General features: G+C 41.4%; 3 protein-coding genes across 7 annotated transcripts in view; 2 read left to right on the plus strand and 1 right to left on the minus strand.

Moving 5' to 3' along the window:
- LOC135236701 (germ cell nuclear acidic protein-like) overlaps positions 1–1986 on the plus strand; it is a 3624-nt gene extending 1638 nt beyond the window's left edge. Inside the window, exons 3-6 of the mRNA XM_064303193.1 lie at positions 229–464; positions 505–536; positions 578–1112; positions 1842–1986. Coding sequence (XP_064159263.1) covers positions 229–464; positions 505–536; positions 578–1112; positions 1842–1986 — 948 coding nt within the window. The remainder of the gene's footprint in view (positions 1–228; positions 465–504; positions 537–577; positions 1113–1841) is intronic.
- A 6488-nt stretch (positions 1987–8474) lies between these two features.
- Positions 8475–11903, plus strand: LOC135236702 (uncharacterized). Its single transcript, XM_064303194.1, has one exon. The coding sequence runs from the start codon at positions 8475–8477 to the stop codon at positions 11901–11903; it is 3429 nt and encodes a 1142-aa protein (XP_064159264.1).
- A 16825-nt stretch (positions 11904–28728) lies between these two features.
- fnta (farnesyltransferase, CAAX box, subunit alpha) lies at positions 28729–102666 on the minus strand. 5 transcript variants are annotated; one of them, XM_064302810.1, is made up of 11 exons: positions 102452–102666; positions 98901–99010; positions 95106–95220; positions 83684–83788; positions 72836–72962; positions 69554–69702; positions 50036–50098; positions 42634–42805; positions 35668–35725; positions 34446–34620; positions 29018–29152 (listed from the first exon to the last, which is right to left on the minus strand). In XM_064302810.1, the coding sequence occupies exons 1-10, from the start codon at positions 102583–102585 to the stop codon at positions 34469–34471; spliced, it is 1185 nt and encodes a 394-aa protein (XP_064158880.1). In that variant the 5' UTR covers positions 102586–102666; the 3' UTR covers positions 29018–29152; positions 34446–34468. The 5 variants fall into 5 exon arrangements, with proteins under 5 accessions (XP_064158883.1, XP_064158884.1, XP_064158880.1 ...); XM_064302811.1 differs by having other exon boundaries at positions 98901–98986; positions 102452–102662; XM_064302813.1 differs by lacking the exons at positions 34446–34620; positions 35668–35725 and having other exon boundaries at positions 28729–29152; positions 102452–102660.
- Positions 102667–144179: the final 41513 nt, after the last annotated feature.

The following is a 144179-nucleotide window of genomic DNA, read 5'->3' on the forward strand; positions in this document are numbered from 1 at the left end:
GAGCTAGAGCCGGAGCTGGAGCCGGAACAGGAGTCTGAGCCAGAGCTGGAGCTGGAGCAGGAGTCTGAGCCAGAGCTGGAGCTGGAGCAGGAGTCTGAGCCAGAGCTGGAGCCGGAGCAGGAGTCTGAGCTAGAGCTGGAGCTGGAGCTGGAGCCGGAGCAGGAGTCTGAGCCAGAGCTGGAGCCGGAGCAGGAGTCTGAGCTAGAGCTGGAGCTGGAGCCGGAGCAGGAGTCTGAGCTAGAGCCAGAGCTGGAGCCGGAGCAGGAGTCTGAGCCAGAGCTGGAGCTGGAGCAGGAGTCAGAGCTAGAGCTGGAGCTGGAGCCGGAGCAGGAGTCTGAGCTAGAGCTGGAGCTGGAGCAGGAGTCTGAGCCAGAGCTGGAGCCGGAGCAGGAGCAGGAGTCTGAGCTAGAGCCGGAGCTGGAGCCGGAGCAGGAGTCTGAGCCAGAGCTGGAGCCGGAGCAGAAGTCTGAGCTAGAGCCAGAGCTGGAGCTGGAGCCGGAGCAGGAGTCTGAGCCAGAGCTGGAGCCGGAGCAGGAGTCTGAGCCAGAGCTGGAGCCGGAGCAGGAGTCTGAGCCAGAGCTGGAGCTGGAGCAGGAGTCTGAGCTAGAGCCAGAGCTGGAGCTGGAGCCGGAGCAGAAGTCTGAGCAAGAGCCAGAGCTGGAGCTGGAGCCGGAGCAGGAGTCTGAGCCAGAGCTGGAGCCGGAGCAGGAGTCTGAGCCAGAGCTGGAGCCGGAGCAGGAGTCTGAGCTAGAGCCAGAGCTGGAGCTGGAGCCGGAGCAGGAGTCTGAGCTAGAGCCGGAGCTGGAGCAGGAGCTGAAGCAGGAGTCTGAGCCAGAGCTGGAGCTGGAGCCGGAGCAGGAGTCTGAGATAGAGCTGGAGCTGGAGCAGGAGCTAGAGCCAGAGCTGGAGCTGGAGCCGGAGCAGGAGTCTGAGCAAGAGCCAGAGCTGGAGCCGGAGCAGGAGCAGGAGTCTGAGCCAGAGCTGGAGCTGGAGCAGGAGTCTGAGCTAGAGCCAGAGCTGGAGCTGGAGTCTGAGCTAGAGCCAGAGCTGGAGCTGGAGCCGGAGCAGGAGTCTGAGCTAGAGCCAGAGCTGGAGCTGGAGCCGGAGCAGGAGTCTGAGCCAGAGCTGGAGCCGGAGCAGGAGTCTGAGCCAGAGCTGGAGCCGGAGCAGGAGTCTGAGCTAGAGCCAGAGCTGGAGCTGGAGCCGGAGCAGGAGTCTGAGCTAGAGCCAGAGCTGGAGCTGGAGCTGGAGCAGGAGTCTGAGCCGGGGCTGGAGCAGGAGCTGAAGCAGGGGTCTGAGCTAGAGCCAGAGCTGGAACAGGAGTCTGAGCCAGAGCTGGAGCTGGAGCTGGAGCAGGAGTCTGAGCCAGAGCTGGAGCAGGAGAAACTTTAAATATCCTCCTCTCTCACAAATGGATTGTAGAGGTGGATTGTGAGAGGCCTCCAGTGTTGGAGTAAAGCAGCTCCAACCAAACTCCTTGCAGCTGCTTCACATTCTTACAATTAGCTGATTGATTATAGAAATTAAAAGAAGCTGCTTCAGAATAAAACATTAAATCAAAAAAGCCACTGCTAGAAAAATCTTGTAAACAAAAAACAGTACTTGCCTCAACCTTCAGCAGCTCGTTCAGAATGTCACGAACAAAGAAATCCACCCAAAACCTTTCTTCTTTCAGATCCTTCCTCAGCAACAAAACAAATGGTATTCTTTAGCCGCACCGGGTGGGCCGGCACTCCTCCCTCATTGGCCGTCATCACCTTCTCTTCTCTTGTCTTGATCTTAGCCAAAAGGTTGAGAAGCTATGGCCTGAAAATTGACCACAGCTGGTTGCTGCCGCCCAGGGCGGTGGGAATCCGCTTGTGTGGTCCGACTGGACCCAGTCCCCGCTCGCCATTGGTCCAGGCCCCCCTAACGCTTCCCCCGGGACCTTTGACCATCACCTCAGCTCCACCCACAAAGCCTCCTGTCCCCTGCCACAGTAGCTAACTACATCTTAAAGACTCTATTGCTCGTTAATTACAGAAATACTCACAGAATAGCTATGTAATTACCTAGCTAAGTAAGCTAGTAAGCAGTCTATAAAACATGTACGTGGCAATAAGTCATTAATAAGCCATAACATTTTAAAAGTGCCCCCCACTTTGAAATCAATTATTCGGCCATTTTACTATATTACTATATGCACAATTATTTTTCCTGTGGTGGGAAACATGTTAGAGATGACCTGTGTACCATATTTTTTCCACTGGCTTTTGTAGATGTTGAGAAATAAACAGTAGAGGAAGTAAATTACAAGGTGCTTTATGTTTTTTTTTATTTATTTTTAAAAAAATATTTGTACTCACATATTTCATTTTTTGGTACTTTAGTCTTGATGGTACACTTGTGCATTTCAAATACTGACATCATCCATCCATCTCTGGTGTGTTATAAGGCTTTATTTAAAAGCAGCGCAAACTAGACAAAATTGCCTTTTTATAAAAATTATAGGTGGAAAGGGTTACAAACATACTGTTTAGGAAAACCCACAAAGGGGGAGCCACATGGATTTTATAACGGCTGATTTATTGATTTTCTTAAAGTGACAATGATCAAATTGATCGCTGTAGCACTTCTATGGAGTGATATGAAAATAGTTTAAGCGGTCTGTTAACTGTAACAGTGGTCATTCTTCAGAAATATTTGACCATAGATTGCCTGAATTGACCAATCAGAATCCGGAATTCAACAAAGACTTGTAATAATTAGTCATAAACATCAGGCTATTTTTATTCAAATAACTTCAGGACTGTATGTGAGAATCCTTTATATTGTTATAAAACAGCATCATTCACAGATTTCCTGTAAATTGTTCCCATATTTTTTTAACAGCATCCGATTGGACATATTTTGTTCTAAAAGCACATTTTTTTCTGCAGGGGAACTCAAACAACGTTGCAACAGTGGACATCTCAGCAGGCTTTGTTGGGCTTGAGAGTTATCTGGCAATTCCTGTTATTTTCCTCACAGCCTTCAACACCTATTCTGGGCCTCGGCTCTGGGCATGTCAGCTGGTCTGCTACCTCAGCATTGCACAGGACAGGTTAGTCTCTGTTCCTACTTGAATGTTACCTCTGCTCTGAGTTGTACAGTTTACTCTCCACAGAAGTGCTGTGATATATTTTATGTGTTCATGGTAAATAATGTAGCAGTTTGCAATTCTGTCATTTTAGGATTTGGATTATCCTGTTTCTAGTTTATCCCATTTCAAGGCATAGAATTTCAATATAATATAATACTATATTTGATACAATATATATATATATATATATATATATACACTCACTGGCCACTTCATTAGGTAACAGGAGTGACACCCGGTGTGGTCTTTTGCTGCTGTAGAAAATCTGCTTCAAGGTTTGATGTGGTGTGCGTTCAGAGATGCTCTTCTGCATACCTCGGTTGTAACGAGTGGTTATTTGAGTTACTGTTGCCTTTCTATCAGCTCGAACCAGTCTGGCCATTCTCTTCTGACCTCTGCCATCAACAGGGCATTTTTGCCCAGAGAACTGCCGCTCACTGGATATTTTCTATTTTTCGGACCATTCTCTGTAAACCCTAGAGATGTTTGTGCATGAAAATCCCAGTAGATCAGCAGTTTCTGAAATACTCAAACCAGCCCATCTAGCACCAACAACCATGCCACGTTCACAGTCACTTAAATCACCTTTCTTCCCCATTCTGATGCTTGATTTGAACAGCAGATTATCTTGACCATGTCTACATGCCTAAATGCATTGAGTTGCTGCCACGTGATTGGCCGATTAGATATTTGCATTAACGGGTGCAGTTTGCAGTTGAACAGGTGTACCTAATGAAGTGGCCGGTGAGTATATAATACTGTCAAATGTAAGTCATCAGTCTGGTACAATTTCTAGCGGTCTGTGTTAGGTCATGATTAGGCCTAATATGTAAGCTCAAAAAACAGAAGCATTTCATGCTTTTTATCATCTTTAATACTACGGAAGTATTGGATAGAAGAACTGATAAAATTTATTTAAGTTGGTGGGTGGGTGAGTAGTGGGCAGTCTTCCCTCTGAACCAAGCATAACCTTCAATGAACTCCATGAAAAAAATTGTGACCTGTGTGCTGTAGAGGAGAGAGTCTTTCAGACGAGCCATTAAATTGAGGTCCTGACTCACTGTGGTTATTAAAGATCTCACTACACTTAAAACAGAAAGTAGGAGGCCTCTTGGTGTCCTGGCAACATTTCCAAATTGGCTGCCTAATCATTCCCCAATTTAACTGTACTAATGTAGCAATCAGACATTTCCTCTCTCACCTAAGTGGGCGCTACATACTGGTGGTGGTAGAGGTGCATTTCCCCATTCACTGTGACTCACTTTGAGATCTAGGAAGGCAATATATGAATCCATTATTTTTATTAAGTTGTCAATATGTTTATGAAAAAAGAAGAAAAAATGTGTTAATCAAAGGTAGGGAATGTCACTCTCTGGCCATTTGAGGGCCCTTATTTAATAAAAATATGTTTTTGTTATAAAAAAAGTTTGGAAATTTGTGTTTGGCCAATCATATCTCTGTTATTACTGTATTATTAGCATTGTATCTTATATCATTGGAAAGCCTGTTCATTGTAAGTACACTCATTGTAAGGATCATGCATTTGTGGGATGAGCAGCACAGCTGATTATATGGGTGGGGTCCCAAGTGAAATGTAGAAAATTTCCCTGCCAATGTCAAACAGTGTATTCTCCTATTGGTATTGACTCTATTGTTTCGAGTTGTTTGGGGGATTGGATGATTGAACTCTCTTTCAGTAACAAGGAACAAACAAGACATATTGGTAATTTCCCTGAAGGCTGATGCTTGATATGAAATACTGTCATTAGATGTGCAAAAGTAAAAATTCCACACACACTGACAGGTGTGAGATTTATGTGTGTAAATCTCTCTCTCTCTCTCAATTCAATTCAATTCAATTCAATTCAACTCAATTCAATAAGCTTTATTGACATGGTAAGGGTACACTTATATTTCCAAAGCATACACTCACGTGACAAACATAACAGACAGGCAATAACAATTTCACTACAATAAACATAAAAAATATAAAATCCAGACCACAGAAATAAAATTCTACATCTAGAACATACGCATACAAAATGTCAATGAACTATAATAATTTTACCTTTTTTGGTGTTAATGTTATTCCCTGTCCCTCAGTTTGTGACAAGTGGCAATGTATTGTGCTGCCAAATCTACACATTCCCTTCTTTCTTCCAAAAGGAATGGCAGCTTCTCTGTCTCTGAGTGCATTTCAAATTGTGGGCAGATTTTTTAAATTTTGAGGAAGAACAGTCTCTCTATTTCTCACATTTTGTGAGGAAATTAAGCTGTCTCCACCTCTTCAATGTCACAAAGTGAGCGCAACCTGTCGTCTCTGGGCAGCAGGTCTGCCGGTGTCTACCTCTCTCGATAGCCAGGTTGTGTTCACTGAGTCTATATCTTGTCAATATTTTCTTTGTTTTAAAATCTTTCATTGTGGTCAGGTAATCTGCCACAGTGTACTCTTTTTAGGGCCCGATAGCATGCTAATTTGCTTTGTGTTTTTGTTTGTGTGTCCCAATAGGTGATGTAATTTTCTTTATGTTTTGCTATAATTTGGTTGACTCTAATTGTTTGTATGTTGCTGTTTTGAGGCTGCTTTGTGTTAGTAGGGGTTAATGAATTAAGCTTCAAGACTAGCTGGCTGAGGGCACTCTTCTTTGGGCTCATCTCTTGACATTTCAGGGCCTTGTAATGATAAGAGTGGGGGTCGCTGTTTTTTAGATGAATCCAAAATTTAACTGCCCTTTTTTGGATGTTAATTAATAATGGGTATTGGCCTAATTCTGCCCAGCATGCATTGTTTGGTGCTTTCCTCTGAACGTGGAGGAAGTTTTTATGAAGTTCTGCATGCAGGGTTTCTATGGGGTGTTTGTCCCATTTTGTAAAATCTTGCTCTGTGAGCTGACCCCACACTTCGCTGCCATATAATGCAATTGGTTGAATCACCGATTGGAATATTTTAAGCCAAATTTTGACAGGCAGTATAATTTGAGTATTTTTGGCATAGAATGCCCTGCGTGCTTTCTCCTTCAGTTCATTTACCGCCAAGTTAAAGCTTCCTGTTGAGCTTATTTTTAAACCTAAATAACTATAACTGTTACTGTGTTCAATTGTTTTATTTCCTAATTTGAATCTGTATTTGTTTCCCTGAAATCTGGATCTTCTTTGAAAAAATCATACATTTTTGTTTTTGTCATATTCACTCTCAGGGCCCAGGCTTGATAGTGTTTCTCTACTAGAGCCAGGCTCTGCTGCAGTCCATGTTCTGTGGGTGATAGCAGAACCAAGTCATCTGCATAGAGAAGGAATTTTATTTCTTTGTCGTCGAGGGTGAGTCCAGGTGCTGCAGATTGTTCCAACGCTTTGGCCAGTTCATTGATATAAATGTTGAACAGAGTTGGACTCAAGCTGCAGCCCTGCCTCACTCCCCGCCCCTGGGAGAATTCTGATCTTTTGTTTCCAATTTTGACTCCGCATTTGTTTTTGGTGTACATTGATTTGATTTATTTAAATCATATACTTTACCCCCTACACCACTTTGAATAAGTGTTGTGGTGCCCCGAGGCCCTATTGGGGCTCCACAAGAGAGCACGAGAAGCACCAGGGCGGCCGGGCCTCCCGCCACCGGCGACTGCTGGGACAAGTGGTGAGTGGGCATTACCTCCCGTCTGAAATATTAGAAGGTTTCAGGACCAGAGACAGCAAGCTGCAGACCAGGTGAACTTCCAAGGATCAGCACCATGGACAGGGCTGCAGCAGAGTGCAGGTATGTGGAATTTTCCACTCTGCTGCAGCACACCTGAGACTGCTTCAGTGATTGCCTCACAGAGTATATAAGGAGCAGCACAAAGGACTGAGAGGCTGGCTGGGGCTAGGGAGAGAAATTACGCCTGGCTTCTCTCCTCACCTGTTCCTAGGGCGGTAAGCGGCTAGGAGCCAACGCACGCGTAGAACTTGTATGATTGAAACTTTCCACCTTTTTTTTATGACTGGGGGAGTGGTCTCCCCACGCTGAAAAGGACAGAGGGCTGGAGGAAAAGTCCTACAAGGCCGAACGGAGCAAGGAGAGGAGACGGACCTGGAGTGGGCTGACCAGGGCCCCATCACACGCTCCTAACCATTGTGCACTTTGTCTCTCCAGGAGGATCGTACTTACCCTGGAGAGGAAGACTGATACCCCGACCGGGAAGAAGTTTCTGTTATTTTTGCTTCCCCTTCCCTTTCCCCCTACAATTAATACAATTAAATGCGTTTTTTGTTAACTGATCCTGAGACTCACTGCACTGGTTCTTATACTGCTGTGGCAACTGCCACCTGGGGTGGTGAGGAAGGCCACATATGGTGGAGAATGCGGGCATTCCAAATCCACGCTACGGGTTGACCGGACAAGAAGGAAACCAGCAGTGAAAAAAAAAAAAAAAAAAAAAAAATGGAGGAGGCTATTAAAGCACTCCTGCAGACGCAGGAAACACTGCAGGTGGCACTGACTGAATTGTGTTCCAGGACAACGGAACGGGAGAGGAACCAGAAGCTGTGCTGACGAAGTTGACCCCCGAGGATGACGTGGAGGCCTACCTCGAGCTGTTTGAGCGGACGGCCCACAGAGCAGGTTGGGCCCGAGGAGACTGGGGTGGTATCCTGACACCGTTTCTGACCGGGGAGGCCCAGAAAGCCTGCCGGGACCTCTCGGCTGTGGAGGCGGAGAGTTACGGCAATCTCAAAGTGGCCATTTTGGCTCAATATGGCTACAGCCTGCCGGCAAAAGCCCAACGATTCCATCAATGGACATATAACCCCAACCAACCCGCGAGAGCACAAATCGCTGCCCTGAGTCGTGTAACCCGGAGCTGGCTGGTGGAAGGAAACGGGCCCCCCCTCCTGGACCGAGTAGTGCTGGACCGATGCACCCGGGCCCTACCCCCAGATGCCAAGAGGTACGTTGGCCAACAGGGGCCGCAAAGTATTGACCTTTTAATTGCGTTGTTGGAAAACCACCAGGTCACACAAGAGATGCTGCGGACCAGCCGACCCGAACCCCTAAGAGGCACCGCCGAGCCATCCAGGACAGAAGGGTTATGGCAGGAGAGCAACCGGAACCCCGGAGCCGCGACGACCCGAACCCACCCCGCCCCCACCCCGGGAGAACCGGGACCGACGACGGTGCTATACCTGTGGAAGGGAAGGCCACTTCGCACGAGACTGCCCCGACAGAGACGAACCCATGCCAACAGCGGAGACATCGGGACCCCCGGCGTTCCCCTGCAGGTACATCACCACATGCTGGGCACATGAGGGAGCAAGAGCACCAACCTTTCCTGTGAAAATTGCAGGCCGAGATACTGAGGCCCTACTCGATTCCGGAAGTATGGTGACGCTCGTCCGACCAGAGTTCGCTGGAGTCGCCCGAGGTGAGGAAATTTCAGTATCCTGCATCCACGGTGACACCAAGCGATATCTCACTGCCACCATTGACATGTCCACCCCAAGGGGGACGGTGGCCGTACGGGCAGGGGTGGTAGAGAACCTGCCCGTCCCGGTCTTGGTGGGCCGGGATTGTGTCATATTTGATCGGTACTGGAAGGAAGCTCCGGCGAACCGCAACGCAGAGACCGGCCGCAGGATCCAGAAGCGACGCACCCACCGAAGAACAGAAGGGGGCGCTCAACCAGCCTGGGCGGGCCTATCTGGGGGAGACCCAGCCGAGACGGTGGACCCGGACGTAGAGGTGAGAGGGCCCACTCCCGGCCCTGAGGACTGCACCGCCACCGCTTCAGAAGCAGGAGCCGAGAATCCAACAGCCCTGGAAGAGGTGGGTCCGAGTGAGACCTTCTCCGAGTTCTCCCACCGACAGGGGGACCCAACCAGAGACCACAGCCGATTTGGGACGGCACAGCTTCAGGACCCCAACCTGGCTCAGGCATGGAGGGATGTCCAGGAGATCGAGGGGCAGCTACAACCAGGGGTGAGTGAAACGACAAACCCACATTTCACGGTTGATCAGGGGCTGTTATATTGGGTACATGAGGCCAAGGGAGAGTGTCACAAACAGCTGTTAGTTCCCAAGACTTATGTCTCAAAGGTCCTGTATCTTGCACACACCCACCTCCTGGGGGCGCACCTGGGAGTCGAGAAAACCTATGAGCGTATCCTTTCGCGGTTCTACTGGCCGGGCGTAAAGAGAGCCGTCGAAGAGTACTGTCGCCACTGCGCGGAATGTCAGCTCCACAGCCCCAAGGTGAAGTATAAGAACCCACTAATACCTCTGCCTATCATCGATATCCCTTTCAGCCGCATCGCAATGGACATTGTGGGCCCGCTCCCACGGTCCAGCCGGGGACACAAATATATACTGGTCATCATGGATTATGCTACCCGGTTTCCCGAAGCTATTCCATTGAGGACAGCCACCGGGAAGACGGTAGCCAGAGAACCGTTCCTGTTGTTCAGCCGGGTGGGTATAGCATCAGAAATACTCACTGACCAGGGATCATGTTTTATGTCCACAGTACTGAAGGCGATGTCGCACCTGTTGAAGGTGAAACAGCTGAGGACCTCAGTCTACCACCCGCAGACGGACGGGTTGGTAGAGAGATTTAACCGCACCTTAAAACAGATGTTGAGAAAAATGATAGAGACGGATGGTAAGGATTGGGACCAATTGCTTCCCTATCTAATGTTCTCCATCCGCGAAGTACCGCAGGGGTCCACAGGATTCTCCCCCTTCGAACTGCTGTATGGGCGGCGACCCCGAGGAATGCTGGACCTGGCCAAAGAGACCTGGGAGCAGCAACCCTCGCGCCATCGCACGGTCATTGAACACGTGGAGCAGATGCACCAACGGATGGCCTGCATATGGCCTATGGTCCGGGAGCACATGCAGCAGGCCCAGCTGGCCCAAGCCCGAGTATACAACCGCGGAGCCCAGGTGAGAGAGTTTAAGCCGGGGGATAAGGTGATGGTTTTGGTTCCGACACACGAGTGTAAATTTCTGGCTAAATGGCACGGACCGTATGAAGTGACCGAGAAAACTGGACCGGTCAATTACAAGGTCAGACAGCCGGGACGGCGGCGTACCACTCAAATATACCACGTTAACTTGCTCAAACGGTGGTATGAAGCTGAACAACCGCCGGCCCAGGCGCTTGCTGCTCATCTCTCTCCCCAGGTCACACCCGAGGTAACCATGGGGCAGCAGCTGACGACTCACCAGGTCCAGGACCTCCGAGAACTCCTGGATCGGAATCGAGATGTGTTCTCTGACCTACCCGGGCGGACCTCGATAACGGAGCACGACATCGTCACCGAACCGGGGAAGAAGGTTAGACTGAGACCGTACCGAATCCCCGAGGCCCAGCGTGAGGCCATCAGGGAAGAGGTCAGAAAGATGCTACAGATGGGGGTCATTGAAGAGTCCCGCAGTTCCTGGAGCAGTCCAATAGTTATTGTACCCAAACCAGACGGTAGCCGTAGGTTTTGCAATGACTTCAGGAAACTAAATGAAATTTCACGATTTGATGCGTACCCCATGCCCAGGGTAGATGAGCTGATAGAACGGCTGGGACCGGCCAGATTCCTCAGCACCTTGGATCTCACTCGCGGGTATTGGCAGGTTCCACTTTCCCCACAGGCTAAAGAGAAGACCGCCTTTGTGACACCGGATGGCCTTTTCCAGTATCGAGTCCTACCCTTTGGGGTCCATGGGGCACCGGCAACATTTCAACGCCTGATGGATCAAGTTCTCCGACCCCATCAGGAATATGCGGCCGCATACCTCGATGACATTGTGGTCCATAGTGCCAACTGGAAGGTCCATCTGGCCAGGCTGGAGGCCGTACTGGGGGCCCTCCGGGAGGCTGGACTGACGGCCAACGCAACCAAATGTCGCTTGGGGTTAGAGGAGGCGGACTACCTCGGGTACACGGTCGGACGGGGGTGTGTGAAACCCCAACCCACGAAGGTGGAGTCAATCGCAACATGGCCCAAGCCCCTGACCAAGAAGCAGGTGAGAACCTTTCTAGGCCTAGTTGGCTATTACCGGCAATTCATCCCCAATTTTGCATCCATAGCCACGCCCCTGCATGACCTGACTTCAAAGAATCGTCCCAACCGAGTCAGCTGGACAGCAGAAACCGAGGCCGCCTTTGGCACCCTGAGACAGACCCTCTGCAGCGAGCCAGTTCTGGTAACCCCGGCCTTCGACCAGACATTTGTACTACAGACGGATGCTTCCATGGGGGGGATCGGAGCCGTGCTCTCCCAGATACGTGAAGGGGCCGAACACCCGGTCACGTACATCAGCCGTAAGCTAATGAAGCATGAACGGAATTACGCTACGGTAGAGAAAGAATGTTTGGCAGTCAAATGGGCTATGGACAAGCTGCGGTATTATCTACTGGGTAGAGAGTTCGTACTGGTCACCGACCATGCCCCGCTAAAATGGATGGCTGTGAATAAGGATAACAATTCCCGTGTCACTAGGTGGTTTCTAAGCCTACAGAACTTCCGCTTCAAGGTCGAACATCGGTCCGGGAAGCTCCATGGGAATGCTGACGCCCTCTCCAGACGGGGGGAATGCCTATGGTCCGGCGCTCCAGGTGACAGCTTGGAGCTGAGGGGATGGGTATGTGGTGCCCCGAGGCCCTATTGGGGCTCCACAAGAGAGCACGAGAAGCACCAGGGCGGCCGGGCCTCCCGCCACCGGCGACTGCTGGGACAAGTGGTGAGTGGGCATTACCTCCCGTCTGAAATATTAGAAGGTTTCAGGACCAGGGACAGCAAGCTGCAGACCAGGTGAACTTCCAAGGATCAGCACCATGGACAGGGCTGCAGCAGAGTGCAGGTATGTGGAATTTTCCACTCTGCTGCAGCACACCTGAGACTGCTTCAGTGATTGCCTCACAGAGTATATAAGGAGCAGCACAAAGGACTGAGAGGCTGGCTGGGGCTAGGGAGAGAAATTACGCCTGGCTTCTCTCCTCACCTGTTCCTAGGGCGGTAAGCGGCTAGGAGCCAACGCACGCGTAGAACTTGTATGATTGCAACTTTCCACCTTTTTTTATGACTGGGGGAGTGGTCTCCCCACGCTGAAAAGGACAGAGGGCTGGAGGAAAAGTCCTACAAGGCCGAACGGAGCAAGGAGAGGAGACGGACCTGGAGTGGGCTGACCAGGGCCCCATCACACGCTCCTAACCATTGTGCACTTTGTCTCTCCAGGAGGATCGTACTTACCCTGGAGAGGAAGACTGATACCCCGACCGGGAAGAAGTTTCTGTTATTTTTGCTTCCCCTTCCCTTTCCCCCTACAATTAATACAATTAAATGCGTTTTTTGTTAACTGATCCTGAGACTCACTGCACTGGTTCTTATACTGCTGTGGCAACTGCCACCTGGGGTGGTGAGGAAGGCCACAGTGTGTAGACCAATCCATTGTGCCAAATTGAATCAAATGCAAAAAATCAAACAGGCAAAAATTTTGTTTTTATTTTGGTTTTGGTTTTGGTTTTTATACTAATGGACTGCATTACTAATGTGTGTAGGGTGTAAATGTGATCAGTTGTACGGTGTTTAGGAAGAAATCCAATTTGACTTTTACTCAATACATTGTGCTCAGTAAGGAAGTCTATAAGCCTTGTGTTTATTATACTACACAGAACCTTCCCCAGATTACTGTTCACACAAATGCCTCAGTAATTGTTGGGGTCCAATTTGTCTCCACTTTTAAATATAGGGGTAATTAATCCTTGATTCTAGACTTCAGGGAAATAACCCACACTCAGAACCAAATTAAATAGCTTTAAAATTGCATTTTGTAATTTTTGGTTGCTGTATTTTAGCATTTCATTTAAAATGCCACCTGGCCTGCTGGCTTTTACAGATTGGAGCACATGAAGTTTGTAAATCAATTCCTGCACAGTGATTGGGGTGTCTAATGGATTCTGATGATCTTTTATGCTTAACTCAAGTTTATTTACAGATCTTTTTCTGTTCCAGGTGATTTTGATGTGGTATGTTTATATAGGGGTTTTCATCTTTCCATATTTTACCATTTTGGATGGCCAATTCCTCTTGTTTTGTTTGATTTAGTTTTTTTTCAGTTTTCCCAAAATTTGTTGGAATTGATTGACTCCTCAATTATTGTAAGTTGTGCCTGTTTGTGCTGTTCTTTTTTGGTTCTGAGGGTGTTTATAGTGTTTTAATGTCTCAAAGTAAGCAAGGCGTAAATCTGGGTTTTGTTGATCTCTGTGTTTCTGATTAGATAATTAGAACATTTTTTCCTTATTTCTTTGCAGCTGTTGTCAAACCATGTTTCTGCTTTGATCTTTTTAGGGGCATTATACTTTTTCTTTACATTTTATATTAAAGCTGCCTTTTTAAATATGTTGTTTACATTTTTGACTGCCATTTTTAATCCTTCTTTACTTTGAGGGTATGTAGTGACCAGAAAGGTATCTAATGGTGTCTGGATTTCTTGATTGCTTTCTGGTATTCTCTCTCTCTCTCTCTCTCTCTCTCTCTCTCTCTCTCTCTCTCTCTCTCTCTCTCTCTTCTCTCTCTCTCTCTCTCTCTCTCTCTCTCTCTCTCTCTCTCTCTCTCTCTCTCTCTCTCTCTCTCTTCTCTCCTCTCTCTCTCTCTCTCTCTCTCTCTCTCTCTCTCGAACGTATTTGTATTATGTCTGAATTTGTTTTTTGTATTTGTTGTTTTTAATGTACCTGCCCAGGGACTACAGTTGAAAATTAGCTATGCTGGCTAAACTGGCACATTTACAGAAATGTTTATTAATGTGCACTGTCCCTGTAAAAATAAACGGAATAAAGTAAAAAAGAATCATATTAAATAAAGTTAACAGAGACCCCACATACCTGTGTTTATATCTTGGATCCAGTAGCGTTGCAACCCAGTATAATGGCTCAGATTCCACGTCGCTGAAAAGTCTGTTCACAGCCTCAAGGAGGGTGCCTTTCATGGTCGTAATTCCCTTGTCGGCCTCGTTTTCTCAAGTGAGAACGCGTTTAAGGACACTGACAATGGGGATGACATCAGATGCAGATGTAGATGAAGAGCTTACCTCTCTTGTCAACTCCTCAAAAGGGGCTAGAGCTGCAACGGTCTTTTCCAGTACCCCACACTGGTTTGCAGTCAATGTGGCTGGCAGGTCGTACTCCGATGTATATGCACACAGGGCCCGTTTCTGTGCAATGAGGCTCTAGATCATGTAATAAGTACTGTTCCACCTCATTCGTACATCTTGTTGCAGATGCTTGGGCAGCATATTCAGCTCCACTTGAATGTCCTGAATACGCAACAAGATGTGTGAATACGCAAGTGGCGAGTGCTTGAAGTGACCCACAATTTTTCTGCCGATAGGCAGTGCATCACTTACACTACGCTGTGATAGCAGTCCCACGTTCACAATAAGTAGCAGGGTATGCGCGAAGCATCCCAAACTGGCAACCCCAAGGCGATCTATTGCTTTTATTACGTTACTGCCATTGCCCTTTAAAATGACATGGACTTTCCTCTTCTCAATTTTCGATGCATTTAACATCTCCTACGTTGCTGTAGCGATGGACTGTCCTGTGTGTGAGGCACGAAGCTGCTTAGCCTGCAGCACTGCTTTTTGCAAAGTAAAGCTTGAGTCTACCCACTGTGCTGTCAGACTTAGTAATGACATTGGACACGTCTGAGCTCCAGATGTCAGTTGTGAAACTAACCATGGCAACATTTTCCAAGCATTTCGAAATGAATTGGCACACTAACTTGTACTTATTTGGGATAGCCGTTTCGGAGAAGAAATGCTGGGTTGGCAACTTGTAGCGAGGCTCCAAATGTTCGCTTAAGTGTCGAAAACCCACATGTTCAACAACAGAAAGGTTCTGGTCATCCAGCACAATGAATTCAGCGATTCTCCATTATCAGCTTTGCTTTATTGTGTCTGGAGGGAGTTTCTTACGCTTCTGAATTGTTTCCAGCAATGTTTGTTGTTGCGGCACACTTTTCTTCTTGGCACTCGTTGCCTGTATAAATTTGGCATACTCCATGATGCTTCTGCAAGTGTTTAATCAAGTTCATGGTGCTGAAGTTTCCAGCGCTACTGCCACCCCTCAAAACACTTACATTGTATAAATTGCACTTGGCGGTTTAACTTTTTTCTTCCTTGGGCTTAAACTAACTCCACACAGCTGACATGATAACAGCGCTGCTGACAAGCCTCACCATGGACTGTATAAAAATACTCACTCATGTTCTAGCCACTGTTCACGTGACACATGCTGCTCATCTGTGTGACTCGTGACACATCTCTCTTTATGGCATGTCGCTCAAAGTTTAGTTAAGCATTTACGTGATAGTTCAGGCTAATGGATCTTATCGGGTTATACTTTTCTTCCCCCCGATATCCGATCCAGTGATTTTGGCCAGTATCGGACCAATACCTATACTGAGCATCCCTAAACACGGGGACATTTTCAGCTTGGAGGAATTGTGTACAGATCCTTGCAACATGGGGCCGTGCATTGTCATGCTGAAACATGAGGTTATGGCGGTGGATGAATGGCACCGCAATGGGCCTCAGGATCTCATCACGATATCTCTGTGCATTCAAATTGCCATGGATAAAATGCACTTGAGTTCTCTGCCCATAGGATATTCCTGCCCATACCAACACCCCACCACCACCATGGGCCACTCTGTTCACAATGTTGACATCAGCAAACCGCTCACCCACCCAACGCCATACACGCCTGCCATCTGCTCTATACAGCTGAAACCATGATTCATCAGTGAAGAGGACCGTTCTCCAGCATGCCACTGGCTATCAAAGGTGAGCTCTTGCCCACTCATGTTGATTGTGACACCAAACTGCAGACAAAGCAAGACCCCGGTGAGGACGTCAAGCACGCAGATGAGCTTTCCTGAGGCGATTTCTGACAATTTGTGCAGAAATTCTATGGTTGTGTAAACAAACTGTTTCATCAGCTGTCTGTGTGGCTGGCCTCAGATGATCCCACAGGTGAAGAAGTTGGATGTGGTGGTCCTGGGCTGTTGTGGTTACACGTGGTCTGTGGTTGTGAGGCCTGTTGGACGAACTTCCAAAATCTCTGAAATGACCTCTGGAGGCGGCTTATGGTGAAGAAATGAACACCCATTACTCTGGCAACAGTTTGACAGGACATTCCTGCAGTCAGCATGCCAATTGGATGATCTTTTAACTCTTGAGGCATCTGCGACATAGTGTTAAATTTTAGGGTGGCCTTTTATTGACCCCATCATAAGGAACACCTGTGCAGTGACCATGGCTTTCAATCAGCATCTTGATATGCCACACCTGTCATTCATTCATATTTTATTGCGCCAAACCAATATCCAGTGTGATGCAATGTAATTTGCTTCATCACAGGTGGACTTAAGGGACAGTTATTTAGGATGTGGTCCATATCCTGGGTTTCTGCACCACATAAGCATCTCCCATGTTCATTCCATCCCCATCTAATGCTGGAGATGGATTATCTTGACAAAGGAGAAATGCTAGCTAACAGTGATATAAACAAAATTGTGGGCATAATTTGAGAGAATTAAGATCTTTGTGTGCATAGAACAAATCTTTGAGATGTTATTTAAACGCATTAAAAATGGATGTTCGTTTATATTTTTGTTCAGTATAATTTAGGCGTATGTGTTATAGTTTCCTAAAACTAGACCCAACCAACCCTCAACTGATCTTTCCATCCCTTGAGGGTAAGAGAATTTATTTATTTTTATATATAGGTCACGAATCAACTAGAAAACACCTCACAAATTTTTATCCAGGGTGAACGGTTAAACACATGTAGAATGTTTAACTAAACCAGCTGTTGCAGTCTGGACAAAGCACAACCCAATAAATATAAGTCAGAATCACACCAGTAATGTGCTTATCATTAATATTATTTCAGGGGATCCTACCTGTCATGGTTCTGTGTTTCTGTCTCTGTCTTTCCTTGTTGGGCCGCCAGATGGCGGAACTTCACTTTTGTGTTTCAGTTCGATCTCCCTCCCTGTGTTAATTGTATTATTGGTTTTAATTATTCTATCATTGTTCTCACCTGTCTCGTTATTTAATCATCGTCCCCACCTGCCTCTCGTTATCCCTTCTCTCTTGTTTGATTATGTATTGAGTTCACCTGTGTCTTGTTACCCCTGTCTATTTAAGTTCTTTGTCCCCTTGACTCGAGTACTGGTTCCTTGTGTTTGTTGCTGACATATGTATCTGCCCGCTTTTTGTCCTGCTTGCATTTCGTTTGTCTGTGTTCTGCCTGCTTGAGTTCCGTCTGTCTGTGTTCCGCCTGCTTGTGTTCCGTCTGCTTGCGTGCCCTCGTTATGTGTTCCCAGTGTTTTGACTTTTTGAGTTTCTGTGCTTGTGTTTTTGTTAAGTATTTTTGAGTTTTCATTTGTTATTGCCCCTCGTGGCCTTTTGTTTGTTCCTGTTTGTTTTTGTAATAGTAAAGCCTTTGTTTCATTTACCTTTGAGTCTCCTTAAACTCTGCGCTTGGGTCCAACCAGTCAAAACCCTGACACTACCTCTTCTTACAAGTTCCTTGGCGACTGACCAATGTATACATGATACAATGTTGTTTCCCAGTTTGGGTTTGCCTGGCATCTGAATAAGCTAAAGATGACCCAGAGAGACAACTATCAAACAGTTGTGCAAAGAAATTAAATATCTGTCCTACAAAGAGGTGGAATAGGTAGGTAGTTGTAAGGGAAAAATGAGAAATTACTTTTTACATATATTTACTTGCTTTTATATAACCTTAATAAATTATTTAAATTGCTTTTCTTTCTAACCGAGAATTACTGGGAGTGCATAGTCCCTCCCGTGCTTGTTCCTATTTTCCCCAGAAAACTGTCTCTGTATTCCTCCATTGTTTTTAGTCACTGTGACATGATAGCCTTGAAGAAGTCAGAACGTCTAAACAAGTCCATTTCTCAGAAATCCAATGTTTTTAACCAATCAGAGACAAGCTGCAAAACTGCACTACGTGCAGTTTGGGAGACAGGTTTTGGGAAACCTGCTTTCACCTACTTTTAACTGTATAAAATGAATGACTTTTCACATGTTCTGAGAGCTTTCACACAGACATGATGTGGCGCTGTGTAGATTCTCCTAATCGGCCAGATAAAGGTATCTGAACTGAATATTGTGTGTAAGTCGGTTGGACTCTTCTCACCAACCGGGGGAAATTAAGATAATTTCCACCACAGTAATTTGGCATAGTCAGCAGGATCGCTAACTTGATTTCCTTTTTCAGACGCTTGGAACAGGAAAACACTGTGCACAGCCAGAATGTTTGAAATCTTGGAAGTTCAACTCTCCGCAGCCTGTAAGTAAAAGCACCGGAGCAGAAACGAACACCCGAGTCTGGTGGAGGTGATCAATACGCGATCCGAACAAAAAGAAAAGGTGAGAACATAATATTTGTTCTTAGGTTGTGGACCTTGGGGTTGGTGAGCCCTAAACTTAGGTTGTGGACCTTGGGGTTGGTGACCCCTAAACTTAGGTTGTGGACCTTGGGGTTGGTGAGCCTTAAACTTAGGTTGTGGACCTTGGGGTTGGTGACCCCTAAACTTAGGTTGTGGACCTTGGGATTGGTGACCCCTAAACTTCGGTTGTGGACCTTGGGGTTGGTGTCCCTTAAACTTAGGTTGTGGACATTGGGGTTGGTGACCGCTAATCTTAGGTTGTGGACCTTGGGGTTGGTGACCCCTAAACTTAGGTCGTGGACCTTGGGGTTTGTGTCCCCTAAACTTAGGTTGCGGACCTAAGAGTTGGAGTCCCCTAAGCTTTAAGGTTTTAGGTAACTGACGAGTTTTGCTACATACTTTCGAAGAGAAACTATTAGTAGGATTAACCACCAGCTGGGGAATTCAAGGAATTCCAGAAACTAGTTACAGTCACGGACTTTGAAAAAGTACTTTAGAAAAATAAAAATAAAAGAAAAGTCAATTATTCAGTTTCAATTATTTTATAATTATTGTATGCTATAAAATGCAAAGAAGACACGCTTGCAAATAACACATGCTTTTGCTGCTTTCCTTTCTCGCTGAGTAGGGCTACAGTATTGCTGAAGCTGGTTATTGTATGAGTTTGCTTAGTGTATAAAATAATTGAAACCTGTGATAAAACAAAAAAAAAGATTAAAAGAGTATCCTGAAAAAGTTTGAGTAAACATGGGTTCGCACACATCTAAGCATGAGTCGGGTGCAAATCCGGTTGTGGAAGGTCCAGGAAAAATAACGAATGATAAATTTGGACCAGGGGTGTTGTTTCAAATGCCGGAATGGGTTTCGCTGGGATTCCCTGAGAAAGGGAGTTTTTCGGGTACGCAATAGGAAAGGCTGAAAACAGAATTAGAGAAACAGGAAAATAAAACTGAAAAGAGACGTGGTCATAACAGTGGAAGCCAGATTGGAAAGCCTATGGAGAATGGGCATTGGAGACACAGAGGTTGCAGAAGGCTGAGAAAAGGTTCACGCACACATGGACGCACACACACATCCCACACATCCCACAGCTTACCCCCCATGACAGCTAATCCCCCCCCCTTTCAAAACCCTTCCTTTCCAAACCCTTTTCCTTATCCCACAGATAATCCCCCTTAACCAAACTCAGATTGTATTCACAGCACAGCTCCTCCACCCCCATCCCTTTACCCACAACAAGCAATGCACAAAGTTGTCCTTGATTTAGATTGTCCTGAGTGCCTCTGATCCCAAGTTCTATTGCCTGCCTACGACGGACCTGATGCCGGTGCAGAAGCTGCCCCAGGTGCTGTCCAGGCCGAAGTGCCACCAGCCCCAGCACCATCTGATTTATTTCTCTCGTTTACGCCACCGTGCATATCCCCCATGATTACGTTAGAAATCATAGGTGTCCCATATGATTTTTAGTAGACTCAGGGACTGTTTGCTAGGGTTGGGTTGGTTTCCGGTTTTGCCAGTCCGGTCCGGTCCACGAGCTTAAACAGGTTTGATTTTCTGCGAGCCGACTGAACCGGCATTTGTCATTATGAGACGTTCTGGCAAATTAAAAAGTAGCCTACATCAGAAACCTGTGCCGTTGTCATATAGCTTTATTCATTAGTAATAAGCAATATGACAACGTGATTAACATAATATTATGTCTGTTTATAAATGGAGCCACTAGTGTCTGAGTGCAAAAAAAAAGAAGATTGACAGGCCGTGCAAGGCCGAGGCCGGCAACAAGGAGATAAAATTTCAGTTGACCAATCAAATGTGGGTGGGGGGAAGACGATGTGCACAGTGTGTTGTTAACTAGAAAGTTCATGTGTTTTTTGGGGTGACAAAGTTTTTTTTTTGTGTCAAAAAAAACGAAAACTGCGCCAATATGGCAACATTTTGGATTCGAAGCCGACGAAAGAGGTGCCGCTACACTCTCATTCTTGGGCTCTCATTATGTTCTGTCACGCCAATTTTGATCCGGGCTGCTAAAATAATCCGGGTGACGCAATGACATTCTAAAACAGTTGTTATACCCATTGTGCCGTACTTAAAGTTTTGTTGTAGCGTCCATTGCTATGCCGAAGCCTTGCTGCATTCTTTGGCGACATAGATTCTCAGCAATTTCTATGGTTTAATGGGTTATTTTCCAGCCTGAAATGCGATTGTATTAGTAAATGGCTACACATGTCATCTGACTTGCAAATAGTTAGCTATCTCCCTGCATATGAATTAAATGTTTTAACAGAAAATAATAATAAATGCTATTTTATCCACGGAAATGGCTACACAAAAAGGCAAAATAAATGTCATGGTCGCAATCACCGTCATAGACGGAAAGGAAGGAAAGGAAATTTCAGAAGGAAATGTCACTGACAAAAATTTTGAAGTTTCGCTCTCTTTGTAGTGGTTTGGGCTGGAAACGAGCTGTAAGAGCGGAATAAGCCCCCGAAGTGAAGCACAACACTGCCTACAGATCGTAGATGAGATCGCTGTGAGGTTGATTTCCGGCATAGAGGATTTCAGCTGCATGCTCCCATATTCCTGAAAATGCTGCAGCGGTACCTAGCTGCTAGCTAGCTATACGTGCATACTGCGTATGAGTGCTGTGTGCGATGACGATGGCGACCACAACTTTTATTTTGCCTTTTTGTATAGTCATTTCCGTGGATAAAATCACATTTATTATTATTATTTTCTGTTAAAACATTTAATTCATATCCAGGGATATGAATTAAGCCAACTACTTACAAGTTAGATGACATATGTGGCCATTTACTAATATGATCACATTTCAGGCTGGAAAATAACCCACAGAAAGTTGTCTTAGAATCTTTATCGCCAAAGAATGTAGCAAGGCTGGCAGCATCGGCATAGCAACGGACCCTACAACGAAACTTTATGTACTACACAATGGTTTTACAATGTCATTACCTCACCCAAATCATTTTTGCAGCCGACAGTTCCACTCAGGAGCGGCTGAGTCACCTAGTGGTAGAATTCGGTATTACTGGTCCGGTCCGGTATTTGGCTTCATATCAAACCGGTTTGAAAATTTTTACATTGGCCCAACCCTACTGTTTGCTCAGTGATTGCTGTAGAAAAATGGAGGGACCCTCCCCCTAAACTTAGTGGTAGAAGCATAACTACACAATGCGGGTGGTGGACAAACAAAAGAAAAATTTACTGTTCCATTAGCAGTTAGGATTAATGACGATATGGGAGAAATGAATCTCAAACATTTGTTCCTGTTATCTGAGTGCTGTCCTGTAAATCTGTTGGGGAGAGATTTAATGTGTAGATTGGGGATTCAAATCGATTGTATTAATGAGGGATTATCTGTTTCGCATGCTGAACGTTTTACTGATTCATTCACTGATCAAGGAAAAACAATTTATACATGTATTTTTAACAATGAAAAATACAACAAAGAGTTGGTTGATTTTGCAGAAGACAAATGTGGGGATTCAGATGGGGATATAATACATGAGGGAGATCTGCATGTCACAGCCAGAGTTAGCACAGAAAGAGATAAGGATTGGGAGAGGTGTTGGTTTTTTTCGGGAACAGAAAGGGATGAGATGAAAGGTTGCACTTTTTATGTGGGAAAAGAATTTGCTGCAATGTCGGTTGAGAATAATCCAACGCTTCGAGAATTCTATTGTGTGACTGGTTGTGCGCCTCATGTTTCGCTATGCAAAGCCTTCTATAAAAAATGGAACGACATAGGGCCATGGGTTCAGGTGTGCAACCAAGTTCCTGATTGGGTTCAAACTTCAGAAGGGAATTATTATTCCCCCTCCATGTCCGTCACTGCATACGCCTTCTCGTTTTGGCAGCCTTGCAAGAGGGGGATGTACTTCAAACCCCACAGGGCTCCTAAGCCCTCCCTCCTGCTAGTGCAGAGCTCAGACCCACGCCTCGCTCCCGTTCCACCTACTTTGGACCACTTCCAAATATGATGTTGGATTAATGAAGGGCGCCACCCCATTGGTGGTTACCCCGAAATCCTCATAACGGCCTTGCAAGCAGCAATATACTCTGCGCCCTGAGGCAGTACAAGGCATAGCCCCTGCATTCCAATCATTGTTAGATAAGGGCATTATTGTACCCCGTCCTGATTCATCTTGTAATACTCCAATCTTACCAGTCAAGAAACCGGACGGAACTTGGCGTTTTGTCCAAGATTTGCTTGCTGTTAATGACGCTGTGCATCACCGTTCACCTGTTGTGCCGAACCCTGTTACTATTCTATCGCAGGTCCCGGGCAACTACTCATTTTGCTGTGATTGACTTAGCGGATGCATTCTTTAGTATACCTGTCGACACATTCACAGAGCTGGTTTGCTTTTACTTATGAAAGGAAATGTTACACATGGTCTCGCATGCCACAGGGCTATACTGAGTCACCTGCTGTATTTGCTGCTGCATTGAAAGAAAATTTATACGGATTTGTTTTTCCAGGGCCCAGCACTCTCATTCAATATGTTGATGATCTGCTTGTATGCTCACCGGATGCAGATTCCTGCTTAAATGATTCAGTTGCGCTACTTCAGTATTAAGCCGCCCAAGGTTATAAATGCAGTTTAAAGAAGCTGCAGCTGGTACAGTATTTAGCCACACTATTTCTCCTGAAGGCCGCTCATTGGGTGCAGACCGAGTGGCAGCTATTTTAACAATTCCTAAGCCAATCACTAAGAAACAAGTTACAAGTCTTTCCTAGGAATGACGGGCTACTGCAGACAGTGGATACCTGATTATGCGCATAGTTCAACCCCTGCAAGACATAGCTCATGGCCATGTTTTAACATCACGACAAAGTGCAATGGACAGAGGAAGCCCTTAAAAGTTTTGAACAACTTAAAATGCAGCTGTCTTCTGTTCCCTCTTTAGGCCTACCTGACATGTCCAAGCCTTTCTCTCTCGCAGTCGATGAGAAGAACAACTATATGACTGTGGTCCTTCTACAAGAACATGGAGGGAAACAAAGGCCTGTAGAATACTACTCACAGCAGTTGAGATGCTGTTACCAGGGGACTTCCCCCTTGCCTTAGAGCTGTAGCAGCTGATTCCACTGCAGTTCTGGCAAGCTCTGCCTTGGTGGCCTACCGCCAACTCACTGTTTGGGTTACTCATGCGGTGGCTGAAATTTTGCTGAAACAAAAGACAACGCATTTGTCTCCTGCGCGCATGCTTCACTACCAACATGTGTTGCTGTCCTTACCTAATGTGACCATTAAACGGTGTTCTGGTCTTAACCCCACTACTCTTTTCCCTAAACAGGATGACGGGGATCCTCATGATTGTGTGGCTGCTGTAGATCACGTTTATGCCACGCCCAGACTTGCAGGCCCAGCCGCTGGTAAACTCTGACCTCATTTTTTTTTTGTAGATGGCTCGGCTAAACGAAACCCGAGCACAGTCGAACCACAGGTTGGTTACGCTATCGTCACACCTCACGAGTGCGCAGAATCAGCACGTCTGCCTTCACACCTCTCTGCCCAGGCTGCAGAGCTGTTTGCCCTGACACGAGCCTGTATCCTGGCCGAAGGTAAAACTGTCACCATTTACACTGACAGCCGCTATGCATTCAGCATAGTGGATGACTTTGGAGCTCTCTGGAAACACAGGGGTTGCCTCACCTCCACAGGTAAAGCTATTCGACATGCCACATTGGTCAGTAATTTGTTATCCTGCTCCTGAAACAGATAGCAGCTTGCAAATATGCGGCCCACACAGTTGGCGATGACCCCATCATCCAAGGAAACAACTATGCAGATGCGGCTGCTAAATCTGTTGCAGGCAGTTCTACTGCCCTCATCATGCAAATGCTCGCGCAACCTCCCAATTCAGCGCCATTGAATGCCAGGCGCAAGCGACTCCAGCTGAAAAATGATCCTGGTCGAGCTCAGGTAACAAGTCAGACGGCATTTGGCTAAGGCCATCTGGTAAACCATGTTTACCTAAACTTTTCTTCCCCTATTTTGCTAAGTTAACCCATGGTAAAGACCATGTCAAAAACGGGGATGATATCGCAAATGAACTAACACTGGGACACACAAGGGTTTTCAAATTATGCCTCAAACTTTTGTAAGAAATGTGTTACATGTGCACAGTACAACGGGCCAAGCGATATTGAAATCCAACCACCCTACACGACTGAACCATTCAAACATTTAATGATGGATTTCATTGAACTAACACCTAACGAAGGGAAAAAGTACTGTCTGGTGATAATTGACATGTTTTCAAAGTGGACTGAAGTTTTTCCCACAGGCAAAGCAGATGTGTCGGCAGTGGCTAAAGCACTAATCACTGAGATTATTCCTAGGTGGGGAATACCAAAGAAGATATCCTCAGACAATGGATCACATTTCATGAACAATGCAAACCACGCTTTCTGTTTATCTAGGATTTGACCTGAGAAACCACTGCGCCTATCACCCCCAGAGAGGTGGGGCAGTGGAAAGAGCAAACAGCACATTGAAAAACAAATTGTCTAAGATTATGTCCGAAACAGGTCTAGGATGGGTAAAAGCCTTACCCCTGGCACTATTGGCCTGTGACGACCTGGCCTTAGCTGCCCCAGCGCCGCACTTACTCACGCCCATTTAGACTGATTACCTCCCTGGTTTCCGCTGTTACATGGTCTAGCCCATAAAAATATGGTGACAAAGTCAAAAATGGTGTAGGACTGTAAGTTGGAAAAATGGTTGGTCCGCAGCTGTAGCTCCGAATCCCTGTGTTAAGCAACGCAAAGTTTGAGGTAGTAATCATCCCTCATCTAATGCGGTTTGAACTGCGGGATCTCCTGGCGCAATGTGATTTCAACTCGCCGTGATCTTGAGGTGGTTTTTTTCATGCAAAAACAAGGAAGTAGGTTGCTGACGCGTGACCGGCGAAATCCAAATCCCAGAGTGGATTATGATTTGCCGACTGGCAAACTGTGACTCACTGAACGTGATTAGAAAGAGTGGAATCGACGGTGCTGTAAGTAACAAAAGTATTAATTTGTTGTTGTTTTTCGGAACTCTGTTCGGGATTATTCAAGGTTGAACTGAATGGATCTGGACTGAATTGGATGGTGTGTGCATTGCGTGTTTGTCGCTTTGGATAACCCAGAACGGATTATTTTTGTTTGGATGTATTTATATTTTTTTCAATGTATTTCTTCTTTGCGTTTAAAGTTTATGGTGTTGTGTGTGGTTTTTTTCTGTGGATGTGGGTTTTTGCATTGTGGATGTGGGTTTTTGCACTGTTACTAATATTGAAAATCAATGCAATGTTATAGGGTGTATGGCATTAATATAACATTTTCCATGCATCCTTTGTGGGTTTCACTTGACTGAAGCTGATCTGATATGTCAGGAGAGAGACCTGACTGGCACCCCAATTTTTTAATTCAAACTGTCACAGCCTGCACGGTTCAACTAATCTTTCACCATTTGAAATTCTTACAGGGAGACCCATGGAGATCGAGATCAACACTTTTGATGAGTTGAGCCAGCAAATGTTAAGCCGCATTTCCACCGCAGGAACTTTACCCCGGAACTAGGAACCTTTTGAGGAACTCCGTGCATTTCCACCGCAGGAACTAGGGTCTAAATTTAGTTCCGGGGGCTTTATTTTACCCCCAAAAAAGTTCCTGCTTGGGGGGTAGTACTTTCCAAAAGTACCGGAACCTTTGGGGTGGGGCGCAAGCGCTGAAAATTTCTGATTGGTCGACTACTTGCATTGTTATTTGCTTTATTTCACCGCCATGTTTAAAAATCATGTTGAAAATAAATCGCAAACCGATTTATTTTCATAATAACTTCAAATCAAACTTGTATGTTATGCAGTGCAGTAGCCTAGTTTTGGTTATAGCCTGCCAACGTCTTGGAATTATAACGTGTGCTCTTCTGTTCTTTTCTTGCTTTAGTATTCGTTTTATAAAATGCTAAGCATTCGTGCTGGGACAGCATATTACGTACCAAAACATTCAAACGGATTAATTCGGTTGCTGAATATTTTCTTCCGGATTTTCTTTGTTAGCCCGTTGTAATTGACTCAAAACATTTGATACAGTTATGTGAGGTATGCGGTAGTTCTGCGTAATTCACATTGGTGATACAGTAAAAGCAAATTGGAAATCACCTTCCGCACTTTTTCGTCTAAACAAGTCCGTTTCTCAGAAATCCAATGTTTTTAACCAATCAGAGTCGAGCTGCAAAACTGCACTACGTGCAGTTTGAGACAGACAGGTTTTGGGAAAATTCTAAAACCCGCCTTTCACCTGCTTTTACTGTATAAAATTAATGACTTTTCACCTGTTCTGAGAGCTTTCATACAGACGTGTTGTGGCGCTGTGCAGAGTCTCCTATTTGGCCGAAGAAAGGTATCTGAACTGAATATTGTGTGTAAGTCTGTTGGACTCTGCTCACCGACTGGATGAAATTAAGGTAATTTCCACCACAATAGTCTTTTTGCTAAAATAATGTGAGCACTCAAAACCATATCTGACAGTTAACATTTCAAACACAGGAATTGCCAGCAAACTAGAACAGTGACTTGCGATAAATTACCATTGCTCTTATTTTAACGGGAAAGGAGAGGAAAATACATTTTAGAGACAAGCTGTAAATTGGGACATTTGTGTGTACTTGAGTGAAATATGAGAAACATGTATAAATGTAATTCAACAAATTTTGTGGTTATTCCATGAAACTTCACAATGGTCAGAAAGTTTAAAGCAGTCTGGCATTATCCATGTTAGTTTCACTTGGGGAACAGAAGTTTGCTTGTAATGTTTCTTGTCAATGTTTGCATATTTTTTTACTCATTTGTCTGTGCTTATGTGTTATGCACGTTCTTTTATGTTCCTTAAACCATCAACCTGCCCAGAAACTACAGATGAAAATTAGCCTGTATGGCTAAATCTGGCACATTTACATGGTAAAAGTTTTCATGTTTATTAATGTGCACTGTCCCTTTTTAAAATAAAATAAATCTTAAACCTTAAATGTAATGCACCATAAATGTAACACGGTCACTAACATCTTGTATGCTGCTGCTGCAATCGCTATTTGAAGGTCCTATACCACATGATTAATGGAAAATACACAGCCACCTGGTCACATGCATTCAATTATATGCACACATCAGATGGGACTGTATAGTAGGCCATTGCTTTTGCTATTTGGTTTTGTGTTTGTTTTTAATGCATAAATAGACTGTAAAGATAAATACAGAAATACTTCCATTATTGTTGTAAACAATGTACTTACCCGTGAATGAAGTTATGTTCATTGTTTTACAGCACTGCAAAGTCATGCATTTATCTCATTGACAACAGCTCATTTCATTTTGACCAAGGTAGGTATAACCTAATCGTGGTCAAAATTGAATGGGCTGTTGCCAATGAGATAAATGCATGTCTTTGCAATGCTGTAAAACAATGAACATAACTTCAGAATTTTAATAGAGATAAATTGTCGGAATTATTGAACTTTTTTTGAGGCATCTTTGAGAGTGTCCTGAGCAAAAGAGAGACGTTAGCAATAATAAAGCAAGGGGTACATAAAATCTGACACAAATGAACCTAGTTTGTCTTGTCTTCAGTTTTGTATTCTGTATATTTGTATTGTGTTCAACTGGCATTTAAATTAGCGGAGGAAGGCACCCGAGGGTCCAGTAAGGGGGCCTTTAAATACAGAGCTTGTAGTGCCACATAGCTTTTGCAGTATCACAGATTAACAAAAGCCGAATTGATGTAGATTAATTGACCACAGTATTGTAAATGGTAGGCTACTACACATGAATTAACCTTACCTTTGGAATTAATTGCGACAAGAATAACCTTTAAAATGTGTTTTACTATCTTATCTCCCTGCCCCCCCAAGCCCTTAGATGAATAATCCTGTGGTACCTGTGCATACATATAGGCCCAATGCAGCAGTGTCCCTCCGGTTCAGGTGCAGCCCATCACGCTTTTTCAAGAATTGACTGTGAAATAGGGCACAAAATCTACCAAATCACAAACAAATTTTACGGAATATGCATGTAATGTAATAAGGAATAGGCAGATAGACCTTTCAACACCAAAAATTTCAGGGGGGCCATGGTCGGTAAAATAAAATCCAGGCTAATGATTTATACCATTTTATTATTATGAGTGCTAGAGTAAAAAATACATTACAGTCTAAGCAATGCAGAGCTTTGCTGTACAGTATATTGGCAACATTTCAATCTTCAAGCATCTTCAACAGCCACAGACATAATTTACCATAGAAAATATGACAGAAAATGCTTGGACTAAAATACATTATTTAGTCTTGCATAAGGGATAACAAAACTCAGTACTGCTGAGAAGAAATGTGCCAGCAGGTGCAGGGAGGGGCAAAGCACGGTTCCTTTCTGTCAGTCATTGGCAGTCTTCTGCGATTCCTTGGATGAGGGAGGGTTGCCAGCACTGTAGTTAGTGCCATACTTGTGTTGCAGGGACTGGGCCACGTATTTCCAGTACTCGCTGCGTATGGGGTCCATCTCTCCAGCCAGGACATCACAAAGCTGAGCAAAACATAACAGCCTATTACGCCACTCATTTGTATTCATCATTACATTACATTACATTACATTACAGGCATTTAGCAGACGCTCTTATCCAGAGCAACGTACAACAAGTGCATTAGTTCAAGGTGCAGAAGTGCAAAAGAAACACACTAGAGTGAAGTAAAGATTGTAGTGCCAGAAGTGACCACATAGAGCACTCTGCACTCTGCTCCTGCCAAATGGCTGAAGCTAAGCAGGTGTGGGCTTGGTTAGTACTTGGATGGGAGACCACCAGGGAATACGGAGTTGCTGCTGGAAGTGGTGTTGGTGGGCCAGCAGGGGGAAATCTTCCCTCTGGTACAAATAAACCCCAATGCCCCAGTGCAGTGACGGGAACACTGTGCTGTAGGAGATGCCGTCTTTCGGATGAGACGTTAAAGCGAGGTCCTGACTCAATGTGGTCATTAAAGATCCCATGACACTTATCGCTAAGAGTAGGGGGTTCCCCGGTGTCCTAGTCAAATCCCAGATCTGGCTTTCGCAAACTTGCCACTAAAATCATCCCCAGATTTAATTGGCTAAATAAATGTCTCTCTCCCTCTCCACCTTCGCTAATGTGTGGTGAGCGTTCTGGCGCAAAATGGCTGCCGTGCATCACCCGGGTGGGTGCTACACATTGGTGGTGGGTGAGGTGAGTTCCCCTTCACTGTAAAGCACTTTCAGCATCTGGAAAAGTGCTATATAAATGTAATTATTATTATTATTATTATTATTAATAATAATAATAATAATAATAATAATAATGATAATAGATCAGGACTCCAACCCTGTAGGGTAACCTGTTCAGCAAACAAACAAACAATCCTGCCAAGTACAAACTAGCACTGAAATCACATTTGCCTAATCAGAATCAGACAAAAACAATCCTGCCAAATAAAAACTAACGTGATCGCATTAGCCTAACTAGGTACATTGAGCTAAACTATAGGCTAGGGAGGGGTGGGGAGAGGTGCCGCCTGAAGAGGACTGTGTGTAAAATGGAAAATAACTGTAATTGATGAAAGAGTGGCATGATCAAATATACCCACAGAAACGAGATCTGAAATTAATGTTAACATGTTTTTTTCAATTAAACCAGATACTTAAAAAATCTGTCACATATGAGGAACAGGTTACAACAAATATTTTTGTGCCCAAGTACTTGCAAGAGGGAGACTGTGGAGATTATTTAAAGAGAATTTGAGAATATCCTGTTAAATGTAGCAGAAATAGTTTGGGTGTTGAACCGAGAAGCAGTTCAAACAGCGAGTTGCCAGCCCACAGCAGAACATAAGCAGCCAAACAGACTGTTGTGTGGAACTCACTGCATTATGAGGATGGAATCAGGGAGGACGACTGCACCAGTATAACAAATTTTAGCATTAAGTGGCATAACCAGCCTATCGTCATAAGCAGACTTCCAACACTTGAGACTTTCTCCTTCCCTCAAAGCATACAAACTCTGGTAAAGAATTCACGGAATGCAACTATGCCGAATACGGAGTTTGTGTCACTATTGTCGCGTCTGCCATCCATTTAACAAGCACCCCGTCACTGCAGTTTCATTTGCAAATATAGCCCCCATGCATGACACATTGAACAACAGCATCCATCTCAGAGTTCATAAAAATATTCTTTCACCACTAAACATTTCTATTCCCAACAATATACCTAAGATATGCAAATACAGCAATGAAAACACTGCTCACTGAATAATGAAATAAACAAAGACCCTAACAAAGACTATTTTTTCTAAAATTATACCATGTCATTCTGCTGTCAATATCTGGGACTGAATATGAAATAAATATGCAACCTTACCATTGGTTTTAAGTGTAGAGATATCCCTTTCGAGACTGAGTGGTCATATATTTTCCTGGACAATCTATTTGTGACAAAACATGTTTACGGTGTTGTCGCCCTTTTTAGTACAATCTGGCTTAATTGACAATTAATTTATCAAGTATAATAGTATAAGCTTTCTAACGATATCAAATTTTACTTTTGGAATAGCGTATTATAGCCCAACGTAACAGATGAGACAAAAATTGTCTACTTAAATAAAGAAACATACCAGGAGAGACAGCAAGCAACCAAACGAACTAAGTTAAAATAGGAGTTAAATAGGGCACAACACTCAGCACAGTTGTGCCGCAAATGAAGACCGCTCTTCCCAGCTCTGCCCGAGGATCCTGTTCAGGAACCCAAAAGCACCCTACAAAACCAGGAAAGGTAGGCACCAGGGCCTGACAAATCTCTGCCACAAGATAGTAGGATCAGAATTTGGCATAAAAAGCATGAATCCATGCGAAGAATGTTTTCTTTGCACACATATTAGGCCCCTTAATACAAAATGAGCATCATATGAATGCCACATCGTACCTATGCATTGCTGTTGACCATGTACATTCCTTTATGGCCATACTACCCTTTTCAAATGGATACTTCCAACAGGATAATGTCCCATGTGACAATGCCCACATCACCTCAAGCTGGTTCCATGACTATATCGGTGACTTCAGTTTATTCCAATGGCCAGCACAGTCCCAGGATCTCAATCCAATAGAGCAACTTTCCGAATGAGGAGGAACAGAAGGTTCATACCATGAATGTGTGGCTATATCATGCAATTGAATCAGCATGGACCAAAATCCGTAGCAAATATTTCTATCACTTTGTTAAACGCATGACAAAGAATTCAGGCTGTTCTGGAGTCCCAATACCAGATACGTATACTAATAAAGAGGTGGGTGAGCGAGTATGTGGCATGCTGGGTTATGATTAAAAAGTTGACTTATAGAAAGTGTTACATTATAGCAATTGTATGAAAAATATTGATCTTAAGGTAACTTGATGAATATATTTCTGAAAATTTACTTTTAATAGCCTATATGCTGTTTCACCCCATACCACGTCTCTGTTGTAATGTAAGCTAGAGGAGGTAGACAGCGGTGGTATAAATCAAGTGCTTTAGTGGACTAAAGGACCTCTAGGCCCACATGGTCAGTCTAGGTATGGATTCCCTGACCCTAACTTATGATTGACTAGTAGAATCTTTACATATTGTGATTAAATGAATCTCATTGGCTGAAACAACAGTTCTTTGTCTCTGAAAACTAAACTTGGACTTTATATTTTTGAACTGTACTTGTACAAAACTGTCATTTGTTATCTGTATCTTCAACACTATCATCTTTGTTAAGAAATGCCTACAAGCAGCAGAAATGATGTCACTTGTAAGAGTAATTTTCTGATTAACAGTATGTGTGTTAACAGATAGAGTCACGTGATTAAATATATCCTTTATTATTCTCTTAATTATTGTTATACCATATATCCAAATGTAAGTGATTCGAAATATACTCTTTATAGCAAATAGTTTCAAATCAAGTGTTTAGACCTTTGCATAGTCTGTTCTGAGTTCTGGAAAGTGAGAAGACACTGTCTGAGAACTGGTCAGTAAACAAAAAGATAAACGATCAAGGCCTAAGTGTGAAAAACAGACTGTCCCATTCTCCACATATTCGGAGGACTGGCGGATGACACCGCATCCTGGAGGATTTTATTGTACGGTCAATCTTATCGGGAGAGAAAATAAAGCTGGGAAGACCAAGGTTGTCAGACCGGGTGTCCACTGCTAAGGAGGGTAAGGATTAATTAGGGCAGGGGGCAGCTGTTTATGTGAAAAGGAGAAACACGCCTCCTGTGCCTAGTGAAAAGTTACTGAGATTGTGGATATAAGGAATGGCCTATTCATCTGAAACTTCAGAGAGTTTTGTGAGTGCTCTCTCATTCTTTCTTCTCCTTGCAAGTGGAATAAAAGTCCTATTGATCTTTGAAAGTGCTGTGATTCTGTGTTATTGGGGAAGGATCTCACCTCTGGTGATGTGGGGATGGGAAACGGTAATTTCCCTGACATTTCTTGGCGTAGTCGGCAGGATCGCTAACTTGGTTTTTCCCTACAGAGTAACCCTAAAGGCTGTGACGCGGAAAAGACAGTGTACACTGCCTAGGGTTATAATCCCTTGAACCGAAAACCCGCCAAGTGAAGGGACTGTAAGCAGTTGCCTGCAGGGAAGGACGATGGTATCCGGTCCGGGTCGGGGAAGCTCATGTGGGGGGTGACCAATACGCGATCCTAAGAACATACCGAGGTGAGACCACAGCACTTCTGTTCAACGGGTAATTCAAGAGGGCGGTATCCCTTGGGAGGACGGTATTCCTCTTTTATGGTTTAACCCTGTATTCAGGACGTTTCAGGACGACCCAGATGGGAAGACCCAGTCTGGGACCAGTTATAGCTTGTCTGACAGAAGGGGCCAACGGGTCCATTAAGTCAGAGACAAAGTCTCAAAGAAACGGGTAATTTAAACCATTGAATATTTCGAACTGAATGCAGCGGTAAGTGCATGAAATAAATATAAGAATTAGTAATAGTGTGGATAAATAATTCTAACGTGCACGAATATATACATTAAGATAAAAATAGGGTACAGACTAATGGTTAAAGGATAAACTTACAGCCATGGGTTAGAATAATTCAAAGGGTTCAAAGGTCCAGGACTTAGAATTTACGGGTCCAATAAAGATCATGCATGACAAATATGGGTCGGCAGCCACGCACCAGTGTGATAGCTGGGAAAAATTAGGATTCCCTAAAAAGGGCAGGTTTACCCCAAATCAGATTGAACTCTTAAAGATTAGATTGCAGGAGCATGAGACTAAATATAAGAGAAATAAACATAAAACATAACATAAACATAAACCCGGCTGGGATGGAGTAGTTTTATGGACAAAAGAAACAACTTTAAGGCAGGAGAAACCGACTAAGGGGGGAGACGGAGATAAGACAGCTGAGAAAAAACCGTCACTTTTAGATTCAGTGTTACCTCCTGCTTCGCATTCCTGCGGCCTTTTGTATCCAAATTCAGCACAACTCGCCAGCATACACCAAACTAACTTGGACCTGGACTGCCCTGCGTGTCCACCGCCCTATCACCCGCCAGCTCCACGGCAACCCTCTGCACCCGGCAGAGGGGTCAGGCAGAAGCAAGTTCCAGCTCCGACCCACGCCGAACCCAACCCCCCACCAGTGGGACAACAACCGGCACAGGTCAAGCACCAGCCCTGGTAAGCTTTATGCGTACTCCTGCCTCCTCCCCAGATTCCAGCGTCGCAGACCCGGTCAGGGGGGGCCCCAGCAGCCATGAGCCCCCGTCCATTCCGCCCAGCAGCCCGTTGCGCACCAGAAGCACCACCCAGTACAGCATACCTGGAGGGAAGGCTGAGCCACAGCTACCTATGCTGGAGTGCCCGAACCCCCAAGCAGGACAGCAGGGACAGCAACAACAGCAGCAGAGGGGTCGCGGTCGAGGACGTAAACTCGGCCGAGGTCAAGGGACTGGACAAAGGCCCCAGCCTATGGTGGGTCCCGACGTCTGCTACAACTGTGGACAACAAGGGCATTGGATTCGTAATTGCCCACATCCCAAGACCAACCAAGCTACCGGGGGCTGGGACACGGCCCCACCAGGGAATGTGACTTTCCAAAACCCTGGAGGCCAGGGACAATGAAGGTGGGCGCGGGAGGAGGACATGCATGCTGAAGGTGGTGAGTCCGCGGTTTTTCTATATCGAACGGCCTCTAATTCTGTAATAATCTGGCCATTACAAGTCAATGGGCGAGCATTAGACTTTATTGTAGATACGGGGGCTGGTCATTCTGTAATAACAACAAAATCTTGGGGATCACAGCCCCCACCTATTAGCGGAAAAACCATGGTCAGCCAGGATGCGGGAGGAGATACTGCTAGAGAAATGTTTACAGTCCCTTTAGTGGTGCAGGACATGCAAGCAAACTCCGCTATCCTTTTTAAACATGCATTTTTATTCTCCCCTGTGTGTCCGGTGAATCTGCTTGGTAGAGATTTAATGTGCAAATTAGGAATGGTTGTAGAATGTACATATGAAGGTCTAAAAGTTGAAATTGGGAATGCAGCAAAACTTGATACGTACTGCTATGCCTGGTATCTAGACAGATGCCCAGTTGCAGCCAAAGCCGTGCAAATGGCCAGGGATAAGTGGGCAGGCAGAGGGGACAGGATGACAGAATTACAACTGCATGCACACCTCAGTCGGGGTAGATACTGGGGTTATGAAAAAACCCTGGTACGGTGAAACTAAACTGTATTCGTTTTTGTTAGGACATGATTTTTGCACATTGTCTGTACAATTGAGCTCATCATAACAACAATTCTACACTATTTTGGGAAGTGCACCCCATGTGTCTCTGTGCAAAGCCTCAAAAAAAAAAAAAAAAAAAAAAATGGGAGGACATAGGACCGTGGGTACAATTATGTTTGGATGCTAAGGACTGGGAAGAGAGAGAACACTCAACATATTCTCCCTCTCTGCGTGTCACTGCGCACCAGTTTCCCAACACACTGACTGGGACCCGCAGCATTCACGAAATGCCACGGGACACCCACACCTACCTACGTGTGTGACGGCTGCTGGAGAAAAGGTCCGCAAGTCGCAAATCTTGAAATCGCGCTAGGAGGCAAAAAAGGTTTTTTAATTTTTTTTTACTGTTTTCCTTTTTTTCATATTACGAAAGTTAAAGTGTTGAAGAAGTCACTCAATAGAATAAACAACATTTTTAGGGTCACTAAATAGTTATAATTTGTCAGCAAATTCGGCTTGTTTTAGTGATTCTTACACCCGGGTTTTGGAGGCGTGATGGGGGTGCAGTTTAATTAGCATGTTTGATTTCGTTGGCTATTGTCACTTTGTTTTGGTCAAGCCACCGCCCATAAATAAAGCCGTGTGGTAGTAGCCTATGTTTGTTTACTGTGTGAGGTTGCTAAAATGGCGGACGCTCAATCAGTAGGTGAGAGTATAAGCTTTCTAATGATGTATAACGTCTAATTTTGCTTTTGGAATAGCGTTTTATAGGTTAGGGTAACCGAACATTTTCTTACCATGGCATTCGCTCTATATGGTAGCATTAAAAGACGTTGCACCTAACGAAACGTTGTCAACGATATTTTGTAATTCCTTGGAAAATACCATTATTATTGAGGACTTCTGGGCATAGCTAAGCCATGTGTTTGCTGATAGACCTATCTGACATCGTTTTCTGGAGCAAAACAGAAGCAGATATAACTGCCATTGATTTACTGTCTCTGTCTCCATCTACTGAACATAAGCCGCGTTTCCACCAAAATTACCCGAAACTTTCAGTCCCAGGAACTACTTTACCAGGAACTAAAAGGTTCCTTCAGCCAATGGTTGTCTGCGTTTCCACCGGGGTCTAAAGTCCCGTGAAGATTAGGCAAATTAGCCCACTGACGTATGAAAAAGCGACGTTGTCGTCGGTTCATCTGTCATATGATTTCTTCTGTAACCCCATACTACCACCGTAGTAGCCTACATTATTTTCTAATAACCGGGACAGCCCGGAGGGGTTTATTTCACTTATATACAACGGGTTACCAACAATGACTATATATGGTTACTTTTGTATTTATTGATTTTCATATATTCTCTCAAACACATTCATTATGTTTTTATGCGAACATTCGCTTTCATGTCTTGACATCCGAAGCGACAGAATGCATTCACATTTATATGTATAACTGGCAACAACAGCAGAAAACATGCACACGTTGTAAACAATTTGCTGTTTGATTACTTTCTCGTCGTCAATTCCATATAGGCTAATGGCAAAATGACAAGAATAGAACGAAAACTCGGACTTGCGTGAAAATGTAAATTAGTAGGGGTACAGCCACCGTTTGCTTTCCTTCAAAGTTACTGCTAGCCGAGCAGCGAAGTGTGCCCTCCAGATGCGAACCATGCACCATAAATTAGTCCATAGTCTTCCTGGTCTTTTCGTGGAATTGAAAAATGGCAGTAAAATTGAGTAAAATTACGGCAGTCTGAAAAAGCTAAAGGGAAGATTACTAGAATTAACCTGTTATTTTACCCGGACAAAAAGTGCGGAAGGTGATTTCCAGTTTGCTTGTACTGTATCACCAATGTTAATTACGCAGAACTACCGCATACCTCACATAACTGTATCAAACGTTTTGAGTCAATTACAACGGGCTAACAAAGAAAATCCGGAAGAAAATATTCAGCAACCGAATTAATCCGTTTGAATGTTTTGGTAGCCTACGTAATATGCTGTCCCAGCACGAATGCTTAGCATTTTATAAAACGAATACTAAAGCAAGAAAAGAACAGAAGAGCACACGTTATAATTCCAAGACGTTGGCAGGCTATAACCAAAACTAGGCTACTGCGCCGCATAACATGAAGTTATTATGAAAATAAATTGGTTTGCCGCTGCATATTTTCAAACATGGCGGGTAATGGCGGAAAATAAATACAACACAAATGCTGCGAGTACTCGACCAATCAGAAATGTTCAGCGCTGCAAGCTCCACCCAAAAGGTTCCTGTACTTTCGGAAAGTACTACCCCCCGAGCAGGAACGTTTTGGGGGGTAAAACAAAGCCCCCAGAACTAAATTTAGACCCTAGTTCCTGCGGTGGAAACGCACTGAGTTCCTCAAAAGGTTCCTAGTTCCGGGGTATAGTTCCTGCGGTGGAAACGCGGCTATAGATAAGATTTCATCATTGCTATGTAAGTATTACTGCTCAAAATATTTCGGTTATTACGTTATTTTAGAAATTGAGTGTCTTTAAATAGGTTAGTGGTATTATGTAATGTGGATATTTCACACTGTAATGTAAGCGTTAGTTAGTAGTGTAATGGTTTTGGTGACGCATACAACAGTGATGAGGAGAGTGTTAAAAACATTGCCAAAACGTGGTGGACGGCTGAAAAATGTTTTTATATCGTCCCATTCCCATACAAGAAAACACAGGAGTGTACAGAGTATAGAAATAGGCTACATACAAGAGTTAATTATTACACATTTAGGTACTGTGGAGCATTGTGTGACTATATGTTTGCATTATGTTTAAATTATATCTATGTTTCATCTTAAACCTTCATTAGGGGCTCATATGCTTTACAATGGACAAAAAGCATTACATTCCTTTTTGGAGAGATTTTGGATTTGTTTCTGGACCCTAGCTATTTTAGACCAGTGTTAATAATTTAGACATTGTGGGTAGATTTGGAGATGCTGGGTACCCTGCTTAGTTTAAATTTCCCCTAAATGGGCAAGAATTTACAGGTACTCTAGTGGGGGAGTGGTTGGGGTGGAGTTAACTAGCTGTTGTTCCCACCCATTATCTCCCTGTGAGAAGTGTGAAAAGTTCAAGATCTTTCAAGGGGATTTTCTCTGCTACTTGATTTTAGGAGTACCAACATTCAAATAAGCATATCTTCTTCAACTATTTTCAGATTTCAATGTATGACACACCATTTGAAAGTTTATAATCTTCACTTTCGTAATGTGTAAAAACTGAAAAATGACCTTGCCCTACTTGCGGACCAAAACACCAGCACCTGTCACATGTGTCAGACTTGAAATTGAGTGAAATTCCCTCTCAATTGTGGGCTATGTCCAAACATGATGTGGTAAATGGTAATGTTAAATGGACTGCATTTATATAGTGCTTTTATCCAAAGCGCTTTACAATTGATGCCTCTCATTCGCCAGAGCAGTTAGGGGTTAGGTGTCTTGCTCAAGGACACTTCGACATGCCCAGGGCGGGGTGACCGGGGTGTGGGGCTCATGACCGGGGCAACTCCACTCCAAGTTACCCCTAAGTCAGATTACAGACCATGCAAACATCGATACCCCTCCGCCCAGAGGCCGAGGAGGGGATTGGCCCTGTGTTTGATGTATTGTTAAAAGTTGGTGTCGTGGTTCCCTGCCCTAATTCTCCATGCAATACCCCAATCCTGCCTGTGAAAAAGCCTGATGGGTCTTGGCGTTTTGTGCAAGATCTGCAAGCTGTAAATAGCACTGTGCAACAGCGTGCCCTGGTTGTACCTGATCCTGCCAAGTCCCGAGCAATGCAACTTATTTTACTGTGATCGATCTTGCAAATGCATTTTTCAGTATACCGGTTGATATCAATTTCCAGTACTGATTTGCTTTCACATTTAAATGGGGCGACATAGCTCAGGAGGTAAGACCGATTGTCTGGCAGTCGGAGGGTTGCCGGTTCAAAAACCTCGCCCTGGGCATGTCGAAGTGTCCTTGAGCAAGACACCTAACCCCTAAACTGCTCTGGTTGTCTCATCAATTGTAAAGCGCTTTGGATAAAAGCGCTATATAAATGCAGTCCATTTACCATTTACCATTTACCAAATGAAAGAGATACACCTGGTCTCGCATGCTGCAAGGCTATGCTGAATCACCAGCTGTATTCTCTGCCGCGCTGCAGGAAAACTTAGAGGGCTGTCCCGGTTATTAGAAAATAATGTAGGCTACTTCGGTGGTAGTATGAGGTTACAGAAGAAATCATAGGACAGATGGACCGACGACAACGTCGCCTTTTCATACGTCAGTGGGCTAATTTGCCTAATCTTCGAGGGACTTTAGACCGCGGTGGAAACGCAGACAACAATAGGCTGAAGGAACCTTTTACTTACTTGAAAAGTAGTTCCTGGGTACTTTTGGTGGAAACGCGGCTAGAGGGATAAGGGATAAGACCGACCTCAACTGACGCACAGAAATCGCTAGTTCTCACGGAGTTTAAAAACTCACCGAGAACCAATACATTTATTCTCACAGAGTTTAAAAACTCAATGAGAACCAACACATCAAGGGGCATGCGCTAGTAACCTCTGCTCCCAACATACCGCACGAGGGCAGGCAAACCGAGGGGTTCAATCCCTTCAGAAGATTGGGCTGCAGTATTGGGGCTGGCCCGGCCCTGCTGTGCCTCATCAGCCTCGTCATTGTCCTGCCAATCCAATTAGCCCACAAGAGATTCTGCAACAACACCCAGCCTTCGGAGCCACGAAGCTGAGGTGACAAACTGCCACAAGAAGTATGCGATTGCAGAGGACGAAGCTTGGCTGACACCAGGAGCTCTGCCACATCATTATGCTACAAACTCCTGGTGGCGTTATGCTAATAGGACAGCAAAACAACACTCTAACTGTTCTTGTTATGTTTGCTCTCACATCCCTCATTCCACAGGGGGAATCCAACATGCCTGGTACAAAATAACAACCGCAAATCCACGTTTCGGGGCCTGGATTCGAGTTGTTTCTGTGAATTGCAGCGATGCATCGCTTCTCTTTTCTTTAGCTTTCAGCAGTCTGTAAAAAGATAGCTCTGATTTCTCGTTGAATGTCCATGGACCACTGGTTCTTTGGTAAGTTGTAAGGATCACTGTCGAGTCCAACTGCCTTTAATTTAAGCAGATAATCGTTTGTTTTACTCCTGGTTTTGCAGTTTCCTATACTAAAGGCAGCCATGTCGCAGGATGTTTTGCCACTCAGTCCCGACTAAGGGGGCGTATTCTGGTGGGAAAGTGACGTCAATGCATACCCTCTATATATAAAAATGTCTTAACTTTGGGGCCATGTTGTTCAGTATACTGTCTTGGACAATCCGTTTGTGAAATATGTGGTCATTTGTTATTGTGACAGTTGAGGCCAAAAGTCTACATACACTGAGGCTAAATATATTTAAACTCCACACATTTCTTCTTATCATACATTGCTTTTGCAATTGCAAGTCAATTACATCTAAGGTAATTTTAAAACAATTGATTAGAAATAGATTTATTTAAGGTTTAATTCACTATATCAGAATTCCATTGCGTCAAAAATTCAGCAAGTTGACTGTCTCTGAACAGTTTGGAAGATTCTAGGAATTTATGCAATTACTTTTTAGAAGCTTCTGATCGGCCAATTTTCAAAATTAGGAGTTCATTGGGAGTTAATTGGCACCTGTGGCTGGGCTGTATTTAAGGTCCTACCTTTAGAGCCACTGCCTTTTAGCCCTTGATACCACAGGAAAATCCAAGCAACTCAGCCAAGACCCCAGAAAAAATTGTGGACCTCCACAAGTCCGGTTTCTCCTTAGGAGCAATTTACAAAAAACTGAAGGTAACACAAGCATCTGTACAAACAATTGTATGCAAATATAAAAATCTTGTGACCACACAGACACTGAATCGTTCAGGAAGGAGGCACAAATTACCTCCCAGGGCTGAAAAAACTCCGAAAGGTTCAACTGAACCCCAAGACAACAACAAAGGAACTGGTGAAGGAGTTGGAGGCATCCAAAGTATATAAGTATACCCAAAGTATATACAACCAAAGTATCTACATTCACCATGAAGAGGATCCTACATCGCCATGGCTTAAATGGCTTAAAGACAAATTAGTGAAAGTATTGGAGTGGCCAGCACAAAGCCCTGACCTGAATCCCATAGAAAATTTGTGAACTGAACTGAAAAAGCATGTCCAAGTAAGGAAGCCCACAAACCTGACTGAGTTACACCAGTTCTGTGAGGAGAAATGGGCAAAAATTCTGTACAGTATTGTGAGAAGCTTGTGGAAGGCTATCCCAAGCGTTTGATTTAAGTTAAGCAATTAAACGCAATTCCACCAAATACTAACAAACTGTATGTAAAAGTTTGACCCACTGAAAATCTGATAAAGTACATAAAATCTTAAATAAATCTGTCTCTTATCTATTATTTTGAAATGACATCCTAATTGACTTAACACATGAAATGTATGGTAACATGAAATGTGTGGAGTTGTGAAAAATTGAGTTTGAATGTCTTTAGCCGAGGTGTATGTAAACATTTGGCCTCAACTGTACCTTCCAAAATAGTTGTGAGTAATACCACATGTTGTTTACAGTGTTTTCGTATTTTCTAGTACAAACCGGCTTGATCAACAAGTAATTGATCCAATAGGTGACAGAATATCCTTTCTAACGATGTACAATATGTCTAATTTTACTTTTGGAATAGCGTTTTATAGCTTAGCGTAAGCAGAAGTTTTGTCTCATTATAGTTCCATTACGCGTTCAGTCTGCGCCAGCAGTTAAAGACCCTGCACCTGGCAAAATTTTATCAATGACTTTCGTAATTTCTTGGAAAATATTATTATGCTTGAGAAATTCTGAGCATGGCTAAGGCATACGTTTCCTGCTATCCCTAACTGATATATTGTTTTCTGGGCCAAGTTAGAACTGGGGAGCGACAGCATTGATTCTGTCTCTGTCTCGACCTACTGAACACAGATAAGATTTCATTGTCCAAATGTAAGTGTTACTGCTGAAAATATTTTGGTTATATACGTTATTTTTTAAATTGAATTTCTTTAAATAGGTCATTGGTATTTTATAATGAGGATATTTCACACTGTAACGTAAGCGTTTGTTTGTAGTGTTGTAGTATTTTTGTGTTTAACGCACCAGATGTGACCTGTACAGTAACATTGCCAAAACAGCTATCCAACATTATTTCAGGGATTCTGACTCTGCCCTGTATGCCTATTGCTCACCTCCAAGGCTTTGAATAGATTCTTCTCTCGGTGGTCACCAGTACACTCCAACATGTCTTCATAGATGTCCACCAGAAAGGCAGTCAGATAGGCTGAGCTATGACACTTCTGGAGCTGCAGCACCTGCTCCAACAGCCCTTGGTAGGAAGACAGCCCATGGTCCTGCAGGATACTTGTGGGGGGAGAGGCAGGGAAGAGTGAGGGTTATAGTTGAGTGTTGGGAAAGGACACAAGAGACCCAAGTGTAAGGTGAGATGAGACCAGTAAAACATTTTTCTTTGGTTATACAATTAGTGGTATTGGGTCACTATAAGAGGAATTGGTTTGATCAGGGTAGCTACAACAGATGAAGGTGATGGCAACTGTCCTTATTGACCTCTCTGCAACTCATCACTGGAATTCTGGTTATGAGGATGTTATATTCTTATTTTCAGTCTTTTGGAATTGGGAGGAGGGAGGCAATAGCATGGTAAAATGGCAAACAAAAAATGACTCCAGCTTCAAAAATGTCTATACAAACATATCAATAATATTAAATAAAAACTTAAATATCCTAAAAATCATTATTACTTTAAATTCTCGTGTACGTTACATATATATTTCATGTTGCAGTTGGAAATACTTTACTTTATTAAATGTCCCTTGCTGTATTTGTTTCAGCATATGGTACTTGAGATTAAGACCAGACACTCATATCCCCTACAGGGGACAAAATGAAATTCCAGGTCCAAGGAGGACAAATATTATTGTGTGATAACTACCATTCTGTCAGGCTAATTGCATTAGTTATTAGATTTGCTAACAATCATTGCAATGTGTAAGGAAAAGTTTAATGGCGCTTGGACCAAAACAGAGCTAGATCCAAAAAATGTTGCACAGATTGCGTACAAATGGCAAGAAAAAGAATGAAAACAGAATATTAAAAAAGCATGTTATTTTCTGCATAATGCAGCAAGAGAATTATGCATAAAGGTCCAGTGTCATATTATTTTTCATCACTTTTATAATAACCCACAAGGTCTACCAAACATGTTGACATGGTTTTTAAGAGGAAAGAATACTGCAGTACATTTGTTTAAAAAATCTAAATACAATGAGTTTCTTGACATTAAAGTTAAATAGGTTGTTTAGGGTGGGAACAGCAACTTTTTCACAAGCTCTGCATTGATTGGCTAACTGGGTATCAAACAATTGTATAAAAATATCCTTAAATAAAAGCTGAGAATGTGCACTTTAACTACATGTGAATTATTTGATTGCAGATCTAATATTGTAGAGTTCAGAGACAAACAAGAAAAACAATTGTCTTTGTCCCAAACATTATGGAGATAACTAAGTTTCATGCCACACTGCACTATCAATGGCAAAACTAGCTGCACTTCTATTTGTAAGAAGTGGGACCTTTAAGAGGACAATGTATGAAAATAAAGAGCTAGAAATCCAAAGGTGTGCAGTTGAAGCATTCCATGGGAAAAACAATTACATTTAAAGAGACATACAGTATAATATTCATGATGAGCATAATTTCCACTTCATTCAGCAGGGTATCTTCATCAAAATTCAAGCAGAATTTAGGCAGTTTACTGGCTTATGTTTCCAAATTTCCTCGTACTTCCTTCAGGCAGTCTTTGAGTATTAAAATGAATAAAACAGAATTTTAGACATGATATCATGCATAGTTTGATCACATTTGCAGACATGGGCATTCACATACTTAACATAAGTGCGAAAGTGTACTTGATGAGCACTTTATCTAGACTTGTGCTAAGGCCACTCCGGTGCACAGAACCACAATGCACCAAGTTGGTGACGTTTATTGTTGACAGCTTCTGTATTTACTGAAGGAAAATGCCACTGAAGAACTGAGGTTCTGTTCCATCCACAAAACAACCTTTGTGTTTTTTTTAGTAGTTTGCAACAGGCAGTAGTTTGCAACAGTTCTGTCAGAACACTAAACTAGAAAAGTTAAGTCTGGTAGCCAAATACTGTATTACATTCAAGCAGGCATTATAACATTATAAAACTTAATTTACCATTTTAAAACAAATAATTTATAACAAAAGGGTGATATCCATTTCCATAAATTCCATAAATAAGTACTGTGGCGTGGATCGGGGCATGCCCCCGCAGTGCCCCTCCCAGCCTTATATACATCAGCTCAAACCTGCCACCAGGCCAGCTGTTCAGGACCCGGGACAGCGCCACGCTATGAAGCCCAGCCACAGGACCCTGGAGAGTGGCAACCTTGAAATTCCCCAACTCCCTCCTTTGCACTCAAAACACCTGAAATGAATGAGGAGACACAGCTGCCGCCACTCCAGGGAACTGGGCTGGGAGCTTAAAAGGAGGCCTTTGTCTCCCTTGAAGAGAGGGTTTTGGGTTTGCAGTGGAGCTTTTAATACCTGTTTGTGATTCTGTTTGCATTTCAGAGTCCGGTGGAGAAGCAGGACCACATCCCTCTTCCAGCTTTGAAGAGGGATTTTCTCAGCTGTCTCCCGGTCATCGTTACCCCAAATATCAGTTACTTTTATTTGATTTAGGCAAGAAACATTAGTTGTTGAGAACGGTTTTGTTTTGTGTATAATTTTTGTTAAATAAAAGGCCCTGTTGGGCTGTTTTTCCCAAACCTCCGGTCTGTGTATTTCTGTGCCGCCCCACCTGCACTGTCATGCCCAGTGTGCTGCCACAGCTTTGTAGTGGCAATCCTTTCCTTACTGTCAACCTGTCAATCAGCTGTGACCCGGCTTTACATGGGCTGGCTCTTGATAGGCGGGTATGGTCGTCTACCCCTCATGACTGCATGGGCTCTCCAACCCTGTCCTAGTAGATATGCAGCCATATACTACTCCTGGCGGGGTCCCCCCCAATACATACTACTGCCACTACCCACTGTCTGCTATATTGCAAATTCCCTAATTGCCGTTTCTACCCTCTTCCCCACGCTGCCGACGGGGCTCTTGCCCCAACCCTGTCACCACCTGCTGTTTCTCATCACTGCCACCTGGCCCCACCCATCACCTGAGCCACATCATACACCTTATAAAACTGTCGGCACCCTGAGCCAACCAGAGGAGGATGGGTTTCCCCCTTGAGCCTGGTTCCTTCCAAGGTTTCTTCCCATCTGCCACAGGGAGTTTTTCCTTGCCACTGTTGCCTTAGGCTTGCTCCTGTGGGGGTTTAGGCCAGGGTTGTCTATAAAGCGTATTGTGACAACTGCTGTAAAATACGCTATACAAATAAAATTTGATTTTGATTTGAGGTGGTGTTGCGAGAGGTCAAGCGCTGGCCCGCCCAATCAGAGGCCACGCTACAGGATGCGCTGGACGACGCTGAGTGGGACAGGTTCCAGTCCACCTCTGATGACGTCAACATGTTTACGGAAGTGGTGACCGGCTTCATTACAATGGTGGTGGATGATGTCATCCCTACGGTGAAAGTTTTCCAAACCGGAAACCGTGGGCTGACAGATCCATCCGCGTTGCTCTGAACGTACGCACCACTGCCTATAATGAGGGACTGGTGTCTGGGGACATGACGGAGTACAAGGCGGTGTCCTACAGGCTGAAGTGAGCAATCAAGAATGCGAACCGTCGCTACAAGGACAGAGTGGAGTCTCAGTTCCAGCAGCGAGACACCCACGCATGTGGCAAGGACTATGAGACATTACAGACCATAAGGGCAGGCGCCCCCCTATGGGGAGTGCTGACACTACTCTGGCAGACGACTCTTTTTATGCACGGTTCGAGGCTAATGAAGAGGATTATGAAGGATTCTTTCCATCCCAACAACGGACTGTTTGAGCTGCTGCGGTCAGGCAAACGCCTATGCAGCCACAGGACCAGCACTGAGAGACTTAGGAGGAGCTTCCTCCCTCAGGCCATCAGTGCTTTTAACTGCACAGCCAGGACAACTGTCCTGGAATAGTTTGACCAACTACCCGTTTACATCTTTTCTGCACATATTTTTCATATTTTTTTGAATACCTCAAGCACATAGGGTAAACGTCCCTATTAAGCCCACCAAATCCGCTTTTCAGACATTTTTAATATATACTGCCCCAATTTAAGTGAGAACATTTTAGTTAAAATGAAAGTCTAATCTCTCATTTGAAGTGTCAATAATTAATTTATACCAATTTCTAATGTTTTTATTGTTTAATTTGTCAAAATATGTCAAATGTCTGGCATGGGCTTAATGGGTACCTAACGTACCCTTTAAGCCCATGGGTGTTCCAAATAAGCCCACTTCATGATTTGTTGATAAATAAATACATATTTAAAAAATCTTAACAATACAAACTTGTTCTAATCAAATCTGTAATCTCTTAGCTCTCAATAGCTATTTTCATTTTGTCTCCACTCCTATCCTATGGCCTGTAAATGGCATTTGAAATAGGCATGACCAGCCTTTTTGCTGTGTTGTCAACATAGAAAAAGCTAAACTTACAACATGTCTTCTTTGGAATGTAGCCAAAAAACTATTTACGAACAAAATCAAAACTACAGTAGAAATTACTCTTCAATACTTCATCTTTCAATGTGTGCTGTCATTTTGTCTGTATCTCTATCCTATGGTGTGCTTTTGGAATTTGAAACTGGCCAGAATTTCTGGTCCAGTCAGCTGGTTGAAAGTGCAGGTGTTTTTTTATGAAGATTTCTGAAGACCGACTGACTGAACAAAAACAATTTCAGGTTCAATACTAATGTTCTAAGGATAGTAAATGAGTCAATTTCAGGATTTACAATTAAACAATAACTTTTCAAATGTTAATCACATTTAGGATAGTAGTTTGAAAACATTGTAAAAACACATTTTAAAACCATTCAGTTCATTGTGGAGTAACGTTAAAACATACAGTTCATTATGAGGAGACATCAGTCATAACATATTGAAGCTCATGTATCATTAGCCTATAACTTAAACAAAATAAACAAGAAAGATGTCAACATTTCTGCAATTTCTACTTTCTCCTAGACTAAATGTAGGCCTATGCTCTTTGAGGTGATTGTATCGTTTTAGTAAGGCTATCATTTGCTCCATGCTCCATCTTAGTAGTGTAACATAACATAGGTTATAGGGTGGTCTAAGCTTTATTTTATTTGTTTGTTTCAATCTTTTGCCCACGTTGTGGTTGTCTTTGTCTTACTCTAACAAGTCGTTCATGGCTTTCATCTTTTTTTTGTAGATTTTCAATGACCTCATGATTGCGCAAATAGAATGGTCCAGGTCCCTACAGCCCTGCTTTGCAGAGGATGAACTTGCGTTTCCATCATGCGTGGGCATGAACTGTAGTTCTTTAGTCATCTTAAACTAAAACTCATCGGAAAAGTAAAGATTAAAAAATGATTGCTAATGTTAAGATAGAACATAGGCCTATCCAGAATGAACTGACCTATGCAATATCACAGATATTTAAACGTGGGTATTAATTATCTGAATTATGGAGCTGATTCAGTAGGTGAGGTCAAAATTAGGGAGGAAAATAGTTCAAAGGTCAAAAGGGAGGAAATCCCCACTAAAACACAGTAAAGTGAGCTTAATGGGAACAGGTGGGCTTAAAGGGAACATCAGTGCATTTATGGTTAAAAGACAGAATATTTTATTCTACTCACATGACATTAAAAAAAACAACTATATGAAATAAATCTATATATGGTGCACTAATATAATATGAAAAGTATAAATTGATCATGTAGAGAAGTAATTAGCGATACTCATTTATATCCACCTCAGACAGTGTGATTTTTTTGCTAGAGTCCCCTCTAAGCCCACCAGGTAAAAATGTTAATTAAAAAATAAATAAAGATAAACATACACATTTATTGTCTATTTAACAGTATAATAATATAAACTGCATACAAAAATATAAACTATACATGCTTATCATGCTTTATGTCATTACAATGAACCATACTATGTAACTACTGTACTGATGCAGCATGTGGTCTGTTTGCTAGCGTGCTAAAACTCATATTTTGATTTCAAAAGATACAATATTTCTAATTCAGGTAATATTCTAACATATGTCTCATTCAAAACACTAATCACTTAAATTTTGATAACAAGTGAGTACTTTCCAAAAACAATAGTATAAATATACAAAAAATGTTATTTTCTGAGGGTACCAAGTTTTTTTGCAACTTCTTCTGGGATCAGCAGGCACATGCCACACATGTGCTTCGATAACTCACTATCGACAAATGTGATTGACTTACAATAAAAAGTGTCATTTACGTAACAAGCAGCTTCATTTGAAAAAACAACACACAGCAAAAAATGATGATGTAGTTTTTTTTTATTTGACTCAGAAGTTGCAAGTGGGCTTATATGGTACGTGGGCTTAATAGGGACGTTTACCCTACACCTCTTTACCTCTATGTACACTGCAGCACCTTACCGTCCTAAGGTTTACTTTGTATTTTTCTTTTTTGTTTGTACTAACTGTATTATATTGTATCAGTTGCACTGCTTCCTAAGACTTATTTTAGGACTTACTTTTTTACTTATTATATTGCTCTTTTTTTACTCCTTTTTATATTCTTCTCTCTTTTTATTTTTATTCATGTTTTCTTTTTTGTATACCATTATTATTATTGAAGCGTTATGTTGCAGTCTACCAGGAGTTTGTCTCACCAGCATAAACCAGACAAATAAAGCCCTTTGAACCTTCTCTTTAAAAGTTATATAAACAAAATTTTATAAATGTATATGGCTGCAGTAAGCCAATACATATTGATGTGTGTGGGGTTTGTCACCCAAAACGTTTTAAAAAATTTGGCAGCTACATAGGCACTCTACAACTGAGTCACATGGTAGTGCCATAGAGCACACATTTGTTAAAAATCGAAATTCATGAAAATCACTGTTGTCTTTTAGTGATTAAAAATGTGCTGTACTGATCAACTTCCTCACCTGGAACCTATATCTTAACCTTATTTGTTACCACCATTTCGGACAGGCTATTTGCCATTTTCCTCTGTCCCCAGTTCAGGCTTAACCACATGACAGAGACCTATGAAACTTGGTGGTATTGGGTACCTCCATACCTCCCTTTGACCACTGCGTGATTTTGGCACTGATTGGCTACTTGCTAAGTGGCTGTGAGGGGGCTAGTAAAAAAAAAATTTAAAAATGAAAGTTAAAAAATGAATAAAAATTCACTAAAACCTTTTTTTGGTAGATATTCTAAACCTACTGCCCTGACTAATCGAAGCATGAATATATCGATGTATGATTTGGAAAATTCTTTGTGCAGGCTGTTATATTACGTTATTTGATAAAATTTTTGTTATTTCCTGCTGATGAGAAAAGATGTATTACTTCATTAAGGGCGTTTTCTCAATAAACTGTAGGTTAAAATACATTACATTATAAATTATAAGAGCTCAGCATGAACACATACCCTTTGAGATAGTTCCAGGCACTCTCATTGTGCGGAGCCTTCTTGATTTGCTCTAAACAGTACCTGTGAGAGAAAAGTGAAAAATGTTAGTGAGAGAAAAAAAAAAATTATTTTCAAAAAAAAGTACTTGGGGATAAATATTGCAAAATGTATCTGAGTCAGGGCTCCAGACTAACGTTTCACATTGGTTGCACTGGTGCACCTAACTTTTTCACCTTTTTTGTCAGTTCCCATACACATTGGTAATTTCTTAACACATGATGTAAATGATTGTAATTAGGAATAAAGGTGCAGACAAATGTTTTATCTTTATTTAAATCACAGCACAAACAAGAAATCACAATAACCTCAATTGTTTTAAAAATAAACTTAGAAAGTGCTGATGTTTAAAGTGCTTGACAAACTCAAATAAATGAATCAAACTCAAATAACTCAAACAGAAGGGTGCGCGGCTCCCGGAGGAGTACATGGCGCGGTTTCACACATACATGCCATTTTTTCCCCAACCACATTCAGCGAAGGAGAATATCAGGGTCAGAGCCAATCAGAGGCAGAGTTGGGGCGGGTCTTCGCAGAATGCGGGTGGGAAAAATAAATAACGCTACACATATACACACACTGTACTATGACGGAGTATTAGGGCCACAATGAGGGGGGAAAAAAAGAGATTTCGAGAAATGAGGTCGTAATATTACAAAAATAAAGTTGTAATATTATGAGAATAAATCGTAATATTACGAGAATAAAGTAATAATTGAGAAAAAAGTCATAATATTATGAGAACAAAGTCATAATATTTTGAGAAAAATGATAATAAAAATGATACTTATGATAATGTGGTGCTGATGTTATTTGTGAAACCTATACTAAAGTATAGCCTCACAAGATACTCCACCTTCCTCATTTTAACGCAGGCGGCAGGCTGCTCTTCTGATATTTCCCGTCTAAAATAACACGTAGCCTTATTACGACTTTTTTCTTCTTCAAATAATCTGACTTTATTCTCATAATATTATGACTTTTCTCATAAAATTACGACTTTATTCTCGTAATATTACGACCTTATTCTCAAAATCTCCAAATTTTTTCCCCTCAATGTGGCCCTAATACTCTGTCGTAACACACAGAGACAGACCTGCTGTAAATGTCAGGCGCACCGGTGCGACCAATGAAAATGTTTAGTCGCACTTGACAGATTTTTGGTCGCACTCTGGAGCCTTGATCTGAGTGACAACCCAGTTACTGACTTTCATTAGTAGGCCAGACTGAAATGCAATTGCCAAATTCCATATGCCGAATAACTATGTCATGATTCAACTTTTTAACCCCTTCACGCAAGCCCCCTATTGGCCAGGACATAGGTGTCCTCAGATTGCTGAACTCAGACATTCAGTGCTATGAGTGGAAACTATTTGTTCTAGCTTTATTAGAATACGATACACAACAGCTATGCAAAATACAAAGTTTTTAAGTGCTTCCATTGTCACTTGGTCATGCATTTAACAACATCCCTGTAGTCTCACTTGCAACTACACCCCCAAGCATGACACACTAGACAACTGTGTCTATCTGGGAGTTCATAAAAATATTCTTTCACTAACAAAATTTCATATTCCATCATAGTAACAAGATGAAGCCAACAATACCGTGAAGGGATGCCAGTACTACTATGCTACTAATTGAATAGTAAACTAAACAAGATGAATTCCTGTGGAATTGTACCAGGTCAATCTTCTATACATATCTGTGACTAAATATGGAATAAATATACAACCTTACCATTGGTTTTACGCATAGAGATGCCCCTTTCAAGATTGAGGTCATATATTGTCTTGGACAATCAGTTTGTGAAATATACACTAATTTGTGATGCCACTTTCCAATGATGTATAACATCTCTAATTTTAATTTTTGAATAGCACTTTATAGCCCAGTTCACACTGGCTGTTGACAGTTCACCTATACACCTATTCGATCCTATACGCCTGCTCGACCACTCCACTCTGCAGCAGCAGGGCGCATTGTACCCCCTCCCACCCGAACCAAAGGGATCACAGAGCTTCTCCACCCTAGCTCCCCAGTGGTGGAACAAACTCCCCGTCCCTCTTCGAACCTCTCCCTCAATACCCATCTTCCGCCGTGACCTGAAGACTCATCTCTCCAGACTATACCTGGACTAACTACTACCACTCTGTATATTTCACTCTAAATCCACCCCCCCACCTTTTTCATGACACTTGTTACATGTTCCCCCATCCCAGCACTTTTTGGTAATTTGTATTTGTCTTAATACTGTAGCTTATTCTTCTGCCTAGTTGGCTTTGCAGAGGTTAGGTCAGAATAGTGTTCACTGTGTGAACTAAACTGTGTTCTTGGCTAGAAATAGCTGTACAAAATAAGTACTCTTATCTTATTGAACCTGTGTTTTGTAGCTGACCATGAAATGTACTTTTTGTACGTCGCTTTGGATAAAAGCGTCTGCCAAATAAATGTAATGTAACGTTGAGCACCTATCCAGTCCTCTGTTATTCAGCTGGCTTGAAGCTCGTTGGGTATCTTTTTTCTTAACATTTTTATTGATTTGGCTCTCTACTCCACAACTTTAGATCTGTAATGGAGCAACTGCACATTTTCAGCTTTTATTTAAAGGCATTTTTACATTCTGGTTTCCCAGTGTAGAAACTACAGCACTTTTATAAATAATCCCCCATTTGAGGGTGTCACAATGTTTGGGACAAATGGAGTCACAGGCATTTCTGATTAGTCAGATGTGTTAAATTGCTTCCTTAATGCAGGTATAAGAGAGCTTTCAGCATGTAGTTTTGATTCTAGCCTTTTGATTGCCTTTGGAGTCTGTTATTGGCATTTGTCATGTAAAGACCAGAGTTGTACAAATGAAAGTCAGGGAAGCCATTGTGAGGTTGAGAAAAAAGAAAAAAAAAGTTAGAGACCTAGGCCAAACTTTAGGCTAACTAAAATCAACTGTTTAGGACATCATTAAGAAGAAAGAGAGGACGATGAGCTCAGAAATCACAGTTGCCAGGTAGGCAAGAGCTCTACAGTTGGAGTCCAGTATGAAGGCCAATAGGAACTACCCAAGATCCAAAGCATCTGTGAAACATGGTGGTGGGGGGTGTTATGGTTTAGGCATGTATGGCTGCCACAAATACTGCCTCATTTATTTGGACTGATGAAGTAACTGCAGATAATAGCAGCATAATTAAGGGCAATTCATTGCATTCATCACAGAGGTCTTCATTGGCTTACCAGGCTCTTTGCCCTTTCTTCTCAATGATGTTCCAATTATGTTTTGGTTAGCCTAAGGTTTGGCCTACATCTCCAACTACCTTTTTCTTATTTCTCAGCTTCATAATGGCTCCCTTGACTTTCACAGGCACAACTCGGGTTCACATGTTAACAAAAGCCAATAACAGACTCCACAGGAAATATGGAAGACAGAATCAAAACTAGATGAAAGTTCTCTTATACCTGCACTAAGGAAGCAATTTAACAAATATAGCTATGTAATTCTTACCATAGATGGCTTTCTCTGGAGGAGGCAACGCATCACAAACCAATTCGGAATGCACTTCTTTATACCTTACCACAGCACTACTAACCTTATTTTATCATCGTGCACATTTAAAAAGTTTTTTTAATGTTCCAGTTTTATTACCCAGAAAAGTGGATAAAAAAGTGGAATTATACACATAATGAACTTGTGACTCGCAGTCAAAACAGTCAATACCAAAATTAATACATAAATTAATTAAGGCCGATTCGAGCCAATATGTTCGAAAGACACCAAAGAATGAGCGTAAACTGCACACAACAGCAATATAAAAAAACGAATGCCGTAGCAATGCCATATTATGCGCTGGAAAGTTCTTGGAAATGCACTTATTGCCCCAAATCAGTCAATGAATTAAGGCTCCCAGACGACAAAAACAACACTGTTTATTATAGGCCTCAATAAAAAAAAAAAATTGGATGCAGCCAAGGGAAATCGGGCAATCCTCCAAACAAGTGACGACAGTGTCCGATTCCAAGCAATGGTTGGAATGCTTGCTTGAAGGCAATTATATAATTGTGACCGACACACCAGAATAAGCTAGTTTTTGCTCATTTAACAACAACGCAGTGACTCTTTCATCTCCGGCTTGCTGCCACTGAATTTTGAAACGGAACAACCTCTCGTTTTCTGAACGAACATCTCTTAAAGGCACAATGCGTCACATTACAGTTCAAACATAACAAAAAGGAAAACAGAAATAAATACATATGAATTAAGTTTTTTTTTGGTGCATGAAAGATGACCAGTTTACCATTATACATCTTTAGATAGGCAATACTGTAACACAGGAACACCTTATCGAACAGATGAGTGTTATATTTGTTTTTAGCATGTAATACAACAAAATAATAAAAGACAATTTATGTGACAGTGTCACAAGTAATAGCATATATTTTGATGGCTTTGTTTCCATGTTCAGCCACCTAAGTCCGTAGCTATGCTTTGTATTACTCTGATCAAGAACAAGTAAAGTTACTTGAAAGAATTTAGAGTTGCAAAAGAAAGAGTTTAAATGTTTAATTTTTAGTTACCCGGCAAGGCAATGTAATGGACAGAGTTTTTCATGAGGCCGAGGGTGACTCGACCCTGTGCTATCACACATTCAAAAGTTTTGCAGGCAGCAGCACTACCCAGGGCACTACTAGGGAAGGAAACGTAGGAAGAACAGAATTTTGTGGTTTTAAACAAGTGCAGTTCAACACTGAACAAAAATATAATGCAACACTTATCAATTTCAAAGATTCTATTGAGTTCAAAGGTAATAAACTGAAATAGATTAATTAAGCACTTATCTATTGATTTCCTGTGATTGGGGATACAGATATGCATTTGTTAGTCACAGATTCACTTTGTTGTCTTTGAGCCATTTTGTTACAACTTTGGAGGTATGCTTAGGATTATTGTCCTGCTAGAAGACCCAACTGCAACCAAGTTTTAACTTCCTAGCTGATGTCTTGAGGTGTTGCTTCAGTATTTCTAGATAATCCTTCTTCCTCATTATGCCATCTATTTTCTGAAGTGCACCAGTCTCTTTTCCAGCAAAATGCCCCCACAACATGATGCTTCATAGTTGGGATGGTGTTCTTTGGAGTAAAAGCCTCACCCTTTCCCCCCCATACATAACGCTGATAATTATGGCCAGACAGTTACATTTTTGTTCCATCTGACCAGAGAACACTCCTCCAAAAGGCTAGGTCTTCGTCGTGGTGATCACCTGCAAACTTCATTCTGGCTTTTTTATGCTTTTTGTGCTGGTCTTAGAGTAGGGACTTTTTCCTTGCACAACAACCTTTCAGGCCATGGCGATGTAGGATCCTCTCCATGGTGGATGTAGATACTTTGGTTGTATATACTTTGGGTATACTTATATACTTTGGATGCCTCCAACTCCTTCTCCAGTTCCTTTGTTGTTGTCTTGGGATTTGGTTGAACCTTTCGGACCGTAGTTCGTTCAGCCCTGGGAGTTAATTTGTGCCTCCTTCCTGAACGATGCAGTGTCTGTGTGGTCCCAATATTTTTATATTTGTATGCAGCTGTTTGTACAGATGCTCGTGGTGCCTTCATTTGTTTGGAAATTGCTCCTAAGGAGGAACTGGACTAGTGGAGGTCCACAATTTTTCTTCTGAGGTCCTGGCTGAGTTGCTTGGATTTTCCCATGGTATCAAAGGCAAAAAGGCAGTGGCTCTAAAGGTAGGCCTAAGCCATACACAAAATATTTGAATCCCTTTACACAATAAAATAGTCAAATTAGTTTTTATTTAAAACGAATTGTCATTGCATATCTTTTCTTGATCTACTTGAGAAGTGTAGGTAGCCACAAGCTAAATCTCCATATTGATCATCATTGTTACACATTGATCACATTGCCCACATGATGTGTGATGTGATGGGCAAGATTAAAATGATGTGCTTTTCCTCCCAAAATTCAGATTGGGACGGCAGGTATACCATCCAGCCAAGTTACAAAGTGCTGTACAATTCAGCAGCACAAACAAAAAACACCAACACAAGTTTAAAACCATACACATACATAAGGAGGAAGGGAGAAAATAAGAACAATGAGTGTTACTATTTATAAAATAGCATTTACAGTTTCTTTGGAAAGAAAGAGAAAACAGTGCATTAAATAATCATAAAAGATTAAAACAGACAACTGCTAGTTATAGGCTATATTGAAAAGGTACGTTTTGAGTTGTCATTTAAAACTGTCAACTGAGCCAGCAAGTCTACTATTTAAAGGCAGAGTGTTCCATATTTTTGGGGCGTAGTGGCTAAAAGTAGCATACCCAAAGGTTTTTGTGGTGACCTTGGGAACAGTTAAAAGAACAGCTGTGGAAGGATCTTAGGGTTTGTGGAGGATCATAAAACGATAGGGAGTCTGTGATATAAAAGGTGGCGAGGCCATTTAGTGCCTTAAAAACTAAGAGCAAGACTTTAAAATCAACTCGGATACAGGGAGCCAGTGTAGGTTGTGTAAAACAGGAGTTATATGATCTCTCATTTTAGTTTTTGTTAAAACCCTGGCAGTAGCGTTCTGAATGTTCTGTAGTTCTGCAATGGCTGCTTTTGGTAAGCCAGTATATAGTGCATTACAGTAGCCAAGACAATTAGAAATAAAAGCATGAACAAGCTTTTCAGCATCTTGCTGGCAGAGTAGAGTTCTCACCTTCGCTATATTGCGCAAATGATAAAAGGCAGTTTTGGTCAACAAATTAAAATGGGCTTTAAAATTGAGGTCAGAATCTAAAATGACACCGAGGTTTCTTTCTTGTGGTCGTGTCTGCAAGGTCAGATGTCCCAGTTTAGCAAGAACACGATCCCTCTTATTTTTTGGGCCAACAAGGAGGATCTCAGTCTTATCTTCATTTAGCTTTACGGAGTTGTTGCTCATCCATTCATTAATGGCTGACACACAGTCAGTTAGATTACACTGAGTATTTGGGTCATCAGGCCTCACAGATACATACAGCAGTGTGTCGTCAGCATAGCTGTGGAAGTTCACGCCATGCTGACGGATTAAGGATCCCAGTGGCAGCATGTAGATTGAGAACAGCAAAAGTCCTAGGACACTGCCTTGTGCCACACCATAGTCAATATTTGCTGTTTCCGATATGTGTTCCCCGATTTTGACATGGAATTTCCTTCCAGTAACATATGATTGAAACCAGCTTAGAACTGTACCAGAGAGACCAACCCATTTCTCAAGATAGCCAAGTAAAAAATTGTGGTCAATAGTGTCGAAGGCGGCGCTAAGGTCAAGGAAAATGAGGACAGGTATACTTCCATTATCAGCATTTAAAACTTTGACGAGAGCTGTCTCTGTACTATGGTTCGCTCTGAAGCCAGATTGAAAATTTTCAAGAATACCATTCTCAGAAAGGTGTTTGTTTAATTGTTTAAACACTTCCTTCTCTAAAACCTTGCTCAGGAAAGGTAGATTTGAAATGAGGCGGTAATTACTAAGAGAGGAGAGGTCTATGTTTTATGAGTTAAGGTTTTACAGTTGCGGTCTTAAAATGGTTTGGGAAAATGCCTGATTCTAGGGAGGAATTTATAATAAGTGTATTTAATAACAGTTTATCATAAGTGCTCTTGAAAAGGTAAGCTGGAATAGGGTCAAGCGAGCAGGTAGAGGGTTTCATACTGGAGACAAAACATTGAATACAAACACAAAATGAACATAAATAGAAGTATGCACGTTCAAAACAGAACAACTTTGCAGCAATGATGTCTACTTCCCTCGTAGCTCATTGGGTAGTGTCTTTTAGAACTTTTCACGGGACTGATAGACCTGGGTTCAAATCCCCCCTCTGACTGAAGCAAATCTCTAACTTCTTACACTGACTTGCTGGCTAACTAAAAATACAACATTTAAACTATTGCTTTTGCATCTGAAAAATCTTTCCGGGAAACTCATTTATATTTCAGAAATCCTAATAAAATACAAATTAGACAGTTCCGCTTTCGGCATTTTCACTGTGTTTAACGTTACGTACCTGGCTAACAACAGGACAGAAACAGGAATAAACTCTACAATCAGTGGTGCACATCCCGTAGGTAATGTTACTGGTCCTATAGAAGCTGGTGCAAGACAATGACTGAAATGAATAAGCACTAAAATAATATAATACACCCACACTTCAAACAGTTCCGCTTTCGCCATTTTCACCGGGTTTACCGTCAACTGCCTTGCTGCACATGCAAAATGACATATGACATATATTTCTACACAGAACAAAAATATAAATGCAACACTTACGTTTTCAGCCATTTTTAATGCATTTAAATACCTCAAAAATTTGTTCTATGTGCACAAATATCTTATTTCTCTCCAATTCTTCCCACAGATTTGTTTATATCACTGTTAGCTAGCATTTCTCCTTTGTCAAGATGTCCAGTTCTTCCGTGGCCTGTATAGGCTACTCACCAAACATGTCTCCCATTGAGCATGTTTGGGATGCTCTGGACCGGTGTATACGACAATGTGTTTTAGTTCCCACCAATATCCAACAAATTTGTACAGCTATTGAAGAGGAGTGGGACAGTATTCCACACGCTACAATCAACAATTTGATCCTGTGATTGGGGATACAGATATGCATTTGTTAGTCACAGATTCCCCAAAAAAGAAAATACCATGAAATTAACAGAATACCGATAAGTATCTTGTGTGACCACCATTTGCCTCATGCAACGCAACACATCTCCTTTGCATTGAATTGATCAAATTGTTGATTGTAGCGTGTGGAATACTGTCCCACTCCTCTTCAATAGCTGTACAAATTTGTTGGATATTGGTGGGAACTAAAACACATTGTCGTATACACCGGTCCAGAGCATCCCAAACATGCTCAATGGGAGACATGTTTGGTGAGTAGCCTATACAGGCCACGGAAGAACTGGACATCTTGACAAAGGAGAAATGCTAGCTAACAGTGATATAAACAAATCTGTGGGAAGAATTGGAGAGAAATAAGATATTTGTGCACATAGAACAAATTTTTGAGGTATTTAAATGCATTAAAAATGGCTGAAAACGTAAGTGTTGCATTTATATTTTTGTTCTGTGTAGAAATATATGTCATATGTCATTTTGCATGTGCAGCAAGGCAGTTGACGGTAAACCCGGTGAAAATGGCGAAAGCGGAACTGTTTGAAGTGTGGGTGTATTATATTATTTTAGTGCTTATTCATTTCAGTCATTGTCTTGCACCAGCTTCTATAGGACCAGTAACATTACCTACGGGATGTGCACCACTGATTGTAGAGTTTATTCCTGTTTCTGTCCTGTTGTTAGCCAGGTACGTAACGTTAAACACAGTGAAAATGCCGAAAGCGGAACTGTCTAATTTGTATTTTATTAGGATTTCTGAAATATAAATGAGTTTCCCGGAAAGATTTTTCAGATGCAAAAGCAATAGTTTAAATGTTGTATTTTTAGTTAGCCAGCAAGTCAGTGTAAGAAGTTAGAGATTTGCTTCAGTCAGAGGGGGGATTTGAACCCAGGTCTATCAGTCCCGTGAAAAGTTCTAAAAGACACTACCCAATGAGCTACGAGGGAAGTAGACATCATTGCTGCAAAGTTGTTCTGTTTTGAACGTGCATACTTCTATTTATGTTCATTTTGTGTTTGTATTCAATGTTTTGTCTCCAGTATGAAACCCTCTACCTGCTCGCTTGACCCTATTCCAGCTTACCTTTTCAAGAGCACTTATGATAAACTGTTATTAAATACACTTATTATAAATTCCTCCCTAGAATCAGGCATTTTCCCAAACCATTTTAAGACCGCAACTGTAAAACCTTAACTCATAAAACATAGACCTCTCCTCTCTTAGTAATTACCGCCTCATTTCAAATCTACCTTTCCTGAGCAAGGTTTTAGAGAAGGAAGTGTTTAAACAATTAAACAAACACCTTTCTGAGAATGGTATTCTTGAAAATTTTCAATCTGGCTTCAGAGCGAACCATAGTACAGAGACAGCTCTCGTCAAAGTTTTAAATGCTGATAATGGAAGTATACCTGTCCTCATTTTCCTTGACCTTAGCGCCGCCTTCGACACTATTGACCACAATTTTTTACTTGGCTATCTTGAGAAATGGGTTGGTCTCTCTGGTACAGTTCTAAGCTGGTTTCAATCATATGTTACTGGAAGGAAATTCCATGTCAAAATCGGGGAACACATATCGGAAACAGCAAATATTGACTATGGTGTGGCACAAGGCAGTGTCCTAGGACTTTTGCTGTTCTCAATCTACATGCTGCCACTGGGATCCTTAATCCGTCAGCATGGCGTGAACTTCCACAGCTATGCTGACGACACACTGCTGTATGTATCTGTGAGGCCTGATGACCCAAATACTCAGTGTAATCTAACTGACTGTGTGTCAGCCATTAATGAATGGATGAGCAACAACTCCGTAAAGCTAAATGAAGATAAGACTGAGATCCTCCTTGTTGGCCCAAAAAATAAGAGGGATCGTGTTCTTGCTAAACTGGGACATCTGACCTTGCAGACACGACCACAAGAAAGAAACCTCGGTGTCATTTTAGATTCTGACCTCAATTTTAAAGCCCATTTTAATTTGTTGACCAAAACTGCCTTTTATCATTTGCGCAATATAGCGAAGGTGAGAACTCTACTCTGCCAGCAAGATGCTGAAAAGCTTGTTCATGCTTTTGTTTCTAGTCGTCTTGGCTACTGTAATGCACTGGCTTACCAAAAGCAGCCATTGCAAAACTACAGACCATTCAGAACGCTGCTGTTTTTAACAAAAACTAAAATGAGAGATCATATAGCTCCTGTTTTACACAACCTATCTTTTAGAGTTGATTTTCTTTTAGTTTTTAAGGCACTAAATGACCTCGCCCCCTTTTATATCACAGACTCCCTGTCATTTTATAATCCTCCACAAACCCTGAGATCCTCCAAAGCTGCTCTTTTAACTGTTTCCAAGGTCACCATAAAAACCTTTGGGGATGCTATGTTTAGCCACTAGGCCCCTAAAATATGGAACACTCTGCCTTTAAATATTAGACTTGCTGGCTCAGTGGGCAGTTTTAAATGACAACTCAAAACATACCTTTTTAATATAGCCTATAACTAGAAGTTGTCTTTTTAGTCTTTTATGATTATTTAATGCACTGTTTTCTCTTTCTTTCCAAAGAAACTGTAAATGCTATTTTATAAATAGTAACACTCATTGTTCTTATTTTCTCCCTTCCTCCTTATGTATGTGTATGGTTTTAAACTTGTGTTGGTGTTTTTTGTTTGTGCTGCTGAATTGTACAGCACTTTGTAACTTGGCTGGATGGTATACCTGCCGTCCCAATCTGAATTTTGGGAGGAAAAGCACATCATTTTAATCTTGCCCACCACATCACACATCATGTGGGCAATGTGATCAATGTGTAACAATGATGATCAATATGGAGATTTAGCTTGTGGCTATCTACACTTCTCAAGTAGATCAAGAAAAGATATGCAATGACAATTCGTTTTAAATAAAAACTAATTTGACTATTTTATTGTGTAAAGGGATTCAAATATTTTGTGTATGGCTTAGGCCTACCTTTAGAGCCACTGCCTTTTTGCCTTTGATACCATGGGAAAATCCAAGCAACTCAGCCAGGACCTCAGAAGAAAAATTGTGGACCTCCACTAGTCCAGTTCCTCCTTAGGAGCAATTTCCAAACAAATGAAGGCACCACGAGCATCTGTACAAACAGCTGCATACAAATATAAAAATATTGGGACCACACAGACACTGCATTGTTCAGGAAGGAGGCACAAATTAACTCCCAGGGCTGAACGAACTACGGTCCGAAAGGTTCAACCGAATCCCAAGACAACAACAAAGGAACTGGAGAAGGAGTTGGAGGCATCCAAAGTATATAAGTATACACAAAGTATATACAACCAAAGTATCTACATCCACCATGGAGAGGATCCTACATCGCCATGGCCTGAAAGGTTGTTGTGCAAGAAAAAGTCCCTACTCTAAGACCAGCACAAAAAGCATAAAAAAGCCAGAATTAAGTTTGCAGGTGATCACCACGACGAAGACCAAGCCTTTTGGAGGAGTGTTCTCTGGTCAGATGGAACAAAAATGTAACTGTCTGGCCATAATTATCAGCGCTATGTATGGGGGGGAAAGGGTGAGGCTTTTACTCCAAAGAACACCATCCCAACTATGAAGCATCATGTTGTGGGGGCGTTTTGCTGGAAAAGGGACTGGTGCACTTCAGAAAATAGATGGCATAATGAGGAAGAAGGATTATCTAGAAATACTGAAGCAACACCTCAAGACATCAGCTAGGAAGTTAAAACTTGGTTGCAGTTGGGTCTTCTAGCAGGACAATAATCCTAAGCATACCTCCAAAGTTGTAACAAAATGGCTCAAAGACAACAAAGTGAAAGTATTGGAGTGGCCATTTCAAAGGCCTGACCAGAATACCATAGAAAATTTGTGGACTGAACTGAAAAAGCATGTCCCAGCAAGGAGGCCCACATACCTGACTGAGTTACACCAGTTCTGACAGGAGGAATGGGCAAAAATTCCAGCAGAGTATTGTGACAAGCTTGTGGAAGGCTACCCCAAGCATTTGATTCAAGTTAAGCAATTAAAAGGCAAAGCCACCAAATAGCCTACTAACAAAGTCTATGTAAACTTTTGACTCACTGAAAATCTGATATAGATATACATAAAAGCTGAAATAAATCTGTCTCTTAGCTATTAATTTGAAATGACCTCTCATCGAAATAATACACTAACTGACTTAACACAGGAAATGTATGGTAACATAAAATGTGTGGAGTTGTGAAAAATTGAGTTTGAATGCCTTTAGCCGATGTGTATGTAAATTTTTGGCCTCAACTGTAGCAAGTAAAACTACACATGTCCTGGATCATAAACCTCCTTGACCACAAAAGCTCATGCAAAATCTGAGGGTGATATGCAGAACTACTAAAGATATATACAGCAAAGCAGTGTAAGCAGTGTACCCCGGTGCCCCTTAGTGTCTCCAAATCTATACAAAATATCTAAATTGTGCATTGCTATATGTCATAACATAATCATGTATTTCACTACAATTCAACTGTTTTGACTCACTTTTGCATCATTTTCAAGAGGGAGAGATTTTCATTAGTACAGGTGGCCAAGAGGGGTCCAAACACCCATCCAAAAAATGAGTAAAATGTTTTTCGTCCATTATGAAGTATATCAATTTTCCCCTTTATGATGGTTTAAGATGAAACATTGTTAACATATTGAAAGATAATGCAAAAAATTGTGGTACACATACCTAAACTTATAATCATTCACACTTGTATGGCTTTCTGTACTCGGCAGTATGCTATCTTTCATTTTTACAAATGTTACTATTTATGATCAATCCAAGGGAAATTTACATTCATCCAGCACAGCATTCCTAGCTTCAAACCTGAAGCTAGCTGCTCTGCACTCTCCGGCTGAGCTGCTGACTGGCTCTCAACATCCACTGTAATGTTAGTTACATTCTCAATCTCATCATTATTCTCCTGAATCTCCTCCTCAACAACCTGCCTTGATATTTTCTGAAAAGAAAAAAAATATCTGCGGATATCCATCGTTTCAGACAGTTCATTGACACTAACATTACTGAACGAGAAATATTCAGATCAGCAAAGACACTCTGGGTAACTTCACTGAAAAGGACTTACCCAAAGAAAGGCACTGGAGCACACAGATCTTCTTTTAAATAATTATTACACAAACACGACCAACGTTTTGATGCTACTGCGTCTTCATCAGAGTTAAAACGAGAAATATTTGGACTTGTCTACAGAACTCTGCGTAGTGCGTAGTCTGCGTAAGTTTGTCAGACAAGCGGAACTGTCAGTCTGTCACTCAGAACTCTGTGACCGAACTTCACTGTACCTGTGCTAGCCATCAAAGTCTGCAACCTACTGTGCCTACTAGTCAGTTAGGTTACTTACTGCTCGATTTGAAGGGGGTGATTTGTTTACGTTAGGGCTCCATTAAATTGAATGATATTTGGTGCTGTATCTCTTTTTTTCAGGGGTCAAAAAATTTTTTTTATTTTTTTTTGTGTGTGTCAAAAGGTCAGGGGCTGGACAAAAAACATCCAGGGCCCCGGAAGCCCACCCCTAGAGACACCACTGGTATCATCTGCAAATCTGACTAATGTCCCTGTCAAGGTCATTGGTATAAATGAGGAAGAGCAGTGGTCCCAGCACCGATCCTTGTGGTACTCCACTTCTAACAGCTACCCTGCTGAGATAATATCACTCCTACTACTACTCTTTGTGTTCTACCCTGTAGCCGAATCCACTCTGAAATACGTCCTCTAATTCCTACTGTCTTCATTTTACTGACAAGTCTCTCATGTGGTACCTTCACAAATACCTTTTGGAAATCTAAGTAGATAATATCATGTGCCTTGCTATAATCAAAACACTTTGTAGCTTCTTCAAAAAATACCAGAAGGATTGTCCCTTACGAAAACCATGCTGGCTATCCCTTAGGATGTAGCAACTTTCAAGAAGACTTCCAACTAGTCTCTAATGATATATTACAGTATTTTACATATTATGCAAGTTAAACTTACAGGCCTGTAGTTTCCTGGACCAGTACGGTCCCCTTTCTTATATCAGGTATTTCTACAGTTTCTAAGGACTGTCCAAAAATACCTGCCAGTGGTTTAAAAATGACCTCAGCTCACTCTTTGAGTACTGTTGGGTATATGCCATCAGGATCTGCTGCCTTGTTTCTCTTTTGTTTAAGTAATTCATGCAGTACTTATTTATCCTCTATTTCAATATCGGATAAGACTTTCGGAGTACTGAATATGCCTTCCAGTATATTCGTAACCTCTTCTCTAGTAAAACTCTCAACAAAATAACAATTTAAGGCATCAGCAATATCTTTATTCTTAGAAAGTAATGCTCCTTCATTTCTGATGCACTTGATATCCTCTTTGACTTTCCTTTTCCTACTACAGTATTGAAAGTAAAGACTACAGTATTGAAAGAAACATATTTTCATATAGGCCACTGCGTAGAAATACAACAAGCTGCAGTTTGATTTATTTCATTATGGTGTGCAAAGATACATTTCCTTAGTTAAAATATGAAAAGTTTTTGCCAGATCCTGTATTTCTTTAATAAGCAATAAAATGTTGAAAATACAGATGTCTGAACATATACCTTTTGATATTAGTCCTCTCTTATCGACCAATTGCCCAAAAAATGTGAAAAGTTGTTAACAAACATTGCCATATACTTAAATCAGACCCTTGTTAAGAGGGGCTTTTGAAAATCCCATTAGATTTCCAACTTAAGTAGTAATTTCATGAGGTCATACATGCCAAAAAAAGCTACCTCAACATTTTTTGTCACATATTCCCAGCGGTAATTGTCCTGCCATAATTGTATCCACTCGCATGGTTTGATGAAAGACAATTTCTTTAGTCACCCAAGCACAGAGGCCGAGATAAAAGTAAAGGGTAAAATCACGTGCAATACTCAATATGTGGTTTATTTACTTAAATGTCATTGTAATTTTTTTCATCCATCTATCCCCAATATAACCATTATCTATACACTGAGCAGGGTCGGGGGGGGGGGGGGGGAACTGGAGCCTATCGCAGTGTGCATTAACGAGAGGCAGGAATACACTGTGGACATGCCGCCAATCTATCGCAGGGCACACACACATCAAACAGGCACACACTCATGCCTATGGGCAATTTAGAGTCTCCAATTGTGGGAGGAAACCAGAGTACCCGGAGGAACACGGGGAGAAGATGCAAACTCCACACAGAAAGGCCCCAAGCCCAGATTCGACCCCCACAACCTTCTTGCTGTGAGGCAACATTTATTTCATGTAGGTAAAACCAAACGGGAGCTTAACCCCTTTGTGCAAATGCCAAATCTACCCAATCTTTGCCCATTTAGGGGGTACTTTTATTTAAAGCTTCAAAGCTCCAGGTGTGAGCATCACAGAGACTTGAAAAATGGCTTAAATGAAGCAGGACATTTGTACCATTTACAATACTTAATTGGCTTATTTTATTAGAGTTTGTTTCTTGAATGTGATTGGCCCTATTATGTACTACGTCATCTAACCTGTTCGCCAGGTGAACGATGTTTGATTGATTCCCTACAATAGTCTGCTATTTTCGACACGCTGAAGAAGAGTGTGTTATCTAAAACATTTGTGCAAATAAAAGATATATAAAAATATTTTACGGAGGTGTGGTCCTTATCTAATTTTTGCATATTTAATGCAGGACCGGCACCTAAGTTCACATATTATTGAGTTGAGCACGTTTCTTTAACTTTATTTATCGATCTATTATAAACCAAAGTAAGTGTGTGCTTTAAAGCCATTCATTTCGGTGAGGTACCAAAATTAATAGTTACACAAAATACCATACTAAAGTAAGTGAAATGTCCTTTAGCCATCAAGCTGTTAGCCATCAGCTAAAAATTATGGTGTCCGATAGTAACTTGTAGTAACTTGCATTCTTAGGTAAGTTCTAGAGTTGGGACCTTTTCTGAACCAATATCGCTATCGGGTTCAGATACTGACGTAATTCACCTATCGGTATTGGCCAGACATCTCCGATCCACGTACCGATCCAGATTCCATACAATCAGTCTCTGATGTTTATTATAAATTATAAATATGTAGCCAAAACGTTTTAGCACATAATTAGTAATTAAACAGTTCTACAAAGTTATCCAGCAGCCCCATTATTTTTTTCTCCCAGAATTCTATGGGTTAAGGCTGTTTTATACTTCTGCGTAGTACACGTACAAATGGGTCTGCGTAGGGGTTGTGCGGAATGTGTGGCATGTGCGGCGGTTGCAGACCACGTACCTCCTCAAAAATGTAAAAGCGCGTAGTTAGCAACCAGTACCCGCATACACCGTAAAGAAGATGACTGGTTGACTGCTGACATGAGGTCATTGGTATACGGCTCTAGCTAACAGGTTATAGCAGTTGATTCACAAAACCGATAGGCAACGTTAAATATGCGACTAAAAGCACCTTTGTCAGGTGAATGTCATCGTTGCAACAAGTTACATCAAGCTAAGCATTTTTTTGGTCATTGGTGCAGTATTTAGTAGGTTTGGAAATATGAACAAAGGTATTTTCTTTAGAACTGTAACTGTCAGTAACAAAATCTAATCACATGGCATGCACAACCTGTGCAACATGCCACACAAGTAAGAATGATCGGCCTGTTCGCAAGTGCCGCACACAGCGCAAACTACACAAACTATGCAGACTACGCAGAAGTATAAAACTACACAAACTAAGCAGACTACGCAGAAGTATAAAACAACCTTTAAACGGAGACGCACGCGGAGCTTGCGCTGAGGTGGTGGACCGTTGTTTTTAACTTATTTGTAGGGTTTTTTTTTTTTTGATAGATATAGCATAGATATTTATTTCTCTAAACAGTTCTTGCACTTTTATTTCAAATATTAATTTTAAAAAACTTTTTAAGGAGTTGTCAATTTGCCATTATACTGATGTTTCTTTGAAAATCTCTTATTAATTTTGCTTTTGAATTCATCTATACAAATCTACTTACTAGTAGTTGATAATACATTGCCATGCACTTGATTTGTTCAAGAAGTTCAAAACGCTAAAAGTTGGATGGAATGTATGAGTTGAACAGCCCATTGATTTCAGTGCAGGCACAAATGCTCCTAAAGTCAAATTATCATAATTTATGACTTCTAAAGTAAGTAGTAATATTGCTGAACTTTCAGTGCACCTTGATACAATAGCTTTGTCTACCCTAATTTAGATAAGATAAGCTAAGATAAAAAATTTGTCTTGCATCACAAGCTCCAGCAATCTTCATAAATATAGCAATACATGAAACCATGATATACGCATAAAAACAAGAAAAACAACAGACAATGATTACATGCACATAAAAAAAGAAAAACTCATATGCACTGTCCATGTGTGTGCATGTGAATTCGCATGGGGTGTGTGGGTTGCACGTTCACAGTTCATTGTGTGTGTGAGTCCATTTGTGTGTGTGTGTTTGTGTGTGAGACTTCACAGTCTATGTCAGTGTGTACATGAGAGCACTTGCATGGGGGGGGGGGTGTATGATCACCGCCTTACGCTTCTGTTTGTTCAACAGTGTTATGGAATGACACTTAATTTTAGTTTAGTTTATTTAGTTTAATTTAGTTTATTTCCTTGTTAAATTACCTGTTAAAGAGAGCCCAGATGGCAATTTTGTTTTATGTTTTGTTTTATGTTTGTGTGTGGATCGCCCGTGATGGCAGAACATGCCACCTCCCTCTGCAACTAGAGTGATTACCCAGGAAGAGGGAAGAAGCAAATTTTTTAAATCATAGTAAAGAAAATAGTTATTTTCTGAATGTTATTTTCTGACATATGTTGTTATTTGATTAAATGGAAGAATTTTATGACAAATATAACATGATGAAATAAACTGTAAAAATGTTTTCAGAAAAATTGCCTTTGACTTCCCTGTTAGTGTCTTACACGGTTTTTACATCGCAAACTGTAATAATATGAAGAGAGTTACCAGATCCATAAATATATCTGAATAGCGGCTATGCTGATACCAGCCCAATATTAGCAAGTGCTTTATTTTTCCCAAATACGAATGTTATCTCCACATCACAGAGCTACGCATTCATCTAAAGATAGCGAATCAACCTGAAATGCAACATGGCCTGACATGGCCTGACATCAAGTACAACACAGGAGTGTAGCACAGTGGGTAAGGAACTGGGCTTGTAACTGAAAGGTCGCAGGTTCGATTCATTACATTACATTACAGGCATTTAGCAGACGCTCTTATCCAGAGCGACTTACACAACTTTTTTTTTTTTTACATAGCATTTTTACATTGTATCCATTTATACAGCTGGATATATACTGAAGCAATTACGGTTAAGTACCTTGCTCAAGGGTACAACGGCAGTGTCCTTACCCGGGAATCGAACCTGCGACCTTTCGGTTACAAGCCCAGTTCCTTACCCACTGTGCTACACTCCGTCCATTCCCGGGTAGGGCACTGCCGTTGTACCCTTGAGCAAGGTACTTAACCGGAATTGGTTCAGTATATATCCAGCTGTATAAATGGATACAATGTAAAATGCTATGTAAAAGTTGTGTAAGTCGCTCTGGATAAGAGCGTCTGCTAAATGCCTGTAATGTAATGTAATGTAATGTAATTATGGAAGCTGTCCTTATGAGGAAAAATTACACTCTGCTGCCCCCTCGTGTCAGAACCCAGAAAGCATTTCCCTCTGGCCGGCAGAACCTCTACCGCAGAGGCAAATGCATCAAATGAAACCCTAAATCACTGTAGGTGCTACTGCATGCTAGTCTAGTTGGCACCAAACCAAGACCATGAAAAGCACAATACTTACTGCACTTCTCTGTCCAGTACAACAGGGTCGGAGTACCCTGTGGTGTGGGATATGACATAATGCCTCTGATTCCATGCAGAATTATTCCGCACATCCTCCTCCAACAGCTGCTCCACATACTCCAGCTCACTATCCCATAGTTTATATTCCTGTAAAATACACAAACACACACTGTAATAAAGCCCAGCCCTCTGCACAACTGTTTATGGCAGTGTTAATCTTGACAACAAATTCAGAATTCTGTACTCCACATGTTCACAATTGTAATCAAAAAGTTCACAAGGTCACAAGTGTACATTTTCAGCGTTTATTTTTAAGGTATTTTATACACTAGGGGCGACATAGCTCGGGAGGTAAGAGCAGTTGTCTGGCAGTCGGAGGGTTGCTGGTTCGATCCCCCGCCCTGGGCGTGTTGACGTGTCCCTGAGCAAGACAGCTAACCCCTAATTGCTCCCAACGAGCTGATCGGTACCTTGCATGGCAGCCTTTCACCATTGGCGTGTGAGTGTGTGTGTGCGTGTGTGTGTGTGAATAGGTGAATGAGAGGCATCAATTGTAAAGCGCTTTGGATAAAAGCACTATATAAATGCAGTCCATTTACCATTTTACACTTCGGTTTCTCCAAGTAAACACTTACAGCACTTTTTATACAAAGCCCCACCATTATAGGGCACCATAATGTTTGGGACATATTAATGTTACTTAAATGAAATTAGTGATGTTTAGTACTTTTAGTAGTATAATACTGAGAGATTACATCATACAGATATACAGCAGGTTAAACTATACATGTGCCAAATGTGGATCAAAAACTTCTTGACCACAAGTTCATAAAATCTAAGGGTGGATATGTCGAACTACTATAGGTTTATGAAGCAAAAACTAAGCAGTGTACCCAGTGTCTCCAAATCTATCCAAAATGTCTAAATTATGCATTGCTGTAAATCACAACATATTCACGTATTTCACTGCAAATCATCATCATCATAACCTTTATTTAATTCTCAGAGGCACAACTGAGGGCCAAGCCCTCATTTTCAATGTAGCCGAGATTAAAAAAACATTTAAGACACAATAAGTATACAGACCTGCCAAACTTGGGAAAATATTTTGAGTACCACAATAGTCAGTGTAATGCTTAGTTCACATGCTTTCGCACCACTTCGCTTTGCACACGAAAGTCTGCAAGACACACACACACACACAATTCTAGTTTTGACTGTAGAAGTGATCAGGCAAAATGTATAATTTGACCTGATTCTAAAATATCACTTGCACTGCACTGGGCTATAATATGATATACTTGCAAGTCAAAAGTTTGAGTACACCTGCTTAAAACCATTTTTTCATGATTAATATTTCATTATATGATATGTGTACTTATACAAACTGATAACCATAAGTGAATTGCATTTAAGTATTAAATAAGAATACAAAAATGTATTTTGTATATTGTAACATATGTTTTCATGTTTTCAAGTATTTACAGAAACTTATGTTGTAATGTAAAACTCTGTCCTTAATGAATAAAACCAAGTTTCTGTTCATGATTTCTATTTTTATTTAAGAATTAAATAATTGAATCAGCTTATACAGGCACACATCATATAGGGCTAATGAAAAAAAATATTCAATTTAAAAATTATCTAGGAATGTAGGCCTTTGTAACTAGAGGTTTACCTAAATTATTACATGAAGCTTCTTGGTGGCTAATGTCAAAATCATAAATGCAAAATGCATGGTGCGGAAGTTGAGGGGCGGAGGTACGGCCATTGCTCCTGATATTTTGTTCCAACAGTGCGTGCGCGATTCAAAGTTTGAACAGGGAGTCTCCGTGGCGTTTGAGTTATATGCAGCTAAATAATTCCATCAGTTATTCACACCGTACCTGTCTCGTAACGAGGCTAAATCGTATGCGAGCTACTACTACGGCTAACTATATACACAAATTTATCTCGTTAGGATATACCCCTTGAAATGCATCATCACGTAAAGTTACCGAACATGTTTTAACGTTTTATATGTTAACATTACGGTCACATTTTTGTGCTTGATTATTACTCTCCCACTTCCCACTTTACCTCAGCAATGCAGCGTTACGCCTCGGTGGATAATAAAGTACCGCTGCGTATCAGTGGATGTTGAGTGGGTCGGGGAGGAGTTACAGAACCACAAGGAAAAGGTCGCATCCGGTCCAATCCGAGGGATGTAGTTTAAATATCGAATAAATGTACGGTATTGTTTACTATTGATTGATTGTTTTCCGTAATTAAATTAGAATAATATTTTTCTTTTTTGCGTAGTTTCAGTTGGCATTTCGTACATGCGTATTTTGACCAAGAATTGCGTGGTTGGTACACAAAATGCGTGCAAGTTGGCAGGTCTAAGTATAATAAAAGATCACAGTATATAGCAACAGTAAAACCAACACAGTATATTATAATAACTAGAATAAAATAAAATATAATAAAATAAAATAAATAAAATCAACTGTTTTGTTTCAAAAAATTCACTGTTGCATCATTTTCAAGTGGGAATTATAAGATTTCCGTCAGTACAGTGGTATAAAATATCTAGGGGTCCAGAAACATAGCCAAGAGTCTAAATTGCCCATATGTAGGAGTATATTAATGAATGGTGTGTACCCTGTGAACCCTCTTCTCCAGGCATTCAGTAAAAGCACAGGCACTGATAGTCTGCAGTTGGGACCCGACAGTTTAAAACTCATATGGAATGTGAGGTCATTCACCATAGTGGGATGTGTATGACCACGTTATAAGCAGCAAACTCGTTTGATTGAAATGCTTTCTTTGCTGAAATAAAAAGTAACCGAAGATAAAACTGAAGGAATATCCATCCCAAAAAATGATCTTGGTCCCAAGTTCCCATAAAACATTCCTCTGTCCTTAGTTCTGAATTTTACAGTTCTCAAACAGGGTTCCGAAAGAGAAGGGTAAACAAAAAAATAAAGTAAGGAGGACCTAAAGAACCAAAAGCAGTAACTTTGTACTAATGGCTGAGGAGCGGTTAAAAACACCACAGAATTAGTCTTTATCCCTGGTGAATAACATGGTTTAATCATACGCATGGTGTTTTCGCTACTGCAGTTATTGGAGCAGTCCATTCCGCTGCAACAGCAATGGCTCTACCTTGACCTGTACCAACAATACAACAAAAAAATATTTTATTATTGTTTTTTAACGGGTGACCCCTACCTAGATATCAGACACCTGCATTAAAAATGTGGCCCTGGAAAAATAACACTTACTGTGCTGCTCTTACCTGGATAACCCATTGTCGATGCTGCCAAGCATGGTAGTTCTTGGCGTCCTGGTTGAGGATGTCTGCGATAAACTCCAGTTCCTCGGAGGGGTCATTCAGCCACTCTACTACCATGCGTCTATGGTGCCTGGACCAGAAAAAGAGATACCACAGACCATGTCATTTCCCAGTATCTACAAAAATATGACTAGTTTGGCTCAGGAAATATTCTTGCAGATAATTCACTTTTATTATGGACATAATTATGTTGCACAGAGAGAAGAATGCAAAGCAATGGTTCTTACTATTGCAGTTATAATTTATCACTACTTTCCAGCCTGAGTACCATTTACTCTACTAATGGGGGTCCTCTGTTTGAGATAGTGCTGCATCTGTCATACATAATATCACAAACGCCACCCAATAATGTGAAATGTATCAGTACAACCACTAAGATATGAACACATTGAGAAATGGAGGTCCTTTGTAAGTATGGAAAGCTAAAAAAATAACTGAAATTGAAGAAAAACACTTTAAAATTTAAGAATTTTAATTGAGCCTAGAATAACCAATACAAGCTAGAGAGCAAGCCATTCTCAAGCTATTATCGAGGCACTTAAGTTCACTAAAAATGGCTGTTTACAGCTTGTGAAAATCTGCTGTACATTTCTTTGCTTATGCAATACACAATATAAAAGCATGAGGTAGGTTTGCCTATACACAGAGTGGCAATAGAAAGTTCAGACACCCTTCCAAAATTTTCACCCTTTATTGCATTACAACTAGGGATTTCCTAATCCAGGCGTTTTGTCTCCCAATCCGACCTGTTTTGACTGCCGATACAGACTTCTATACCGGTAATTAAGATAGCACAGCATTAGCCGTGGTAACCTATTGTGTTTCTAGGAATTCATACATTGGTAACTTTTCTAATTTGGCACACACAGGTTACCTGTAACCTGGACACAAAAAATGACAACAAATGGCCCACAGGTGGCGCAATAAGAACCACTCTTAGTTAAACCCTTATATCTCCCACCCCCTGAAACATACCCCCAGGTGCAGATAAACTGCAATTGGGACCTATCATGTCTTTTCTTCCATTTCAAATTTTTTAACAAACCTTTGATAATCTTCTTTGCATGAACCGTAAGTCTAAATGACACCAAAAAGCTAAGTGACTAGATAAAAGATGGTCAAGATATTGACCAATCAATTTATGCAATTTTGCATAAGATTTTCCTTTTAACGTAACATCAAGGCAGAGTAATGAATTCAAGAATCACTAAAACAAGCTGACTTTGCTGACAAATTATTTATTGTATTTAGTGACCCTAAAAATGTTGTTTATTCTATTGAGTGACTTCTTCAACACTTTAACTTTCGTAATATGAAAAAAAGGAAAACAGTAAAAAAAAAAATTAAAAAAACCTTTTTTGCCTCCTAGAGCGATTTCAAGATTTGCGACTTGCGGACCTTTTCTCCAGCACTCGTCACATTTTAGCTTTCTAGCTGATGTCTTGAGGTTTTGCTTCAGTATTTCTAGATAACACTCCTTCCTCGTGATGCTATCTATTTTCTGAAGTGTACCACTCGCTTTTCCAGCAAAACACCCCCACAACATGATGCTGCACCCCAATGTTTCACAGTTGGAATGGTGTTCTTCAGTTAAAATCTTCACCCTTCCTCCATACATAGTGCTGATAATTATGGCCAAACAGTTCTATTTTTGTTTCATCTGACCAGAGAACACTCCTCCAAAAGGCTAGGTCTTGGACCTGGTGATCGCCTGCAAATTTAATTCTGGCTTTTTTATGCCAGTCTTGGAGTAGGGGCTTCTTTCTTGTGCAACAGCCTTTCAGGAGATGGCAATGTAGGCTTCTCTTAATGGTGGATGTAGATACTTTTGTAACTGATGCCTCCAACTCCTTCACCAGTTCCTTTGTTGTCTTAGGTTGACTGATTGATTGACTGACTGAAATTCTTTATTGATCATTAAAATACAAGTGGCCCCTCTAGCCAGAGATGCCCCAGATACAGAAATCATCAAAAGGATAATAAGGCTGCATTCACACCAGATCAGGCAATGTGGCACCTTCCCGCAGGGTTGTGCGGAGGTGTGGGCGTGTCACTACATGGCCCATTTGTGTGATGTCATGTCGTGAACTTTAAGCCCCCCCCCCTTCCATTTCCTGTCTGCTAACTCGAACAAATGGACACAAACCGAAGGAAGTTTCTTGCTATCATTATTTTGCAGCATAGACTGCAAGCCAGATGTGGACGTCGAAGCTGGGTACACAAAATAAACCAAGCGAGGACACAACTGGGAAAGTATCATCTTTTGGTCCATGAACTCCATAGTGCTAAGTACAATAAACTAGCATGCAAGAACTGCTAAATAGCTAATCTTTTTTATACAGCTTAATTCCAACGTTCGGAATTGATATTTAGCTAGTAACTATTGTTTTGGTACTCCTCCCATTACCCGGCACTGTCAAATCACGATGACAATCATAAAATCAAATCTTCGGAAATGAATCGCGTCAGTAATTCATCTGACAGTTGCTCGGTAAACAGCAGAATGCTACATGGTAATTTAAAGAACTTACGTGATTGGTCACCACAGCATGACGTGGGGTTGCGATTATGGCAAAAGTTGATTCTGGTTCTACTTCTTCCCGCAGGCCACTGCGTTTTTTTTCTGCACCCCATGCGGTCCTCACTCCCGCAGCCTAAATGCACTACCCACATTCAAATGAATGGGAGGACTGCCGTTTTTTCCGCATTGCCTGATCTGGTGTGAATGCAGCCTAAAGCTCAAAGGCTTATTTCCATTGTGGTCCTTTGATTTTCAGTTGTACCTTTCAAAAAAAAGTTTTTCCAGCCCTGGGAGTTAATTTGTGCCTCCTTCCTGAACAATGCATAGTCTGTGTGGTCTCAAGATTTTTATATTTGCGTACAATTGTTTGTACAGATGCTCATGGTATCTTCAGTTGTTTGGAAATTGCTCCTAAGGAGGAACCGGGCTTGTGGAGGTCCACAGTTTATTTTATGAGGTCCTGGCTGAGTTGCTTGGGTTTTCCCACGGTATCAGGGGCAAAAGGCAGTAGCACTAAAGGTAGGCCCTTAAATACAGCCACAGGTACCAATTAACTCTCAATTAACTCCTAATTATGACAATTGGCAAATCAGAAGCTTCTAAAAAGTAACTGCATCAATTCCTAGAATCTTCCAAACTGTTCAGAGACAGTCAACTTGGTGAATTTTTGACACAATGAAATTCTGATATAGTGAATTAAAGCTGAAATAAATCTATTTCTAATCAATTGTTTTAAAGTTACCTTAGATGTAATTGACTTGCCAAAAGCATTAATTTCTTCCAGATTGTTCAAAGAGACAGTCAACTTGGTGTATGTAAACTTTTGACCCACTGGAATTCTGATATAGTGAATTAAAGCTGAAATATAATCTGTCTCTATTCCATTGTTTTAAAATTACCTCTGATGTGAACAAAGCAGATGCCCTAATTGACTTGCCAAAATAAATGTACGGTAACATGAAATGTGCCGAGTTGTGAAAAACTGAGTTTGAATATCTTTACCCTAGGTGTATGTGACTTTTGGCCTCAACTGTACTTTATACACTACAATACTTAGCAAGTCCCTCTGTGGCCAGTTAACTTGAACAGACACTACCACTTTTACAGAAAGCCTTTTAAATTCCCGACTTTCATTCAGCTAGTCAAAGAGTTGACATCTCCTGTTGGGTCCCAAAAAGACAGTAACTCCCTGACGGATCTGCGCCAACTTCAAAAAGAACTTTAACATCATTAGTAGCCTATTCCTTAGCAATAAACAGAGCTTTATTTTGCACTTAAGAGTGCAGTTAATAGTATACAACAGAGCTATATATGAGCAAATTACATAGCGTTTATGTCTGGGTTCAATGTGTATTGCAGAGTTTAAATATATTGCAATATAAACAAGACAAATTTTTACATGTTATACAATGTAATTCTACTGTCAATATCTGAGACTAAACATGGAATATACATACAACCTTAGCATTGGTTTTACGCGTAGAAATGTCCTCTTCGAGTCTGAGTGGTCATATATTGTCTTGTGAAATATAAGCTCATTTTTCATTTGTGACACCTGGGTACCTTCCGAAATAGCTGTGTGTAATACCACGCACCTTGTTTACGGTGTTGTCAACCTTTTAGTATAATCTGGCTTGATAGACAATTAATTTATTCAGAAGGTGACAGTATAAGCTTTCTAATGATGTATAACATGTCTAATTTTACTTTTGAAATAGTGTTTTATAGCCCAGCGTAACCGGAAGTTGTGAATCATCTTTGCAACCTTACGCATTCACTCTGCAGTAGCAGTAAAAGACACTGCACCAGGAAAAATCTACAGGTGAGTTTAGTCATTTAAAAAAATATTAGGGCTGTCAATCGATTAAAATATTTAATCGCGATCAATCGCATGATTGTCCATAGTTAAAGTTACAATCTCGAAGATCTCCGTTTCGTTCTCTTTGGCGGTACTAATGGCGAGAAGCGGTAATTGCAGGTGTGTTTTTGGACCTCACTTCCCATAGATCCAACCGGATCCAACCAATGTCGCCTGTGTGACGTCAGTCAGTTTGCACCTGGGCCATGCCAACTATAAGACTTACTATTTACTGAATAAAAAATGGTTGTTATAAAAGTAACGTTATGTACATACTCATTCATTGTCTAACATTAGGCTAACATAAGCTGTCTTTACACTGCTGAGCCGGGTTAAAATACTGTAGCAGACCTGGGGTAGAATTAGTGATCATCAATTTCCACAAACGTTCTTTATCCACCTTTTGCCTGGTATGAACATATTTACACTGCAGAGAAGAATTCGTGGGATTCGCTGTGGCTTGTGCAATTATGTGTCTCGTGCAAAATAAACAGTCTTTTTCGTGAATGATTGTTGTGTGATATTTTTGAAACAACTGCCTTGCAAAATGTTACCTCTGGTCTTTCTGGTTTTGCTAGCTAAACTGTTCACTGAGCTGGATGTTAAATTAGCAATCAGAACAAGAATAATAAAACAAAAACAAAGGAGATTTAATCAAAAAAGGGCATCAAAGCTGGAGGAACATATGAGGAAGCGTAATAAAATAATAACGCTAATCCATACTGCCATATTCTTTTATTTAGTTTTCTCCGGCTTGACATCTTTACACAGAAATCAGACTCTGCTCCACCTATACCCTGGCTTTATTCATTAATCATTAATTTAATCATTATAATATATTGATGAACTTGATGGCAATGTAAATAACTAACATTAAGGACAGTTCAGATCAATGATTCGGAACGAGACAAAACTATTTTAGAATGTTGCAGAGAAAATTGCAGCGGTGTAAATTGGTTAGTTGCAGAGCGTCTGAAGCCATCGCCTGGAGTCTCAAAAGACCCACCTTGTCAAATCGTCAAGTGCAGTTTTAGAACGTTTATAATCAGGCGTCTTGGAATTTTGCAAGTTGCATCCAGTCTCGTTGCGAATCATTGATCTGAACTGGCCTTTAGTTAGCTACATTGCAATGTTGCAACAAGGTAGCATTGCATTCGAGAGACGGTTTGCGAAGTCGGTACTGGTCGGTAGCGTTAGCTAGCATTTTTTCTAATTGTTAGCAGACATTAGATTGTGTTAATTACATTAGCTAGCTAGCTAACGCAACATTACCTGATATGAGAGATGGATACTGTGCGCAACGTTGTCTAAACTAATGTTGCCTTTCTTGACATGGTCCGGTAGCTAGCGTTAACTGTGCAAATAGCTATGTAATTTAGTAATGTTACATTGTAATCAAATGTAATACGAACTCTACATCAACAAATAATATGACCTCTCATGTTACACAAAAACTTTTTAGGGTTCCATAACCTTCCCCCCTCCCCTTCTCTGTTATTGTAATGCTAGCAGACACCGGAAAAAAATGTACGCCGCTCACACACAAGTCAGTTGAAGAGCGAGCCTGTTGCGTTAGCTCCGCCTATCCTCTCTGGCGGACCAACCACTAATGGGTGATGGAAAACGCATCACTAACTATGCGCCGCTTCCTGCTTTCCCGGGAATGTCGCCACAGACACCCAGTTCTTTAATTATAAATAATAATAATAATAATAATACAAATTAATATAACAGGCTCAATCGCCATTGTGTTACCTAATTTGGCGATAGATAGTGACTTAACAGACATTTATTTTAATGAAAATCTTTGAGATTATTACTTTAAGTTGGTTATTTTTTCAAGGTTCTTAACAATGAAATGGAGATCTCAGATAGGTCTGCACTTACCAATTACAGAAGTATCTAAGCCCCTCTTTTTAACAGGGGCCTACTAACAGCAGTTTTTAATACATTTGAAAAAATGCCATACAGGAGGGGGTTATTAACCATTTGCAGTAGCTCCAGGCAATTAAAAATGTTTTTTGTAGGCCAGGCATCAAGGCAGCAGGTAGATGGCTTGAGCTGTCGCTGTTTCTTCAAGTATTTTATGATCGATGACAGTAAAATTAGTCATTTTTGCCAAGTTCTTTTTACAAGTGCAGACATTTTTATTTGACATGGGAGTGTTGATGGCTTGAATAATGTTCTGAATGTTGTGACTAAAAAAGACAGCAAACTCATTAGACTTATCAGCAGAAAGGAACTAAGGAGCTATTGGTGCCAGTGTGTGCATTATTGGAATTTGTGTTGATTATTTCATTCAATATTGTACTTATTAAGGCTCACTTTATAAAAGCCATATTGAACCTGCAGTTCAGCTTTTTGCCATGTGCGCTTGGTTTTCTGACATTCTCTTTTCTGCCATTTCACAGCTGGAGCAGCTCAGCTGCACAGAGATATTTGTTTTCCAGATATACTTGGGACCACTGCCCTTCCTTATTTACATAAATGGCCTTGACAGGAACATTAGTACATTAGTTAAAGGGGAATTGCACTTTATAACACTTCTGGGCTAATTTTCACACCGACCCAGTGTGTGCATCCCAGACAGGATGAGCAAGCAGATATTGGCAGACTATGTCATAAAAGTTCTAGGCATCATTTCGATTGTCATTCTTGCTAACTTCATTCATGTGTTAGAGATGTAACGTTACAGTCTTGTAGTTCAGCTGATGCGCCAAGCCCTATACCTCTGTATTCAAAACAGGAACGTTACGGTAACGTTACGCTCAGCGAGACACATGCGTAGACCACCACACATGAACACCAGTCGTCAAAACTAGGATTTCAATTAGCTAACGATAACGTTATGCTATCCACTGACATTATTACGGTATATAGCCAACACACTTACATTTCTGAGAGAGTCCCATTTGGACCATCCAGTGTGGAATGTCGTTTCCAATTGATCCTTGGCATTCGGAACAAAGTCTCCAAGACTCCGAGGTTGGTGACAGCTGAGAAATCGGAGTGCCCTGTTGCTAGGGTTGCCACCTGTCCCGTATTTCAAAGTAAAATGCTACGTCCCGTATTGATTCAATATGGGATGCAGTTTGTCCCGTATTTTCGTGCATGTTGTTTCATATATAACACTAGGTCTTCAACATGCTGAGAATAACATTCAAACCAGTTTTACAAGCGGAGCTGAGAAGTGTAATTTTACTGGTGGTGACTGTAAGCTCCACACACTGTAAGCTGCTGCGTGAGAGTACACATTACGTCAGTGTCATCATCGCTGCCTCACTGATTGCCTCGGGATGAGAAGTGCCTCGCTGTCAAGTGCGTACCGGATGAAAAACAATTTTGCACCCCAAATCAGCCTGCAAATTAGCCAGCTCTTCTTCTGTGTATTCCGGCTCAAATCGATAGGGAACAACAATCCCATGATCAAAAACAAAATCTCCTTTGTCCTCAGACATTTTCAGTTTCGCTAGCTAGTAGCAATACAACACTACTTCTACGACTAACCTAGTGTTACTGTCTGCAGGTACGCCCAACATCAGAAGTCGCACAATGATATGCATCCTCGAGTTCGACACTAAACTGCCTGGATCAACTTCCTGCATTTGTGAAGGAAAGCAAAAATATAACAGCGTAAAATATTAACATAATGAAATAACTAATCGAAAAATGAAGGGCGACAAATTCATTAGAAAGACAATATCAGTCATGAGAAGCAGGGACATGTGTTTACAATGAGTCTAACGTGGAGTATGATATTGAATGGGCTTCTATTGGATGGGGGGGTTAGCTCACACGGGAATCAAAAATCTACAAATATCTAAATATTGAAGCAAGCAAGCAACCTAAAAACCGTCTGGGATGTAGGGATGAGCGGGTACACCATTATCTGTATCTGTATCTGTTCAACCAACAAAATTACCTGTATTCGTATCCGTACTCGGAATGGGCGGGGCTTAGACCGGAAGTGGGCATGACCTAACCGGAAGTTGGTATTTTAACCTCTTGGCGCAAAACCCCTAGTGGTCGGCAGGCCGGCGCACCGAGATTACTGAACTCGGACATTCAGTGCTACTGCAACCAAAGTACGAGTTAAAAACAGAAACGCTTTGTTTTAGTTTCATTAGTAGACGATACATGACAACTATGCCGAATACGGAGTTTCGCCGCGCCACCATTGTCGCTCTGGTCATTCATTTAACACGCCCCCTCCCTGCAGTCTCATCTGCAACTACACCCCCCACCCATTATATAATGGACAATATTGTCTATCTGGGCATTCATAAAAAATATTCTTTCACCACTCAAAAATCGTATTCCGTTATAGCAACAAGATATACACAATGGCCCTAAGATATGCCAGTATAGCAGTGAAAACGCTGCTCACTGAATAACAAAATAAAGGAGACATCGTTTTTTTGAATAAATACACAACCTTACCATTGGTTTTACGTGCAGAGATGTCGCTTTTGAGACTGAGTGGTCATATATTGTCTTGGACAATCCGTTTACTAAATGTTAGGAAATACAAGTACATGCTTATATCATGTAGTCGCTAGCTAACTGGCTAGTTATCCCCACTGTAGCAGCTAGTTAACTGGCTAGTTAGCCCCATAGACATATATACTTCTATGGTTAGCCCCACTGTAGCAAGCTAGAAGCTAGAAATGTCCATTTGTAATCAGTAATATGTGCTTGTGTGTGAATGTCCAGTGTGTTTAGCTATGGTGAGAATAATGTGTTGAGCGGAATCTGAGAATTGCAAACTTTATTTTATTGAGAATATATGACAATAGATAATAGATCCCTGTGGACAGAGTGGCTGTGACGATGGCAAGATTGTGTTGTGTGGCGCAGCTGCAGTGAACTTTGTATAGGCTTTGTGTAGAGGAGGAGCTCTGTGTGTGGCTGGCCTATCACAGAACGATGTGGAAACTGGACACAGCTACCCAATAAGGATTTTCCTTCATCACAAGTACGGATATTGACACATTTTACTTGGATGGTACTCGTGCTCGTAAAAAGTACATTATCCGTACCGGATACTCGTTTCATCCGAGTATTTGGTTCAACCCTACTGGGATGCACACAAAACTCCGGGTAGGTGTGAAAATGAGCCCAGAAGTGTTATAAAGTGAAATTCCCCTTTAAGTTTGCAGACGATACAATATTCGAAGAAAAACTGTGAGGAAATTAATCCAAGAAGATTTAAATAGAATCCAGAAGAGGAACCTGACAATTGAAATTCAATATAGTGGCATGTAAAGTTGTAAATGAGTGATATAACAACATAAGGCAGGAATACTTATGTTCAGCATGTGGGAAAAGAAAACATTCATCAGGATTACTTTGGAGGAACAAAATTGGAATGTGCTCAAATTAAAAAAAGACTTGGGAGTAATGGTTAATCAAAGCTTGGTTCTAGGCACTAGGCACTATGCTGTAGAGGAAAAAAGGTCAACAAGATGCTGGGATACATAGCCAAAAGTATAGAGTATAAATCCAAGAAAGTGTCAGACATCATTTCACCACTTGGCCATTCTCAGTCATAGGTATCTTCAATGCGCTCGGCCAGCATAGCATGAAGATAAGGCAGAGAAGGAACTGGGTTAGCCATCTGAGGTGTGAATTGTGCATCTGCGCGTGAATGTGTGTGTGTGTGTGTGTGTGTCCGAGGGGATGTCCATGCCCCTCTGCCCTTCTCTTTTTCACTAGATAAATTATGCGGCTTTCTTTTAGTGAAGTCAGTTTTGGGCAACCTGAGAAGTTTGCAACAGTTAGTTGCAAAGTGGGAATCTGAGTCCTGCATCTTGATCTGGCGTCCTACATTTGACCTCTGGTTCTTTTGGAATATTCTGCTGTGTTTTGGTTTTTGCATTTTGGATTACTTTGGGACAAATAAGCTCTGGTTTTGTCTCTTCTTTCATTCATTTCTTGTGTAACTGCCCATGTCTGTAACCTATATTAATTGTTTTAAGGTAGTTGAACCATATCTTTAGATTAGATGTGAATATCTGTTGTGACTGAACAAAGTTTTCTATGCCTTTCAATGAATTCAGCGATTTAATTGATAATTGATATCTTTGATTATAAAAACCTTTTCCAAATGAATAATTAAATTTATAAAATAATTTCCAAATGAATTCTAATTGATATTTTTCTATGTTGAATAAGTGAGGTGTTTTATTGTGTTTGGTATTCGGAGTGCCGGATGTCATACGAGTGTGTTAATCTGATACACCTGGGATATGCACGAAATCAAAGGGTTGCACATGTTTCACAAATCCCACATTTGTGTTTCACAGGAAGTTTTATAATGAACAAAGAACATTTCGTGAGAATTTAAGAAAACTTTTGCGAGTAAGACCCAATGTGTGCCAGCAAAATAAATAGAAAATGAGCATATGGTTACCAGACTTGGTAGTTTTTGGGTTGGTCCTCAATGATGGTGGTAATATAACGCATCTCCTCTCTCAAATCTTTTTCCAAGGCCTGTAGTAACACTCGACGGTAGTGCCTGCAGGAACAGATGTAGAGAAAGGTATAATCACTCAAAACAATCACAGGCCCCTAACTTGAACAACTATCCCAGAGTATATGGCTACAAGGTTTTTCAACTAAACACACCAGTCCCTCTTTCACATTAGAAATCTAGCATTCATAAATGTTCTCACTGAATCTGCCTGTTCTGTCTTTACAATAAACTTCTTTATCCAACATTAATACCTACCAGGGCTTGACATTAACACCCGAAGTTAAGTCAGTTTGAGGTGATACCACATGATACAACTCCCATAAGCACTAGGTGCACACTGTGTGCTCATCCCATTGGTCCATCCACTTCACCCTCTCACATAGTGCCTCCTCAGTCAAGCTGAGCGTATCTTTAATAAGAAGGTGCATCGCTACCAGATTTGTATCTGCTGCCGGATTTGCACCACACATGAGCGCATGCGTATGCTGCCGATCTGTCTCCAGCCAGATCCGTACCATGCAGACACAGTCACAATTTATGAGAGTAACCCCCGAACACACAGCAAGAAATTGATGGGTCGCTAAAGCGTAGTCAGCTGAGGGAGCGGCATGAATTTTTCAACGTGTTCTCGTTGTAGTCTCGTGCAGCTACTGAGTTTTGATGAAGAGAAATAATGTCACACAATGCAATGTATCAAATACACATTTACCATATAGCCTATCCTTTAAGTTTCTAGAGTGATACTGATAATGATAATTTTGCCATCTTGTTAGCTAGCAAGTGATACACATCTCTCTCACTAGCTATCTAGCAATCTCTATATATATTTCTCTCATTAGCTAGATATAGAGAAATTAGTCACATTGACACCAAAACATGTTGAGTTTTATACACCGCTAGAGAGCTGGCAATAGCTAGCTAACAAGCTATCAATCTCCCCAACTCTCACTAGCTAGCTAGTTAGCTTATAATCATGTTGTAAAATGTAATGTTATTTGCAGACGAGGCCAAATGTTTACATAAACCTCACAACTCTGCACATTTCATGTTATCACACATTTCTTTTGGCAAATCAATTAGGGCATCTACTTTGTTCACATCAGAGGTCATTTTAAAACAATTAAATAAATAAAAATTTATTTCAGCTTTAATTCACTATATCAGAATTCCAGTGGGTCAAAATTTTACACACACAAAGTTGACTGTCTCTTTAAACAGTCTGGATGATTCCAGAAATTGATGTAATGCATTTTCAGAAGCTTATGATCATGATCAGCGCTGTGCATGGAGGAAAAAAGGTGAAGCTTTTAATCCGAAGAACACCATCCCAACTGTGAAGCATGGGGGTGGCAGCATCATGTTATGGGGGTGTTTTGCTGGAAAAAGGACTGGTGCACTTCAGAAAATAGATGTAAGCGTTAATTAGTAGTGTAATGGTTTTTGTGAAGCATGCAACAGTGATGACGTGAGAGTTGGAACATTGCCAAAACGTGGTGGACAGTTGAAAATTGTTTTCATATCATCCCATCCCCAGACAAGAAAACATACGCGAGTACAGAGTATAGAAATACATACAATAGTTAATTATTACACATTTAGGTATTTACCGCTTTGTGTGACAACATTCTTGCATTCTTTTTTAATCTGATAGCAATGTTTCATCTTAAACCTTCATTTATATGCTTTATAATGGACAAAAAGCATTTTATTCATTTTTTGGGAGGTACAATACAAATGTCAGCTACAAAAGGCAATGAAAGTTGATGAATACCATGTCCTCTACCTATAAGATAAATCATAAATCTGTATTAAAGGCCCCCACGCATGAAATATGGACTTTTGTGTTTATGTGTTGACCAATGTGTTTATGATTAAATTGTTTACTAGAGCACAAAATTGTTTACAAGAGCACAAAGTTCTTCATAGATCTAGCCTCCTAATTTTGCTCTCAAAGTGCACCAGATTGATGCATTTAACTTTAAAACGTACTAAATTTCCTTCCGAGGGAGCATGCCCCCGGACCCCCGTAGAGTGTCCGAGGTCCACCCACCATAGTCTCACTAAATCCTGTGGGAAACACTGATGCAGGGTTTCATTGATATGAGGTGTTTGTCCCATTTTGCAAAGTCTTGTTCAGTGAGCACACCCCACACTTCACTGCCATATAATGAAATTGGTTGTATGACTGATTGGAATATTTTTTGCCAAATTTTGATTGGCAGTATAATTTGGGTATTTCTCTTTATGGCATAGAATGCCCTGCGTGCTTTCTCCTTCAGTTCATTTACTGCCAAAGTTAAAGCTTCCTGTTGAGCCTATTTTCAGGCCTAAATAAGTCTAACTGTTAGTGTTTCCTACTGTTTTATTTGCTAATGTGAATCTGTATTTGTTTCCCTGAGATCTGGATCTTCTTTGAAAAGTCATAATTGTGGTTTTAGTCATATTCACTGTCAGGGCCCAGGCTTGACAGTGTTTCTCTACCAGGTTCAGGCTCTGCTGCAGTGCATGCTGTGGGTGACAGCAGAACCAGGTCATCTGCATAGAGAAGGAATTTGATTTCTTTATCATGAAGGGTGAGTCCAGGTGCTGCAGATTGTTCCAACATAGTCACCAATTCATTGAAATAAATGTTGAACAGAGTTGGACTCAAGCTGCAGGCCTGCCTCACTACCAACCCCTGGGTGAAGAATTCTGTTCTTTTGTGTCCAATTTTAACTCCGCATTTGTTTATGGTGTACATTGATTTGATTATATCATAGATTTTACCCTCTACACCACTTTGGATAAGTGTGTAGAAGAAACCATTGCGCCAAATTGAATCAAAGGCCTTCTTGAAATCTATAAAACAGGCAAAATTTTGTTTTTATTTTTGTTGGCGTGTTTTTCTACTTGTGTGTAGGGCATAAATATAATCAGTTGTACGTGTTTAGGAAAAAACCCAATTTGACTTTTACTCAAGACATTGTGCTCAAATAAGGAAGTCTAAAAGTCATGTGTTTATTATGCTACATAGAACCTTCCCCAGATTACTGCTTACACAAATGCATCAGTAGTTATTGGGGTCTAATTTGTCTCCACTTTTAAATACAGGGGTAATTAATCCTTGATTCCAGATGTCAGGGAAATGACCTACGCTCAGAACCAAATTGAATAGCTTTAAAATTGCCTTTTGTAGTTTTTGGTTGCTGTATTTTAGCATTTCATTTAAAATGCCATCTAGCCGGCTGGCTTTTTCAGATTAGAGAACACGAAGTTTGTCAATCAATTCCTGCTCAGTGATTGGGGTGCCCAACAGATTATGATTGTTTTTAATGCTTAATTCAAGTTTGTTTATTTTTTTGCAGATCTCTTTTTTCCTAAATTATTTTGATGCGATATACTTTTATATAGGTTTTCAAAATCATCTTTCCATATGTTACCATTTTGGATGGCCAATTCCTCTTATTTTGTTTGGTTTAATTTTTTCCAGTTTCTCCAAAATCTGTTAGAATTGATGGACTCCTCAATTACTGTCAGTTGTGCCCTTTTGTGTTGTTGTTTTTGGTTCTTAGGTTTTGCTTATAGTATTTTAGTGCCTTAAAGTAACTCAGGCGTAAATCCTGGTTTTGTTGATCTCTGTGTTTCTGATTAGATAAGTTTTTTTTTCCTGATTTCTTTGCAGTCTTTGTCAAACCATGTTTCAGCTTTGATCTTTTTTGGGGAATTTGATTTTTTCTTTAAATGAGATTAAAGCTACCTTTTCATATATGTTATTTACATTGTTGACTGCCAGATTTAGTCCTTCTTTATTCTGAGGGAATGTAGTAACCAGAAAGGTATCCAATAGTGTTTGAATTTCGTGATTATTGATTGCTTTCTGGTATTCCTCTGTGCTGTTTGGCTCCCATCTGTATGATTGGTTGATGTTGTACAGCTTACTGGGATGGATGTGGGTGCTGGTGTTAGGTTCTGTCCTTTTGAGATAGACTGTGATTTAGCTGGGGTCGGACACAGGGGTTAGTGGCTTGACAGTAAATGCTCTTAGAATGGATCTAGGTCTGTGACCACATAATCTACTGTACTTCCCAAAGAGTAACCTCATATCCTAGCATTGACAATATATAGACCCATGTCATGATAGAGCTGCAGTAGATGTCTGCCGTTTTGATTCATATCGTGGTCGGAGTTATTTCTGGTAAGTTTGTTACATTATTTAGTAAATTTGGTCCAAATACGTCCTTGTTCCCATCCTTACTGATAAAGTCAGGCTGTGTGCCTGTCCGGGCATTTAGGTCCCCACAGATCAGCACATTCCCCTGGGCCTGGAAATGGCTGATTTCACTGTGGAGGTTGGGGAACGTGTCCTCCTCGTAATAAGGAGATTCCGAGGGTGGGAAATAGATTGCACATAAGTGCAGGTCATTTTTTGATGCGATTAATTTTTAATTTATTTTAAGCCAAATATGTGATTCCATTTTTTAAATTTCTGTGATGTAGTTTTTGAGCTCTGATTAAACCAAATTCCACCAGAATCTCTTCATGATTGGTTGGGGCTTTTTTAATTGAGGGGACAATTGTTTCTTTGTATCCTGGGGGACAGAGAGTATCTACATCGACTCTACACCAAGATTCCTGAATGATGATCATGCCAATATTTTTTAACATTTTCTTGGAATTCCTTTTCACACCAAAAACTGGGGAGTTCAGGCCCTGGATGTTCCACATGCTGACAGAAAATGATTTCAGCATTTTTGGCACTAAAGGATCTTATTTGTTTTAAATAAGACAAACAGTGTTGGAATATATAAAAGTATGGAGATGATAGTACAAGTTATACTAATATTACTATTTTAACATAGTACAATATGAGTATGTTACATCCCTCCGCTTCAGGTGGGGGTGCTGGCCGTTTGGAGGCCTGTGTTTTTTATTGTTTCAGGTAGTTGACAGCACCTGTGGCAGTGCCCATTTTAAGAATCTTGGAGTCAGCTTCTCAGAAAGGGGCTTTTTCTCCTCACCTTTGGACCTCGGCCGTGTCCTGATTCCACCATTATGTTTTGCAGTTATCTTGTTATTTCGTATGGTTGTGTAAAATAAAGTTATAGGTTATTTTTGGGAAACCTTGCTTGAGAACAACCGTAACTTAAATGGGGACTCGTCCGGGATATTTTGGATCCTTTTGGTTTGTGGCTTTGTGTAGTCACATTGTCCTTTGGCGTCTGCTTGGTTACTTGGTTTGACACGTGGAATGCGTGTTAGCCCACTGAGTGCGTGGCTTTATGTTAGTAAGGCTTGCATTTGTGCCCTTTCTGGATGGCACACTGTGCACAGACACTGATAGCCGCACCTTTTTTGTCAGAGGGGGACAAATAAGTAACTTGACCTTCTTCGCAAATGAGTGGGCTTTTCTCTCTCTTCCCCATGCTGGCAGCTGATGACAGTGAGTTGGCACTCAAGTCGTGTGTTTGCCATTTGGAACCCCGGGCGGGTCCAAGGGACTTGTCACTTGATTGTTTTCCCTTTTTTGTTTTTGGTGGCTAATATGAGTGGGGGTACGCTTCGGGGCACTGAGGTCGACTGGTCAATTGGTCTGCTGATAGTGCTCACGAGTTTAGTGTTCAAAGTCGCCCCGAGCGCAGAAAACCACTGAAGACTAGCTTAGTTTATTGGGTTAGATAGGATCGGGGAAGCCAAAATAGAGGTAATGGGTAGCGCTCACTGATTGGTTCTCTAATCACTGTGGATTTGTATCACCTGTTTCGTCCAGCTGGGCCGATCGAGCTGGGGAAAAGAGAGACTCTTTTGTTTGACTTGCTTATACGGTTTTTTGATAGCGCTGTTCAGTCTGATAACTGGGTCCCATGTCAGATAATTGTCAGCTCATCCTCCTGCACGGTGTTTTGCTTACATGCGTTCGGCCACGTTAGACTGGTTTAGCCCAGACGGTCTTTCGATTTGTGAACTTCCCGTCTATTGCTTTCTTGTGTCACATTGTGGAGTATACCATTGTGCAGTTTTTGGTCTCTGAACATTAAGTCTCTGTCCTTGTCCGTTTCGTGTTAGCCTGGTAGTGTTAACGATGGCTTCGGTCATAAACGATTTTATTGCGGAACCCTTTTAAAGATCAGCTGTTAAAGATCGCAAAACATTATTTAATTGAAATTCCTAGCAAGCGATATATAGAGAATGTTAAAATCATGCCCCTAGACTTCCCTGCGGCGGCGACGACGTGCTCAGTCTTCCCTGCGGCGTGCCTGCGCAGACTTCCCTGCGGCGTGCCTGCGCAGACTTCCCTGCGGCATAATGCCAGACTTCCCTGTGGCGTGCCTGCGCAGACCTCCTTGGCGTGCCTGCGCAGACTGCCCTGAGGGATGCATGCCCAGACTTCCCTGCGGCGTGCCTGCGCAGACTTCCCTGCAGCGACGACGTGCGCAGACTTCCCTGCGGCGTGCCTGCGCAGACTTCCCTGCGGCGTGCCTGCGCAGACTTCCCTGCGGCGTGCGTGCGCAGACTTCCCTGCGGCGTGCGTGCGCAGACTTCCCTGCGGCGTGCCTGCGCAGACTTCCCTGCGGCGTGCCTGCGCAGACTTCCCTGCGGCGTGCCTGCGCAGACTTCCCTGCGGCGTGCCTGCGCAGACTTCCCTGTGGCGTGCCTGCGCAGACTTCCCTGTGGCGTGCATGCGCAGACTTCCCTGTGGCATGCCTGCGCAGACTTCCCTGTGGCATGCCTGCGCAGACTTCCCTGCAGCGTGCGTGTGCAGACTTCCCTGAGACATGCCTGCGCAGACCTCCCTGCAGCGTGCGTGCGCAGACTTCCCTGTGGCGGTGACGATGTGCGCAGACTTCCCTGAGGCGTGCGTGCGAGCGCAGACTTCCCTGTGGCAGCTACGTTGTGCATACATCCAACATACCTGACAAAATAGCAACCGCAAATCCACGTTTCGGTGCCTGAATTAGAGTCGTTTCTGCGATAGCAGAGATGAATTTGCTTCTCTTTTCTTTAGCTTTTGGCAGTCTGTAAAAAGATAGCTCCGATTTCTTGTTGAATGTCCATGGACCACTGGTTCTTTAGTAAGCTTTAAGGATCACTGTCGAGTCCAACTGCGTTTAATTTAAGCAGATAACAGTTTGTTTTACTCCTGGTTTTGCAGTTTCCTATACTAAAGGCAGCCATGTGGCAGCATGTTTTGCCACTCAGTCCCAACTGTGGGGGCGTAATCCGGTGGGAAAGTGACGTCAATTCATACCCTCTATTAGGTGGGGTGGATAGGCTCCAGACGGTCCTGGTTGGCTGGGCTGGTGCTGCTGATTCTGTGGGTGGGGTTGGCGAGCCGCATTGGAACTTGGAGGGGTGTGCTGGCCTCTAGATAGTTCTGTGATGTGGGGTCCAGTTCGATGGATGCTGGATGGATCCCTGTTGTTCCAGGGACTGCTGATGGAGGGTCTGCCCAAAGCCGTGTCCTTTAGGGGTTTGGCGAAGATGCTGACTGACTGTTTGTGCAGGTGAACGTGGTCATGGAGGTTGTGGGTTCCGAGGGCTGGATGGTGAGCCAGATGGACATTCTCGTGAAATATCAATGCTTGCCTTTTGTACGGTGAGGAGATGAAAGTCCTTCCGGGGCAGAAGGGTGTATATGATTATTTTTCTTTTTGGGAAGGCCTCTGTTGCCCTCTCTGCCACTCTCCTGATGGATCCAGCCACCCTCTCCTGCTGTGCACTCAGGTCATTGGTCCCTGTGTGGATTATAATGTGGCTGGGGCTGCCAAACTGTGATTAGGAGAGTATCTTCAGAGCCTCTCTTGTTGTGTAGCACCAGACTTCTGACACTGTTCTGCCAGGAAATAGCTGCTCCTCACTTATAAATTTCCCATTTGTATCTATTAATATAACAATCTCTGTGTTGGTTGATGTTGCTTTGGCTGTGCCCTATTTGTTCTCTGTTTCTGTAGCTTGGATTGTTGCCTGAGGGGTGCGTGGGTCAGGAGAGGTTGGAACACTGCTAGCTGATGTGCACTTGCCTGCGCTGGTGGTTGTGTCTGTGCCTGCCGGAGACTGTGTTGCTGGGGTGGGGGGGGTTGGTTGTGGATGGGGGATTCTCAGTCTGGGCCGCTTGGTTGTCTGTGTGAGTGGTGTTAGAGATGGTAAAGGACTGAAGCTGCTCCACCACGCCTTGTACAGTCCTATCAAGGTGCTGCAGCTCCACCCTGACTGTGGACAGCTCCCTTTCTACAGTCTCTTTGTTCTGTAGCAGTGCCCTCACCTCCTCCTTCAGCTCCCTCACCTCCCTCTGCGTTGCTGTGAGCTCCCTGCTCACCTGGTGGAGCTGCTCTTTAAGGAGCTCTGTGTTCTTGCTGGCAGTGAGTTCTTGCCAGCTCCTTCAGCTCGACCAGCTCCACCTCCTGCAGGGAAAGGCTCTCCCTCATCAGGGCCATGGTGCTGTGGAGCAGCTGTGGGCTGGGTCCTCTGGGTCCTCTGGGCTGGGCTCATCTTCCGCAGGGGCAGGGGGTTTTTGTGCCGGGTTTCTGGGGATGGGGCCGATTTTAGTTTTCAGGTTGTGCTTAGGTGATCTGCTGTGACTTAATCGCCTCTGTTTTGCTTTTTCTGTGTGTGCTCTCTTTGCTATGGTCGTAAAGTCATTTGCAAATGAGTTGAGAGCCTTTTAACTCCCCTGAATGAATATGGTTCCACTGTGATATATATTTATAGTTAATTTAGGATTCTTTTTCCTCATCTTTAAAAACGTGCCTTCCCTTGCAAATGCCTCTCAGAAAAGTGAATTTAATATACTGCTTAAAAGCATTATGCCAGACATCTGTGTGTTGTGTGTAAAACAGCAGGTCTGAGATGACATTCCTGTCTTCATACAGAATATGATCTGCAGCCTTTTTCTCAGGGCAGCTTCTCAGTGCTTTGTCTTTGTACTTCTTTCTGGCCTGTTCGGTGGTCAGTGTCTCCGGATATACAATTTCAAAGGGATGAGGGAGGGGTAGTGTTGCTGCAGTGGCCATTCTCTCAAACTGTTACATTCTTTTTTTTAATTCTTTAATTTTTTTTTTTTTAAACTGCCACTGGTAGCCCAACTGCCAATTTTAGAGGCTAATACCTGGCTACACTATAAGCTATTAGCAGCTAACAAGCCTAATGGTTTATGTTCTCTGTAAAAATTATATTAAATTATATGAAATATATTTTTCAAAATACTGGACTGGGAGGCTTACCCACATCTTATATCCTCTTTTCTTTGGATTAAGATTCTTCTCTTTTTGGTTTCTTTTCTTGGTTTGACTTTATCTTCCCTTAGCTGGCTGTACAGTCTCAACGGTTTCCTATAATTTTGTCTCAAATTGTCATTAGGTTTTGTTTTGGATTTGTTCTTGACCAGTTTTTTTAACCAATTTTGCTGTATATTCCAAATGTTCATCTGTTTTAAAACAAATTCCCTTCATGTTCAGGAGCTCATTGTAAGCATGATCTCTCTCTCTCTCTCTCTCTAATTCAAATTCAAATGCTTGATTGGCATGACATATTTAAAAATACATATTGCCAAAGCGTAGTGATAACAAGAATCAACCATAGTAAGAATATATATTTAAAATAAAAATAATAATAAAAATAACAAAACAAGCAGCAACAACAGCATAAATGACAGTAACATAACATTTATTATCTATTAAATTTACTAATAAATACTATTACTCTACTATAATATGTCTATATTATTCTATGCTCTATTAATGCTCTATTAAAAAAGTATTATTTTCTCAATAAAATTATTATATATACATATACATACACATGTACAAATAAATATATGTATATTTATATTCACACACACACACACATAAACCTGTATATATACACACACGTTTGTTAGATGTTTACCCACTGTCCCTCAGGCTGTGACAGGCAAAAATGTATCTACCTGCGAGTGAGGCTGTCGGTCCTTCTCCTAATAGGACTCGCAGCTTTTGATCATTTGTTAGGGAGGAAAATTTGTTTTGGAATTTTACATTTTGGACCTTATTAAAATGTGTTTTCCTTATCTGTGAATGTTTTTCACAATATAGCAGGAAGTGCATCTCTGTCTCTACCTCTCCTGTCTGCAGTGACCACATATATGTTGTTCTTTGGGTAGCCATGTTTTTTGTGCCTTCCTTTTTCAATTGCTAAGGTGTGGTCACTGAGCCTGTACTTGGTCAGAAATGACAGAGAAGAGAGACTGTGCCAATTCTCCATTTAGGGCCAAGTAACAATATTAGTTTGATTTGTGTTTTGGTGTTATTATTCCAATGTTCCCAAAAGGCATATTTTGTTTGTTTAATTATTTGGTTTACTCAAATTTCTGGTTGTAAAGCAGTGCTGGTATGAGTTTGGTCAGTGTTTGGTTTTAGTCGTGACCAGCTGACAGAGGACTATTTTTGGGTTTCAGATCATGGGTTTTCAGTGCTTGAAATTGCATTGTGTCTTGGGGACTTGATTTTAGGTGCATCCAAAATTCAAGTGCTCTTTTTTAAATGTTAATAATGTTGGGGACAACAGAATGGACTACAACTCCCAGTAAGGGAAACCCCTCTGTCTATGTCACTGGTGACGTAATCAGTGTCACCTCTTGTTTTGGTGACATAATCGTTTCCGCCCCTTTATCGTAATTTCAAATGGACAATAGAAAATACAGTAAGTACCGGAAGTACCATAAAACCTTCGGATGAGCCGTGGTTCGTTCTCTCTCGCCTGCTGCTAAAGGTTAATCATGCTTAGTCAAAGGGTTAATTATATACCTTATGAGTAGAACCATTTTCGGGAATGATACGACGAAGGTTAAGGGGGGTGGAAGGCTCGGGGGCTTCTAAGGCAATACGTTTGTTGGCTTATGCTGATGATGCAACCATGTTGGTGAGGGATAGGGAGGATGTGCAGGTGTAGGAGGATAGCCTCGGTGTCTATGAGGGTGCCTCCAAAGCAAGGGAACTGGGGGAAAAGTGAGGTGTTAGAAAGTGGGTCATGGAGGGAGGGAATCCCTATCTCGGCTGCTGGTTGGGCTTGCAGTGGGGCCAGACAGGTTAAAGTACTGGGAGTTTATCTGGGAACAGGGGCTTTAATGGCCAGGAATTGGGAAGGAGTCACAGCCAAAAAGTGAGCCAAAAAAGTTAATGCCAAGCCCTGATACCAACACTAAACAGTGCATTCTAATAATAAGTTTAGAAAATAAACCAAACAAATTAAGAGAAAAAGACATTGGTCGGTCATGAAAAGACTCCAAAAGATGACACAGTAGTTTAACTGAAAATAATCAATAAAACAGATTGTGTGTGATGCAACTTACAACTATGTTATTATTACTGTTATAAATACTATTATAAAGACCACAGCACTCCCTTACCATACAGTGTAATTGGCAGCATTGAGTTCGATTGCTTCAGCTGTCAGTGTGAATGCCCTGTCACTTTTTTCATCTTTCTTCAGCAGTGCTCGGAAATAGTCATACACATCAGTGACTGTTGGGGGATATAAAAACAGAAAAGAATGAGAGGTTCTCATGTTGTTAAATTCACTAAATGTAACCATATAATTGTGAAGCATTGTAGTGCCCCTCCTCTCAATGGAATCAGTGTCAAGTACAGATCCTTCCTGACTAATGTGGTTATCCCTTATGTTCCATTTACATTTTCGCACCTGTGAAACAGCGAGCCTGGGTAAAATAGACCCAGGACATTATTTAAAGTAGTATCGTTTAAGGTCAAATGTCTTTATTTCAATTTCAAACAATATAAACAGTATATATTAACCATTTTAAGGAGTAAAATCCCAAATACACTCTATGAACAAAAGTATCTGGACATCCCTTGGTCTGACAGTTTTTCATCATTTTGGCAAGGCCCCTTAGTTCCAGTGAAGGCAAATATTAATGCTACAGCATACAATCACATTCTAGACGATTCTGTGCTGACCAACAGTTTGCGGAAGGCCCATTCCTGTTTCAGTATGCCAAATCCCCTGGGCACATAGTGAGGTTTTGACAAGAATGGTGTGAAAAAACTTAACTGGCCTGCACAGAGCCCAGACTTCAACCCCATCCAAGCTCCTTTGGTAAATTGGAAAGTTAACTGCAAGCCAGGCCTAATTGCCCAATTAGGTGCTCAACCTCACTCTTTTGGCTGAATGAAAACAAATCCCGGCAGAAATGCTCCAACATCTAGTATAAAGCCTTCCCAGAAGAGTGGATGCTGTTAAAGCAGCAAAGGATTGACTAAATCCATATTAATGCCCATAATTTTGGATGAGATGTTGGCTATCAGGTGTCCGCATACTTTCGGCCATGTAGTGTACGTAATTAGAATGTTCTAAACTGAACATTCTAATGCAGATGTAACAATTGCTACTAGCAATAAAAAATCAAAATGACTTATCATTTTGAAAAAACATTCCAAAAAACCTTTGCCACTTACGTCTGTTAGATCACATTTAATATTGAAAGTATAATTCAATTATGCCAAAGATGTGATTTATATCAAAAATCCACTTTGGAAGACATGGGGGCATAAATCATGTTTATCTATGAAACAAGGTTTTCATGCAGAACATTGATATTTATCCTTTTGAACTGACATTTAATGTCAATTATTTGTCATTTTTATCTTATTATAGTAAAAAAAAAAACCATATATGCAAACGCAAATACACATGATGAACAACAAGTAGAAACACAAAACTAAAAAGATCCACATTTGTACTGGGTTAGTACTGGTTAGTACATCTCTCAGATTTACATCTTTGCAAATTACATGAAGTACATCTCATTCCTCTGTTACTCAAAGTAAAACAGATCAATGTGACCCAAAACAAACAACTCCAATTAAAATGATAGTTCAGATTTTGTCCACCCAGATCTGTTGAGCTACTCACCACACAAACTATGTGATAAATTGGGCAACATGGTGGACACAAGCCAGCTTGCCTCAAGTACATATAATTCACTGTTAGTCCTGTTACCCAAATGACACTGATTTAATGGGGCTAGGAATGGCCCTCTAACACCTATTAATAATAATTAACAATAAATGCACTATAAACTTAAATAAACGCTTTTTATTTGCATGCTGTGATGCAGTGTCGTGGGTGGTCACTGATTAGCTATGTGATGAACAGTCAAACAAAACCCGAAGGAAGAGTTGTCGTACTGCCTTTTATTAGGGCCAAAAACTGAAAAACAACAAAAATCTTTATAAAAAAAGAAACAAGGAAAAACTGGTAACAAAAAATACTTCACAATGCCTAGGCAGGGTAAACCATCCACAGCAAGCTGAGCATCCACATACAGCAGTAGTTCCCAAAAGAATAGTCCCATTAGGCCCGAGAAAGAAGCCTATTATTTGGTCCAATGATTAGGCAACAGGCAGCACCTGCAGGGCTGACAACCAAGCACAGCTGCTGCCATACCTGTGTGCAGGGCATAGTATTGTGGAAGCAGTGTGATAACTTGGGCCTATTTACCAGCATCTGGAGCTGGTTCAATTGTCTTTATTGATGATGTATCCAGTGATGGCTGGAAAAGAATGACAGCCGAAGCCTACAGACACATATTGGCCACTAATACTCTTTGCCCACTAAAATGCGTGTTTAACGAAATGGCATGATAAAAAGTTGAGGGAAAATTGAAATTAAAACTTACAGTGCGGTTTTCCAATTATTTAGTTAAAAGGAAACGCTTTTGGTGTAGTACATGAATATTCAAGCTTGTGTGTGACTAGGAGACTCCTGACTAGATATCCAACCATATACGGATATGCCCTTCAGCTAAGAGGTGAGGCACATGCAAGATGCAGCCCTCCAGAGAAGCCTGGCACATGCCCTAAATTGTATAGCGGACCTAAAGTTTGACTGTCCTCTGAAGGAGAGCCTCTGCCTGCCCTAGTAGCTGTATCCACCAGACATTCTCATTTCATCAGTGTGTATCATATCATTTGGCCTAAAATTGTTTGGGTAACAAAGGGATCTGATAATGCAGGATGGGTGGGAGCCACCGGGTACACAGCGAATGCCATTTCAATGGGCTGACAACCTGTTAGCAACAGGCACAATATTGGTGACAAAAGGAGGACTACTTTCTAACTGGGCTAACTCTCGTTCTTACTTCTGCATGATACAAGGGAGGTGATCACTGTTTTGTTCCCGCATTTGCTTGAAAATAGTATAGAACTAAATGACCTGCTCGGCATCACATCGTAATCTTGCTTTTCTGTTCTTCAGGCTTATCAGTGGTTTGCATCTTGTAGTGTACCCTCTGTAGCCCTGTTGGTGTAGTCTTCTACATATGGTGGACTTTGACACATCTACACCTGCATCCAGGACAGTGTTTTGATCTGTTGGGCTGTTGTCAGGGGGGTTTTCTTCACCATAGAGAGTATTCTCCGGTCATCCACTACAGTGGTCTTCCTCGGTCTACCGGGGCTTTTGACATAATTGAGTTCACCAGTTGTTTATTTCTTGTTAATGATGAACCAAACTGTTGACTTGGACATGCCCATGGTTTTTGCAATGTTCCTGATTGATTGATTTTCATTTCTGATGATGTAGAAATACACCCCGTGCATTTTGAAATATGGTGGGTGGTCATTATTTTTTTTAAATATGAAAAATTCTGCTTATATTAGTACATATATCATCATCAAATATTAGGCCTAAGTGTTTATAAACAAGTTTACACAGTTTAAAGCATTTTTAATCATGATAGAATTGGTTTAAACAGGTGTGTCCAAACTTTTGACTGGTACTGTGTGTATATACTGTGTATATATATATATAGGCCTATATACATATATATACATATATATACATATATATATATATATATACACACACATATATACTCACATACATACATATACATACATGCAGTGAACTCCATAATGTTTCAGACAAGCCATTATGAGGCAGAGAATTAAGAAGAACAGTTTGCAGGCGCTTCTCCAGGTATTTCGACACATCCAGAAAAACGCAGTGCCTCAATCTGTATAATGTGAAACTGAACTGGATATACTATTTGTATTGTTATATCAATGATATTTTGTTACTGCAACATTGAAGTTTGAGCATGAGGTCACCTGATATATACAAATATAATACCATACATTGAACTGACATATAGGCTACAAGTCTTGAAACAGTGAAAACTTACATTTCTCTGAATATGCTATCTTCACAATGGGATTGGGGCCGTCATCCTGTGGAACTGGTACAAGGTCAGCCCACTCTTTCCTGTCCCTGTAATGAGATTGACAGAAAGGCCTGTTGTCATGCAGTAGGCCAGCACCAACTCATAACAAATGCACTGCAAATTCTGCACAGACCAGGATCAAAGGCGCCAACTGCTCCTCTCATGTCATAGCAGTCTACTGACCTGCTGTTAGCTAGCTGACATTGCATGTTATGCAAATCATGAATGGGTGTTTTTTTTTTTTTTTTTTGAGGGTGAAAATGGGGAGATGAGCCTGGTCGATTCCAGTCCCCAACTTCAATATAATTTTGAAGCCACAGGGCCGCTGTTTGAAACTGAGACATTTTAGCACATACTGCGTTTTCATTTTATGACGCATCCCATAACAATACATACCACAAAATGGAAGGTATGCCATCCCGCCAAGTTACGCCTTGGCGGGGGCATGTCCCATACCTATACAGCACCGAGAGTTTGGCACTTTTCAGGGTTCCCCACCGAAATAACCACAACAGCCACAGACACTCAGCCCTTAAAAACATTAAATTATGTACATTCTCACCCCATTTCAACAGACAGATTTCATAAACAACTTCACATGTCCACACAATAAAGCCCCAAACTAAGGGGATTTTGCATTTTCTCCTTCTTCTTCTCACTTATTTTTCCTGCCGCCTATCCCACTAACAACATGTCTCCCCATTGGACATTTTACCGACACCAGCAAAATCCTCATCCTCATGACCCAATAAAAAAATTTCATACACACGCAAAATACCCATACCTTTTTACTCTGAAACATTTCCAGTTTAAACAGCTAGCCCGCCTGTGGCCTAGTGGGTAAGGTTACCGTCTTGGAAACATGGGGTCGTAGGTTCAAGCCCAGCTAGGGACATGTTTCTTTAACCTGCTTTTACCCTCACTAATAATTGTCTACTACTTCTCAATTATTGCTTTTGCACCATATCTACCCGCCGTTCACCGAACGTATACACTGCATTATGATGTACCGTCTGCACGTTCAGTTATTAACCGGCTACAATATTGCAAAGCCATATGGATTCAACAGGGAGCTCTTCTGTGCTTACTGGCCTGTGTTCTTTAAAACCACGGACAGGTTTGCTTATGATATTTCACGCATTGCACAGCTATGTCATGGTGCTGCACTAACAAAGTCACAGACTGGTAAACGTCTGGTTGAAGGATTGAATCCTGCCTCGCCCTCAGGCAGATAATTTCCTCTTTTACACTAACGTTTTCTTACGCTTATATTTGCTTTACCAAAACTCACTCACGGCCACCCATATGCATTTCATGATGGCAAATGTATTCCTTTTATTAAAAATGTTACACCAGGTCACCACTGTGCTATTTCTACTAACTATATTTCTTCACTTGACTGTTTTACATATAGGCCTATAGCAAACCAAAACTGCTACCCAATATTTCCTCAGTTCTTTCAAGTCACTTGGCCCTGTGTTTTGTAATCTTACCATTTTACAATGTCATGCAAACTTTGTGTCAGATCAAAGTGTCAAATATTTCGTATTGCCTCATGGAACACATTGAAATTCATGTAGAAAACTGCTGGTCAGTCACTACAGGAAGCATATTTCTCCAGAAAACATATGTTTATACTCGCTTCTGAACTGAATTTGAGTAAATGTACAAGTGATTGTATATTTGCAACATACAATAAATACATGTAAAATACATATTGTACATACATACATAGAGAACTTCTTTATCCCCATGGGGACATTTCCCTCGCAGCATGTTACATTCACATTTACAAACAGACATTTATACCAAGAAACATACAATCATTCACGCAACAGAAAAGCTGGGCACCAAAATACATACATACCAATACAAATTGGACATATACACGCCTATTCAATCAATCTTGACTGTGAGAAAGCCATCCACACATATGTTTGGCCTGTCCATGTACTGCATGCTTATACACACAGGGCCAAGTGACTTGAAAGAATTGAGGAAATATCGGGTAGCATGGCTGTGGAATACATCTTATTTAATTTCGGTGAGGTAAGACAACCTATATTGTTTCTAGTACCGTAATTTGGCGTCATTTTGATATCAATACTTTTAATGGCAGGCCTGAATTTTGGGAGTGTGAATGAATGAGTTATAGACGGTGTATGTATTGTATGCGTGAGTAACTTGGCATTTTTGTACGTTGAAAACGTGTTTTTTATGAGAATAGTTTTACTGTACGAATACCACAATGTTTTGGTTCATGTTGTTGAAGGAAAACATAATCCCACCCTAAAAATCGCACAGGTGATGATGCGTTTCTATCGAACGACTGATTACATGCGGAGGGAAGCGGCTAATTTTTAAAATCGTATTATAGGAAACAACAGTTAGCCTATATTCTGGCAAATTGGCTATTTATTGTTATTTGATAATGTAGCATTTATGACACTGCATGAAGAATAAACTGCCAAAATATATTTTCTGAAAGATCGCCAAAACAGGTTTTACCTCCGTAACATCAGCTTTGTCAACTCAGATTTTGTATATTTCTTTTTTAAATTACCAGTTAGTGAGCCTAGATTTTACAGTGAGCCAATTTTGTTATGATTAGGCCTACGTTGCAGGCAGAACGTTCGACCTCTCCTGGAGCTATGTGTCGAACAACATTGTATTGCCTTCAATATTAGGATTAACTTGGAAGACAAAATATTTGTTGCGTAACGTTTCAAGTTCCTTTCATTAAGTAAAACAAACACGTAGCTTGGCTGCAAGTGCAATTTTAGTTAAACTACTTAGAGTGAGCCCACCTATTATCGACCGGGTTCGCGAGATAGACAAGAAAACGTAAACGGATTTGCAACTATATAAAATATAGCGAAATACTGGTAACAACCTGTACCTAGTTATGTAGAAAAAAATGTCCCTGTTATCCTCCGGAGATTTATTTTTTTCAGTCCTTTCGCTGTTTTTTTCTGGGCAAATATGTCAGCAGTCGCACGGTGCTAGCTTTAGTTTTTAAGGGGACAGCACTGACCACATAGAGATTAATGGAACTTGTCTTTACTTGTTAGCATATAGTATAAGTGCCCCGTCTTGCGTATTTGAGGTTAATATGAGAAAGGGTGGTCCCTATCAGCATTTATAGCAATCAGTACATATTCACAGTTATGACCCAAGTCGCATGATGCAAAATAGCCTTTAGAAAGCAGTTGGAAACTGTGGAGCGACGTTTGCGACATTGCACCGGGAATTCCGAGCGTGTTCCTAGTCTTAAATTGATATTGCAAATAAGGCTGAGTTAATATATCGACATATATATATATATATATATATCAATTATGCAATACTATCAAATCAACAAGCATCCGAATTATTAATTTAAGCATATTAAATTATGTACCAATTACGTACCACATGAAGCAAACGCCTCCCGTCAGTGTAATTACCAGCTAGCTAGCCTACTTAAGCGCGGGCCTGTCATCGATGTAAATATGATAGCTAGGGTTAGATACCTGTAAAACACATATCCGCCTTGGTGTTCGTAGCTAACATCGTCAATCTCTGGCTCCTCATCGCCCTCTTCCCCGCTTGGTTTAGGTTCTTTCAATTCCGAAATTTCTTCAGACATTTCTGCTATTCCCGACATGTTCCTTCACGTCCGTCTAAGACAGTCAGCCATAAAGCGTACACATGAACTGAAGAGGGTAGGAGGAGGGGCCAGACAAGTAACCTCGGAAATAACAATAGATATGAACTGTTAACTAGATACACTTACTTCCATCGCTGAACTCTATGATATGGAACGGACGCCACCGCCCGCTTAGATAGCCGAAGTTGCAGAAACCAATATGGCGTCCAGTTCAACCAACCTCTCCATTCCCCATAGGCTGTAATGTAGAATCTCCAAGCCTTTTTCTAGAAAATGAAATGGTCTACAGTAATGTGTTTAAGCAAATTATATCTGAAATACATATAAGAATAAGAATCAATGTGTGATTTTACTTGATACGATTCGATAACAAAGTTATATGTGAGTTGTTATATTCATCCTACTCAGCGAAGAGTTCAACACTAGACTCTGGTTGGTTGTACTGAACACGTGATTATGACTAGCTGATGAATGGACTACAAAGACCATCATGAAATGGTTCTGTTGGTTGAGGGAAATATGGTTTCATAAAGTAGTTTGTGCAGGCAGTGATAATTCAATCTATCAACTGTTAAGTGTTTTAGGCTGCTGAAATAAAGTTTATAAATATCAATCTTGATGTAGTGTAGCCCATTGTTTAAAATATCATCGAGAATATGTCTATAGGTTTTGAATGAGGTCACACACACAAAACCGTAAAATTCAAAGTCGACCCAACTCCTTCTATTATATAACATTACATTAGCTGGCGCCAGTAGAGACTGAACTTATAAAGACGAGCTGAGACACGAGCTGCAATACAGCCATGCTTTACGGAGGATTCCTTGACACACACCGGGAAACACCCTGAGCTCAGGAGGTCTACAGACAATCACGTGGTATCGCGCGACCCAACGCGATATGACCACGTACCGCTGGTAGTACTGGCGCAACTCTTCCTTTTGTTTTTTTTTTGTTTTTTATCAAAATGAGAACAGGTAGCGTACACAGTACTGCTTAACACTAAACTATACTGCATCGGTGGATCTTCTGGTTGTGGCGATGGAGTGATCGGACGCATGGCGTTTGCTCCCTGATACTTTATCATTTTATAATATCTACACCCAGATTTTTAAGTCGTAAGAAGTACCACTGCAACTTTCAAACCAAAATGAGTACATCCCATGGAAGCCGCGACAAAAACCAACTACAACGGACTCAACACTTTAGCCTGCAATTTAAGGATGCTAGCAAGATGGCTTCCAGTGCAGCAGCAGTTAACGCTCAGCCGCTAACAGTCAATATGCTAGTCAGTGAGCTTGAGAAACTACGTAAAGGCTGGTCCATACTTTCTGTGTTCCGCGTCCGCAGACAGCTGCGGACTCGTACCGGTCGCGCAGACGCGCACCCGGTTCCATTCATACTACAATTGAGGGTCCGCGTCGGTCTGGTGTTCCACGCATGCACATTTTCGGATCTACACTCCATCCCAGGTCCATTACCACAGAGTGAATGCGTAAGTGAATGCAATAAGAAAATTTTTGGTTACGCTGACCTATAAAACGTTATTCCAAAAGCAAAATTAGACATGATATACATCGTTAGAAAGCTTATACTCTCACTTACTGAATAATCAATCAAGCCAGACTGTACTAAAAATGGGGACAACGCTGTAAACAACAGGTGTGGTATTACGCACAGCTATTTTTGGAGGTACCCAGGCATCACAAATGCACGTGTATTTCACAAATGGATTGTCCAAGACAAAAAATGACCACTCAATCTCAAAAGGGACATCTCTACGTGTAAAACCAATGGAAAGGTTGTATATTTATTCAATATTTAGTCCCAGGTATTGACTGTAGAATGACATGCCATCATTTTTTTAAAACTTGCTCTGGAGAAATACAATTTTTGAGTGGTGAAAGAATATTTTTATGAATGCCCATATAGAGTAATATAAATGTGGGTAATGGTAAATGGACTGCATTTATATAGCGCTTTTATCCAAAGCGCTTTACAATTGATGCCTCTCATTCGCCAGAGCAGTTAGAGGTTTAGGGGTTATGTGTCTTGCTCAAGGACACTTCGACACACCCAGGGCGGGCTTTGAACCGGCAACCCTCCAACTGCCAGACAATCGGTCTTACCTCCTGAGCTATGTCGCCCTGAGCTACGGGTAACGGCAGCGGATCTCCTCGCACAACTCTCTTCAAAACAAGCATCCATTAAATTTTGTTATCTGGAGCATGCGCAGTCGGCACATGCTATGCGTACAGTCCGCGTGGTCACAAATTTTGGGCTGCGCGCAGACGTCCACATAGGGGTCCGTGGGGACCCTCGCGGACGTGGGCGGATGACGACATTTACGTCTCACGGACCAAAGCGGACCCTCGCCAACACACGGACGTGGAAAGTATGAATTAGCCTTAAAGGCGTAACAGATGAACTTACCGCTTCCTTGAACACTGTCCTGGCCCCAATCCAAGCCTCTCTCAAAAAGATCACCGCCACCGTGGCCTCACACACCGCCACCATCTCCGGAATGGAAACAGCTCTCACTGCCCATTCGATGGAATTACTACTCTGGAGCACGAAGTGGCCACACTGAAATCTAAGTTGGAGACCACTACCTAGACAAATTTAAAATGTAAGCTAACCACTAGGGCCCCTGGGCCCCTCAGCGCTTACAGTGTGAGGGCCCCCAGGCCCCTTGGTGTTTAAAGAGCGAACTGACCACTAGGGCCCCTAGGCCCCTGGGGCTTAAAGCGTGGTCTGACCACTAGGGCCCCCGGGCCCTGCACTGCCTACAATGTGAGGCCCATGGGTGCTTAAAGCGTGAGCTGACTACTAGGGCCCCCGGGCGCTTACAGTGTGAGTTGACCACTAGGGCCCCCAGACCCCTCGGTGCATACATCGAGCGTAACACCTGGGCCCCTTGGTACATACAGTGCATGCTTAAAACGAGAACCTCACCGAGAGTACAGTGCTGTACAACTGAGCCACTGGTTGGCACCAAGCAGCAAAAACCAGACTTCATTTTTGAAGCTCACTTCCTGGTCCTGATGAGAGACGTTGCTCACTAGCGCCACTATGGTTGGCTCCAGTATAGGTGTTTCCATATCCGGTGTCCATGCAAGTCTACAGTACAAATGCGGTCAAAATACGAAGTCAATAATTTTTTCTCACAAGAACAAATAGTCGCAATATGTGTATTTTATTTGTCTTATGACTGTCCATGGGCCGATTTCATGATTTATTGTGTCATTTGGGCACTGTTATAATATTTGTTGTGAACCAATGAGGTACAGTTTGCATCAGTTCCTGGTTACTGCGGAGGACTAAGCTACAGTAGGGGCTACAGTCTATGGTCACTGGGGTGGCAGGTGGGGCCTCTTGGCTTTGACATTGCGGCTCTGACTCATTGTCCACAGTCCACCTGTGCAAAGTCAGAAAATGCAGACATCCCATTTCGTAGCGATTTCATTATGGCGTGTGCTATTTACAGATGCACTGATTGACCATAAAATAATCCTCCTCTGAAGTTTTTTTGGAAGCCAAGTCATTTTTACTATTTCCTTTAGCCTACTTAACCAAATAATTAGTTGGCAGAAAGCGAAATCAGCTAACGCTTATTTGCTATATTTGGTAGTCCAGTGTAACAGTTCGCAACTTTGGCTACCTAGCCATTTCACTAGCAAGCTAGCTAACTAACCCCATAGACATATATACATAGATGCCGCATTGGCTTTTGGATCATACGTCAACGTCGCCATCATACTGGACCAAGCAAGACTGGCCTGAAAACAAATACAAGTAAACGGGGAGCTGCAGTTTTTCTGGATAAAAAGCACAATAACGTTTACATTTCTCAACCGATTTCAAGGAGTCGTTTTTATATTCAAGGGATTATGACCTATGTGGAGTAGAACAAAAGTTTTGAAAAAAAAGTTTTTTTTTCCTACTCTACGTAGACCATAAACCATTGAATATAAAATTGACTCATTGAAATCGGTTGAGGAATGTAAACGTTATAGTGCATTTTATCCAGAAAAACCGCAGCACCCTTTATTTTATTTATATTTTATTTTATTTATAATTCAATATTGTAATATAAGCACTGTCCATTCTTGTAAGATTCTATAATGATGTATTCCAGTATTGCATTACACATTGACTCTAAAAGAAAAGAAAAAAGAATCTCAGTCGACTGAGGGGTCTCTGAAGGATGATTCAAATCGCCGACTTCGTAGGGCAGCCCTACAAATGACCATATTTGGAAACAAACAAAACAGTTAGTTTCCACCAAGCGGTCAAAACCAGACTTCGTTTTTGAAGCTCATTTCCTGGTGATGTAGTTCCTGGTTGCTCACTAGCGCCACTACGGATGGCTCCAGTATAGGTGTTTTCATATCCGGTTTCCATGTAAGTCTACGGTACAAATGCGATCAAAATACAAAGTCAATAATTTTTTCTCACAAGAACAAATAGTCATAATAGGTGTATTTTATTCGTCTTATGACTGTCCATGGGTCGATTTCATGATTTATTGCGTCATTTGGGCACAGTGCCAATATTTGTTCTGGACCAATGAGGTACAGCTTGCGTCACTTCCGGATTACTGCAGAGGACTGAGCTACAGTAGGGGCTACAGTCTATGGTCACTGGGGTGGGCGGTGGCGCTTCTTGGCCTTGACATTGCGGCTCCGGCCACGGTTCACCTGTGCCAAGTCAGAAAATGCAGGCATCCCATTTCGTGGTGATTTCATTATGGCGTGTGCTATTTACAGCTGCATTAGACGACCATAAAATAATCCTCCTCTTAAGTTTTTCGGAAGCCGAGTCATTTTTACTATTTCCTTTAGCCTACTTAACCAAATAATTAGTTGGCAGAAAGCGTTTGATTAGCAGACACTATTATCCAAAGCACCTTACAGAAATCACATAAAAGGTAATAATAATAATAATAATAATAATAAAAATAATTAGTCTTTCCTGATTAGAGAGATGACCATGAGAACATAATGTAGAGTTCACAAATAATTCAAACATGAAATATGAAAATGTCCATGTGCAAAATTGTTCTACCCCTAGAAGTCAGTATTTTGAGGCTCAAGTAAGTGCTGGTGCACACACCTCTGATACTTCTCTATTAAAATCTTAGCCTATTCCCATTGGGCAAATAATGCAAATAATTTTGAATAATTTTGAGTGCAACTGTATGTAGAGAGGCAATATTTAAGAACAGACAAGTCAGTCGTACATTAAAACTAGGGAAACAGCTCAACACTGTAGTATAGCCCAGTATTGTATTGTATAGTATTGGTCAGTGCTGCCTGGAACTTGCTTGAAGCAGCAGGTGCTAGGGCCCAATAGTCAAGGGCCTAGCTTTCAGTTTGTTTTGTCTTTGTTTTTGAAAAGTTAAGTTTCCTTAAGTTGATTTGATGAGCCTAGTATTTCTTTTTCTTCAAATGTAATTTTTTTTTTTTTCCATTTTCCATTTTTTTCTTGTTTTTTTTCTTTTTGTCCGCATATGCTGCAACCTTTTGACTGGTGGAAAAAAACAAAAAAACAAAACACCAGCTGATGACAACTGCCTCCATGACTCCTTTCACCACTTGGCCTAGGCTATTCCTTACAGACATGTTTAACAAATTGTTCGTCAGCTAGAAGGAGGGGGTTAAGTCTCCAATTGTGGGAGGGCCTGAGGCAGTTGGGTAGAGCTACATGAAATGAAACAGCACCATGATCTGATATTGTAATACTGTGATATGAGCAAGAGCTAACATATCTCAATAATCTGTTATCTAAAAGGAAGTAGTCTATGTGAGTATGTGTGTGATGGACATTGGAGAGGAAGGAGAATACTTTTTGTCATTAAATTTAAATCTCAAAATATCCAAAACACCCTTCTGAGCGATGAAATAATTGACAACATTAGCCTACTCAATTAGAGATTGGACCCTGTTCGATGACCTGTCTAATACGGTGTTAAGTACACAGTTAGTCACCCCCTATTATCAAATTGTAATTGTTATGACTGGGTATGGTACAGAATAGCTTGTTAAAGAAGTTACAATCATCATAGTTTGGGGCATAAACATTGACCAAAATAACAAGACTGGCGAATAACTGACCTAAGACAATGACAAATCTCCCATTCGTTTCAGCAATCACCTCCTTAGCTTGAAAAGGAATGTCCTTATGTATGAGGATTGCTGCCCCTCTGGCTTTAGCATAGAACCGTGAGTGGTATATCCGGCCAACCCAGCTTCTTTCCTGGGTTTCCTGTAGGAAAGCTATGGCTGCATCCGAAGAGTCAAAAACATTACGTCCTATGTCTATTCCTAACCACCTTTCCTTGACCCCGATGGAAAATGTCATGAGGTTAAGGAAAGATGTGAAGGAGAATTCAAAAGGACTTAGGAAAAGACAATCGCGGTGCTAAGAGAATCCGACTGCATTTACACTAGGCTACGTAATTACGCAACGGCGGATGCTATTGACGTGCATCTGCATCTGTGCATCTGTGAAACTACAATGTTCCGAAGATGGACTACTAAAAGCGCATCTTAGATACTTCGCCCTGTGCGTCCTTACCATGTTGTTTCATGCAAGCTGTATAAACATGGACAACTCGGTGAAAAATATTACTTCATTACCAAGGTTGTAATTGAAATAAAAAAGGTATAGACTACCAGTCACAAAAGTGAAACGAAATGGTTGTCATATTGAGAATGGTTGCTCATGCTCACCCTCCTGTCCACTCATATATATATATATATCTGGCAAAGATCTGTAGAAGCTGTGGCCTTCCTCACCACCCACAGTTGCAGTTGCCACAGCAATATAAGAACCAGTGCAGTGAGTCTCAGGATCAGTTAACAGAAAATTCATTTAATTGTATTAATTGTAGGGGAAAAGGGAAGGGGAAGCAAAAAAGAACAGAAACTTCTTCCCGGTCGGGGTATCAGTCTTCCTCCCCAGGGTGAGTACAATCCTCCTGGGAAGACAAAGTGAACAGTGGTTAGGTGCGTGAGCTCGGGCACTGGCCAGCCCGCTCCAGGTCGGTCTCCACTCCTTCCTCCCTTCCGCAAAAAGGTTGAACGTTGCAATCCTACAATTCCTCTTTCTTTTTCCCTTGTTGGCTCACAGCCGCTTACCGCCCAATGAACCGATGAGGAGAGACGCCAGGCGCACTTGCTCTCCCTAGTCCCGCGCAGCCTTTCAGTCCTTTGTGCTGCTCCTTTTATACTCTGTGAGGCAATCACTGAAGCAGTCTCAGGTGTGCTGCAGCAGAGTGGAAAATTCCACATACCTGCACTCTGCTGCAGCCCTGTCCATGGTGCTGATCCTTGGAAGCTCACCTGGTCTGCAGCTTGCTGTCCCTGGTCCTGAAACCTTCCAATATTTCAGACGGGAGGTAATGTCCACTCACCACCTGTCCCAGCCGTTGCCGGTGGCGGTAGGCCCGGCCGCCCTGGTGCTTCTCGTGCTCTCTTGTGGAGCACCGATAGGGCCTCGGGGCGCCACAAAGCGCCAAGAATATAAGCAAGAGAGGAAGCGTGCAGAATGCAGAGAACGCAGGTGAGTGGAATTATCTTAACTGCAGGTTGAGGGCGAGAGTCTGCCTATACTGCAACAGAGAACAAAGATCATACAGGAAAAGACAAGATACGTAAGGCAAACACAAAGCACGAGAAACACGAGTTTCAAACATGTTGAATTAAAAACATAATCTGGCTAAAAACGTCTCATATCCCTGTTTTTTTAAAAAGACAGACTTCTGTGTTATGGTTAATATGCTGATTATGATCTGATTATAAGCCTATGCATATAATAGCTTAAGAACCACGACACAACTCAGTCATGTTGATTGTTTGTTTTCATGAACGGCCGAATGGTGCTTCGCTTTAAATGTTATAACCTCACTTAATGTGAAAGTAATTAACTCTAAATCTAAGAGATTAAAAATATTATCTACACTTAAAGGGGCCAGGTCAAATATTAGTCTAATTCAAGAATCTCACCTAATCGATAGAACATGAAATATTAAAAATGAAATGGATTGATCAAATATATTATTCATCCTTTAACTCCAAAAGCAGAGGTGTAGCTCTTATAATCAGCAAAGAGACACCATTTAAATTGATCTCTTTTCAAAATGACCCTCAAGGTCATTTTAATTTAGTGCATGGCACAATTCATGATCAATTATATACTATTTTAAATCTATAAGGGCCCAATATTGTAGATTGTAGATATTTTCCATGAAGTCTTTAAACTTTTACAGAACTACCAAAACTCAAAGACAGTGATAGGTGGCGATTTCAATACAGTTTTAAACCCTGTTATAGCTGTCATACAGGTCTAACGAGTTTGCGGCCTGGTTGATATTTGGAGGGTATATAATCCACAGGAAAGAGAATATACATATTTCTCATCTTATAAGACATATTCTCGCATTGACTTTTTTTTAATGCCATGCATCCTTGCTTTCTCAAATTTCCAATCCAAAAATTCACCCAATAAGTGTATCTGACCACGCTATGATCTCTTTTACATTATCAGTCAAATCAATACAACAACCACAGTCTAGATGGAAAATTAATATATCCTTGTTATCAGATTCAGAATTTGTTGCATGGAAAAGAAGGAATGGAAAGAAATCATTGAGCTTAATGACACTCCAGATTGCACACCAACTGTACTCTGGGAGACAGCAAAATGATTCTGGGGGGAAAATTATTTCATTCTGTACAGCTAAGAAAAAAAAGAGAGAGAAGCATGAGGCTGAATTGGAAAGGAAGGTAAAAGACCTCGATAAACAATATGCAATGAGGCAAACCAATGACGCTTATAAATTTGTGTTACAAGCCCGATTTGAACTCAATAAGTTGTGGCACCGTACTGGGCGTGACGGTGCAGGCAGGGCAGCACAGAAGTACACAGACCGGAGGTTTGGGGAAAAATAGCCCAACAGGCCTTTTATTTAATCAAAATTATAGACAAAACAAAACCGAACTCAACAACTAAAGTCGCTGGTCTTTAAAGTAAAGTAAAGTAACCGAATCTAGGGGTAGCGACGTCCGGCAGACAGCTGAGGGGATCCCTCTTTAACGCCGGAAGAGGGATGTGATCCTGCGTCTCCACCGGACTCTGAAAAGCAGGGAAAAAGTTATAAACAGTCATCAACAGCCTTTCTGCAGCCCAAAAACTCTCCCCTCAAGGGAGACAAAGGCCTCCTTTTAAGCTCCCAGCCCGATCCCTTGGAGTGACGGCAGCTGTGTAGCCTCATTGATTGCAGGTGTGTTGAGTACAAAGGAGGGAGTTGGGGAATTTCCAGTTTGCCGCTCTCCAGGGTCCTGTGGCTGGGCTTCCTAGAGTGGCGCTGTCCCGGGTCCTGAACCGCTGGCCTGGTGGCACATTTGGGCTGATGCCTATAAGGCTGGGAGGGGCACCGCGGGGACATGCCCCGATCCACACCACAAAGTATACTTCCTCAGAAACAGCAGCACTAATGATGCATACACGGCAGAATAACTAGACAAATCAGGTAGGCTCTTGGCAAACATGCTAAAACAAAATAAAGAAAAATCAACGATTCATTCATAAGAGATACAGAAGGCAAACTTGTGACTGAGCAGGAAACAAAACCGGACATTGCTGAAATTAAGCACTTTCTTGATAATTTGCATCTCCCTTCTATATTGGCTGAAGATCAGGACTATTTAAACAATCCCTTAACCGATAACAAACTCCAAGCAGCAATATAATCTATGTCCCCCGGGAAATCACCTGGCCAGGATGGATATCCAGTCAAATTTTATGTCTTTCTGGTCAGTTCTAGGACTAACATTTACAAAAATGGTGTCCTTCATATATAGCTCTAACAATTTACCTTACACCATGAACACGGCACTAATTACAGTTATTCCTAAAAAAAGACAAAGACACTACACTTCGTTGTAATTTTCGACCAATCTCACTGGTTAATTCAGACATAAAAATCATTACTAAAGCTACTGCAATTAGACTAGAAAAAACACTTCCTAAGCTAATACGTTCCGACCAGACTGGTTTTAAGAGAGGTTGCCATGTAACAGGTAATACAAAAAGACTTTTTAATATTTCATATTTAGCCTCTACAAGCACCATTCCTACAGCAATCATTACTTCTGATGCAGAAAAGGCATTCGACTGGGTCAATTTGAACTTCCTAGGTTTAGTAATAGAGGAATTTGGTTTTGGCAAATATATACAGAAATGGATTAGAATACTTTATAGCTCACCACACGTGTCAGTCATTACAAATAATATAATCTCAAGTACTTTCAAACTACTTAGAGGCATAAGACCAAGCTGTCCTGCCTCTCCACTCCTGTTCAATATTTTTCTAGAACCGTTAGCTATCGCTATCCGTAAGAACGACTCAATTATAGGAGTTCGCTCAATTAACATTACATATAAGATAAGCCTTTATAATGCAGATGATATTTTGCTGTTTGTCCAGGAGCCTGCCCGTTCTTTGCCCCATATATTGACTACAATTGATAACTTTAGTGAATTATCAGATTATAAAATTAATTGGAGTAAATCTGAAATTCTTCCAGTCAACAAATTTATGGTCCCCAAAAAATGGTCCCCACTAGGAATTAAATATCTGGGAATTCAAATTCCCCACAGATAGGAAAGGTGATTAAATTAAATTTGCCACAGCTACTAAAATCTGTCTGTGAGGACCTAGAAAGATGGAAATATCTCCCTTTATCATTAATAGGCCACATTAACACTGTGAAAATGAAAATTCGACCAAAAATTAATTACTTTCTCTCAATGATCCCTTTATGTCCACCTCAGAAATGGTTCAATACCCTTAAGCAAACACTCTCTAAATTTTACTGGAAGGATAAGAAAGCTCGAATAAAGCTAGCTAAAGTACAATGCTGCAAGAGGAATGGTGGTCTAGGTGCACCAGATTTCCTTTAATATCAATTATCCTCTCAAATTAGACATTTGGTTGAATAGTTGGATTATCCACATGGAGATCCACCATCCTGGACTGATATTGAATATTTTTGTATGAAACCAATAGGAATTCAAGATGTTCCATTCTTTTCAGATTCTATTAAAAATGGCCTCTAAGTAACCCTATAACTAAAAGTACCGTGGAAGCATGGATCAAAGCACATAAAATTATGAATACTACGTTGACCCTTTCTAGAAACTCACCTATCTGGCAAAATCTAGAATCATCTCAGATACAAAAAGTTACACTGGCTAGCTAGCTCCTATGACTTCTGTGCTGTCACTTGTAATTACCAAGCTCAGATAGGCTATTACATTTATAATGTTAACTGCACAAGTGGTTAGCTCAAATCACAGGGATTTGTATTGCTACTGACATTAGCTAAGGAAAATGTTAAATAGTATATTTTCATATGCAGTTTCCTTATGCCTCCTATATAGAAGACAACTTCTAAACAACTAAAATCAGAGACACTCCCACATAAACATTATTGAATTATGCAGCTTCACACAAGATTCCAATGGGACACTTTTGGAGATTTTAAAATTTATTTTAGCCTCCTCTTCCTTTGTAAAACGATTTACTGATGTCAGACAAAAGCCCTGTCCAGACGGGATTAGTTTAACTTTTTTTTTAACCATCGTAATTAACCTCCGGAACAACCATATCTATGATTTTATCGGGCAAGCAATAACTGCGGCTGAATTAAAACGTTTTTTCTGTGAAATCCGAGGTCCTCTGATAATTCTGTTTCCGTCTGGACTAACGTGTCAAAGCCTTATAACTAACGTTAACTAAGTATTAGAAATATTAGGAATTTGGCCAATTTTGAGGTTTAATTACAACCGTTGTATTAGCTATTGGTCTATTTGGTATCTCGTTCAAACCCCACAGACAAGCTTCTGAAAGAAGATGAATGATATTTCGAACAATAAATCAATGAGGTCTCGGGAAAAAAAAAAAAACATAGCTGAATGTGAGAGGAAAATCTCAGCTCGCTCAGTCTACTTGAATGAATGAATCATTGCATTTATATAGCACTTTTCCGAATGCTCAAAGTGCTTTAGAGTGATGAGTGGGAACTCCCTTCACCCACGACCACTGTGTATCACCCACTTGGGTGATGCATGGCAGCCATTTTGCACCAGAATGCTCACCACACATTAGCTAAGGTAGAGAGGGAGAAAACATTTTTTTGCCAATTAAATCAGGGGTGGCAAGTTGGAGAGACAGAATGGTAATTTAGCTAGGACACTGGGGAACCCCCTACTCTTTGCAACAGGTGTCATGGGATCGTTTAATGACGTGAGTCAGGACCTCGGTTTAACGTCTCATCCGAAAGACGGCATCTCCTATAGTAGTGTCCTCATCACTGCACTGGGGCATTGGAATTTATTTGACCAGAGAGAAGATTGCCCCCTGCTATCTCACCAACACCACTTCTAGCAGAAACTCAGTATACCTTGGTGATCTCCCATCCAAGTACTAACCAAGTCCACACTTGCTTAGCTTCAGCCATTCGGCAGGAGCAGGGTGCCTCGTGGTATGACTGCTGGCTACTTCATGTCCTAACTTAATTTTATTGTGTAACTGTAATGATGATATAGAACATCAATTTACCTAAAATACAGGAAATTAAAACGACTACAAAAAATCCATGGAAGCTGATTATTCTTATTATCCTTATTCTTAATTTAAACATAATTCATTTTTTACAGTTTAAAACATAATCATAGTACTGGAAAAGGCAATTGCTTTTACATTACATTACATTTATTTGGCAGATGCTTTTATCCAAAGCGACGTACAAAAAGTCAATTTCATGGTCATGGATAACTACAAAACACAGGTTCAATATTAACCGGGCTTTGAACCGGATCCTGGCAGTGACTGGTAGCCGGTAGTGGAGTGATTGCAGCAGAGGAATGACGTGGGAGAATTTGGGAAGGTTGTAGATGAGTCGGGCAGTGGCATTCTGAATCATCTGTAGTGGCTGTATGGCACAAGCTGGCAGGCTGCAAGGAGAGAGTTGCAGTAATCAAGGCGGAAGGTCACCGTAGCCTGGAATAGCAGCTGGGTAGAGTGCGTAGTCAGGTATGATCGAATCCTTCTGATGTTGTACAGAAGGAATCTACACGACTGTGATGTTGCCTTGATGTGCTCCTTGAGGTCCAGTTGGTCATCCAGGACCACCAGGCTCTTAGCAGAGTGAGAGGCAGTCACTGTGGTGCCATCAACCATGATTGAGAGCTCATGTAGTAAGGAGGTCTTGTATGGGAAGAAGAGCAGCTCAGTTTTGATGAGGTTGAGCTTCAGGTGGTGGCTGGTCATCCAGGTGGAGATGTCAGCCAGGCAGGAAGATATCTTATCATCGACCTGTGAGGCCGAGGGGGGGAACGAAAAGAAGAGTTGCGTGTCATCTGCATAACAATGATCGGAGAAGCCATGTGAATTAATAGCTGAACCAAGAAGTGTATATGGAGAACAACAGAGGACCCAGTACAGATCCCTGCGGTACTCCCGTAACAAGGGGATGAGAAGCAGAGGCAGACCCCATCCAGGTGACCTGGTAGGACCTATCTGCAAGATAGGAAGCGAACCAAGGCAGGGCAGTCCCAGCAATGCCCATCTCAGCCAAGGTGGAGAGGAGTATTTTGTGGTTGACTGTGTCGAAAGCTGCAGATAGGTCAAGAAGGATCAGGACTGAGGAGAGGCGTGAGGCTCTTGCAGTGGCAAGTGCCTCCGTCACAGCCAGGAGCGCAGTCTCTGTTGAGTGCCCGGATCGGAAGCCAGACTGGTGAGGGTCTAGCAGGTTGTTCTGATGGAGAAAAAAGGTTAGTTGTTTAAGAACTGCTCGTTCAAGGGTTTTGGACAGAAAGGGTAGAAGCGATACGGGTCGATAATTCATTACATCGGAGGGGTCTGAGGTGGGTTTTTTTGAAAAGTGGGGTAACACTAGCCATCTTAAGATCAGGGGGAACATGACCAGAGGAAAGAGAGGAATTAACAATAGAGGACAGATAGGGAAGGATCTCGCTGGAAATGGATTGGAGAACTGTAGATGGGATGGGGTCAAGTGGACAGGTGGTTGCACGATGAGAGGTGATGAGTTGTAGTATATCGGAATCCTCCAGCATCTCAAAGGAGGTCAGTGTGGCTGTGGGTTTGTCCAAATAGGTCCAAATAGAACTACGAACCAGAGTTCACAATCGTAAAATAATATGCCCAAACGCCCGTGGAAGAATATTTCACTTCCAGCTGATTAAATATATAAAAATCAATAAATATTAAAGTAACCATATATAGTCATTGTTGGTAACCCGTTGTATAAGTGGAATAAACCCCTCCGGGCTGTCCTGTTATTGGAAAATAATGTAGGCTACGTCGGGGCTGGTTAAGAGACACTCGGCTTCGCCCCTGCTGCCCGTCGAACAAGTAGGCTAATGAATCAACCACGACAGCAGCGTTGCCAGGTGAGAAATATTAAACTATCGTACCGGAGGTTTAAAATGACCTGATTTTAAAGTAAATAATCGTACACAGCCAAAAAAGAGTAATCACAGGTGTAAATATGTAATTTCACAAAAATAGCGTATTTATTGTAAGCAACATGCGATTCCAGGATTTTTTAAATGAGGTGGCACAGGGGGGACCAAGAACCAGTCAGAATTTACTGATTTCCGATGTGCCCCCCCATCAGAAATAAATGCAGCGTTGAAAATTGGCTTAGAAAACATTGGGCACGATTTTCAGGCTCCTGTGCAGTGCCCTGTGCACTAATATAAGTGGTATTACACAAAAAGTGGCTATAGTGGCTATTCCATTTCAAAATTACAGCCACTGCCTCAGCAATAGAAGAGTTGTTTTAACACAGCTTTGTTGTAGATCCATGTGTTCATTTTTTGAAAATAATAAACAAACTCAAAAATATCCTACTAAAATGTTGTAGGCCAATGCAATAAACAATGTCAGATTCAAATGGATGTGTGTGTGTGTGTGAAAGAGAGAAAATAGAGATAGATGTATAGAAGATGATTCTTAAAAAACTGTTTGGTCTCAACTATAGCTAGGACTCCCTCATCCTCGCATGTTTCCAACTTCCCTTTGTTAATTATACCACACCCCAAATTACTATGGGTGTGGCCGATTTGCCAATCAGTGACCAAGCTGTCATTCATAATCAGTGAATCTGAACTATAAACGAAAAATATGGGAAGTCATTAAATAATAATTATTATTCTTTAACCTCAGCGCAAAGCCCCTAGTGTTGGCCACGCCGGCGTGCCAAGATTACTGAACTCAGACATTCGGTGCTACTGCAACCAAAGTATGAGTAAAAACAGAAACGCGTTGTTTTAGTTTCATTAGTAGACGATACGCTAAAACTATGCCGAATACGGAGTTTGGCAGCGCCACCATTGTCGGTCTGGTCGTTCATTTAACACGCACCACCTCACTGCAGTCTCATCTACAACTACACCCCCCATCCATGACATAACGGACAATACTGTCTATCTTGCATTCATAAAAATATTCTTTCACCACTAAAAAAATCATATTTCGTCATAGCAACAAGATAAACCCGACAATAGCTCTAAGATATGTCAATACAGCAATAAAAACGCTGCTCACTGAATAACAAAATAAACGAGAAAACGTTTTTAAAAATGATACCATGTCATTCTACAGTCAATATCTGGGACTAAATATTGAATAAATATACAACCTTACCGTTGGTTTTACGCGTAGAGATGTCCCTTTGGATACGGAGTGGTCATATATTGTCTTGGACGATCCGTTTGGGAAATACATGCACATGTGTGATGCCTGGGTACCTTCCAAAATAGCTGTGCGTAATACCACACATGTTGTTCACGGCGTTGTCGCCCTTTATAGTACAGTCTGGGTTGATTGACAATTCATTTATTCAGTAGGTGAGAGTATAAGCTTTCTAACGATGTATAATGTGTAATTTTGCTTTTGGGATAGCGTTTTATAGGTCAGTGTAACCCAAAATGTTTTTATCATCGCATTCACTCTGGGGTAGCATTAAAAGACGCTGCGCCTAACGAAACGTGGTCAACAAATTTCTTGGAAAATACTATTATTATTGAGGACTTCTGGGCATAGCTAAGCCATATGTTTTCTGATAGACCTAGCAGACATCGTTTTCTGGTGTAAGACAGAAGCGGATAGAACTATATCATTGATTTACTGTCTCTGTCTTTATCTACTGATGAGACAGATGAGATTTCATCATTGCTATGTAAGTATTACTGCTCAAATATTTCGGTTATATACGTTATTTTTGAAATTGAGTCTTTCAATAGGTTAGTGGTATTTTATAATGAGGATATTTCACACTAATGTAAGCGTTCGTTGGAAGTCTAGTAATTTTTGTGATGCACGCAACAGTGATGAGGAGAGTGTTTGAACACTGCCAAAACGTCGTGGATGGTTGAAAATTGTTTTCATGTTCTCCTATCCCCATACAAGAAAACATACGAGAGTACAGAGTATAGAAATACATACAAGTGTTAATTATTACACATTTAGGTACTGTACAGCATTGTGTGACAATATTTTTGCATTTTTAAAATCCGATATCAATGTTTCAACTTAAACCTTCAGATGGGACTCATTTATGGTAAATGGACTGCATTTATATAGTGCTTTTATCCAAAGCACTTTACAATTGATGCCTCTCATTCGCCAGAGCAGTTAGGAGTTAGGTGTCTTGCTCAGGGACACTTCGACAAGCCCAGGGCGGGGATTGAACCGGCAACCCTCCGACTGCCAGACAACCGCAACCGAGCTATTATATGCTTTACAATGGACAAAAATCATTATATCCCCTTTTGGAGAGATTTTGGATATGTTTCTGGACCCCTAGTTATTTTAGACCACTGTACTGACAGGAAGCTTGTAATTCCCACTTGAAAATGATGCAACAGTGAGTTTCTTGAGTCAAAACAGTTGATTTGTAGTGAAATATGTGAATATGTTGTGATTTACAGCAATGCATAATTTAGACATTTTGGATAAATTTGGAGACGCTGGGTACACTGCTTAGTTTTTGCTTCATACATTTATAGTAGTTCTACATATCCACCCTTAGATTTGATGAAATTATGGTCAATAAGTTTTTGATCCAGCACATGTATAGTTTAACCTGCTGTATATGCGCAATCTCTGAGTATTTCATTGCAAACTAAAAAAGTGCAGATTCATTTTAGATTTTTTGTCTAGACAATTGCATTTGTGGCACTTTATTTCTTCCAAAATTATAAATATAAACTAATCTGTATTGTATTGTAAATTGTGCACGTCTTGCTTCATTTAAGCCATTTTCAAGCCTCTGTGGTGTTCACATCTGGAGTTATAAAGCTTTAAATAGGGTACCCCCTAAATGGGTAAGGATTGGCAAGATTTGGCTTGTGTGCTAAGGGGTTAAATATAAACAAATACTGCTATATTGGCTCCTACAATGGCACTGCACAAGCGACTGGCAGCGAATTAGGCAGCGATTGACAGTGCTCTGATCCAATGCCGTTGGGCATTGTCAGATTGACAGTACTCTAGCCCAATGGCATTGGGGGGGCACCAGGGGGGCGCAATCATATTTCGAGAGGGGGTGCCACCCCGTGCCACCCCTTTAGACACACCCATGCATCCTTCAACTCAGCAGAGCTGTCCATTATCTGCATGAACCTAAGATCTTCCTGAGACATCTCAGTCTTATCATAGGTGTTCTCAGGGGCATGATGATTAAATTGTCGGACCAGAAGCTCATTCACATTTTCAATAGAAATCCGGTGCACATAAACATATGGCTTACCTTGCTTGTTGAGACAAGTGTGCTCACCATGGAGGAGACCATTCACTACCCATCCAAGCAGTGTCCTGATAGCAAAAGGCCCATTGCCTTTGCCATGTATTATCCCCCAAGGTTCCATCAGCTTGGGCACGTTTATTCCAATTAGCAGGTCAATGTCAGCATCAATGTTCGGTAAGCATACTTCTTTCAAATAGGATCATTTCTCCACATCCTTTTGTACTGGGATATGATCTTTGCTGACTGGGATTTCTTCCTAGGTGTAAACATCCGGTAGCCCAAAGAACTCTTTCCTTTCCAGGCTGCTCACATCCAAACCTCTGACGACCAGGCTGTTGATGGATTTCTCCTGGCCCATACTGCGCAGAAGGATCTTGTGATGTCTCCCCTTCGCATTCAACCGTCTTCTGAGCTGTTCCGTGCAAAATGTAGCAGAACTACCCGGATCAAGGAATGCGCAAGTTTGGACAGTGTGGTTTGAGTTACTTAGCTTCACTTGTACAGGTATGATTGCCAGTGTGCAATGATCATCACTGGATCCAAGGTCTTTCTTTTCCAGCAAAACCAGTCCACTGCTCACAGCCTTTTCAGACCCGTTTCTTCTCTGTACCTCCTTCGGGAGTTCACCATCAGTCTTCTGAATGTGCAGAATGCTTGAATGTCTTCTTGAACATACTGAATATGTAAGGCACTTTTTACAATCCTTAATTATATGCCCTTTTACCAAGCATCCAAAGTAAAGCCCTTTGTCTTCAGTAATTCTACACGCTCGTTATGAGACTTGGACAACATCTCTTCAACATGATTCTATGACATGTGTACCATTGCAAATGGGACAGAATTTGGCAACAATTGATTTGTCATTCGGGACTTGCTTCCTTAAGTTCTCCATTTTAGGAAGCTCAACAGTCTTTCCAGGTGCAGCTGCCACTGTCATGGCAAAGCTACTGCCCTTGTTCTTCAACTTTAATGCAAGCTTGGAGTCTGGTACAGACTTACTTGAGAACGGTTGATGTGCCGTATGTTAGCAAAGAGCGGATCTTGCATAATTCTAGCCTGCCTCTCCATGAAGTTAACAAAATCACAGAAGGTAGCCCTTGTTTTCCTTTGCTCCAGAATGTCAAATGCTACAGACCTGCACCTCTCCCGTAACTTGTGAGGGAGCCTTGAAGCAAGAAGCCTTAGGTTAGAGGGCAGGTTGAGCTCTTCCATGTACTCCAGGTTCTGTGACAGATTGGAGCATCCTCGAAGACAGAGTGCATAACTGGATAATGCCTTTCCATCTTCAGCTTTAATGTCGCTCCAGTTTAAGGCCTTCGCCATGTATGCATTAGTGAGCTTTATTTTATCACCAAAATGATACTCTAGCAGCCTTTTTGCCTCTGTATATCCCTTGTGTGCCTCCATATGTATACAAATCCTGACCAAAAGCTTTGATTGGCCAGAAGTGTTTTGCTCTAAGTAATACAAGCGGTCCTGGCTACTGCTGGTCTTGCTTTCAATTCCATGTATAAATGCCTGCATGAAAGGTCTAAAGTTCAGAGGCTCCCTATCAAACACGGGAATGCCCCTGCTGGGAAGTAGAGACAGCTTTTGCTGTTGAACAATGAGATCTGCAATGTCATTCAAGTTATTATTTGCATTTGTGAAATTACGATTGTGCTGTTGGGGTGGAAGTAGCTGCTGCTGCGTGGCGAGAGGTTTGCTGTGTTACTGTTGTTTGAATAGGATCCAATTGTCTTTGTCTTTGGACCACAATCGTTTTTGGAACTACATGTATACTTGCATATTCAACTGAGGTTTCTGGATCCAGAGTAGTTACCTTTAGGTCTCTACCCTCCGCTTCCAGGTAAGCATTCAAGCCATCTTCAGGTGGTTTTGAGTGACACACTGATTTGATTTGAGAGCTCACAAGTTCTCTCATAACTCTCAAGAACCTGAATTTTGACATTTGCAGCAGCTATATAATTTTCCAGCTCACTCTGTTCTATTGCGTTTTGCAGTTCCACTCTCTGCATTTCCAAAGCATGCTTCTTTCTCAGTCTAACAGTCTAGTCTTTGATACATTTAAAACACTGTCAAAGGGTGTAATCATTGCTTGTGGATCAGCTTGATTGGTTTTCCATATTTTCACTTCTTTCAAAAATGACAAATAAGTAATCCTTTTTGGCTCATACCAATATTATCATTTTCTATTTCCTCATCACTTAACATTTGTTGCACAGACACATGAGCTTTATCAAATTCATTCAATGCAGCAACACCTTTGTCCATAAGTTCTTTTAAATTATTTTGTCTTTGTGTGCAAACACCAAATTTCCCTCTGCGGGTTGCAATGAGTTCACTCAATTTCTCCTCCATCATGGTGGCTGTATTGACAGCCTCAGTGGGAGAATCAGCACTTTTCATTGTTTGAGACATGTTTGTCACAATTTTAGTTGAAACATATAGGCCTACAATCAATTTCCACCAGTGCAAGCAATGCTTTCAAGTTGAATAAATACAGAGCAACACAGAAAATTCACTCCAATAGTGAATTCAAATAAAGTGTTTGCTGACAATTCAGCAGATATTCAACAAATCCAAATGCAGCAAGGTAGTTAAAGGCAGGTTGCAGCACAGGTCAAGCACATGGTTCAAACAATTCAAATTCAAATCCAAGCTCCAGTTTCATTTAAACAAACAATTCCAGTTCCAATCAAGAGTCGTTTAAACAAACAATTCCAGTTCCAATCCAGAGTTGTTTAAACAAACAATTCCAGTTCCAATCCAGAGTTGTTTAAACAAACAATTCCAGTTCCAATCCAGAGTCGTTTAAACAAACAATTCCAGTTCCAATCCAGAGTGGTTTCATAAGCACTCCAAAAGACCAAGTTTTTTACTTAATGTAGTGGTCAAAAGATCAAAGAATTTTCTACTATTTTTTAGATGCTGTTTCTTGACATATGCACTGTATTCAGCTGTGAATCATACCTGTGTTCAATGATAGTTTGAGAGAGGCAAGCAGGCAGGTGGCAGGCAGGTAGGTAGGCGGCAGGCAAGCAAAAAGGTAGGCAGGTACGTAGGCAGGCGATACACAGTGTTTTAAATCAAAATTGTTTGAAGAGTTAAAAATTCCAAGGTAAACAAAAAAGGGCTTTCAATAGTGAGAGTTTCGAAATGGCAAATTAAACTGAGCTAATAGAAGCGTAGAAGCAGTAAAAAAACTATTGGTCACCCAGCGTCTTCCATTATCTAAACTATGAGACTCTCCCGGGGCGCAGGGAAGACGCCATCTTAACTGATCAGGTGACCTGTGGCAAATGTCAAAATAAAAGTCTCAAGCCAAAGGTCAATGAATCTAAAGCAACAAAATAAGAGTCTCTCAAGGAAAACAAGTTTAAGCTCAAATCTGGCTCATACACATGTCAAAGTAAGAAGTAGTCTGCCGGGGTTTTCTGCCCGCCTGTCCTGTCTCCGCTCTCGACCAGGGACTGTCAGTCACTCTGGTGATCCACAGTAGGAGGCGATCCGAGCCCCGTATACGGCGAAACCTTCCCTCCATAAGATTTCCGAAGGAAGAAGAGCACAAAGGGCGACAGGTAGCTAACGTTTACAATGCAGGTTGGAATTAGAACGCAGTCGCGACTCTCGGGAGGACTGACTAACTCCCTACTAGCCGGCGCCATTTTTGGTAAGGAGGGTCTTTAAAAGTTGTAGAGGGGTGGGTCATTGTGAAAAACGGAACTTGTGGTTTTGTGAATGGATTGTGGAGAAGTGGGTGTGTATGTGCGGCATGACGGGCTGAGCCCTCACATTCCTCCCCCCTAGGAAAAAGCCGACCATGAGAAGGCATTCATTTTACACTGCTCTCTCATCAAAATCCTGGGAAGTCCTCCTCCTCACGCTCTTCCGGAAATATATCCAGGATTCACTGCGGTTGGACTTTCTCCTCCCTTTGTTGGACACTGGGGTTGTCAGTCAGATTTTGTGTAGAGGATGGAAAGCCTAGAAACTCCTCATCACCTTCCTCAGCAAATATTTCCAGGAGGTGTCGTCGCTCCCTTTCTTCTACCTCCTCTGCGGTGGGGTAGCAGGGCTTTAGACGGGAGACGTGAACACTTTTCCCGTCTTCTCCTGTGTCCTCCAGCACCACATCATAATTGACAGGTCCAACCTGGGCCACTATTCGATAGGGGCCCAGCCATTTTGGTGCAAGTATGGCAGCAAAAGACTTTTCTGCTTTGGAGAGGGGATGAGAGCGCAGCCATACTCTGGCCCTTTCCTTTAGCTATAAGTCTTTGTGTTTTTTGTCATAATTCCTTTTTTGTCTTATCCTGCCTTTTTTCAGACTGTCTTGTACAAATGCCTTGAATTCACTGAGCTCAGCAACCTTAGAATATGCAGTTGTGTCTGGTGGGGATTCTCTGGGTAGCTGCAGAACATCAAGGGACCCTCGGAGAGGTCTGGCCAGATTCAGTTCTGCCAGTGGACTCATGGACTGCTGAGTAGAGAGCGAAACGAGACTCTGGTAGATGTTTGTTGCTGTGTTTGTGATTTTCCCCAACATATGAAGCGATCATGGTTTTGAGTATCCTGTTTATTCTCTCGGTGAGATTGGTTTGTGGATGGTATGCTGTGGTCATCCTCTGTTTCAGGTTCCAGGAGTTACAGGCTAGAGACTCAGGTATGTAGACTTGGTAGAGGGTCTTGTGAGGCAGTTGCGCTATTCTGTACACTTTATCCTCCAAGTTTTTCGACTGTAACAAGGCATAAGATATTATATGCTTAGATTTCCAAAAAGCATTTGATAAGGTAACACACAACCCACTTGTTAGTAAAATGAAGACATTAGGAATTACAGGAGGTGTTTCAGAGTGAACTGGCTACAGGGTAGAACACAAAGAGTAATAGTAGGAGGGATATTATCTGAGCAGGGAACTGTGGGAAGTGGAGTCCCACAAGGATCGGTGCTGGGACTACTGCTCTTCCTCATTTACATGATGACTACTGCTCTTCCTCATTTACAGGTTTGATTCCCTGGTAGGACACTGCTGTTGTACCATTGAGCAAGTTATTTAACCTGCATTGCTTCGGTGTATATCCAGCTGTATAAATGGATGTATGTAAATGCTGTGTAAAAAGTTGTGTAAGTCACTCTGGATAAGAGCATCTGCTAAATGCCTGTAATGTAATGTAATGCAGAAGCTTTGGAAAAAGTTACAAGAAGGGCAACCAGGTATGAAAGATAAAGCTATAAGGAAAGACTAAAGATGCTTAATCTTAGCTTAGTAAAAGTAGACATGTCTCCCCAAAGGAGGACTGAAATTGACACCCCGGGTTGATGATTATGGTACTATATAATCCAATAACTGTCCACAATAAGTCAAACAACTGCTAATACTACAGTGACTGATATAGCTAAAATCCCAAGCAAACAATCTGCTCTTTGTATACAAGCTAGCAAAAGTATTTATTCATTATGCAGTATTTCCATTGAAATGAAAGAATTTTTCTATGTACATAAAAATAATGTCAAAAGCGACATTCTTTACCTTACAAACAGCTGAAAAATGATCTCAATTAGACATTCCAGTGCTGAGTAAATTACCTAATGCAAACAACTACTGCCCTCTATAAAATGTACCCATTGTGATTTTTGCCCCTGCTTGAAAACCCTGTATACATTACAGTAAGCATACTGTGTCAAGTTCTTCAAGCTCATTTACACAGCTTTGGAAAATAGCTGACTGCTTCCTTCTAGCTGAAAGTATGGCTTCGCTCTTCTACTGCGTACTGACTTACTTTCACTTTGTGTTTTTGCATAGAACATGAGTGGAAGCCTAGCGCACACTTTTGGAGCTTTGTTTATCGGCTAATGCTCTGCATAAACGACACTGCAGTATTATCGTAAATCGTTGATGATTCGATTTTATAATTTTGTCATTTTCCTCTTTGTGAGCTCTCACTCTGTTGTGATCAGGAGGTTTACTGCTGCCAAGTCTGATTTACAGCAGTCTTGGCAGCAGCCTGAGCAGGGTAAAACCACGTGGTTTGATTGTTTTCAAGTGAATTTAGTTTGTGTGATAACTAACCATTATGAATACATTCTGTACATAGAAGCTCTCCAAAAGGGCAGCATTTGACTGAAACACAGGGCTTGGTCAAAAGGAGAAAATGGGCAAATTAAGAATACTTGTTTTGTGGGGTTCCAGAGGGTACCACCCTCTATAAGATTAGCATCTGCAAGTGGAATATGGCTGGGAAAAAAGATATACACAATATACCAATTTGGAGACGTTTGGTGCATTTGGAGAGGTTTCGGGAGATTTGGGCCTGCTTTTGGGAAAACACATGACAATTATTTTGTTCAGTCCACTTAAAACTTTTTTCATGATTTTGTATACATCCTGGGGCAAGACTGGAAAAAGATTTTGTTTTGTCCAGTATCCGAAGTACATATTATCACTACAAAATAAAGAAAATACAAAATTATTTTTGGTTTTTCAGAAAAAATGTCCTGTATGGAGTGAGCCTCCCGTAGGATCAGGGAATTTTGGTCATTTTGGTACAAATGTCCTCTTTATTTCAAGCTTTCAAAGCATGTCTGTACTGCATAAAATTTTGGAAATAATTGGGGGAGTCTTACAAATATTTTTCAGTGGGGTTTAAGAGGTTAATTCACTGGGAATTGAAATATTGGAACAGAAATGCTACCCTATGTAATGGATATTTACTTTTATTTGACACCGGACTCCAAAGACCGTTCATGTTACTCAATACAAATTTTCATCTGTTTTCAAGCTCAGTGTATAATATAAAAACAAAAATACCTTTATAAATCAATATAATATTTGGCAGTTAAAGGAATCAACATTTTCTCCTGAATAGAAAAACCTGAATTGTGCATTGTGTGAAGGGTACAGTACATACTCATTGTACAAAATACAATGATATTTTGGACAACCAGGAAAAAACTATAAACTGTAAATATACTTCAGGCTGAATGTCCAAAAGACATTAAATACTCATTACAATTTTTTAAAATATAATGTGTCACGACACAAATGTGAATAAATCATTTTTTAAAACCCTCTCTGATCTAAAGTTATTCTAAATATATATGTGGAGTTTTAAAACAGTTTTTCTTTCATTTATAGTTTTCATGTATAGAAAATACATTTCATACATATTGATGTGAAAATCTATGTTTTATAAATCCACATATATATTTTATCAATATGTCTTCACTCCAGCCTCCGGCTGCCCAAGCCCAATTTTCCTCCTGAGATGGAGAACATAAAACTGACCAGCCCATAGGTCTGTGACTAGAGATGAAATATCATCATATTATGATACAGCACTACTGGGACTGGCAATAAAGCATATAATACAATTCATGCTCTCAAAGGAGCCTGCATTTCCTCTGGAATTGCTGACAGAGAGCAGCAATGAGAAAGTGCAGTGGAGTGGGCCGTTAAACTGGGGCACGTGCGGTGGGGGGTGTGCCTTTGATTTGAGCGGCACCATTAAAACCAGTGGCTCCACCCGCGCACCATCCTGCACAGTTCACGCAGATGGACCTCCAGAGGGAGATGTGAACGCTCAGACCATAGTGCAGGTCGCCAAACTTAATCCCCACCCTCCAGAGCACCTGTCCAGCTCAGCTCCTGTAGTCCCATCCGTATGCTGCACAGGGCTTTTATTTATTTCATTTTGCAGATGGTCCATTAGCAAACCTGACATGCCCACAGACCCAGGTTAGGGTCCAGATATGTGCACAGGCAGAATGGGTATTTCAGTGATGAAGGCTGGGAGTCAGCCATGGACATATGTGGGAAATATGGATAGCTACAGGAAGGGGGCTGGCTTGTGGCTGAAGATGCTGATGCCACATGCCTCACAATGGAAGAACAAAAATCAGAACAGAAAAAAATAAATGTGAATGCATGATGCAGAGATGCTTTCATGGTCTCCTCTCATTGTTTTACCCTCCCGGCTGTTTGCTGTCCTTTGCCATCAGGGTTTGAGGGAGTTGGGGAAAAATGCACACAAGAGGGGTAGAGACCACATGTGCCAGGGGCAGTGGGCAGAGAAGGGGGGTAGAGACCACATGTGCCAGGGGCAGTGAAGGGGGGTAGAGACCAAATGTGCCAAGGGCAGTGAAGGGGGTAGAGACCACATATGCCAGGGGCAGAGGGCATAGAAGGGGGGCAGAGACCACATGTGCCAGGGGCAGTGGGTAGTGAAGGGGGTAGAGACCACATGTGCCAGGGGCAGTGGGTAGTGAAGGGGGTAGAGACACATGTGCCAGGGCAGTGAAGGGGGTGAGACCACATGTGCCAGGGGCAGTGAGGGGGTAGAGACCACATGTGCCAGGGGCAGTGAAGGGGGTAGAGACCACATGTGCCAGGGGCAGTGAAGGGGGGTAGAGACCACATGTGCCAGGGGCAGTGAAGGGGGTAGAGACCACATGTGCCAGGGGCAGTGAAGGGGGGTAGAGACCACATGTGCCAGGGGCAGTGAAGGGGGGTAGAGACCACATGTGCCAGGGGCAGTGAAGGGGGGTAGAGACCACATATGCCAGGGGCAGTGGGCAGTGAAGAGGGGTAGAGACCGCATGTGCCAGGGGCAGTGAAGGGGGGTAGAGACCACATGTGCCAGGGAAAGTGGGCATAGAAGGGGGGTAGAGACCACATGTGCCAGGGGCAGTGGGCAGAGAAGGGGGGTAGAGACCGCATGTGCCAAGGGTCATGGTCACTGTGTTTAAATAGTCAAAAACAAGTTGGATGAAAGCTGAAGGCCTGTTTTATCTGGATCATGTGCTTGTCAATTCAATCCTTGAGCCAAACAGAACATGATTTCACTCAAGGAAACATTTGGAACCTCCATTGCTATTTTAAAGAAATCACATCAGGCAAATTGGCCTTCATTTGACTATGACCTACCAAGGTGGTGCTGCTTAGACCTACGGCATTATATGATATTATGTAATGTTACAATATAATGCATATGCTGAAATCAACTTAACTTTACTCTTTACAAGTACCTGCAGAGGAACAGACAGTGCACTGTATTTCTCTGGTATTATTTGTGTAAGGTAAGATAAGATAAGATGAGATAAGATAAGATAAAATAGACTTTGTTAATCCCCAGGTGGGGAAATGTGGGTGTTACAGTAGCAGATAAAGCAGAGTTAAGTGCAGAGCTGCTGTAACAGGCTGCCGTCACACTGGCGCCATCTTATGTCTTAGGTACATTCCTACACTGATACATCACTGCTTATGACACATCCAGGCAGTTCCTCATTGCTGTGATGCAGCAAGCAAAAAACCTCTTTGGACTACAGGTAATAGGAGAATGTGTTTTTTCCTTTTATTTTCCATAAAAAGAAAATGTTATTGATCTGACAGACAATGGAGGAGGCTCAATTTAATAATAATAATGCAGTGTTGATCTAAATGTCAATATACAAACAAAGTTTCATAACTTTATGCCAAATGGTTTTGGAATTATTAACATTTTTAGGAGAAGCAGATTAATTGGCTTGTCTTTCCCCCATATTTTGCCATAACTAGTGCAGGGTTTCCGCCAGTGTATTGCAAGCCCGGCGGCCTGCCGGGCCTAAGTTGACCCTCCGCCGGGCCTAAGCATCGGGGAATTTATTATTTTTTTTAATGTATTTTTAATATGTTTTTTAAACTACAGTTACAGTGGGGTGGCTGGAAAGCTCCCCAGCGATATCTGTTGGTTAAAACGTGAACTCACTATAGGAAAACAGCAGGTCTGAGATCTGTGTTCTTTACCCTCAATGTGTGTAGTGACGTTCAACACTTCCAACGCTTCCAACTATCACAACCTAACGTTACCTAGCAAGCCACCATTTCTTATTTAGTAGGCTAACTAACCTTGTTACAAACTGCGTTATCCCTTCATCTCGTCAGTGAGTACGTTCTTTTTATATTAACTTAAGCAGTGTGTAGGTAACGTTCAACTTGTAATGTTCAATGTATTGTAACATTACATGACTTATTAATCGCTATCGAAATAACAACTTCACTTGTTTATTAATAACGTTAGCTTGATGACATTGATGTGCACAACAACGTGGTCATTTAGCTAACTTAGCTAGCTAGACAAACAGTCAGTAACACAGATACATAGATAGTTTTTTTTGTTGTTTAAATGTGCACAGCATTCCAAGGCAGTGCATTGTTGTAAGATTCAGTAGCGAATCAGTAGGCAGTGTTGTGCATATCGCGCTCTTACAGCTCTTTTCCAGCCCAAACCACTGCAAAGAGAGCAAACTTTTTTTTTTTTTTGGTCAGTGACATTTCCTTCTGACATCTACGATGGCAATCACAACCACAACATTTATTTTGCCTTTTTGTATAGCTATTTCCATGGATAAAATTGCATTTATTATTATTTATTGGTAAAAACATTTACTTCATATCCAGGGAGATAGCCAACTACTTGCACGTTATATGACATGTGTAGCCATTTAGTAATACGATCGCATTTCAGGCTAGAAAATGACCTGTTAATCCAGAGAAATTGCTGAGTTGTCCTAGAATCTTTATCGCAACAGTATCAAGGCTGGCAGCCCGGATCAAATTTGTTGTGAAAGCTGCCCAAAACAAACACCTGAGAGAGGCTGCCTGCGTGCGTGCCTCCCCCATGGCGTTACGTCATTGTTTTGCAGTTGTCGTAAAAACATGCTGGCTTCGGTCACTGGAATCGATAAGCTCGGAGGCATACGATTCCAATGAATAGGACAACTTGGAACCGGTTCTCGATTCCCATCCCTATTAAAATGTGCCCAGCATTCCAAGGCTTGTTGTAAGATTCAGTAGCCAATCAGGTCTTGAATACAACTTTTTTGTGGATATCATTTATTTTAATTTAATTTATTTTGTTGTTGTTGAAAACACAGCATTCCAAGACTGTACATTGTTGTCAGATTTTTTGTAAGACTGCTATGCTGTAAATAGTTGTTTATTTTTTAAAATTTGTGTTGAATAAATGACTTATTTATAACAAAATTCCCATTACGTAGTCATATTTTCAAATCTCCGGTCAGCTTTTAGCATTGACTTAATGTAGGGCCCTATGGAATCTGTGTTATAGCTTTATTAAATTCTCAATTCCGCCATTCCGCCCGTGATTCTGTTATCACAGAAACTATAGGGCCCTACCTTAATGCTGCCATCAGTCTGTCTATAGGGCCCTACCTTAATGCTGCCATCAGTCTGTCTATAGGGCCCTACCTTAATGCTGCCATCAGTCTGTCTATAGGGCCCTACCTTAATGCTGCCATCAGTCTGTCTATAGGGCCCTACCTTAATGCTGCCATCAGTCTGTCTATAGGGCCCTACCTTAATGCTGCCATCAGTCTGTCTATAGGGCCCTACCTTAATGCTGCCATCAGTCTGTCTATAGGGCCCTACCTTAATGCTGCCATCAGTCTGTCTATAGGGCCCTACCTTAATGCTGCCATCAGTCTGTCTATAGGGCCCTACCTTAATGCTGCCACAGTGTGTCTATAGGGCCCTACCTTAATGCTGCCATCAGTCTGTCTATAGGGCCCTACCTTGATGCTGCCATCAGTCTGTCTATAGGGCCCTACCTTAATGCTGCCATCAGTCTGTCGCTGGCCCACGCCGGGCCCCCATCAAAAAAGACACTTGGCCGCCAGACCGCGCCAGGCCGCCGGGCTCTGTCAAAGGATACTTGCCACCAGGCCTGACAACTTTTCTGGAGGAAACCCTGTAGTGTACAAGTAATAGCTGCCTAAAGCTGCCTAAAATGCTTAATTTTGCCAAAATCAGGTAATTTGTGTGGCAGGAGAAGCATTTTAAGTGTTTTCATAGAACGCAAAATGGCAGATATACAATACGATGGTCTTCTGGTTCCTTGAGGAAAATTTGCTCTTTTTGAGGAGGGACAACTACTGATATTGTTTTCAAGATGCTAGGTCGAACAGTAAGGGAACTCATGCCTTCCACCAACAGTAACTAGCCTTTTGTACTCACACGCGGACACATACACGCGCACACACACGTACACACACACACACACACACATACGCAGACACACATAGACACACACATACGCATGCATGCACGCACACACACATAGACACCCACACATGGACACACACACACACACACACACACACACACACACACACATACGCAGACTCACATAGACACACATGAATGTGAGCAGGCAGTGTTCTCTACGATAGTCAATAACAGTTGATTTTACACTGCTGTGCTCTCACCTTACAACTGTCCAGTGTGCAGAAAACCTGCCAGGAGTTTCCTCCAGCTGATATTGTTCATAGCTTCACTGAGGTACACAAGCATCCTTTTACTACAAGAAGGTGACAGCCCACAAGGACAACATTTACAAAAATATAAAGTCAAATCATAAATGATTTTCTATAATATAGTGCTCATTACCACTATTGCAATGTCTTTCATTTACCAGGTTTCCACCCACTTCTGGATTTTGTTTAAATCTTGGATTGTTTTAATAGATTCCAAACTATTAGCTGGGCCTTCCAGTTTTGTATCATCCACAAATTTGACTAAGTGCCTGTCAAAGTCATTGATATAAATGAGGAAGAACAGTGGTCCCAGCACCAACCCTAGTGTGACTCCACTTCCAACAGTTCCCTGCTCAGGTACTATCCCTCCTACTACTACTCTTTGTGTTCTACCCGATAGCCAGTTACAAATCCACTCTGAAATAACTCTTGTAATTTCTACTGTCTTCATTTTGCAAATAAGTCTCTCAAGTGGTACCTTATCAAATGCTTGTATATCTATGTCTATATCTAAGAAATCTAAGTATATAATATCATGAGCCTTTTAAAGTCAAAAGAGTTGGTAGCCTCTTCAAAGAATACCAGAAAACCATGCAAAGACCATGCTGGCTATCCCTTAGGATGTTGTTATTTTCAAGAAACACTTCTAACTTGTAATTTTTTATTTAACTAACCAGGAATGACATGAGCAACCCTCCCATCTCCTACCCCTATTCCCATTCCAAAAAAGTGAACAAAGAAACATGGTGTCAGTAAATCAACCGGAGTACCGTACATGCTCAAGCCAGAGTCAGATCTTTATAGTCACAGAGGAAAACTAGAAACTGATTTAAGAATCAAGTCTGAATGGTAAGCTTTCTATGTCTAATCGCAAACTATAGGCTACCTACATAGCATACATAGCTATGTAGTTAGAGCTATAAAGTGAATTTACAGCTTACATCCAAGCTCTTACTATTTTAGAGTGATTATACTTGTAGCTGGAAAGATTGAAAATGCCCTGTCACAGCACATTGTAACATGGCCATCTTTGATACTCATGATTGAAGTGTAACTTGCTTCTTCATTTGTCATTACTCTCTGTGGTCATAGAAGCTAAGTCAAGAAAAATGCAGGTGTTACGTTGTTCTTAAGAGCCTGCCAAGAGCGGGTTTATGCCAATGACAAGTTACAAACATTGGATTGGCTTGGTTTTTATGCCAATGTACCAAGTTAAACTGAAGCATGAGTTGTGCTCGTGTGTTAGATTCAATGACAAGTTAAACATGATTGGCTGTTTTATGCCAATGACAAGTTAAAAATGATTGGCTGTTTTATGCCAATGACAAGTTAAAAATGATTGGCTGTTTTATGCCAATGACAAGTTAAACATGATTGGCTGTTTTATGTCAATGACAAGTTAAACATGATTGGCTGTTTTATGCCAATGACAAGTTAAACATGATTGGCTGTTTTCAGAGTTATGACATAAAAACACAGGCCAGTTCTGAATGGAACATTTAGCCTGGTGATTTTTTTTCTTATACAACAAAAAATGTGAAGTAGAACTGAGTTCTTATTTCACCAGCACATGAACATCATGCCACCCTGCACAATCAGTGCCAAAATTAGGTAAACTCTGATTTCATTTTAGAAATGCATTCCTTCATTGAGCTGTTTAGACAACTACATGAAGCATCTATGGTACAACAAGACAGATCTGTCCAAAGGAACGATGGGAGTCCTTTTTGAGCGTGCTACTCAAGGCTCAGTGGAAACTTAACTTGCAGAAATGACCATTCTCTTTCAAATCTCGCCTTGCTTCTATCCTATGAGTGCCTTATAAAAGTTTTCATACACATACACACATAATGCATTGCTTTACCAGGACAATGTCATAAACCTTGTACAGCCTTACCTTGTCTTCTTGGTCAATTTCACTTTCACAATGGAAAAAAACAAAAACAGGCATGTTTTTAGTACAGTACATATATACACTCACTGGCCACTTTATTAGGTACACCTTGCTAGTACCAGGTTGGACCCCCTTTTGCCTTCAGAACTGCCTTAATTTTTCATTGCATAGATTCAACACGGTGCTGGAAACATTCCTCAGAAATTTTGGTCCATATGGACATGATAGCATCACGCAGTTGCTGCAGATTTGTTGGCTGCACATCCATGATGTGAATCTCCCGTTCCACCAAATCCCAAAGGTGCTCTATTGGATTGAGATCTGGTTACTGTGGAGGCCATTTGAGTACAGTGAACTCATTGTCATGTTCAAGAAACCAGTTTGAGATGATTTGAGCTTTGTGACATTGCGCGTTATTCTGCTGGAAGTAGCCGTTAGAAAATGGGTACACTGTGGTCATAAAGGGATGGTCATGGTCAGCAATAATACTCAGGTAGGCTGTTGCATTTAAACAATGCTCAGTTGGTACTAAGGGACCCAAAGTGTGCCAAGAAAATATCCCCCACACCATTACACCACCACCACCAGCCTGAACTGTTGATACAAGGCAGGATGGATCCATGCTCTCATGTTGTTGATGCCAAATTCTGACCCTACAATCTGAATGTCGCAGTGAAAATCGAGACTCATTAAACCAGGCAACATTTTTACAATCTTCTATTGTCCAATTTTGGTGAGCCCGTGCGAATTGTAGCCTCAGTTTTCTGTTCTTAGCTGACAGGAGTGGCACCCAGTGTGGTCTTCTGCTGCTGCAGCCCATCTGCTTCAGGGTTTGACGTGTTGTGAGTTCAGAGATGCTCTTCTACATACCTTGGTTGTAACGAGTGGTTATTTGATTTACTGTTGCCTTTCTATCAGCTCGAAACAGTCTGGCCAGTCTCCTCCGACCTCTGCCATCAACAAGGCATTTTTGCCAAGAGAACTGCCGCTCACTGGATATTTTCTCTTTTTTGGACCATTCTCTGTAAACCCTAGAGATGGTTGTGCGTGAAAATGCCAGTAGATCAGCAGTTTCTGAAATACTCAAACCAGGCTGTCTGGCACCAACAATCATGCCACGTTCAAAGTCACTGAAATCACCTTTCTTCCCCATTCTGATGCTTGGTTTGAACTTCAGGAGATTGTCTTGACCATGTCTACATTCCTAAATGCATTGAGTTGCTGCCACGTGATTGGCTGATTAGATATTAGCGTTAACAAGCAGTTGGACAGGTGTATCTAATAAAGTGGCAGGTGAGTGTATATATATCCATTTATTTACAATTAAATAGATAGATATTGTGTATGTATGTACACATAACACAAGCAACAGGTAAGTGCAAATTCATGGAGGTGTTCAGCAAAGGCGGCAACTGACATAAATGTTCTGAGGTTGTTTATGGTCGTTAAGACATTGTAATTGTGCAGTATTCATAAGGCGTGAATAGCTTTTCGATGCTATTGTTCAACTTTAAATGAAAATTTGGCGAAAGCATTACATTTCTTCAACTCAGTTTGGCGAGTTTTAGTGATTATTGAACTCATAAAGCTGGGCTAGTGAAGAAAAAAAAAACATGCTTTATATCATTTATTAAAGTTAAGGTCAGGTATTGATTGAATCCTGGACAATATCTAAAAACTGCAAATAGTCCTCACTTGTCAAATTTAGTATGTAGCCGGGTAATTAATCAGATATCTCCATAAAGAAGACTTAACAAGACATAAGTGATTATCATACTGTCAATCAAGTTTTGACCCAAGACCATTCATACAATATACTTCCAGCTAAATTATTAATGCAGGTCAAATAAACCTGTGTTCCAAGAAGCTCTAATTTCAGACAGATTTTGCTAAAATAATATAACAATTATTACAATTATAAAGGTCAGCATAAAAATGAAAGAATAGGGGAATTTAACTAATTTATCCAATTTCATTTTCAGGGTTTGTTTACTCCCCTGAAGTCTAGAAAAACTAAAAAAATGTAACTCATGGTGTCTGTATTGGTCAGAAATGAAAACTCAACTACGCAGATTGTAGTTCCTAAATAAGACAAACTCTGTTCCCATCATTCAGCCTCCACTGGCCTTACTTATTAACAGATGGCACACTGAATTTGAGTACAGATATAACAGGTATTGACTGCACGTTCTTATACTGTGACGATTCACCACAGTAGTGTTTCATGAGGCTCATTTATTCAAAACAAAGATCAGAGTAACATTAGCGAACAGTCGAGGCAAGATTTGTCATAAATCAGAGAAATGTTTTTCTCTCTTTCAACACTTGTGATTCATAAAACTACACAGTGCATCTCGATTTCCTCATCGTCAGTCAATGCAATGCAAATGTTCTGATTGGTGTGATGCAAGCGCACCCAAACCACTTGCCCTTGCTCCAAAAGGCAAACAGAGAGCGTTGATATAGCTGGAGCCGCTAGCCAATGCGAGTGCCAGAGCTCATTACCCCAAGATGAAAGGATATGGCTGTAGAGGGGTAGCAGGGCTGACTTTCCGAAACGCGGCTTGATGATGATTTAATAAACTCCACACTTTCCCTTCTCACCCCAGCTCCCCATGATGATTTAATAAACTCCACACTTTCCCTTCTCACCCCAGCTCCCCGTGATGATTTAATAAACTCCACACTTTCCCTTCTCACCCCAGCTCCCCATGATGATTTAATAAACTCCACACTTTTCCTTCTCACCCCAGCTCCTGATGATGATTTAATAAACTCCACACTTTCCCTTCTCACCCCAGCTCCTGATGATGATTTAATAAACTCCACACTTTCCCTTCTCACCCCAGCTCCCCATGATGATTTAATAAACTCCACACTTTCCCTTCTCACCCCAGCTCCCCATGATGATTTAATAAACTCCACACTTTCCCTTCTCACCCCAGCTCCCCGTGATGATTTAATAAACTCCACACTTTCCCTTCTCACCTCAGCTCCCCATGATGATTTAATAAACTCCACACTTTCCCTTCTCACCCCAGCTCCCCATGATGATTTAATAAACTCCACACTTTCCCTTCTCACCCCAGCTCCCCATGATGATTTAATAAACTCCACACTTTCCCTTCTCACCCCAGCTCCTGTCACATTCACAGGTGCTGCTAAATGAGATACTCGGGCAGTGGGCAGAGAGCAAAGAGAGGGAGACTCATGTCATTAAATTTCAGAAGAGTTATGCATATTTGGAGCAGTGAAGAAAAAACTACCTTCATAATGGGTATAGAAATATTTAATATTTAGGTTTGACAGGCAAGAGCAAGCAATTTGCATGTTCTTAAAGTGAGGAAAGTGGTTGGTTGGAAGCTTAGAAACTCTACTCCATGAGTAAAGCTTAGAAACTCTACTCCATAAGTAAAGCTTAGAAACTCTACTCCATAAGTAAAGCTTAGAAACTCTGCTGTCATGGTCCTGTGTTCCTGTCTGCATTTTCCTTGTTGGGCCGCCAGATGGCGGCACTTCAGTTTTGTGTCCTGTTTAATTGTATGTTTATTTTCCATTATCCAATTAGTGTTTGCTGGTTGTCTCGTTTTCCCTTCCCTCTCTGTGGCCTGATTGTTCATGGTGCCCTCCTGTGTCTCGTCAGTGTCTGTTCTATTTAAGTTTCCCTCTTCCTTTACTCAGGGGCTGGATCCTTGTGGTTATGTCTGGTTGTTTGTGCGCCCCTACCAAGTACCTGCTCCATGTGTTCCTGGCCATGTCCTGGTTTCCTGGTGTTTTGGATTTTCTGCATTTTCTTTGTTCCTGCGTTTGATGAAGGTCGCCCTGCGAGGCTTTGTGTTCCCTTTTGTTCTCTTCTTTCAGTAAAGTCTTTTGTTCTCATCATTTGGAGTTTTTTGTATTTTTGCCCTCTGCGTTTGGGTCCCAACCCCCCACGCATCTTGACATCTGCTCCATAAGTAAAGCTTAGAAACTCTGCTCCATAAGTAAAGCTTAGAAACTCTACTCCATAAGTAAAGCTTAGAAACTGTACTCCATAAGTAAAGCTTAGAAACTCTACTCCATAAGCAAAGCTTAGAAACTCTACTCTAAGAGTAAAGCTACAGATATGAATAAACTGTCTGCAGTCACTCTCTCCACACTGTGGAAAATAAATAAATACAGGCACTTGGGAACTTGTGATTGTGGTCATAATTATTACACACCCAAAATATAATAACGTCTTTAACTAAGATAAACTTCTGCTTGAACAAAATTTCCACATATATCAGATGTGTATAGACCAGTGTCTCCACACAGAGGGTGTCTGTAGAGACTGCTGTTGATACTAACCTTTGGCATACCTAGAGGTGAATATTGTAAAGACAGTCATAAGCTATCAATGAAAAAACACATTTCCCAAAAGGTACTGTGGTAATGACATCTGTCAGGCAGGGTGACATTGCCAGAAAAAACAGTGTGTTGAAATATGTTTGAATTATACAAAATATGACTAATCTAAAACAGTCAGCCCAGTGGTGAGTACATGTTATTTGAAGTACAGTAGACATATACAGGGCTATAGCAGTTGTCAAAGATCTACACTGAGACCCGTTGATAGACAGCAGGCTGATGTTACACGTACGGCTGATCTATTTCATTTCCGGTCTCTTGGCAAAGGCAAACATTTCACTTAAAGCATAGTTTTTGTGATTCATTTCTTTAGTTTTTTCACTGGAAGGTTTAATTGATACTTTGTATTTTTACCCGTGACCACTACTGGAAATTATTACCACATAAAATTCAAAACATCATCCTAAAACAAGTATTAGATAGTATGGTAGTGTAATCATATTTTCTATAACACTGCACTACATATTAGCATCCTAGATGTGAGAAATTGCCTCCCAAACATAGCCTACTGTTCCAAACATACTGTGCCTTCAAGCCAGCATTCAATGCCATGACAGTAGCCTACCATGACACAAAGACACAATTTAACCTGCCCCCCCACCCCCCCCCAACCCACCATGTTACCATGTTACTTTCCACAAGTAATCAACCACTCGTAAGAAACTTTTTATTTTTCATTTACAGAAAGTATTTATTTTCACGAATCAAATGTAATTTGAATTTCCAGCAAATATTTAATTAAAAGCCTGCTCGAACAGATTTTTGAGCAGTTTTTTTTAAAATGTTCCCAGAGCTTGCATCTCTGATATGTCTGGGTAAGGTGTTCCACAGTTTTGGGGAGTAATAGCTGAAAGCGGCTTCCCCACTCATTTTGTGTAGTACTATGGGAATGGTTAAAAGGTCAGCACCTGAGGACTGGAGGGCTCTTGTTGGCTGATATGAAGTTAGAAAGTCAGAGATGTATGTGGGTGCTGTCTCATTTAGAGCTTTGAAGGTGAGTAAAAGTACCTTGAAGTCAATTCTAAATGAAACTGGGAGCCAGTGCAAGGTGGCTAGGACAGGAGTGATATGCTCTCTCACTTTGGTCTTTGATAGAAGTCTGGCAGCCGAATTCTGAATGAGCTGAAGTTTCTCTATTGATTTTTTGGGCAGCCCGTTGAAGGGGGCATTGCAATAGTCTTGTCTGCTAGTAATAAAAGCGTGCACTAATTTCTCTGCATCCTTTTGTGTTAAAAACGGCTGCACTTTAGCAACATTTCTCAGGTGGAAAAAGCTGTTTTTGTCACTTTGCTAATATGGGCTTTAAAATTTATGTCGGAATCTAAGATGAGACCTAGGCTTTTAACTTCTGGTTTGGTTTGGGAAGCGAGGTCCCCGAGCTTACTAAAAAAGGTTTCTTTCTTAGATTTTGGTCCTAGCAACAGTATCTCTGTTTTATCCTCATTTAGTTTTAGGAAGTTGTCGCTCATCCATTTGTTTATAGTCGCCAAACAGGCAGTCAGTGAGCATAGGCCATCTGGGTCGGGCTCCGTTGGCTCAACAGAGATGTATAGTTGGATGTCATCTGTATAACTATTAAAGTTTACATTGCAGTGGTTGATGATGTGACCTAATGGAAGCATATACAGTGAGAATAGCCGGGGACCAAGACTTCCCTGAGCTAAGTCAAAGGGTAAGTCATGTTTTGTATACGTAGTCGCCCAGGCTAACAAAAAAAGCTCTACCAGTTATATAGGTTCAAAACCAGTTTAGAGCATTTTCAGTGAAACTGACCCAGTTTGCAAGACGGTCGATTAGAATGCTGTGATCAACGATGTCAAATGCTGCGCTTAAATCTAAAAGGATGAGGATTGACACTTTATTCGAGTCAGTAGCAAGTCTAAGATCATTCACTATTTTGACTAGAGCCGGTTCTGTGCTGCGATTTGATCTGAAGCCTGATTGGAACTAGGATACTGTTCTCATTTAAAAAGGAATTAAGTTGATTAAAAACCACTTTTTCTAAAACTTTGCATGAATGGCAGATTGGATATGGGCCTGTAATTATTAAGAATGTTATCATTATTATCATTATCAATTATTATCATCTAGATTTGACTTTTTTAGTAGAGGCTTCACTACTGCTGTTTTGACGGCATTAGGAAAGATGCCGGTTTCAAAGGAAGTGTTGATTATCTTTAGGATGGAAGGAGACAAACTACTGTTGACGTTCTTGAGAAATCTTCTGGGGACTGGGTCAAGAGCACAGGTGGAGGAGTTTGTTTGAGTTACAGTCTTGCAGAGTTCAGTTTCTGTAATATTTTTAAAGCATCTAAGAGTCGTGGGTTATTTAGAGGTGTGTCAGGCTTATTACTTGTTCTGACAATGCCTGTCCTAATCAAGTTAACTTTGTTTTTGAAAAAGCTTGCAAATTCTTCACATTTCAGAGCAGAGGTTTGACTGATTGAGTCAAGGGGGGTTGGATTTAGTAGCCTGTCAATGATAAAGAATAGAACACTAGAGTTTCCGCTATTTTCAGTGATGACTTTAGAAAAATGGATCTGTCTCTCAGTGTGAACAGCTTTGTGGTAGGTCACAATGTTATTTTTCAGAATGCTACAGTGGACCTCAAGTTTAGTTTTTCTCCATGTTCTTTCAGCTTTTCTACAGGATCGCTTTAGGTCACAAGTAGTTCTGCTCATCCACGGTGTCGCCTTTACACGTGACCTTTTTTTGCTTTTTAAGGGAGCTACTTTGTCAAGCATGACACTCAGTTTACTATTAGAGGCATCTACCATTTAATTTAGAGGATAGTTAAAAGTATCTTGATCTAGGGAACTTGTGAGTTCAGCAAACTGCAGTTCTGCTGTCGTGTCTAGATCACATTTTTTAATTGTGGTTTCAGAATTATTCCTTATTGTATCCAGTAGAACATTGAAAAATACAGAGTAATGATCAGATACATTGATATGAGATACCAGTAGATTGGAAACAGTAATCCCTTTAGGGAAAACTAAATCAAGAGTGTTACCGAGGTAGTGTGTAGTCTCTGTAACATGCTGGTTTAATTCTAGGCTATCTAGGATATGTAGGAACTTAGTTGCTCTCGCATCAGACGTGTTATTTACCTGGATGTTGAAATCGCCATTTACAACTATTCAATCATAATTAGTGATGATGAGCGACATAAGTTCAGAAAACTCAGAGAGAAATCCTGTCCATAGTTTGGGAGGGCGGTATATTATTATTATGAGTGCAGTCGATTCGGCTTTAATAGTGAAGGCAATATACTCAAATGAGGAAAACTCGCTGAAGCTGATCCTAGTACAGTTAAATTTATCTGAGAAAACAACGGCAATTCCACCGCCTCTTTTATTCTGCCTAACAGAGTGGAAGAAATTGTAGTTGGGGGGACAGGCTTCAACAAGGACAGCAGCACCATCAGAGCTGAGCCACGTCTCTACAAGAAATAAGAAGTCTAATCGCTTTTCAGAGATAAAATCATTGGGCCTCATTCACTCATTCAAGTTTTTTCTTAAATTTGTTCTTAAGAAAGATCCTAAGAAGAGTCTACCTCAGATTCACAACGTGTTCTTAAACCACAGAATTGTTTGTACATGTTCTTAAAATGATGAATCCCATTGTCCTCGTAAATGTAAAGCGCGTACCAGTTGTTCCTAATTAGCATAGGTAAATGCCCCGCCAATCCCCATAAAAGGGCATGAGACTGCAGGGCCGTGTGCACACACAGAAATCGAAAAGAAAAGTTGAGAGCGAAGTCAATAATGCCCAAACGAAAATCTATTCTAGTTGATAATTATCAGAACTATGATCAGACAACAGGGCTATTGAGGGTTGAGCACAGGATCAAAGGGTGCTTGAAAAGGACACTTTTTATCCAGCTGGACTGCATTTGATCTCATTTTGAATGGCATGAGTGTTCACAACAGGGGGCAGGGTTAAAAGCAGACAATGATTCACTGAACCTGTGGCCTTCATCTCCAGGGGCAGACCATGTGCGTAGGGAAGAAGGGCCGTGGCACCCAGTCCTGGCAGATCAGGGCAGTCACCCCCAGTAGCCTCCTGCCTCCTCCACAACCTTTATCTCATATATTTATCTTATTTAATCTGCATCAGTCCTTGCTCTGTCCCGTTTGCATTGTTGGTAACGTGTCATAGCTTCCTATTGCCAGGAATAGTGTGTGTTTAGCCTTTGGACTTGCCTGGAGAAGTAGCAGCTCATTTATGACTTTGTGTGGATTACTTCCTTGAGGACTTAAGCATGAACTATTTTCTGTCTGAACAGACTTCATTTTCATAATTTATTTACATGGCTATGCTCTATCATGTCTGTTGCAACATGCCCCATCGGTACAGCAGATCTAATCTATATGTTCTGGTCCTGCATTCACTTAATACCTTATTGGGAAATTATCTTAAATTTTTCAAAAAATCACAGGCACTTAATATAAACTTGCAACTTGTATGGATGGGCATCTTTGGCGTTCCAAATGATAATGGTCAGCTTTTAAGCAACAAACAGAAAAACATGATAATGATTTTATGTTGTTTTTTAAAATGTTTTTTTTATTTTTTTATTTTTTTATTTTAAAGTAAAGCTTGCATTGAGAGGGCGTGTACTTGGGGCTCTATGATTCAATATTTTGATGACTTTGGAAACCCTCCCTGGAATCTTCCAGAATAATTAATGTCTGTATAAACAACCATGGTAGTGTGACGATTAGTTCTGTGTGTATAGGGTCGGGCAATGTTGGGTAAGGAAATGGGAATATTTTTTGTGATACCTCTCTAGAAAACCTTTTTTATTGTACATATTCAGCGCAACTTTGAATCTTGACTAAACAAAGTATACTGATGTCATAGGTGTCATGTCACAGGGTTTAGGACCCAGGCGCAGAGTGGGGAAAAAACACGAAACTCAAAAATGTAGGTACATTTGGTCAGAAACAAACACAAGTCAGGAACGAGCACAAAGTCGGAAACAAACACAAGGAACCAGCACCCGAGTCAAGGGGACAAAGAACTTAAATAGACAGGGGTAACAAGACACAGGTGAACTCAAAGAACAATCAAACCAAAAAAGGAAGGGATAACAAGACACAGGTGGGAACAATGAGACACAATCAGAAACAATAATAAAATAATTGAAAAA

Source organism: Anguilla rostrata, chromosome 12, assembly GCF_018555375.3.
Source record: "Anguilla rostrata isolate EN2019 chromosome 12, ASM1855537v3, whole genome shotgun sequence".
Taxonomy (NCBI): domain Eukaryota; kingdom Metazoa; phylum Chordata; class Actinopteri; order Anguilliformes; family Anguillidae; genus Anguilla; species Anguilla rostrata.

Bases quoted from the DNA above. Each gene is read 5' to 3' on its own strand.
- fnta (XM_064302810.1), bottom strand. From the start codon at position 102,585: ATGTCGGGAATAGCAGAAATGTCTGAAGAAATTTCGGAATTGAAAGAA. The intron at 95,221-98,900 runs GTAAGTTTTCAC...ATCCCCCAACAG, and splicing joins GATAGCATATTCAGAGAAAT to TCACTGATGTGTATGACTAT. The intron at 50,099-69,553 runs GTAAGTATTGTG...TTTCTCTCACAG, and splicing joins GTACTGGACAGAGAAGTGCA to GTACTGTTTAGAGCAAATCA.
- LOC135236702 (XM_064303194.1), top strand. From the start codon at position 8,475: ATGGTGACGCTCGTCCGACCAGAGTTCGCTGGAGTCGCCCGAGGTGAG.